The 144,179-nt window shown below is 38.6% G+C and overlaps 2 protein-coding genes across 5 annotated transcripts; both read left to right on the top strand.

Annotated features, from left to right (window-relative positions):
* Positions 1-28,091: 28,091 nt before the first annotated feature.
* Positions 28,092-80,173, top strand: Tars3 (threonyl-tRNA synthetase 3). The gene is made up of 19 exons (XM_047539079.1): positions 28,092-28,511; positions 29,335-29,403; positions 30,405-30,598; positions 35,771-35,894; positions 38,749-38,870; positions 41,229-41,346; positions 44,423-44,487; positions 49,759-49,837; positions 50,937-51,083; positions 51,901-51,999; positions 59,425-59,591; positions 61,225-61,387; positions 63,918-64,055; positions 66,782-66,859; positions 66,944-67,044; positions 72,882-72,986; positions 76,551-76,623; positions 77,483-77,597; positions 78,841-80,173. Exons 1-19 carry the CDS (start codon positions 28,194-28,196, stop codon positions 78,987-78,989), a joined length of 2,424 nt encoding a protein of 807 aa, XP_047395035.1. The 5' UTR covers positions 28,092-28,193; the 3' UTR covers positions 78,990-80,173.
* A 1,170-nt stretch (positions 80,174-81,343) lies between these two features.
* On the top strand, positions 81,344-89,360 carry Tm2d3 (TM2 domain containing 3). Of its 4 annotated transcripts, none has more exons than XM_047539080.1 (6): positions 81,344-81,489; positions 81,943-82,035; positions 83,578-83,735; positions 85,090-85,264; positions 86,775-86,850; positions 89,013-89,360. In XM_047539080.1, the coding sequence occupies exons 1-6, from the start codon at positions 81,399-81,401 to the stop codon at positions 89,194-89,196; spliced, it is 777 nt and encodes a 258-aa protein (XP_047395036.1). In that variant the 5' UTR covers positions 81,344-81,398; the 3' UTR covers positions 89,197-89,360. The 4 variants fall into 4 exon arrangements, with proteins under 4 accessions (XP_047395036.1, XP_047395037.1, XP_047395039.1 ...); XM_047539081.1 differs by having other exon boundaries at positions 81,345-81,489; positions 89,031-89,360; XM_047539083.1 differs by lacking the exon at positions 81,943-82,035 and having other exon boundaries at positions 81,349-81,489; positions 89,031-89,360.
* The last annotated feature ends 54,819 nt before the right edge of the window (positions 89,361-144,179 follow it).

Genomic DNA, 144,179 nt, shown 5'->3' with positions numbered 1-144,179 from the left:
CTGTGCCTTACACAGAGTGACACATGACAAGAAGTCTTTCTGAAGGAAGATCTGGCAACCTAAGAGGTGTGTGAAGAGGTGTATAACGCTTGAGGGTTACATGTCTGGGCGAGCAGGGTGTGAACCCAAGCAAGGATGTAGACGGTAAGATGAAGATGCTAATTTCAAAGTCACAAAGAGGAAGCCTCCTCTTAGAATGTAGGTATTAGCTATTGTGGGAACAGAAGGAGTGGGAAGAGCCAAAACTACCTGGAAAGCTTTGATCTCTGCAGATAAACAATTGTTTCAAAGCAACAGCAATGCTAATAACAATATATGATTTGAATATGTGACATTCATCCTTTTTTAAAAACTTTTTTCAAAATGCATTTATGAATATTCTTTCACTTGACTCCCACAAGGGTTTTGTGAGATGGAGCAGATAGATGTTATATCCTTGTTTAAAATAGGAAGAGATCTTTTCCAGGAAATTGACAAGTGCAATAAAAGGAAATAAATTTTTAGGCCTTATTTTATCTCAAAAAGAAAGAAAGAAAGAAAGAAAGAAAGAAAGAAAGAAAGAAAGAAAGAAAGAAAGAAAGAAAGAGAGAGAGAAAAAGAAAGAAAGAAAGTTTAAGTGCTCTTTCACCTGTGTGGTTCAACTCCATGGTTAAGGTCAATGTTTTAGTCAGCTTTCACATCACTGTGACCAAAATACCTGACAAGAGCAATGTAGAGGGAGAAAAGTTTATTTTGGCTCATGGTTTCGGAGGTTCAGTCCATAGTCAGCCAACTCCATAGCTCTGGGCCCAAGGTGAGGCAGAACATCATGGCAGAAGGGAATGGCAGAGGAAAGCAGTTCAGGACATGACAACCAGGAAGCAGAAAGAGAACTCAGTTTACCAGGGACAAAATATAAACTCTAAAATCATACCCTCAGTGACCTACTTCATCCAGTCACAACCCTACCTGCCTATAGTTACCACCCAATTAATCCACAGTGGATTAATCCACTATTAGGTTACAACTTTCATCATCTAATCATTTCACCTCTGAACATTCTTGCATTGTCTCCCACATGAACTTTTGGGGAACACCTCATATTGTGATGGGCTAACAGATCTGACTCCATGAGAATGTTATAGGCCAGACTCTAAGGGAAATGACTAAACAGACTCCATTTTGCTCTGAGACTCCATGTTATGTAGGAAATAAGCTTCTCCCATGGGAACACCCCGCCTCTGTGCCCATCATCAGTTACTTGGTGTGACATGTTTAAGAATATACAATGGCAACTCCTATGGAGTAAAGAATTGCTCTCTTTTGATTCCTATTGCTCCTAAATAATGTACCATGTAAACAGTGTTAGTAACCATTCTTAGTTTGTACCTAGGTAAGGGTCATTTTGACCCACTTCCCCCTCTGTCAATGATCTCATGATGTTAATGTGTAATTTTGAATCATAGCAACAGACACTTATGATTAATGTGATTTTTGGTATAAGAACCCCTACAACCCTGTGGTTGGGGCTGTTCTCCCAATAGCCATTTTTTGGGGCATTGTGTGAGATAGTCAGTCGGCCGGCTTAATAAAGACTCTCAAATTTGGACTTCTCAATGGTGATCGGTCTGTTCTTAAATTGCGCCCCATAACAATATCTAAACCATGACAGTCAGTTTCGTTATTCAGTTCTCTTGGATCAGAAGGAATTTTCTGGAAAATGGACATCACTTAGAGGAATCTGTTAGCAATCTTAAGAACAGACCTAATGGTCCAAGTGGTAGACTGGTACAGAAGTGTGCAATGAAATTAAGAATGACTGTCCTATGAAGAAAATATCAATCAAAAATAAATAAACAAAGGTGTATAAGGAACACCCTCAGAATAGAGGAGGGAGGAGAGGAAAAGGGGGAAATGGGGAATGAAATAAACTTCTTTGTATGTATAAGTTAGTCAAAATGAACCCAAATACTATGTATAAAGAAAATACTCTAATAAAAAAAGAATGAATGTCCTGCCCATGGTTGAAATGGGAAACTTCCTAACATGTTTCCTGCTTGCCCTTTCTTCAGCTCTCCCTTAGCTTAACTGTCTGTGGGATGTGGTTCTGGATGCCACCTCCCTAACCTCAAACTCATCCTCACAGTGCCTACAACTGAGTTCATTATCTGGGTCCTAAGTGATTCTATCTTGCTATCCTATTTTTGTCCATATTTCTGCTTTACCAGTTTCTAGTGTAGTAAGCAAATTCTGACATGGTCCCTGGTGATCCCCATCTTCTGGCATCCATGCCCTTTTGTAATTCCCTCTCCTTTTGTGTATGGGCTGGACCCAGTGAATTGATTTCAATGAATAAAATACAGTTAGGGTGATGGGATATCGCTTTTGAGATTATGCTCCAAAAGATAAATGACTTCCACCTTTTTCACACACACTTTTTTTTTTTACTCTTCTCATATGCTTGCTCTGATAAAGCAAGCTGCAGAGATTCACATGGCAAGAAACTGAGGAGAGTCTCCCGCCAACTGCCAGTGAAGAATCAAGCCCTCATCCTAACATCTCTTAAGGAATTGAATCATGCCAACAAACATACAAGAAACCTTGGATGTGGAACCTTCTGTTGTTGAGCCTTCAGATGAGATCACAGCCCTTGTCTGACACCTCAGTTGTAGTCCTGTAAGAAACTCTGAGCTGGATAACCCAACTTAGGTGTACCTGGATTTCTGACTCACACAAACTGAGATAATATATTTCCTAAGCCACCAACTTTTGTTGTAATTTGTTGTGCAGCAATAGATAATGAATATGCCTAGTTTTCAACATTTTGGTCCTAAATCAGTTACTGTAAGACATGTAGAAGTTCTCCTATCCTTTCCAAGGTTGCTGAATTTCTGCTTTTCTGGAATTTAAGAGAAGATAATGGAGTGTTTAGGGAGGAAGCAATTACTCAGTACGTACATGACTCCTAGGAACCCTTCTCCTGCTGGTCAACTGCTTCTTCAGCCTAATCTTGCTCCAGATTTTTGATGGGAGAGACACTTCCCTCACTCTTCTGCCTTAGACTTCCTGTGCTCCCAAATTTGGCTTGAGTACAGACTGTATTCTTTTGTGTTCCTGACCTGGATTCCTATTCCAGAGTCAGATTGCTGCATTTCTTAGCTGATCTCATCAGCAAAATTTTTATTGCAGCTGCATTCAATAATTGGTTTGCAATAATCTCAACCTTGCATTTCACCCACACAAATCAAAACAGCCTTGGCCACCCTGCAGGATGGTCTAATTTCATCCTTCACCAAGATAAGGCCAGGTTTTGAGCTACTCCAACAGGGTTGATTGGCTCCTGGTGCCCAGCTCTGGTCCTTGGCTTCCTGATGGCTCTTCCTTTGCATGACCAACCCCACCACTTCAAGGAGGCGGAAACAATCTTTCAAAGGCATGTGCCAAGTTCTGGGCTGTCCTCCTATCCTTCCAGGGGGTTTGGGACAGGACTTGTGGATGTGCCAGGTCTTCAGGGGGAGACCAGCTCCAAGTAGAGTTGGCAACAGGCACCAACACTCAGTGGCACAGCACTGACTCATAAAAATCAGTGGGGAGTGTGATATAGTGGCCCAGAATCAATTCCCAGGCTGTCCTCAGTAATTACAAAGAAGGCTGTTGATAGGGAGCCAGGGAAAGAGAGTAAAGGTTCCTTTTCCTGGCTTCCAAATATCTTGTTTCTTCCCATTTCTATACTTTTTTTTTTTTTTTTGTACTGGGTATTAAACCTAGTAGTGATTAACCATGGAACCAAATCCCCAGCCCCTTTCATTTTATTTTGAGACAGGGTCTTGCCAAGTTGCTTAGGGTTTAAATTGGGTGCTAAATTCCTGAGGCTGGTCTCAAACTTGTGATCCTCCTACCTCAGCCTCTTGAGTCACTGGGATTACAGGCGTTTGCTACTGCACCCAGCCCATTTCTATACTTTTGTTTAGGCTATTTCCTTGGATGTTTTCTTATGTCTATTCCTCAAAGCCTATGCTCTACTCAAAGTGTGAACCCAAGAAAATGAGGACTTTGCACCAGAAGGTAAATCAACCTACTGCTCTTTGATTGAAAATGTCATGTCATGAGAAGAATGTCCGCAAACTGAATATTGTCCTAAGTGACGTGGTTGATTTTCATCCAGGCTTAAATTTGATTCTTGGATAAGCAACCAGATGTGCAATCAATACAAAAATGGTAGTTTTTAGATTCATCTTGGGAGCACCCAGACCAACTAAATCAGAATCCCTGAGGCAGGGGTCAGGCATCAGTGTGTTTTGAAGTTTTCAACATAATTCTAAACTGCTTAGTCACTTCCTTTCTGGTAAGTTTTCTCTCTCCAGGTTAACTTGAAAAGAGCTTTCTCTTACCCAACTCCTTCAATCTTGCTGTCAATGTGATATTTAGGTATATAGGACTTTGTACTGTTTTAAATAATTTGTGCTTAGTTTCATGAATGCAGCTGTGTGGATGTGTATTCTTGAGGATAGAGACCATCTTTTATTTTCTTGCATTCTCCACAATACTTAGCACTTGTGCTCAATAAACATGTGTTCAGGATTTTTATTTAGAAAACAATGAAATTTTTTCTAAGTTGGTTGCATTTTAAAATTAGAATACATATATAAGTTTATGTATGTGTATGAATTTATCAAGAATTCCTTCTCAAAATACTAGACTAAATGGTTGTTCTTAAGATGTGTTCTTTCATGAAGGAAATTTGAATAATAAACTTATTTAATTTGGGACTTTATCAATTCACTGTATTTCCTGTTCAACCAATTATTATTTATATGATCAGCCATATTACTGAGTTCTGCATTCATGAATTCAACCAACTGCAGATCAAAAATATTAAGAGTAAAAAACGACATCGATACTGAATAAGTATAGACTTGTTTCTTGTTATTATTCCCTAAACAATACAGCACAACAACTATTCACAGCATTTACACTGTATTAGGTATTATAAGTCATCTAGAGATGACTTAAAGTATACAGGAGGGAGTGCATCAGTTATATACAAATAATATGACATTTTATATAAAAGACTTGAGCATTGATGGATTTTGGTATCTTCTAGGGGTCCTGGAACCATCTGTGACCTGATGCAAATCATTCAAATGCTGGGTTTGTTGAAGGGGAAACAAACACTTGTTCTAATAAAATTACTGAGAGCTGAACTGAGTCAGGCCTTGGAGAACCACCTATTCTTACCAGCTCATCAAAAATAAGATAGGAACAATAGCTACATATTAACAACCAGAATCAAAACGATCTTCCCACATAAATAGTATGGAATATTTTTTTAGTGAAAAATGACAAGATTTAGCAGAGCAGAGTGAAGTTGGCTTCCGATGCTCTCTGGACTGAAACCTTGTATTTTCCTGTGTGACTGACCTCAGTACTAATGCCATCAGAGAAGCTGCCAGGGACTGCAATGTTTTGATTAAACAGGGTATTAGCCACAGGCTAGTTGCTTGACCCACACTGATAAAGACAAAATTCACCCTATCTACCAAAAACATTCTTTCCATGCAAAGACTTAGCAATGAAAATAAACAAGAGCCCAAGCTGTCAACTGCATATATCATGAAGAATGGCAAAGTTTTGGTTTTTGTTAATGCTATATTGTCTTTTTTTTTTTAATTTGATGAGTTGACTTTGAAAATGATTGTTTGCATTCCTTTACAGTATTGTTTAGCTTGAAGGTAATTGTGAAAGAAAATGGAGTATTAATATCACTTCTCAGAAGCCCACATTTTATTTAACCCAGAGAACTTTACCTAAGAGATTCTGTTATGAATCACAGGCTGTCATCTCTTCATAATGGAGTGATTTAGCAAATTAAAGTTAGGAGAGGAGCAGATAGTGCTAATGGGAATGGCAAGACTGTATTAAGAGTGATTTATTCCTTGCAGAAAAAAATCAGTGTCAATGCCAAGTTTTAGCAATGTGGAACTTAAGAATTACTTCACAGTACCATCTAGTGGTGATAAATCTCCATCTTTGTGTTAAGTGGAGATTGTGGCTTATTTTAGCCCAAACCCTGCAAATCCGGGTCAATAGCCTATTACGTGCACCGTGACTGTAAACCGTTAGATGAGTAAAAGGGCAAAGCCATTCTTTATCATTCAAATTTTGAGTAAGAAGATAAAGTGAGTAAATATAGAAAAGTTAAACAAAGTATCTGTAACTCTTATGACATAGTATTAATTTTTAAAACCTTCCTAGGATAGGATTCAGATATGTCTGAAATGAATTCTCAGTAAGTTGTATTTTAAAATATTAAACAAGTACCCTACTTACTTTTTTCCCCCCACAATAATTACTGCAATTTGTTTTGGATACTACCCAAAATAGAATTATGAGTACTGCTTTGTTTTCTCTTATCTGAACAATTGTAGTTTGTGTATTTCTTCCAATAGATGGAATCTGAAAAACAAAAAATGTTGGTCTGGTATTTGTGTTGGAAAACAGTTATCTTTAATGAAATTTATGCCGAGCAGAGAAAACAGGGTGTTTTTTTTCCTCCCCTGGAGCTTGCATGCTAGGCAAGCACTCTACCTCTAAGCTATATCCCCAGCCCAAGAAGTTCTTTTTTTAAAGGAATAATTGTTTCTATGAAACATGAGGGTATAGTTAAGAGCATTATTGGAAATTGGGCACCAGTAGATCAAATCCAGATATAAAAGACATTCTACAGGGAGCTGTGGCATGCTACTGTAATCCCAGCTACTCTGGAAGCTGAGGCAGAAGGATCACAAGGTGAAGGCCAGCCTGGGCAACTTATCCAGATCCTGTCTCAAAATAAAGATTTTTTTTTTTAAAGGAGGGCAGTGAGACTGGGGCTATAGCTAAGTGATAGAGCACTTGTCAAGTCCTGGGTTCAACACCAGCCCCACAACAGGCACTTACACTTGGTTTATAGTTATTAGCACATTTTCAAACTTGCAGGTCCAACTCTAGTTCAAATATAAACAATACTCAATGTAAATCTATAATTTTATTTTTGCTTCAAGTATTGTTTTATAAAAGTGACACTGATTTGCATGGCATGTGTAAACCTAACAATTTAATTTATTAGATGTCATATTGCAACAATAAAGGGCCTGAAGAGTAATCATTAATGTTTAGGAGTAAATTATTTTTAAAAAAATCACAACGTGTCTATTTTGCTTGCTGAATTAACTTTTTAAAGAAAATCTTCATACTATATGGTGATATGATTTAATTTCCTTGAAAAGAAAATAAGAGAAACTGTCACAGTATTTAAATAGTGAATGTTTTTGTCAAAGAACAAGATCAAGCCCCAAATTTTTCTTTAGGGTACTCATGCCTAATGCTGACAAGATACCATACTTCGAATTCACAACCAATCTTTTATAAATGAATAAGCAGGGAAGCAAAAAGTTAAACTGCAATTAAAATCTCAACACTCAAATACCATTTACTATATTTTTCTCAAGTGTATATATGTGTGTGTGTGTGTATGTGTGTGTGTATTTAAAGTAGCAAATTAACTTGCCACTTGACTTCTTTCACTTAGTAAGAAACTGGGTATAGCTTTCCATGCCAGAAAATGTACTTTTATGAAATTACTTATTTTTCCATGTACAAGTGTGTAACAACTTTCGCAGTCAGTTTTGTACTGTTGGACTCTCAAATCACTTCTAGGATTTCTGAGTGTAATAAACCATGCTCTGATAAACATCCTTGTGGCAAAACCTTTAGAAATGTCCATGTGTATTTATTGCTTCTGGATAAATCCTCACCATTTGATTTTAATCCTCTAGGAAGAAAAAAAAAGGGGGGGAAAGTTTTCCTTTAAATAGTATATGCTTCTATGAAAGAACAGCAATATCAAGTTAGCATAGTTTTCATTTCTGAAATTGCCCAGCTTCTAAGGCCCATTGCTTGCAAGATAATTAGCTAAAAATACATAGTCCTTGAGGAGATTATTATCTAGACGCAGGAATAATACATGGTAGTTAATGCCAGATAAAATTTCCCTAGCAAGATTAAAATTCCTTGAAGACAAGCTCTATTTCTTCTGTTATTTCCCAGCCTCAGTTAGAAATGTTCAGAAATACTTCAGGCAGGGCTGAGCACAGGCTCCTTACCCCACAGCACCCCATTTGGTGCTGGTCCTGCTCTTTGGCTCTAGGTTAGCTTCCCTTCTATTGCCTCCTTCTCCAGGTAGGTCTTTCTCCACAAAGGCAAAAACAATCGCATTAGCTCTAGGCAACACGGTTTCAGTTCTAGTCCAGCTGCCACCCTGGAATCTCCTTCGCCGTCATCCTGGGGTTTTCCTTTGATGCACTCTTGGGTCAAGATTATTCAATGTTTTCTTCTCCCTCAGTTTGCACCCTCATTTTGGCAGAGCATCCCCTCCATGAACTTCCTGAGAGAAGATGTCTTGGAGTTAAATGTTTTGAGACTTTGTATGACCAAAACATTTTTTGTTTGTTTTAGTTTACCCTCACGCTTACTTAATAGTTTTACTGGTGTGAAATCAAATCCCTGTATTATTTGTATCTGGTTCCCCTCTCTTTTCTGGATGTAGAAGGGGATTATCCTTCCAGTCCCTTTGTAGTCAGGTGGTCTTGTGATGAGTTCTGCCACTGAAATGATGAAAGAAGCACTTCACCTGGAGACCTAGGGCATTAGGATCTTTGGTGCTCCTCCATGCTCTCCTCCCCTGCCACAGGAACGTGGGAGGCCATGATTTTAAAAGGAACATCTCAGGATGGAAAGAGCCTAAATACCTGAGTCACAGGATGGAGGACAGCCACCTGCCAACCTGCCTTTGAGTAAGCAAGAAGTAAACATTGTGCTCATCTACTGATATGTCAGGATTTCTTACTTTTTTCAGTTGTGACATATCTCAGTAAAATAAATATTTCTTAGGTGCACAATTTAGATGAAGAAAAATTCAAAACACTCCTGAGGGACATAAGGAAAACTCAAACATATGGAAATCTTTATTTTTAGAAAGGAAGATTCACAACTAAAGCAATATCAGTAGTGGAAAGTTTTAATTACAAAGGTAATGCAATTCTAATAAGAATCCTGGAAAATTTTTCCTTTTTTCAGGGAAAACTAAACACTGTGATTCTAAAGTTAAAATGGAAAAGAAAGTGCCCAAGAAAATAAAGTTCACAACTCACTCCATGATAAAATCTAGTTGATTAAATGGTTAAATGTAAAAAATGAAAATGTAAAATGTTGGAGCAAAAAATAATTGTTTAGAATCAAATAGGGGAGAGGTCCTTTCTAGATAGGATATAAATCCTAAGATTATCAGAGAAGAGATTTAGTCTGTTTGTGCTACTATAACAAGATACCTGGGAGAGGGTAACTTATAATGAATGAATTATTGCTTCATGTATATATATGATTGCATGACCAATGTGATCCTATAATATTTACAATCAGAAAAATGAGAAATTATACTCCATTTATGTATGATATATCAAAATGCATGAATGCATTCAACTGTCATGTATAGCTAATTAGAACAAATTTTTAATTTTTTTTTTTAAAAAGAAGCCTATTGGTTAACAGTTTAAGAGGTTTGGATATCCAAAATTGAGGGGCTGTCATTTGGCAGGAGACTTAGTGTTTGCATTATCCCCAAAGTGGAAGGCATAAGGGCAAGGGTGACGAGGCTGAACTTGCCCTTTTGTAACAGCTCCAAACCTAATCATAAGGGTGGACCTCTCATGAGCAAATCACCTATTAGAAGTTCCACTTCTTAATCCTATTACAATGGCAATTAAATTTCAACATGAGTTTTGTAGGGTACAAACATTCAAACCATAGCACTATATAAAGTGGTCCTAAAATTGTGTAAGAAAAAGACCAATAACTTACCAAAAAATGTGCAAAGGATATGAACAGGGAGAAAAGGAAACATATCTGGATCTTCAAAGATGAAATAATGTACAATGTCACTCATAGTAAGTAATTTCTCATTGAAACTACCATAAGATGTCATGTTCACCCACCAAACTGTGAGTGAAAGATTCCAAAGTGTAATAACACCCTGTATTATTGAGGATACCCTGTATTATTGAGGATACCAAGAAAAAAGAACAACCATAAAGTACGTGTGGAAGTGTAAATGGGTGCAATCCTTACAGAGCACAATTCAAAAATATCTGCAAAAACTGTGCATCAAATATCTTTTGAACCAGCATTTCTCCTTTAGGGATTTACCTATTTTTACAGACCTGTGAAAAGATACAAGCATAAATCTCTTCATGGCAACATTGAAACAACAAAGAAATAAGCTAAATTTCAGTTAATAGGGATAACTTGAATAAATTACAGCCACACAGTGAAATATTCATAGCTATTAAAAAAACTCCTTTTGAACACATGTGGATTCATCTTTAATGTAACTGTTTTTTTTTTTTTTTTCAGTTGAGAACACATGCACAATATGCTAATGATTATTCGGGGTTTATTTTTTTTCTTTCAGAGGAAATTTTGTATGACTTTTTATATGTAGAAAAGAATCTCTGAAAAGAAGTACTAAAATCTGGTGAAGGGAACCGGATAGGGGAGGAAAAGGGAGGGAGAGTTTTCATCACTGATACCTGGAATTCTGAGTCAAGTGAATAGATTATCTTAAAAAAAATCTTAATTTAAAAAAAATTAAAATAGCTAAATTTACATAGAAAATTGGAGGGGGACAACTTGGGCACTTGCAACCTACCTTTCAGCATCATTGGTTGTGGAACCCCTGGGGCTGAGTCAGTTTTAGGTCACACATGTGAGGGGGGCCACTCCATAGTCCTGTCTCATTTGGCAGTGTTAGGGACACTAATTTCACTGAGGGTAGTGACACCGCCTCTGCCCACCACAGGACAAGAGTATTTCAGTTCCCCTTTGCTGAGGCAATATTTGGCTGTTAAAGCCAGGGAACTAGAGCAATTCCCTCACCATGGCTTAGCTAACCGCAGCTGTAACTAGTAAGAAGGAATGGAAAGACTTCCAGTTGAAGACGGCATACCAGATGCATGAATTTTCCCCTCCTCCCATGTTAAGTCTTATTGTAGTGACCAAAGAGATAGACAAGGGGGAATGGGTCCTCAGCCACACTGGAAATCTGGAAAGAGTATTTTTTAAGAAAGATCAAAATTCCCCCCAAATTCTTAAGATTGAAGCAGATGGAATCAGGCTGGTGGCAACTCCAGCATTTATGTCCAGGACAACTCTGCCAGCGTTACTCCAAAATGAAAGAAGAAATTGTTCTAAAGGTGCTATTCAGAATGGAGAATGGGGCTGGAGAAAAGGGTCAGTGCCCTGAGTTAACACCTGCTTCAGGGGACAAGGAGGATATATTCTAAGAAGTCAAGTGACTCAAGGTAGCTAATGATCAGCCTGTTCAGTCATACGTCCTGCTCAAAGTCGGCAGGTTTCTATGTGAGTAAAACAGTTAGTTCCAGGAAGTTGAAAACAATTTCTTGAATTAAAAATTGGGTGGATGTGTTTTCACAGAGAATGGCCCTGACTGAAGTTCACATCAGAGAGCTGAAAGACCTAGCAAAGGAATGCTTCCAGATGGCAGTGTGAAACTGGGCGTCAAGGTGAAGGCTAAACAGGTCAGCAATGTGATGAAGGTGATAAGGGTAGAGTAGCTCACACAGGGCTTGGACTGGACTCCTGCCTGATATTCCATTAGCCTTCTGATCTGGGAAGGTCATGAAACCACTCAGATCCTCAGCTTTTCCAGCTGTCAATGGAGACAAGCAGAGGAACTACCTGCTAGGGTAGGTTTGAGCATTATGAGGTGACATAAGAAGCTGACTGAACAGAGTAGGACTCAACACTGTTCAGCTGCTTTTCTATCACTGCTAATATTACAAGAAGACCATTAGACATGTTAGAAATAAATATGCAGCCACATTCCACTAATAAAGGTAAATTTCAAACAAAATGATGCAGAATGGTTGAAGAATAAATGTCAAAGATAGTCACAAGGAATAGTGAGATCAGAAAAATAGAACTCAAAGTCAAAAGTATTAAGACAGATTTTATACGTAAATAAAAACACAAACACAATAGGGCAGCAACAAGATGTCTGAACATTTATTAAAATATATACAGAAAAATGAATTGCTAAGTCAATAGTCAAAATGAGAGAGAAATTGGCAACTTTCTCAGAAGAGAACTGATTGAATAGATCAAAACAAGTCCTAGAGGTTTTCATTTTGAGTATAAGCTTGACTCTATAGTAACATATAACAATTTGAATCCAATATAGAATATACATTCTTTTGTGGTTTGCTTTTGCAATGCTTGGGATGGAACTCAGGACCTGGCACCTGCTAGGCAAGTGCTCTAGCACTGAGCTACCTCCTCAACCCCAGAACACACATTCTTCCTAAGTGCACATGGAATATCTACAGAAATTGACATAGCATTAAACCAGAAAGACTCCCAAAATTCCAAAAAGTAGAAACATTCAGACTAATTTTCTAACTACAATGCAATAAGACCAGAAAGTAGACATAACACAGAAAGAAATATCCCCAATCAAAACAAAAAACAAAATAAAAAAAAGAAGAAGAAGAAGAAAGAAAGAAAAGAAAAAAGTTGTGGGAGGTCATCCTGATCTAGCAGAATCAGATTAGGTTGAACCTCAGGACACAGAGGACTGACTTCTTGGAACTCGTGGACCCAGAGGTCTGTCCCAGATTGAGGGGGGTGGGTAAGAAGCGGGGATGTGGCACTGTGAGACTGGTTCCCTGCCTGGTTATATGATAGTTTCCCTGAGAAAATTGGCTCCCATAATTCCACCCCATCCTGTTCATCACAGAAGAAGCCTCTCCCATTCTGGGCCCCTTTACCTGTGTGATTATAAATAAAAGAGAGCTGGGCTACTCCATGTTGTTAGAGGCCAGATCTGGTATGGCCTGACACATTATGCCCCCCCTCTCATTTAAAAAGTCATCTTGGCTCTTGTGTGTTTATTGATTGGATAAGTTTATGAGTAATTGATTGATTTATAGCCAACATCGTTCTCCAGCAGTTAACCCTTTTATCATCCACTGGGGCTGTGGCTGAGAAATCCCCACAGAAAGTTATAAGCATTTTAAGACTAAAAAAATAAAATAAAATAAACAGACTTGGGTTATAGCTTAATGGTAGGTTGCTGTTTAACACCCTGGGTTTTATCCCCAGTACCAAAAAAATAAAACAAACAATCACCACACTTCAAAAACCAAAGAGGCATTTTATTACTTGTGGGTAAAATAAGAAGCCACAAGTTGGCATTGCCAAGAGTTTGTGCTGGGGCAACAAATTTTCTGAGCAGATTTGGCACATTTTGGGTGTGGCCAAAATGCATGAACAAAGGAAAAGAAAGGAAGAACTCCAAAAGAAAGCAAGACAAAAGGTGGAAAATAAACATCTTAAATGATAAATGCAGAAGTTAAACAGATAGGGAAAACAATAGAAATTGATAATCTCCAAATAAAATTCTTTGAAAATAACTAAGAAAAATCTGAGGGAAAGATTGATAGCAGCTGTGGGCCTTACCCCCCACCTCCCCAGGAATCAAAAGACTAGGCAACTTAGAAACTTAAAGAAAGCCTGTAGCGGAGAGGCTACTTCAGAGTCCAACACAGAGCCATGATTTGAGCAGTTTTTTTCCATCTGTATATAGAAACAAAACCAATAGGATGGAGATATGCACATCAAATATATATGTTTATATGATATATGGTTTATGTATGATATGATTTCACACACTCACACAAGAAAGAAAGAGAGAAAAAGAGAGAGAGAGAGAGAGAGAGAGAGAGAGAGATTTTTATGCAATTGCAGAGGCTTAGTAAATTCAAACTCTGCAGGACAGGCAGCAGCCTCAGACAGAGGGAGGGAAGGGTTACACTTAGAATACAAATGTAGCCTGAAGCAGAATTCCTTCTTTCTAAGGGGGCAGTCTTTGGTCTTTGTTCATTTAAGGCCTTCAACCAATCTGATGAGGTTCACTCACATTATGGAGCTTTATCTCCTTTTAGTCAAAATTCACCAATTCAAGTATTTATCTCATCCAAAAAACACTTGGCAGAAACATCCAGAATAAGTTTTGACCAAATATCTGGGCACTGTGATCCAGCAAAGCTGACACAAGCATTGTAACATCCTTACATTGCCCCTAGATAGGGGGCTGGAAAAGAAAAGAAAGACAGAACTGGGGGCGTAGCTTAGTGGTAGAATGATTGCCTGGTATGCACAAGGCTCTGGGCTTGATCCTTAGCACCAGAGGAGGAGGAGGAGGAGGAGGAAAGAAGGAGGAGGAGGAATACAGAAAGAGGTGAAGGGAGAGGAAAAAGAAGAGGATCTAAGACCCAGGGATAGGTAGCGTGTGCAAAGGAATGACAATCGAGGTACCCTGATTCCACCCAGGACAGAAAGTCAAAACCAAGGAAGATCCACTGCACTTATCAGTTCAGGATGAGTCTCAGGTAGGTAGGGGTGCAGGAACAGGCAGACTGAGGGTGCGGAGAGGGAGGAGGATGAGTTTAGTCAGCAGGCCTGGTATGCGTGGATAAGTTGCATAGAGTAAGTGCTGGAAGCCCTGGAATGGATCATTGTTGCCTTAATGATCGGTGTAAAGAGGAGTTAAGCAGAAACACGCAGTGTGTATGTTGCTTGGCATGCTTTGAATCCCAGTGGTATACTAGGTCTAGAGTAGTGTGGGGCACAGAAAGGAAAGAATGGATCAGATGAGGCTGCAGTTAAGTCTCAAATGACCTTATGAGGTGGTACTGTTCATTATCCTCACTTTCCAGATGAGAATCTGAGGAATGCTACACAGATTTCCCAAGACAACACAATGCTTGATGGTGGTTTCTAGATGCCATTAGTATTTAAATCAGTAGATTTCCAATAAAGCAGATTGTTCTCCATACTGTGGATGATCCTCACCTAATCAGTTGAAGATTTTAAGAGTACAAACTGAGATTTCCTGCCAAAAAGGAATTCTCTTTAAGATTGCCCCATAGAAACTCAGCCTGGGTTTCTAGTCTGCTGCCCCCTGGATTCACACTGAAGACTGCAACATTGACTCTTACTCAATTTCTAATCCGCCAGCTTGCCTGACAAATTAGGGGCTCACCAGCTTCCACAATCATGTGAGACAATTCCTTAAAACAAATCTGTCTCTCTTTCTATAGATCAGCCTATTATATTTATATCTAAATGAGTCTCTGTCCCTTTTTTCTTACTGAAAGTGAGAAGCAGTAAAGAAAAAGACAAAAATCACCATTTTGCAAACCCCAGAGGCACCTGTAGCCTCGGATCTTGTACCAGGAAGGACTTTGAGCAATGGGAGCCAGATCTCACCCTCTGGATAGGCTAGGGGGAGGTCCTATTCCCAATGGAGAGGGCAACCCCTGAACCACCAACCCAGCCCCAGAGACAGTTTCCTGACCTCGCAGGGAACCTGAGCTACCCAGTCAGGCTCAGAGATCCCTGCGAGTCTTGCTGCAAGGCACATGGTTCTCCACCCAGCAAAAGACCTGGCAGAAAGCAGGAAATGGACTTTCAGTGAATAGATTATTATAATTGGAGCTTATTACTTTTATAATAAGCCAAATGAGAGGTAAACTTAATTATACATGCTATTTAAGCATAGCAAATGTTGGTTCGTGTGCTTTTCTACCATAGTTATTGATTGTCCTGTCTGAGATACTTGTAAGTCATAAGTAAATTACAGAACTCTGGTGGCTAATGCACCAGCTATCAACATATCATTTCATGGGTTTAGTGGAAGGAAGGACATTGACTGGAGTAGGGACCATATTTATGATTGCCTTGAGTTCTCATTTTATGCAAATTCTTTCTATGAGAAAGGCTGCAAGAAATGGCCATAAAGTCTTACCACAATTCAAGTTTTATTCTTGCCCTTGAAACATGCAATTTATGAACCAAAAGAATACAAGAAGGTCATATGTGTTGAGCAATCCCAGAATATTCCACAAGCAATTAAGAGTGTTTTCTTGTGGAGAAGCATTAGCACACATTTTAGAGGACCACTGCTCAATTTGTAATCTTCTAATTCAGATTTTAAAATACTTTCCTGAAGTAGATTGTTTTTGGGGTCTTCTGAATGAATAGCATTAACCCGCTTTAGGTTCCAAAACAAAATGAAAACTAAGACTGGTCACCTGGCATATACTTCAACATCATCAGCTTCCTACAACCAAATGGTAGTCTCCAAGTACCATTCTTCTCATACCGTGGAACAACTAAGAAATCACACAGTGACCCGAGAATGCCCCAGAAAATATGCATACCACCAAAACTATTTGTAATTGGCCAAAGGACACAGTGAAACAAGGAGGAAAATGAAACTAGCAAGATAATACTTTTTAAAGCTTGTAAACACTTGAGAATGTTAACATACTTGTTAAATAATTGAAGACTTTGTTCTTGATCTTCAGTGTCAAGGGCATTGCTAGGTTCATGTTGAGTTCCACACCTTGCTTTTTCTTCTGCAATGTATAGGTCTTGTAAGATCCTGTGGGTTTGTTCTGCATTATAACACAATCAGTTAATCATACTTTCTGCAAGTGAGTAAGCTCACCCATTGGTTGCTGCCATTCTTTTATCCTCTAAAGTTATAACACTGTTTCTGGAGGTTTGGCTATCCTAAATTGTATACAAAAGGATGAACATTATTTGGTTCACATTTTTTCTAAAGAAAATATGAATTATTACTAATTGTTGAAAATAGATAATTGCTTGTCTTGACTAATAGAGTGACTGGTTTTTCAAAAATGCAAGCTGGTATTGTTCTGAATATAGGAGTGTAGGAGTAAATATCTATTTTCTTTGCTGTGTTTAAAATGGTTTTCAGGGAAACATGAAGAAGGAAAAGGAGTCACTGTATCCCTTTCAAATGTGGCTTCTTCTTGAGCTCCAAGGGTTGAGCCTCTCTCCTCCCAGTGAGGTGGCTCTTTCCCTGTAATTAAGAATGTCAGGCATCTGTTCATCCCTATTGGCACAAACTGTTTTAACAAGTGGTGTTGTCCACAAGCAACAATAAAATGTGGCTGAAAACATGAGGAAATAGCATAGCACGTCCAGATCCCATGAGCAGCATCACTAGCTGGTGATACTAAACAAAATACCCTCACTTCTTGTGTGTGTGTGTGTGTGTGTGTGTGTGTGTGTGTGTTTGGGATTGAACCCAGGGCCTCATTCAGGGCCTCATGCATGCTAAGCAAACTACCAGAGCTACAGCCCCAGTTCCTTACCTCTGCCTTTTACTGAATAAATCACTGGGTATTCACCAGAGTGCTCTGCAGTATAACTGCTAGGTTTGCACCTTCCTTGCTCTATTTTGCTGGGATGCATTTGTTTAATAGTATGGGTTCTAAAAATGGTAGGTGGCCTTTTTGTATTGTAAAAAATGCAAGGCTTCTTTGGTGGTTTAGGAGCTGATTTTAACCCCACACAGTGACAGGAAATGGATTTCCTCCTGAAGACAGATGTCATTACAGTCTATCATAAAGTTTCCCCTCCTGGACACTCAAAAAGGATGAGCTCCATTGAACACAGATGGATGGTCCAATGCTGGAGGGACCTGAGCCTTTGCAAAGAACTTGCTTAACATCCTGGAATTAACTAAAAGTTAGTCTTAAACTCTAAATTCTGACCATTGATATAATATTCAGGTGGCAAAAGAATGTGAACATTTTAGAATTTTATTTTTCAAAGCTAATCTTAAAAACAATCTCTCCAATTAAAATTTTATCATATCCTTGCTATTATCTTTCTTTTTACAACTTTTTGACATCATTTTAGAGTCACAGAGAAGTTGCAGAAAAATAGTACAGCAAATTCCCAGGCAAGGTTTTCTCAATGATAACATCCCACACGACATTCATACGAGGATCAAAACCAGGAAATTGATGTTGGCACAATACTAAATTACAGATGTTATTCGAATTGCACTGGTTTTCACAGTCACTCATTTCTTTTTATGGTGGTTTTGTATTTCTACAAAATTCTGTCATGTGTGTAGATTTGTATAACCACATCAGATTACTTCCTTATCAAATAAAGGAAATAACTTGTACTTAGTAACATTTTACAGTAGGTAGGAAAGTATTGAAAATAGTAGAATATTATAGAATAACTGTAGAAACCCACATTTCAATTCTAGATTTAAGAAATGTCAATGTTGTGACATTCATGCTTCAGAATTTTTTAGAGAATTAAAATATTTAATATACAGTTATTGCCTAGTATGTATAAGACCTTGGACTCAATCTCCAGCACCTCTTCCCCCAAAGAGAAATAGCTAAAACCCCAGTTCTTCTATTTTCCTCTCCCTCTTTAGCCAAGGTAATTTCTTTAAAAAGAAAAATTAAGAAAACAAACAAAACTCAACCTGTGATGGTTCCTTACCTAAAAAGTTAAGTGGTTCCTACAATAGACATTCAACCTGGTTTTTTACTTATCAATATTTTAAGTTACAAGGTAAAAAAAATTATCAATTTTTAAATGCACTATATATTTCTATTGCATAATATATAAAATACAGTATTTTAATTGCATAATATATATATCAATATACTGATACATTATGCCTGGCACCTATATTACTGCATTTATTTTTAAATGCATAATATATTTAATTAAGTATATAAAAACTGAAGGATTTATTAAAAATAAAGGATTGCATCTGTCTTGTTTACCATAATGAACAAAGCACCATACCCTTTGAAGTTGGACAGGACTAACAAATGAATAGGTGAATATTCTCTGATTTGTAAATTTATATTATATTGCAGCCTACAGTAGTGTAAGAAATCATTTATAAATATTCATTTTTACTTATTTGACCTTTTCAGTAGATAGACCACTTTACTGAATGTTATAGGGGCCATGGGATGGGAGTTTACAACAAATCTATGATTCACAACTATCCTAAAAGCCAAGGATAATTTTTCCACTGAAACAAATCTTAAAATAAATGTAACTGTCATCAAGCTGGAACTCTTATGCTTCCATCTTGGAGAAGTGTTGAAGGCAAGTGAAGACCAGCAACGAAACACTACTTCAAAATAATTCAAATCTTTTTCTTAAGATGCCCCAAAACTTGAATGGGTACCCATGTACACGGGCCACAGCATTGCAAACAGGATCCCTCCTTTGCCTCTGTTGCCCTCATTCTTACCACCACCCCCCGCCCCCAAACAAGTGCTGCCATGCTCCCAGCCCTCTCCCTCTCTTCCTTCCTGTATTGAGCTGACCAGCCCAAACCCACTCTTAGCAACAAGAAATCCTTTCTATTTGGAAGGAAGGAGGCTGGGAAATTAGGATAGGCCATTATAGGGCTCTTTTTTAGAAGACTGGAAGGAGAGAAACAGCTGAGAAGATTTGCATGCTAATTTTTTTAAATAACAGCTTTATTAAAATATATAGGTCACATATCATAAAATTCACCCTTTGAAGTTATACAATTCAGTACTTCTTCATATATTCTCAGACACATGAACCATCACAACTATCTAATATCAGTATATTTTCATCCTTCCCTCCCCCAAAAAGTTTGTACATTTCCCTTCTTTCCCTCTAGTTCTAGCTTATGGCCACCACTATTCAGCTTTCTGTCTCTATGGACTTACCTACTGTGGACATTTCATATGAATGAAATCATATAGTATGTGGCTTGGGGGACAGGCTTCTTTCTCTTTCATGAGGGTTTTAAGTTCATCTGTGTTGTAGCATGCATCATTCCTTCATTTCTTTTCATGGCAGAATAAAATTCCTTTGTATGAACATATCACATTTTTTAAAAAAAATTTTTAATTTGTAAATGGATACAATACCTTTATTTTACTGATTTATTTTTATGTGGTGCTGAGGATTGAACCCAGGGCCTCACATGTGCCAGGCAAGTGCCCTACCACTGAGCTACAACTCCAGACCAGAATATGCCACATTTCATTTATTCATCCATTGATTGATGGACACTTGGGTTTTTTTTTTTTTTTCCTACTTTTTTGGTTACTATGAATAAGGCTGCTAGGAATATCTTACACAGGTCTTTGTGTGGACACATGCTTCCATTTCTCTTAGGCATACACCTAAGAGTGGAATCGCTGGATCACATGGTAATTTTGACATTCTGAAGAGCCATGATCCTTTTTGTGTCTTTATCTGCAGAATGAAAGCCCAGTTCAATGTTCTATAACCTATTGACACATTATGACTGGCACCTGAAAATCCTCATTAAAACAAGAAAGATACAAATCTTTCTATTAGATGATTAGAAATCATCCCGCACATTGTGCCAGGGGCTGTGCAAGGATTTCTGCAGCATGACAGACATTTGCTTCTGCTTTGTGAGAATTAGGAGAGAAGCACTGCAGGTTTTTAGTAAGATAAAAATCAATGCTGTGTTGAGACTCATTCTTACATAGTGTGGCTAGGGAGCCTGATATTTTGATTCAACTGTCATTAAGCTTACTACATTTCAGAACAAACCATATTCTTACCTTGGTAATAAAGAAAAATGGAGGTGAGCAGGTAAGGGCAGAACTCCTCCAGATGAGAGCAGAAAGCACAGAAAGCACTTGGGCCTTTGGAAAAAAGCTTCAGGAAAAAATACTCCACTCTCCTCGGATAGCAATCCTGCAAGAGGATCTCTCTGTACTCCTTCAGGGAGAACACCCCGTCATACACCAAGTAGGGGAGCACCTGGCCCAGTCTGAATTCCTTAAGGATCTGCTCTTTGTATCTCACCAGTATTTCTGAGAGCCACTGTTTTCTCTTCTCCTTTTCTTTCTGTGTCTTTGTCTCACAATAATAAAACCAAGACTTAGCTCCTGTCTCAAACATCCTGGCCTGTGAAGAGCTGGGGAAGTGTTTCCCTCTTGACCCTTGCCACTCCGTGGCCTTTGCCGGCAGTGTCCACACCACATGGACACCTGGAAGCAAAGTCACATTGCCACTTGGAATTATTAGAGATCTGCAAGGAGAAGGAAGGTATCGGATTAAACCCAGGGAGAAATGCAGTGCTGACCGTCTTGGCTCAAGAGGATTGTGCTATATTAATTAACCCCTGCATTAGTAAACTTTGAAAGATAAACAGGAAACAAAGCTTAGCTAACTGCTGTTCAGTTTAAATTCCTCTTTTCATCCCCAAATAATCATTTCTCTAGCACCCACATGATTATTTTCATCATTATGAATATACCATGCTCAATCTATATTAAATGGTCACATCATAATGTAGGAAGCTGTATCAGGAAATATGCTGCTCATCTCTGCTCCCCACAATTGCATTTTGGGGTTAGACACCTCATTGCAATAAAGCTACAGACAGCAACGAAAGTAGCCCAAGACAGTTGTTCCATAATAGTGTCTCTCTTTTATTAAATAACCTACTGCATGTTATTTCTTAGCATAGCCCTTTAAAAGGAAAGCAAGAGAGAGAGAGAGAAGTTTGACAACTTCAAAATGATGACTTGGTTAAATAATGCAATTGCAAAAATGATCCCTCTCCTCTGATCTAAGTCTGGTGTCCACTTAATGAAACCTGATTAGAAGAAGGGATTCTTGCTGACTCAGCGAAGCTGCTGCCACGAATAATGGCTCACTGCAGATTGCATGGCTATAATACGATTGCTCCAAGACAACCTTCAGGTGTACACTTGCCTGGATCTGCTCAGACCCTGGAGTCACCTCAGAACATCCTCTGGCCAGGTCTGCAGTTGTACTGTTCTATACTCCGGTGTACTCTCTGCCCTGTTCCTCTGCACCTGCTGATGCAAGTGAGTTATGGCAGCAGAGTCCTTCCCTGCTCGTATCTTGTGTGTCTTTTCTTTAAAAGTCACCAGGTGCAGATAACGAGGAGCGGTTTAAAGGAACTCAAATGTTTTGACTTTTTTTTCCAATTGGAAATTGATGGAAAAAAAAAAAAAACAATCCACAGTTATCATAATATTCCTGCCAGTTCGGTTAATAGAAGAAAGCAGAGCTTTTTCTATAGCATCTATGTGGAAGAGTTACTTTTCAAGAAATCAGAACTCCTTGGAGTGCTCTGATAGTAGCCACAAGAAAAATTTTCCTGGCTTTTCTTCTGACCTTGTGTGTGACCTGAGAAAATAACCCAATGTCCTGTACTTCATTGTAGTAACCATGTGGTTCTGAGGCTTGAAAGTTTTGGAGCCTTGCTGACTCTGAAAAGACTGCCCCTCCTAGAGTTAGCCAACACTCAAGAACTCTCTGAAAAACTGGCTTTTCATATGCAAACCAAACAACCCAGAGCTGATACCCCTGCTCACATACCCTTTGAAAGGTATATGGGAAATCACTGTACTTTCTGCTCAATTTTTGCTGTGAAGATGAAATAGCTCTAAAAAATAAAATCTACTTTTAAAGAAAAGAATAAAATGGTCTAAGAGACTACAAAATAGCAGTATTCTTCTTAGAAGTATCCATGAGAGAAGCACTATTCCCCGGTCTTGATCATCTTGGGGCTAGGTACAGCCCCTGCTCCCCAAGAACCCACTGAGATGATCGAACTAACCAGTCCTAAACTGCTTGCCCTGCCTCACCTGTTCTCAGGAAACCACAACAAAGGCTCTTGCACAGCTCTGCCTCCTGACTGACTGGGTGCTCCTCTTCTTGGTAACTGAGTAATGAACTGTCTTCCAAATGGCCATCGTCCGTTGACCTGTTGGCCCCACCACACCTGAATAATAATAAAATCTGCCTTTACAAACAACCATTGAAAGTACAAACCTGGGACCGGGCTGTGACAATACTGTGATGCACTCTGAACTTCTTAAAGAACCAGGACACAGGCAATCAGAATCAACTTCCCTAGGTGGGTTCCTCACTGGCACTTCTGAGAGAAATACTGCCATCTTGTGGTATTTTGTGATTTCTTAGAACATTTTTAAAAGTAGATTTTTTTTTTTTTTTTTTTTAGCTATTTTAGGTTCACAGAAAAGTTAAGCAGAAAGAGGGGCTGGGGTTGTGGCTCAGTGGTAGAGCACTTGCTTAGCATGTGTGAGGCACTGGGTTCCATTCTCAGCACTACAAAAAATAAATAAAATAAAGGCATTGTGTCCATCTACAACTAAAAATTTGTTTTAATAAACATTTTTTAAAAAGTTAAGCAGAAAGAATACAGAGAGTACAGAGACTTCCTATATGGCCTTTCCCCTGCACAACCTCCCCAGGTTTCTACGTCCTGCACCAGAATGGCAGATTTGTGCAACAGATGACCTTACATCACATACCATTATTACCCAAAGCCCATGATTAATGTTAGGGTTCACTTTAGGTGAGTTATACATTCTATGGCTTTTTATAGATACATAATGATATTCATCTACCTTTATAATATACAGAATAATTTCACCGTCATAAAAATCTGTTCTCTGCCTACTCATTCCCCTTTTCCCCAACCTTTGTCAACCATTGATCTTTTTTTTTTTCTTACTGTCTCTATAATGTCATTAGAGGCATTATTACTCTAAAATTTTCTTTGTTTGGTTTCCTACTTTGTACTGGATGGGTTATATGGAATAATGGTGAATAACAGAGTCAACCCCCCTATTCCAGGTAAGAGGTATAGGTAGGGACAGAAAAAATACAAGTAGACAAATAAATGAAATAATTACAATATAACTGAAAGAGATGCTGAGAGAGAAGGGAGGCAAGGCTACTTTACAGGGAGTGTGGAGATGACACATAAGCTAAAACCTCAGGATGAAGAGAAGTCAGGTATTAAGAGTGATAGAGATTAAACAAGCTGAGACTCGGAATGTATAAAATCCCAGAGGCAGAAAGGAGTAGGATGTATCTGAGGATCTGAGAGCTCCAGGAACTAGTACATGGGGTTTCTGGGTGAGGGGGGGTCTTTGTATAATGCTAGAGAGACCATGGGGAGTTCAGTTTTGCTAGCCTGGTAGGTCCTGATAAGAAATTGGGATTTTACTCCATTTGCTGTAGAAGGTGCCTAAAGACTTTCCCAAAAGAAGTCGCATCATCTGATCATGTTCTAAGAAACCTACATTGAGGTTTCATTTTACTCTTTGCTTTACCATTTATCCTCTCTCCCTCTACAATTTTTTTCCACATGGATATAAATTACATACATCTTGACTAAATACTCTAGCTTGCTTTTACAAAGAATGGAGACTCTGATTTTGAATATGTATCAATATCACGAATTCATATTAACACAATATTTTTATCTAATATACCATCCATTTTTCAGTTTTGTCAGTTAGTCTAATTATGCTCTTGTAAAAGCATTTTACCCCCATCAGGATGCAATATGGGGTCAGGTATTACATTTAATTGTCATGGTTATTTAACTTTCTTTACTCTGGAACATTTCTAGAGACTGTATTTTACGATGTAGACATTTTTGAAGAATAGTTTCTTCCCTTCACTATTTAAACAATATGTACCTTATTTGGGGTTTGTGTGACATTTCTCTGGGATCACACAGGGGTTACAAATTCTAGGTATGAATTCTGCATAATGGATAATATGCCTTTGGAATGTCACATCTGGAGGCTCATGAAGCCCACCTGTTCCTCAGATGACCTTGATTTTGATCACCTGATCAAGGTATGCCTGATTTCTCCATTGTGTGATTAAGCTTTGGTTTTCCCTTATGACTAACAGTCTGAGGGAAAATGTTTTATAACCATGCAAATATCCTGCTACTTTTCAAAACTGGCCCCCACATTGAATAAGACTGATGTAATCTTTACTCTGATGGTGGCAAACTGATGATTTTCTAATGCTCGAATTCTACTTTTATCTCTGCCATTTAGTCTTTGGCATTAGTCTAAACACTGAGCTTCTTGCTTCTCTCCTGTTTTTCTTCTATTCTTGGTTTGTTTCATGAATTTCTAAATTTTTTGTGGTTTATAATTCATTTTCATACTAATTATTTTTGGTTTTTAAATGGTACCAATTTGGCCAGTGGATATGTCTTCAGGGACATTCCTGTGTCCTTGTGACATGTTCCTACCATTTTTGTAGGGAGTCCTTCCCTAATTTCCAGCAAGACAAGCGGTTCCATGTTTAACTTGAATCTGTGTGGTCCCAGTCTTGTAGTAACCTTTCTCTCAGGAGCCCTGGTTCTTTTATTGGGTAAAGGTCTTAGAGATGGAGACCTCGATGCTAGGTTCTCACTGTTACTGGGTATCTTTTCTTAACTCCTTCAGCATGGAGAATTAGTGGATATATTCACATGTGTACACATGTACATACATATATTTGCCTTTGTATGTGTGTGCATCCTTACGTGTGTATATAAGGATATAAAGAAGTTTATTTGCAAACATATTATAAATCATAGGTTTACACAAATCCATCTCAATCCAAACTACCCCATAGGGTTGTTTCTTTCCTTTTCTCATTCCATATTCGTATCTTTCTTGTACAATGAAAACCCTAGATCCCAGTATTGACATATTTACACTCAGTCTTAGAACACATCAAAATAGCTTCAGGATTCTTTTCCCCCCACATCACTACAATACAAAAACCTTCCAAAAAGACTTCAACATTCGTTCACAATGCTTTGCCCATCCCATCCAAGACTGGATATGCAGTCATTTTTTTCTCCCTCTCCATCCCTTTTATTTTTTAAAATTTTCTTTAGTTGTAGGTGGACACCTATATTTTTATGTGGTGCTGAGAGTCGAACCCAGTGCCTCACATGCACTAGGTGAGCACTCTACTGCTGAGCCATAACCCCAGCCCCTCCATCCCCTTTTGTTTGGGTAAGTATGTTTGTTTCAGTTTGCTTTCTACTTAAACTTACTCTCTTTTCAAGTCTATAGATTTAGTTTTTGAATATGCAGAATATTTATATACCTTCAAAAGTCAAAGCTATTCAAAAGAATACACCCAGAGAAGTCCCTCAGTTGTCCCTCACAGTTCATTTCTCCACTCCTGACCCCTTGTAGATAGCCATCATTGTTCTATATATTTTTCTATTTCTTTTTGTAATAATCAGTAGATATATGCATTTTCCTTTGCTTGGTCCCTCATAGATGACCATCATTGCTTTCTAATTTATTTTTCTATTTCTTTTGTAATGAATAAGTATATGCAGGCTTTCTTCTTCTTTTTCTTATATAACATGTAACATACTATATATGTTCTCTTCACTTCACAGTATTTCCTAGAAACCATCCGTGTCAGTTTGTAGTGATATTCCTAATTCTTTTTTGACTCCAGCATAGTTCTCCATTGTGTTTGCACCACATCTTATTGAACCAATATCCTATACGGTATTTTACAATTACAAATAATCCTCCATTGAATTTTGTGATATGCATTTTTATTCTTGGCAAGGCATCTTCAGAATAAATTCCTACAAGTGGGATTGCTGGGTTGAAGGAGAAAAGCCCTTCATACGGCCCTTCATATGGGTGGGTTTTGTATCCCACCCATATGGGATACAAACCAATCTTGAATCATATGGATTCAACCAATCTTGGACCAAAAATATCTGAAAAGAGTTGCATCTGTACTAAACATGTACAGACTTTTTTCTTGTAATTATTCCCTAAACAATATAATGACTATTTACATAGCATTTACATTGTATTAGAGATGATGGGTAGATCATATGCAAATACTACACCATTCTAAATAAGACTTAAGTCTTTATAGGATATCTGTGGAGGAAGAGGATCCTGGAACACAAACCAACATGGATATTGAAGGACAACTCCATGTAGTTTCACTAGACATCGTTATTGGTTTATCTTGATGTCCTTTCTCTATATTGTTCATTGAGAATTTGTTTTCGTTCTTCTGTTTTTATCAAAATAAGCATTGGTAATGAATTTTCCTGTAATTCATAGAATTGTAGTATTTTCATTATTATTATCTTAATTAAAGTCTGTACTTTCTCTGCTTTTCCTTTCAACGGAGTTTTTTAATAGATGGTTTTAAAATTTCCACTTGGAAGGTTATGGAACCTCCTCCTGGGAGCTACTCGGCATTCCAGTTAATCTGATTAGCTCATTCCTCTCAGCTTTTTCTCCCAAACTGATTCTGCTCCTAGGGTGACCTTTGTCTACCTTTCCATCTTTCTGATATTACCCAATCTTTATTTTTTGGAGTAATTTCTCCCTTTCTTAACTACACCAGTCTAAGCTAACTCTCTCATTTCAGAATTCTTATGGTATTTATCACCTGTATCACATCATCTGACATGTTCAGTTACATTTTATCAAGGTCTAAAGGCACTGTGGTGTTAGTACATAATCACTGGCATCAGATTGTTTGGGGGGTTGAATCCCCACTGTCATGCAGTTATTGCGTGACCTTGGTCAAGTGACATTGTCTCTCTGTGTCTCAATTTCTCCACCTACAAATGGATATAATAAGAATATCTGTTGTTGTGTGTTGTGAGGATTTTAAGAAGTTATTATTTGCAAGGATCTTAGAACAGTGTGTTTGCCAAAATTCTAAACCTTAAGAACAACAATAAAAATCAATTCCTGCTCATAGTTGTAAAGCATACAAAGGATATGTGGCCTTTGAGCTAGACTGAAGGAGCTAGCAATTTCGTGGTCAGATTTAAATTTTTGTAGAGATCTTCTACGTGCTCTAGTAGGGAGGCCTTTGCCCTGGCCCTGGCATGAAGGCCAAGGAGATCGATTCTCAATGGCTACTTTTTAGAACCTATTTGCAAGGTGAAAACAATGGTGACTGCAAGAATTCAAGAGAGGAAAGGGAGAAATCCATTGGAAGAGGGAGATGTTGGCCTTGCTAAAGTATTGGACGATTTTGCCAAGTGACATAGCCTCTCTGCCTCAATTTTTCCAGCTATAAACGGAAATAGTTTCAACATAAAAAAACAGCGACTGCAGGTAGCACCTGGATATGCTCTGAAGGTTAGAGGAGCCCATTCAGTGGCTCCATTGCCACTGTCGTGGCTCAGGCCATAGTCCCCAACCCTGCAGGGCTTCGAGACTCGGCCCCGCCCCTCTCACTGCCCCGCCCCCGGCAGTGTGTCCAGCCTCGGCCCCACCTCTCGACCCGCCTCCCGCGGCGCGCGGAGCTGCGGCCCTGCCCTGTGGCCTGTACGAGGCTGTGTCGCCCTGTGGCCCTCGAGCAACCGCTAACTCCCCGCGGGGCGTGGGTGTCTGAAGGAGTCGGGCGCCATGGCTGCTGAGGCCCTGGCGGCGGAGGCCGTGGCTTCGCGCCTGGAGAGGCAGGAGGAGGATATCCGCTGGCTGTGGACCGAGGTCCAGCGCCTGAGGGATGAGCTGCTGAATGCGCCCGACCGGTGCCAGGCCGAGGGACCATGCCTCACGCGCGAGGTGGCACAGCTCCGGGCGGAGAACCGCGACCTGCGCCACCGGCTCTACCGCCTGCGGCTGTGCCTAGCCGAGGAACTGAGCCACCAGGCCAAACTGGAGAGCGCGGCGCGGGCGGCGGCGGCGCACGGGGAGGTCGAGCGCGCGGCTGCGGGCGTGCAGGTAGCGGGGCGGCCCGGGCTTCGGGCGGGGATAGTGGGCTGCCGCCGCAGCACTGCGACCTGCGACCTGCGACGGTGCTTACTTAGCGGTCTTCAACACTGCAGGGGGAGAGCTGCAGGGCGTATCCACCGTGGCGTACTGCCCGGTCGGCCCAGCTCCCTGCCCCGGTGCCCCCAGCCAGGGTGCCCAGGCCTGACCCGAGCCCCCGCAGCAGCGTGTGCTGAGCCCTGGTGCCCTACCCTGGCCTGCTGCGGCCCGGGAACTGCTAGATATCCAGCGATCGTCAAATTGACCCGAGGGTTTAATTTCTCAGCCATTCTGTTAAATAGCCTGCTACACATTTTTCCCGATAGCAGAAATAGCATTTTCATTTGTTTGAAAAAAGGGCCGTGGTGCTTGAGATTCATTGTTCTTTCCTTGGGCATAAAGATCAACAGTTCTGTTCCCTGTGATGGCAGGTGGTTTTGATGTTTTATTTGCTTGTTTGGGGAGTCTATCTTGAGAGAGCTCTATATTTAACATTATTGAGCTCTATATTTAACAGTATTTTATTATTTTAGTTCAGAAAAGGACAGATTATTTTCCTGTAAAACAATAAACTTAGTGAGTTCTGAAGGATTTCTGAAACTGTGAGATGTTCTTCAGTTCTACTCTGGAAGATGACTTGCCCATTGCAGGTTGTAAGTTGTGGTCAGGAGAGCCAGTTCTGAATCTTTAAACATGGGGCACTTGCAGCCTGCTGGCATGTCCCCCTTCTTCCTCAGGTTTCAATGTATTGTTCTTACTTGTCATTGACATGAGTTGTTTATAACTTATCTTTCAGTCTCCTTCTAGTCACAGCCAAGAAAAGGACACTAAAAAGAAGTTGAAGGAACATGAACCTGACAGTGAGGTAACATTACTATGGAAATAATATAAAATACCACCTGTAATTTAAAATATGTATATGCAGATTTTTTATAAGAACATAATTATTAGTTAAATTAATATTTGAGATGTATTAGTGTATTTAAAACTTTTGAGCCTTACATGTGAGATGTCAAGTCGCACTTGATTTATAGGGCACTTAGTCTAAGTTGAAATAGTAGAGCTCTTACTTTGTATTAAGGAAACCAGCTACTCTGCTTTTTAAATATAAATCATTAAAACAATGAGAAAACATTCATTGAGCATTAACGTTTGGTAGATGCAAAGGAGGAATTCCTGGCCTCAAAGAGAGTAGTCTGGTTCACAAGTTGAGATAAACAAAGGAGAAACAACTAGCAAATGAAGTGAGATGGTACATTTGTCCCCTCTGTATCCACAGGTTCTGCATCCATGGATTCAACAAACTAGATTGAAAATGTTTGGGGAAAAAGTTGCGTCTGTATTAAACATGTACAGACTTTTTGGGTCATTATTTTCTAATGTATAACCACTATTTATATTGTATTTATATTGTAAGGTATATTTTAAGTAATCTAGAGAGGATTTAAAGTATATAGGAGGATGTATGTAGGTTATAGTGCTATTTGATTTAAGGGACTTGAACATCCTCAGACTTTGGAATCCATGGGGCTCCTGGAATCAAATCCCCCTGAATACTGAGGGATGACCATATATTAATGAGTGTTGTATTGTGTGCCTCTTCATAAACGTGCTGTAAATACTGGAAAAGGGAGATGCTGGTAGGTGTAGGAGTTAAAGGTGGCTGACTTAGAACTGGACCTGTAGAGCTAAGGAGTTAGATGGTGGAAAGGAATCTTCTGAAAGGGGAAGTAAAGAGACAAGGACATATGTATGTATGCTGAGAAGGCAGTGGGGGGGGGGGGGGGTTGGAAATGATTTAGAACTGAGCAGCTAGCAATAAATAGTCATTATGTGTTAATCTCATTGTATTCTAATGATTTTCAGGTGAAACAGCCAAATTTTATAAAAGAAAGGCTGGAGCTCTTTGAAACATTGAAAAAAGATCATCAGCTCTTGTATGCTATCGATGAAAAAAAGAAGAATGCAAGCAATGTGATAGCAGTAAGACTGGCTGATGGGAAAACAGTGGAAGGGGAAATTTGGAAAACAACACCTTATCACGTGGCTGCTGAGATTAGGTAAAAAAAAATTGCATGTATGCTGGACACAGTGGCACATGCCTATAATCCTAGCGGCTCCGGAGTCTGAGGCAAGAGGATCTCGGGAGTTCAGAGCCAGCCTCAGCAAAAGTGAGGCGCTAAGCAACTTAGTGAGACCCTGTCTCTAAATAAAATACAAAATAGGGCTGGGGATGTGGCTCAGTGGTCGAGTGCCCCTGAGTTCAATCCCTAGTACCAAAATAAATAAAATTCTATTATTATTATTTTATTTTATTTTTTTGCAGTGCTGGGGATTGAACCCAGGGCCTTGTGCTTGTGAGACAAGCACTCTACCAACTGAGCTATCTCCCCAGCCCAAAATTCTATTATTAAAAAAATACATGTATGTATCTAATATACAGATAGATATGAATAGAAAAATAGTTTGGAGAAGATATTTAGTATTAAGCAATTGTACCAGAGCCTGATAGAAATGTTTTCCTAGAAATTAAAAAAAAAAAAATGTTTTCCTAGAGGTTACTAAAATATTTTTTTTTCCTCATTCAGTTGAATGAATTAAATGTAATGAATTTTTTCCTACTGGCTTCTGAAAAGGTCACTTGAATAAATTTATGAATATCAGAATACAATCTGTTCTTTTCTAAAAGATCCAAATTTTAAAGTTCTAATAAAAATATATAGTAGAGAAAAAAATCTGTAATCCTTGACAGGCCACATCATACTGATTTTATTCATCAGCCAAGTAATTTCCATGAATTTTTACAGGACCTTTAATTTTAGATTAAAGATGTACATGTTAGAGCTGCTATTAGTCCTGGAATAGTTCTTGGTCTTTCTAGAAATTAGGAAAATTACTGAAGTTATACTGTTTTGATTAATGTTAATTTCTAGCATTAAATGCAATTACATGGAAACCAACCCAAAACTTCCATGTTAATATACTTTTATTATTTAACAAACAAATCGTGCCAGGCACCATGGTGCACGTCTGTAATCTCAGTGGTTTAGGAGGCTGAGGCTGGAGGATTGCGAATTCAAAGCCAACCTCAGCAACTTAGTGAGACCCTAAGCAACTTAGTGAGACCCTGTCTTAAAATAAAATATTTTAAAAAAGGGCTGGTGATAGAGTTCAGTGGTTAAGCACCCCTGCATTCAATCCCTGGTACCAAAACAAACATTTCAGCAGTTAAAATCCTTAGATTTCTTTTGAAAGCTCTGCATGGCTAGGGCATTTCTGTTTCAGCCTTTATCATGTCCCCTAAAGGCCCTCCTAACCCAATTCCATGTTTTCCAGGGGAGATGATGTGTTAGAGAAAAATGGATTTTGAGGCAAAAATAAGTTTGTATTTTCTCATGGGGAGTCAGGTTTCATGTTAAATGTGTTTCAGCAGTTCTCAAGTGTGATCCCCAGACCAGCAGAATTGACATTACCTGGGAACTTGTTAGAACAACAAATTCTTCCAATCCACTTTCAACCTCTTCATTCAATCAGCTGTCGTATTTTTATAAGCCTTCCCGTAGCTTCTGATGCAAGCTAAAGTTTAAGAACCATTGAATTTGGCTGCACTGTTGTTAACAGAGACCCCTAAAGACAATGTCTTAAATAAAGTAAGGTGTTGGATTTTCTCATGTAATAGTCTATAAATGACCAGGCAAAGCTGGTAGACTTCTCTGGTCCATGAAGTCATTTATGGGCCCAGGTTCCTTTGGTCTTGGTGATATGCCAGGTCCTATCTGTGGGCTTGTGTGCAAATGAGGGGAAGGGAGAGTGAAGAACAGTGATGCTTTGAAGTCAAGTTTCTGTAATATTGTACTTTCATTTCCACTTACATCCTGTTAGCTCACATTTAGTCACGTGACTACACCTAGCTATAAGATAGAATGGAAAGTAGTGCCAACTAGCATGCGTCCCACTAAAACACTTTTACCATGGAAGAAAAGAAAAATGGTTTAGAGGACAACAGGCAGTCTTCCCCGTCAATCCCTCCAACATCTAGATATCTGTGGGTGGTCTTCTTTCAACATCTGACACTCACCCCTTCCCCAGGTGAGACAACTCCAGGTCCCATAACTTAAAGCTCACAATTCCATGTGATTTGCAGAACACCCCATTAGGCTGACTACTGCATCCTAACAAAGAACAATAATAGACAAGTCTTCTCATACCACATGTATACAATAAACAAAATCACAATTAAAGTGTCTATTTAGACAAAAAGGAGAAATACAGCAGGCAATGTTTTACAGAAGTCATCAGATTCTGCTCACAATTGCTATGCCCACAGTTAGTGCTTGAGTCGACCCATCTGGTCACCTTTTGTTCTGTGGAAGCAGCTTCCTTGTCCACATACCTCTGTGGACGCTGATTTTGTTCTTTGGGAAGTTCGTAGTTGTTTCTTGCCCTTGTTTCCCACATCTGAAGTGTGGGGAAGTTTTCTCCTTAGGGGCTGTATAGTGTGCACAGCCTAGTTCTTTCAGGTGCACTTTTGGGGTCTGAGAGTCCCTTAAGACACGTCACCAACATTTGTAAATTGGGTTTTATAGTTCGATTGGTAATAGAATTCCCTCAAATAGTTTACTATAGTAGGCGTCCTGTTTGCTACTCATTCAGTTGACATGAAGGTCATCTCATTTAAAGATGCCTTCTAGACAGAGATTCCTCACCCTCTGTTTCTTTGCTTCTGTACTTGGCTTATTCCTTTCTTCCTCAGTTGAACAAACTGAGAGCATGGAAACAACAGGCTTGTGGAAGGGCAGTGCCCTTACTCTCTAATCCTTGCATTTCCACCGGTCCCTATTGTCTGTCTTTATGTGTGGCCTTTGAGAAGGGCTGTCAATGCCCATTCTTCCTGCTGTTTGGGACAGAAGATTGTCTTTCAATCTTTATAGCCCAACATTTTCCGAACCCTTAGTCAATTTGAATTTTAGGTCAGAGGAGAAGAGAACCTTCCTTGGCAAAGCCCTATCCATTCCCTCTGTTTCAAATTAGATAGTGACATGCGAGTTTTATTCTAGGGTTATCTTGTTAAAAGCAACAGGAGTTATCCAGTGTCCTTTTAAACATGTTTCCTCATGTACTATTGCAACACATGGTTTGCCTGCAAGTTTTTATCAAATGTTTTGTAATGCCATATAAATGTTGATTTTCCAGTATCCTTAGTATTTATTTTCTTGTAACCTATTGCCCCTCTGCCAAGCCAGTGCCACGTTTTTGGTTTTTTTTTTTTAATTACTTGCAAGTCCTTATTTCTGTATTAGCTAAAACATAGCCTGAACTGCTACATGACACCAGAAAAAACTGAGTGGCTTAAATATAGTTCAAGTCTCTTTCTCATAAAGCAGTCTGGAGGTGAGTGGTCCAGGTTGGCAGGTTGGCACTTCTCCACAGTCATTTGAAGACCTAACTTACTTCCATCTGGTTGCCATGGTCCAGAAGTAACAGCAGCATGTGTGTTTTAGTTCACAGAAAGCAGAGAGGGGGTGGAGAAGTGCCTTCTTTTGTCTTAAGGCTGAACTGCAGAAGTGGTGCATGTATTCGTTGTTAGCTCTAGTCATGGTCTCATGGCTACATCTAGCTTCAAGGAGAGTTGGAAAAAGTGTAGAATAAGGGGGCCAATGGATTTGAGGAAATTTTTTCAGTCTATCACAGCCAGCAATATGAAAATAAAATTCTGTGTCATTAGTAACAATATCTAACATTCATTAAGTTAACATATATAATCTTTTATTCCTAATATAAATGTATGAGAAAGGCACCATAATTCCTATTTTATAGATGAGAACACTGAGATTTAGAGAAGCTGAGTAAATTGTCCAGCATTTAAATTCAGGTTGGCCTCACACCAGTGTGGAATCCCAGCCACAATGCTGTACTGCTGTCCAAGGTAATCTTAGATATGCCAATTAAAACATGACATTGTAGAGAGGATATAATTTCATAATACCTAACGTTATAAAAGTAGAGACAAGGTACCAACTCTGCTGATAGGAAAATTTGGCAATATATTCCAATGTAAGTCATTAAAAATGTGTTTCCCTTGATATAGTAATTTTACTTGGAGTATTTTTCCTGAGAAAATACTTGGGTACTAAGATGTGTGTTCAGGAATTTTCTTGCAACATTGTAACTTCCAAAATAAAACAATAGCAACAAAAAACCAAAACCCACAAAGAAATAACCAAAATGTTATCCTACAGTTGTTAAATAGCATATGTTAGGAGTCTGTTGTTAACAGAAAATGCTGTGATTTATTTTTAATCTTAAGAATTAGGTTACAAAATAACATGCATACTGATAATATTAAATATTTTATATCGGTGTATATATGGAAAAGTGTGGAAGGATATTGAACAAAATATTAACTGTAATTGCTGGGTGGTGGGATATGTTTGTTTTTCTTTGTGCTGTTCTGTGCTTTCCAGGTTTCTTAAGTTTGTCAATATTTCAAACAGTAAGTGTTATTGAAAAGAAAAAGATCAATACCTTAGTAGAAAATAGGCAGAGAAAATGAACAGTTCATCAAAATTAAAATTAATCATCAAAGAAATGAAAATTTTCAATATCACATTGACAGATTTAAATTTTTTTCAGGGTGTAAGGAAGTATACTCAGATGATGTTTATCAGAAATCTTTCATGCCTTTTGACCTAGCAATTCCACTTCTTTGAACTTATTCACAAAAGATGCAAAGATGCATGTGTATAGATGTCTATGTGGTATGCTTTATAAGAGCAAAACTGCAGGTGGCCTAAATGTGCAGAGGTGGAGGTTTTGTTAACAAATATAATACTTCTAGGCTGCTTTGGAAGTCTGATGGTGTGGCGGTAAAATTCATGGTATAAAATTATGGTGGCAACTGTGTTTAAGAAGTGGAAAAGGAGAAAGACTAGGTAGTCATGTACCAAATGTTATAATAGTTATTTCTGGGTGGTGATGTGTACATGGGGTTTTAATTTTATTTTTTTGTGCTTTTTTTGTTTTCTAAGTTTTAAAAATAATGAACATATATGACTTTTACACATAAAATAATTGTTATAAAATAAAGTGGTAACTGTCCTGGAAGTTTACATTTGCATTTTCTATCTACTTTCAAAAAGAAAAAACACTAGAAATTATTTTACTCTTTTCTTCTAACAACTCATGATAGCATATTAATAAGGTTAATTCCCAAATGACTTTTCTCTTACTAGTCAAGAACTGGCTGAAAACACAGTAATTGCCAAGGTAAATGGTGAATTATGGGACCTGGACCGCCCATTGGAAGAAGATTCCACCCTCGAGCTGCTGATGTTTGATAATGAGGAAGCTCAAGCTGTAAGTATTTTAACAACCATCCAAACAGTCTTTGGGCATTTATGTTGTAAACTGCACTGGGGAAGAGACCATGTATTAAAGTAAAGAATGATGAGTTTTTTGACCTTAAAGATTTAAAATTACAACTATAGTATTTAATAGATATTTAATAAATCTTTGTACATATACAAATGTATATGAGCTTTATAAGTAGCCCATATTTACCATTTCTTAAAATAATTGTTTCCCTAAGTTAGAATATTTTAGCTGTTAAATAATGTGCATTTGGAATGAATTTTAGGGCTGGGAGTGTAACTGAGTGGTAGAGTACTTGCCTAGCATGTATGAGGCCTTGAGTTCAATCACCAGCACCAGAAAAAAAGCAAAATCAAAGACTGTTCCATTGTGATTTGCTGAAAATAAAGTTAATTATAATAGATTTAAATATTCACCTATCTGATAATTTAATATATGTGGGAGGGATTGAAATAATTATCAAAACTCAGGGGCTGGGATTGTAGATCAGTGGTAGAGTGCTCGCCTAGCATATGGGAGGCACTGGGTTCGATCCTTAGGACCACATATAAATAAATAAATAAAAAAAGGTATTAAAAAAAAACCCTCAAATATCCTCTACTAGTTACTGTAATTTTCTATAAAATAAATACCAAATTTTTATGTAGGTCTCTGATACACCTTAATTTTGGAATCTCTTTTTAAGTAAAATCAAACCTATGACTAACTTAGGTTATATTAATTGTTATGCTTACACTAAATTTCTTAATTTCTTAATCTGAACCATGAGAACTGTATTATAACTTCTGTTTAAAATATGCAAAGTATAACCAGTAAATAGGTAAATAGTACAATATTAAGAAAACAATTTTTAAAAGTGATTCAAAAAGTACAGGTCTACACACTGTCAGCCGTCATCTCCCTATATCTAGACATGCCTCTGTTTTGTATGTACTACTGCCTGTGTGGTGTCACACTTAGATACTGTATAGGAATCTTTAGTTCAGTTGCATTCACTGTGAAATTCTTGATTCTAACCCCAAGGTTTATTTCTTTCTTGTTTGCCCATCTCAATATACTACTCCACTACATACCCAGTTTTCTAAATCCAGAACCTTGGAGGTTATGTGTAATTACTTCCCTTGCTCACCTCTAGTCTCCAGCTTATGGAAAGCCCAGTGGATTATACTGGAATCTGTCCATTCTTTCTATCTACATTGCCATCACCTGGGAGTCTGCACTCACCTTGTTATTCTACCATCCAAGAAACCATGCCAACTTGATGTTTCTTCCCTTAAAATCCATTCCCATACAGCTATAAAACTATGTTTTAAAGTGTAAATTGAGGGGCTGGGAGCGTAGCTCAGTGATCACTTGCCTTGCATACGCAAGGCCCTGAGTTTGATCCCCAGCATCACACACACACATACACACACTAAAATGAATTGTTTCTCCTTACAACTCTTTAATTTGCCCCCTGCATTTGGAATGAAACCCAGTCTTCCTCATGGCCTGCATAGTCACTGACCTTTCCTTCCCTCTTTAACCTTTCTAAATGCTTCTGTTGCATTCCCTACATGTTAACCACACAGACCTTCCTGCACCACTGTGAATGTAGGGCCTTCCCTATTTGCTGCAGAGCCCTGTTCATCTTATGGTTATTCCCTTACAGGTTTGTTTATTGCCCATTTATCTTCCAGTAGGCTATAGCTGTGTGAGGGCAATGACTATATCTATTTCTTTCACTATTATCTTCCCAGCACTTAAGACAACAAATATCAATAAATATCTCAGTGTGCCCCAAAGAGGAGATTTGGGCTAATGTTGGCACTCAACCTGCTATCGTGGCAGCAAGCACAAGAGGGGTGCTCAGCCCCAAAGACTGGTCTCTGGATCTGTGCACAAAACATGTACCAGCCTATTTCTGGGATGAAGATTGTACATAGTTGCTCAGTCTGCTAACTCTGTCTGCTCTGATTTATTTTATCAAACGGCTATCTAATTGTAATTTTTTTGTTTGTTTGTTTGTTTAGAAAAGGGAAAGAAGGTGCAGACAGAAGACTCAATTATCTTGCACCTTTGGCACCTGTATTTATTTGGTGACTTGGTTGGTTTTAGTTTACCAGTAAACTATATATAATTTGTTGATAAACTAATTCTTGATTCATAAACTAAGCTAATTTGGTTAATTTTAGTTACTCATAAACTAATTCCTTGGGAATTTGAAACCAAATCAACTTTCTGAACTTACAGGTCTGATAACCCCCTTTGGGCTATGGTGAATTCACCCACATTTATACTGCTCAGGGGTTTCAGGGAATTAGCAGGCATTTTCTGGCAAGACCTTTTTCTTCCTGAGCTGTCTTTTAGACTTCCACAGTCACAGGCTATTCAGCGTATAGAGATTACTGTGGAGATGCAGAATCTTGTTAACTTTAATAATATCCCAAACAGCCACTTGAGCTCTCTGCATATAGCTGCCTTGGAGACAAAGGAAGGGAACTGGTACCTGGCACTCTAGGGCTTTCTTCTCTCTCTGGCCTGAATTGGATTTCCACATGGCCACTCTGCTGGATGTTCCTAGTGCAAGGTCTCCTTCCCCATAGTTATGTGCACAGGAGGAAATGATGTAGTTGCCCTGCTCAGCAGAACAGCTTTACACTATACCTGAGCACATGGCTGTGGTGGAATGCCAAGGAGAGTGCAGAAAATAGTCCTTGTAAGTGGACATTGAGGATTCTCTTTTCACACGTCTTGGCATTTATCCCCTTAAAATATATCCACTTGCTTCCTCATGCTGCTTTAGTACTTATGTCCCATGATGTAATTCTGATAGCTAATAGATTCTCTGTCCACACAGGTGTACTGGCACTCCAGCGCTCACATTCTTGGGGAGGCCATGGAAATTTACTATGGAGGCCACTTGTGCTATGGTCCACCCATCGAAAATGGATTTTATTATGACATGTTCATTGGAGACAGGTACTACCACACAGTGTTGGCTTCTGAATGCATGTGTTTGTATTTTGTTGTTTTATAATGGTTGCATATTAACTTCGTCATATATATTGCATAATGTGATTATAAATTAACTGCTTATGGAAATTATTTTTTAATGAGGTTAGATTCAAGGGTAACTTCTCAATGTTTTCTCTCTTTTCCCCAGAAGGACATGAGAAGAACATCTAATCTGGGCCTTACTAGAGTATGCTACTAATTAAGACCAAAATCACAAATTCCTAGAAAGCAGTTAATCAGTTCTGCTCCATGATAAGGCTGCTGTCAACTTCAGCCAGTCATCTCACACATTCGAATGACAGACAGGAATTGCTCATACACACCTCACATTCCGAGCTTGAAATCATTAGCAACTGACCCTGCCCTTGTCCACCTGTGCCATGTATTCCTCATATTCTTAAGGGTACCAACAGCTGTCAAAACTGAAACATTGGATCCTTCCAGTCCAGCCCCCACCACTCCTCACCAACACCCTACCATAGAGTGGCTCAATCTGGTTATGCCAATTTTATCTTCTGGTTTTTTTCTCCTTTGCTTCTCTCATTTCTTTCTTAACTTAGGTTCATAATATCTCTACCCTGGATAGGTACAGTACATTTTGACTTTGTCATCCCCACATTGCTTACTGACCCCCATAACTGAACATCCAGCGGTCTGTAGCTTCTGTTCATATACTTGCCCAATAGGAACAGTTTTTACTCATAACCATGAACTGGGTTTATCTACAACACCTCTGATCCCAAATATGTGACTTTTTTTCCATACCAACAAACTGATTTGCCACCTTTCAGGACACCAGATGGGTATCCAGCAATTCAGTGGAATCCTGACACTAACTACCTAGAGTTAGGCAAAACTCCAGGTTAAAACTCAGTTCTGCAAGACTGCTCCCTCTTCAGACACCAATTGCAAGTCCACACTGCCCATAATTTTGACCCACTGGCTATAAATTGAGTTTCCATGACCTACTCCTTGGGTTCAACAGTTTGCTAGAATGGCTCACAGAACTGAGGATGATGCTTAAGTCTACTGGTTTATTATAAAGGTTATTACACAGAATATAAGTGAAAAAGATGGGAAAGATGCAGAGGGGAAATTACATAGGAAGGGGTGCAGAACTTCCATGCTTCTTTGACTGTCCACCTCCTAGCACCTTGCTGTGTTTGTTGGCTGCAAGCTCTCTGAACCTTGTCGTTTAGAGGTTTTTAATGGAGGTTTAGTTACTTAACCATGTTTTAAGAACTCATTGGTTTATGATGATTAACTCAAATCACCAGCTCCTCTCCCCTTCCTGGAGGTTGGGGGTTGGGACCAAAAGTTCTAACCCTCTAATAATGCCCTGGTCTCCCTGGGATGAGTCCTGTTTGGAGCTGTCTTGGGGCCCCCAGCCATCTCATTCATACATAGAAGACACTCTTCCTTCTCCAGAGATTGTTATATCACAGTATCACTCCATTGTCATCTCTTGTCACCAACTCTCCAGGACTCACTTGTTCAACATGGTTTTTCTGACTGCCTGCTGCATGCTTGTGCTTGGTACTGGTGATTCAGCAGTGAACAAGTCTGTCTGTCCTGTGGAACTGACAGCCAGACTGGGGGAATACAGACATAAGCAGCTATCTACCATCGAGTGGTAATGAGTGTATTAAGAAAAACCAGGAGTGGGGAGGTGTGTGCCATGCAGGCAGGAAGTCAGGACAAGGTAGAGTATCATTGAAGCAGAGACCAGAATGGAGAGAGGAAACAAGCCCGAGGAAACTGGGGGTGGGGGGCAGGCATTTGTGGACAACATTCCAGGCCTCTGTGGGCATACATGTGACTTGTTTGAGGAATGGCAAGGAAGCCAGTGGGGCAGGAGGGAAGTGAATCCCCACCAGGAGCCAGTGAAAGGAGGTCAGTCCTTGCACAGTGAGAGTGCTTGTGACTGTATTTCACACACATCTCAGGCTAGATCCCACAGCCACTGAGGACAGGAACATGGTTAGCCCTTAACCTTTAGAACAAAAATATAAAAGCATGAAGCCTGAGGAAGACCACATAGGAGCTTACTCTGGCTGAGGAGTCCTCTAACAGATTTGTTCTCATGTCACATCAGAGAAAATCTGCAGGTAGATTGCAGCATCAATTGATGCCTCAGTTTCCCTCTTGGAAACAAAGAAGTGCTCTGTGGATGAATATCTGACTCCAAGTCCTGGTACAACAAATCACCAACTGAATTTAGAATGTGTGTCAAATATTGATGAAGTCTCCAGGGCAACAGAGAAGTAGAACTGCACAGGGTCTGAAAGGTCTGTACTGATTCTTGGGAGCTCTCCTTTTCAGAGCGGTGTCCAGCACTGAGTTGTCAGCCCTGGAGAACATATGTAAAACCATCATAAAAGAAAAGCAGCCTTTCGAAAGATTGGAAGTCAGCAAAGAAACACTTCTGGAAATGTTTAAGGTAACTTGGGGAAATATGGAATGAAAACCTTTTACTAGGTTTTTAATTAACATAGACCAGTATTTTCTCTCCCACCCCACATACCTGTCTGAACTCACCAGATTTTTCCACAGTCTGGGAACCTGTTGTGAGGTTGTTCTAGTCACTTGCTGTACCTCTTCCCTCCTCATCTGTTTCTTAAAAAATTTCCGGCAGACATAGGAAGTTCAAGGGCAGGTAAATAATTTTCATATGTGTGTTTACAAAACTGATTAATTCTGAGCATTATTAATGTCTACTGGGAATGCTAATTCTGTCTTAAGAAATGAAGTGTTATCTGCTTCTACAATTGAAAATAAAGCCAATTAAGAGCATTAAACTAAAAAAAAATTATTACTAAATTCAACAGTGTTTGTAATCCCACAACAAAAATTTTTTTTTTCTTTTTTGGGGACAGTGTTTTGTTAACTTTCTTTTTTCAAATCCTAGGCCTCGGGGGTGGTAGAATGCTTGCCTAGCATAGGCAAGGCCCTGGATTCAATTCCCAGAGGAATTAAAAAAAAAAAAAAAGTTTATAATCTATGTAAAACTTTCAGTCTCTTTATATTATTTTGAATAATTTACTTAAATACAATCCCTATTTTTATTTTTAAATCGTATATATCAGAGAAAGCATATGTTTTAAAAGTATAGTATCACTAGTTTTATGGGCTTGGTAAATTTGCATTTACTGTTTTTTTGTGAGGCAAAATATGTAAAATGTAAAATTTACCATCTTAACCATTTTTCAGTATATAGTTCTTCAAGTACATTTACATTGTGCACACATCACCACCATCCATCCACAGAGCTCTTTTCATTTTCTAAAACTCTCTACCTGTTGAACACTAACTTCCCAGTGCCTCCTCCCTGGACCCTGCAGACACCATTCTACTTTTTGTCCCTGTGAGTTTCTTTTCCCTAGGAGCCTCATTTCTGGGGAAACATGCAGTGTTTGTCCTTTGGTGACTGGTTTGTTTCACTCAACATAACATACTCAAGGTTATCTGTGTTGTAGCAGGTCAGAATATTGTTTCCTTTTTGAGGTTGAGGTTGAATAAAATCCTTTTGTATGTGTATAATAAATTTTGTTCATCCATTATCCATCTGTGGACACTTGGGTTGCTTCTGCATTTTGACTCTTGTGAATAATGCTACTGTGAACATAGGTATGCGAATTTCTGTTGGAGATACTGACTTCACCCTTTTTGGACATATACCCACAAATGAAATTGCTGGCTCATATGGAAGTTCTATTTTTAATTTTTTGAAGTTCTATTTTTAATTTTTTTGTTATACTGTTTTCCACAAAGCGACTGAACCATTTACAATATTCAAGGGTTCCCATTTTTCCACATTCTTGTCAAAACTTGTTATTTTATGTTTGTGTATGTTATTGTTGTTGTTTATAACAGCCTTTCTAAAGGCTGTGAAGTGGTATTTCTTTGTGGTTTTGATTTGCATTTCTCTAATGACTTAGTAATGTTGAGCATCTTTTAATGTGCTTATTAGCCATTTGTGTATCTTCTTTGGAGAACTGTCTATTCATGTTCTTTGCCCATTTTTGAATGAGCTTGTTGGGGTTTTTGTTTGTTTGTTTTTTGTTTGTTTTGAGACAAACTTGTTATGCTGCCCAGGCTGGCTTTAAACTTCTAGGCTCACATGATCCTCTTGCCTCAGCCTCCTGAGCAACTGAAACTATAGCACACCCCACTGTTGTTGTTTTAGTTCCTTATGTATTATGGATATGAACTCCTTAACAGATAGATGATGTGCAGATATTTTCTTACATCCTGTGGGTTACCTTTGTTTTGAAGCTACTCAGGATCTAATGTATCAACATTTGTGAAGGAAAACGATTTGGTTTGAACATACAGGTATGAAACAGTTAAATCTTACAAATCTGATTGTTTTTTTCTCCCAACAAATACCTCCTTTAAGTTGTTATTTAATGTAAGTACCTGATACTGTAATAATGGTGATAAAAGCATAAAAAAAGGAAGAGGAAAAAATTACATATTTTTGGGTGGGATGCTACTGGGGATTGAACTCAGGGGCACTAAACCACTGAGCCATACCCTCAGTCCTTTTTTTGTATTTTATTATTCTCACTGAGTTGCTTATCACCTCATTTTTGCTGAGGCTGTCTTTGAACTCGTGATCCTCCTGCCTCAGTCTCCTGAGCCGCTGGGATTACGGGTGTGCACTGTGCCCAGCTCCATTAGTTTTTTTAATGTAATGACATAATTACTCACCACAAACTTTGTTTTTGCTTTCATACAAATCATAATGTAGCTGTGTCCTCAGAATTTTATTTCATGTAGTTAAAACTGGATCTTCTAGAACAGTGTTGTCCAGTAGAAATATAATGGAATCTTCAAATCTGAGCCACATGTGTAAAGTGTAATCTCAAATTTTGTGGCAGCTATATTTTATAAATAAAACAAAGGTGTAATTAACTTCCAATAAAATTTTATTTAGCTCAGTATATCAAAAATATCATTTCAACATGATATGAAATATCATTTCAACTGGGTATGATGGTGCTTGCATGTAATCTCAGCAACTTGGGAGACTGAAGCACTAGGATCTCAAGTTCAATTCCAGCCTTGGTAGTTCAGTGAAACCGTTTCAAAATTTTAAAAATAAAGAAAAGGGCTAGGGATGTAACTCAAGGGTGGTAGAGCACCCTTGAGTTCAATTCCCAGTACCAAAAAGAAAAAACTAAATCGTTTCAACATGTAGTCAATATAAAAAAATGATTAAATGAACTACCTTATATTCTTTCCCTCCCCACTACACCTCTGAGGTCCTGTGTGTTTTTCTTTTACAGCACATCTCATTTAAGGTTAGTCATATGTTAAGTGTCCATTAGCCACATGGTCTTAAGGCTCCCACTGGAAGTGCATCTATCTGCTGTGAGCTCCTTGTGTCCTTAGTGTCTCAACACCTCGAAAGCAGTAGATGCCTTTTCAGTGTTACTCGAATTCTCGAATTGATGCTTTATTTTTCATTTAACCTTTTGTGTAACAACATGTAAATATGTTTTTCTTTGTAGTACAATAAATTTAAATGCCGAATTCTGAAGGAGAAGGTCAACACTCCAACTACCACAGTTTACAGGTTTGTATGCATAAATTTCAAACACTGCTCAGTAGTAAACTTGAAAGTGTTAACTATAGAAGCAGAGTTTGTTTTCTGGGAGCTAGTCTAATGGTGAACTTATATAACTGATGTACTATTATAGGAAGGAGCCCCAAAATTTTGTTACCAAGGGCAAATTCTTATTTTCTACTTTGTAGTTATCAGGATAGTAACTGAGACCAATTTTCATTTTTTGGATTTCAGCTGTAATAGGATCTTTCTCTTTGTGGGTAGGACGATGTCAGCTTGGTGCCTTACATTTTTAGGAGCTGTTAGGAAAAGAACTGTTTCCTCCTTCCACATTCTTAATAACATGGTAGTGGGAACCATACAGGCCATCTTCTCACATGGTGACCCCCTGCCTCATACTGTGCTCCCTGTTGTCCAGAGTTCACGTGTATCGACCTTCATATGTTAATAGAATATTTCCAACAAAAAGGGAACTTTGGGAAAAGGCAAAGTCAGGTGCTAAGAAGTGGACTCAATCCCAGGGTCCCTCAGTTCTGGTAGTTTAACGTGAGTCTCTTGAGCTCTTTTTTATTTATCTGTCTTTCAAAGCTGCCCCATGGGTAGTTGCTGTTCCTCATTTTTGTGTGTTCTTGCTATTTGAGTGCTGCTGGGACCTTCATGGTCCCATCTTAGGAGACCTAGTACACAACTATAATCAGAAATGTCATCCACCGGGGCTTTATTTCCATAGTCAAGTGCTTATCAGTCTCTGAATCAGTTGTAGTACAAAATAAATCATATCCCTTTTGTGCAAAGCCATGCATAGAGCATCTCTTAAATTATAACATGAACTCCTTGCCATTTGACATTGTATGGGATACCATGTTTACCTTATTTTTGCCACTCTTCAATGACCTATAAGATTTTATTATTTATTACCTATCATTTAAATAAATATTAGTGTAGCTGTTCTTAAGTTTAAAAATAAATGAAGATGTAGAAAAGATAGGCTTAATTTTTAAGTTCTGGCTTCTAATGATTGAAAATTTGTATTTTTTTAGAACCTTATTTAGGTTAACATGGACACTTCTTAGGATTATTTAAAGATAAGAGTATCAAAAGTTTTCATGCTAATTTGGTATTCCTTCCTTTCCTCTTAATCTGATTTACAACCTCCACCTTAGAGAACAGTATTCAAAGCCTTGTCTTTCAAAAAATTAATATTTTTGTGTTTATGACTTCATCCTATTTGCAAAACTATAAGCCAGTCACTTTTTGTCAGTGTGATTTTTAGCCTTTTAGCCAATAGACTTTAAATTTAATTGGGATAGTTAAGACATTACTTTCTTTACTAAATTTTCTTCAGACTGGTTGATGTTAACTTTCCCTCTGACCTATGTTATTTGCATTTTAATTCTGTTAATATTGTTATGCTTGAAGAAAAGTGTTTACTTAAGATTTGTGAATCCTTGTTCATTATATGTGCAAGGAAATCCCTAGCTACACCCCCTAGTATTTGAATAGTGATGTTATCTCTGATCCTAACTGATGTTTGCATTATAAGTCAATGTTACCATTTAATAAACCCAGAAACAATTAGGCATTTCATCATAAAACCAGAGAGCCTAAAAGAAACAAAGATCTTGACATTTATTTTTTCTCTTTTTTTGTTCTTTGTTTTTTTTGTTTTTCTTTACTTTTATTTTCTTTTTACATTTATTTTTTTTATTTTTTTGAGAAAAAGGAAAAAGAAATTTTATTACTTTTATAGCAAAGGAGAGAAATACAGGGGACTTCTGTCCCAGAGAGTATGATTCTGCCCATCAGTGGGAACAGGCTTTTAAAGAGGTGATTCAAAGGCTACATTCCATGTGTTCTCTCTCAGTGTTGTAATTCACTTGTTAATTTGGGAGATAGTAATTTCTGAGGTCTTCTGGTACCATCCCCAAAGTCTGGATTACTTTGTTCCTATGGTGGGTGTGTACTCAGGGACTGATAACTCTGCCTAGGATAGGGATGAAAGCTAATCCTGTTTCCCCTGAGATGAGGAAACAGGGGAGATTAGGAAGGATCAGGGATAGAGGAAGAGAAAGAAGCATATCCATTTTAAAAATAAGTTGTAGCAGAGCAGCAAGGGCTATATTCAAAACATAAAGTGGACCACTGTTACATTTCCCCACTGCTGTCAATTTCTACATTCCATTTCTATGGAAAAATGGATGACGACATCTCCAAGTTGCTTCCTGCTGAAAGAGAGTGACGTTGGAGGAAGTAACCCAAAGTTCTTGTTCTCTGTCAGGTGGGGCATGGACAATTAAGGGTATTCAGCATCAGAGAAATCCAGAGGTCCACAGTGGCAGATGGCAGGTGACTGGATAAGACATACATATGTCAGGGATTATTCTATGACAGCAATAAACAAGACAGCAAAGCATTACTTTTTTGTAAACAATTAGCACAAAAGAAATTAGTATTTCAGCCAGTCTCTGAAAACTGTGAAGATAGTAATTCATAATCATATCAGTGAAAAACAGAGTTTATCAGTGTAGGAGGAGTTAAGAAGATTTGTAGGTCTGTGAGCTCAGGCTCAAATTAACTCTTGACAAACTTGCAACTCTAGAGTCCTTTGTGATCATTATTATTAGACACTCACAAGAACCCTTCCTTTAGAGCATCCAGTTTTACTTACTTTTGGTAGGGCTGATACAAGTGTACATCTTAAGTTACGTTTTTAAAAAAATCTATTGTTTTTCCTTTTGAATGTCCTCATAGGACTGTGCTTAGGCTAAACTCTCCTGCCAGGTGTTTAAGACCAAGTTGATCAAAACTGACCTTGTTCCTATCTACTCTTAAGAGTCAGCTAAGATTGCTTAGAGATCACTCTGGGGGACATGTGCAAAGCATCTTGGCTGTTTTAGCTTTCCTCCACCAGTGATGACACTTCCCAGGATTGGTTGGGGTCTGGCTGACCATATATGTGTACTCATGGAAGTATCAGGGACATTTCCATCTCTGGTGACCCTCCTCTTTGCAGAATGTGCATTGGTTGGCTTCTTGTTCTCTAGGGTCTTCTCTATTTCCCTGATCAGCAGATTAGGTGACTGACCAGAGTTGCAGAGCCCAGAGAGGACCTTAGACAGCAAGGGCCAAAATATTGGCTGTTCTTTCTTTGGCCCATTTTACTTCCTGGACTTCCCTCTCCAAGTTTTTGGTTTTAACATCTAGCAGGCCAGTTTCACCAGTCTTAAAGTGGGAATAACAGATTATAACTCAAGTATCTATAATTTTACAGTTACCCCTTTCATTTAATTGGGGTCAGTATTAATACTGTAACTCAGCATTATATCCTATTGATTTTATAGGTGATGGCTTATTATCTCAATTTGTTTTATTAGAAGTAGTACCTCTGAAAAACACTAACAGGCAATAGTTATAAAGTTTATAAGGAAAATACAAAATGAAATTAACAGAGCAAAAACATATTCCATTTGTGTAATAACTATGAACCAAGTAAAAAGGTTTTTGTAATCTTAAAATTTTACCTAGTTATCTATTATATCGCCTGTTTATTTTGAGATCACAGTAATCTTTACAACTAAATTGGATCTTTTGAACCCAATTCTAAATGAGCTCAAGTCTGGCCTGTTTTGGAGCCTTTCTAACATGGAGTAAGGTGGGAAACAGAACCTTATCTCAGGTCAGGCAGGACTTTTGACAAGTAACAAAACAACATTACATCTAAAATATAAATCAAAGGCTAAGAGAGCTTTTAACTTTCTTTTTGTGGAAATAGTGGTAAAATGTTTTGTGTTTTACAATGTCACCTTTAAACAGATCAGGCTTTCTTTATTACCTTCCAAAAATACATTTAAATTTCTATTCCAGAATGAAAAGTAACTCAAAATTGTATGTATAACTTACGGACAACAGCTTACTTTTTTCTGCTATAAAATACCAAATGACATGAATAAATGCCAACCAAATTTATTATTCTATACAAATCCAAGACTGTTACTACAGATAATTTTAGTTTGGAGAAGACCAACTTGGTAAAGTGCTCTCCCCTAAGTTTTACATTTAACTAAGTATAACTTAACTTATAAAATATAATTTAGAACCCACGGTAACAATAATCACAGGTCTACATGGGTTAGCAGTACTAGCAAAGATCAAAGGATAGCCTTAAATCTCTTACACATCTAAGAAAAAGTTTATGATCAGAAATGGACTTAGTCAAAGCAAACAGATATAAGACAGGTCTTAAATGATAGTGTGGCCCTTCTATATCAGATACAATGTATAAAGGAAACACTTATTGGTTATCTTGTGGGTAAACTTACATAAACTTTCATTTTAAAAGCTTTCACATAACACTTAGACAATGCTTAAACAGATATAGTTCTCAGATGTATACATATACTAAGTCACATATATTTAGGATTTGACATTTATTTTTAAAGTAAAATATCAAGTTAATGTGTTGTGAATAAATTTCAGATGATTTCAGTCCTGAAGATTAATTAGTGTAGAGCAAGGAAATGTCTGATTTTATGATAAAGGGAGATATTTGAGAGCCTTGGGTTGTGACAATTGAAAGTGGCATCTCCAGCTGGGTGAGTGATGCACACCTGTAATACCAGTGATTTCCAAGGTCAAGGCAGAGAATCGCAAATTCAAGGCCAGCCTCAACAAGTTAATAAGACTCTGTCTCAGAATTGAATAGAATAGAGTAGACTGGTTATATAGCTCAGTGGTAAAGTGCCCCTAGTTTCTTTCCCCAGGATGGAAAAAAAAAAAAAAAAAAAGAAAGAAAGAAAAGAAAAGAAAGTGACATCTCTTGTGGTTTCTTTCAGAAAGTGTTCTGTTGCTTTTGCATTTGAGCAAGGGGTAGAGGTGTAGCTTAGTGGCATAACCCTTGCCTTCCATACATAAGGTCCTAGGTTCTGTCCCTGATATCAAAGGAGAAAAAAAAGTAGAAGAAGAAGAAGAAAGGAAGAAAATAATTGAATTTGAACAAAAGAGGGCATACTGGGTTCTGAGGCTAGACGAGTTAATTACCTCTTTCCCTAAACCTAAATCAAAAATTGCTCCAACACATATAAGTAAGTAAACCCCTTCACTCAAAAAACTATAACTGGGGGCTGGGGTTGTAGCTCAGTGGTGGAGCACTTGCCTCACAGGTGTGAGGCACTGGGTTCAATCTTCAGCACCACATAAATAAGGTATTGTGTTCATCTACAACTAAAAATATATTTTTTTAAGTTATAACTGTCTGAGCATGTTCTAAATGTTTCATTATAGGTGTGGTCCACTAATTGATCTTTGTAAAGGTCCCCATGTAAGGCATACTGGAAAAATTAAAACCATAAAAATTTTCAAGGTAAGGATTAATTATTTTAATTTATAAACACAGCAAACTTAAGTTGAACTAGATCTATTATAGCCTGAACATCACAATATTTTAAATATTGCAATCTTATTTGACTAATATATTTTAGAATTTTGATAATTAGAGTACTATATGTAGCTCTTGTTTATCATTTAACTTTATGGGAAGTATTCTAATACATTTCTTTTTCATATGATATTTTAAAACGCTGTTACAGCTAGCACTCTATCTTCACAGGTTTCACAGTTGTGGATTTAATCAACTGCAGAATGAAAATATTTGAAAAATATCCCATCTATACTGAGCATGTACAGATATTTTATGGTCATTATTTCCTAAATAATATAGTCCAGCAACAATTTGCATAGGATTTACTTTGCTTCAAAATATGCAGGAGGATGATATAAAGTATACACATGGGTTCTATGCCAATGTATACCAATTTATATAAAGGACTTGAGCATCCTTGGATTTCAGTATTGGTGGGAGGTCCTGGAATTAATCCTCTGCGGATACTGAGGGTCAGCTGCACTGTGGTTTTCTTGAATCACCTAACGTGAATAAGAACATTTGTCTCTGTGTGAGAATAAGGTACTGTAGGAAAAGGAGGACCAGGGAATGTGATGGTGTGGTGTGGAATTGAGAGGCACGGGGCTGACTCTGCAGTCCCAACCTTTCTGGACCTTGTTTTCCTCATAGGTGAAACACAGGACTGCAAGATAGCATTACCTTTTAAAGTTCTTAATCCCTGAGCTACATCAGTGAGGCCAAGACTCCCTTCCCTGAACCTCCTGTCTCTTCTGCTTCCCTCTTGGTGATTGCAGTTCCTGTTCAACTTTCCCTCCATCCAGACTCCTGTCACTTTCTTTCCTAGAATTCACAGCAGAGTCTTTATGTCCTTTACTGATTAGTGCTAGAATTTGGGCTGGGAAGATTTAGTTAGAATCAATTTCAGAGTCTTCCCAGCACTAAAAAAAAGTCTGTAACTAAGCAATGTGAATGTTACGGTGGAAAATCATGGACCATTTTAGAGTGATTTTATTTTTACCAGATGTTTGACGTGTTTACCAAAATCTTGTTTGGTGTTCAGAATTCCTCAACATATTGGGAGGGAAATCCTGAAATGGAAACATTGCAGAGGATCTATGGGATATCCTTTCCTGATAGCAAAATGATGAAAACCTGGGAGAAGTTCCAAGAGGAAGCCAAGAATAGAGATCATAGGAAAATTGGGAAGGTATGCCCCACATCCTCATCAATAGTGAGACACAAACATTCCTTTGTTGCCTTGAGTTTACATCTCATAAAGCTAAATGTAAAAAAATTATATTTCACTGTCCTATTTCCTGCCTTCTATTTTGCTTGCACTCATTGCCCGCTGTTGGGTTTTTTTCATATTAATACCCCAAATGTCTTCTAAGCTCTTTTTTCCCTGTATCTTTTATTTGATTTTTAAAATTATACCCCTCTCTTATTTTCATCATGATATAAATGTGAAATTATTTTAATTGTGTACACTTGATAGCATGCATTGTATTTAGGAGTCAAGGCAGTGTGTAGAAAGAAAGAATGAGATTTGAAAGCAGGTGGTCCTGGGTTTTTAATCTCAGTCCTGCGACTTGCTAGCTGTGTTGTCCTGTCCTCATCTGGGGTAGCCTTGCAGATTGATGTGAGGACAGATGCAGGGTTAGCTGAAAACCATGAAAATGATCATCCTCACTTGGAGCCACACCTCCTGTGGTGAAATTTTCTGGTCTTTTTAAAATCCATGTTTTTCCATGTAAGATTTGTGCTTAAGTGTAACAAGTAAGAAATTTAACAGTAAATGAGAAAGATGACAGAAAAGCCAAGTTAAAAGCTAAATAATTATAAAAATGAATTGTAATTTTATATGTGGTATTACATATGGTTAGGGATAGGTATTGAGGGTCTTTGGAATGCCTATTTTTAGATAATTGAGTATGATGTGTTTTTTTCTTAGCATATCATGTGTATGTGATAAATATTATTTAACAAAAGATGAAATTTTAAATGCAGTTATTATTTCAACCTAGGAACAGGAACTTTTCTTTTTCCACGATCTGAGTCCTGGAAGCTGTTTTTTTCTTCCCCGAGGAGCCTTCATTTATAATACACTTATGGATTTCATACGAGTAAGTTAATTTTTAAAATATTTTATTCTTGTTTGACTACATTTTATATTTTACTATTTTCTATTATATTTAAATTATTTCCATTAATTTCATTTCAGTAATATTAATAAAAATTTTGAACCTAAAAAAGAATTAAGGGATTGTGCCTTCCATAAAAATGTGATGATTTTTCTTTTCCCTGCATGCTGTACCTGTTGACTATATAAATCTCTGAATATATATAATTTAAAGATAAGCATTAGACCAGATATGGATTTCCCTGTGAAAGAAAAAAGGGCAAATTATCTTCTCTGGCACAAAATGCTAAAGTGCAAAGCATTGCTTCTCAAAAGGTGGCCTCAGGCCACTGGTACTCCTCTGCTGTCTATGGTGACTCCTAGGTGATTTGGCAGCCCTAGAGGAAAGGATAAAAAAATAATTATGTAAAGTACTTACCTATAACACAGTTCATAGGTTGGAAAGAAAGTCTTTAGTATTTGCATAATTAGGACTATAGAAATTTTGTTCAGAGGTGATTCATGTGGTGTACTAGGATTACACTTCCATTCTTGCCTGACTTGTTTCTCCTATAACTAAAAGTTACAGTGATGCGCTGCGCATTTCAGTCAGTGACAGACTGTATATGTGATGGTGATCCTGTAAGATGATTTTTCCCATGGTATAATGGACAGACTTATGGTCCTATAAGATTATATTATAGCTATCTTAGTTTGTGTCAGTGCCCTCTGTGATTTTCTTACAAAGAAATAGCCTAACAGTGCATTTCTCAGAATGTGTATCCCTGTCATTAAGTAGCACATAACTGTACCTACAATTTTTAGTTAATTGATTTTTATGTGCATATCTCTAATTTACCCTCAAATGATCTCTCAAACCCTACAAAACTAATTGCAACATATTCTGCATCCTTCAGGTAGTTGCTCAATAGGTATTTCGTTTTTCAGATTAGGGCCTCTCCAGAATTAACTTGATGCTAAGATTCATAAGATTGATATCTTAGCACCTCTTTTTATCATCATCCTGTCTACTTTCCTCACACCTCTCCAATTCTGAGTCCCTTTCCTGATCCTCGTGTTTTTCCTTCCTTATCCATAACTCTTGAAGGAGCATTTCATTCAGTAACTTCCTGAGAAAAGGGCGCATGGAATGTGCTGGTAATTGTGTTTGCCTCACTAGTCTTTTTTCCTTCCTTCTCTGTTGTGTTGTGTCCCTAGAGGCTGAGGCTGACCTCTATTGACTCTTGGTCACACTCGTCATCATCCTTGTTGTCACCTGGGCTCTATACCTTCTAGTAGGGACTGGCCAGGGCAAGGCAGTAACAGGAGAATAGAGGGCAGGGAAATGAGATGTTTAAAGTATCCTGAAGATTATTAGAGATTATTTGGCAGATGGTGATGAACAGTCACAGCTGCTGTTTTGGATGTACTGTCTTTGCTGGAAAACCAATACAGTCCCTGGCACGTGGAACTCTCAAGATGGGGATGGCAGGGTAGAAAATAAACAGAAAGTGTTAGTGGTGGCCTTAAAGGGCTCTCTTACCTCTTATAGATGCAAGACAGACATGGCTGATGGTCAAGGCTACGATTTGATTGTGTGGGTTGCAGAATTGTAAAAGCATTTAAATACACAGTAATTCTAAGGTAAGGGCACTAGCTGAGAAGGCCCCTGAGACTTGGAATGAGAATATTTAGCAGACACAGGCTGAGTACTTTGAATTCCCAGATATCCTTATGTGCAGGAATTGGTTTTACCATGCATAAAAAACTTTCAGGAACCTCATCTGTTTTTTGTTTGTTTGTTTTTTCCTCTTGGTCTTGCCTCTTCCCACATTTAGTAATTCTTAAATTATTTGCCAGATATTATATTTAATTAACTATAGAGGATGACGTTATCTCCCATTGAAGCATTTACCCTCTGCCAGAATTTAAGACTGATCACTCAGTTCAGTCAGAGAGATTGAACTGACTTAGGACTGGGTTTCTATTTTAATAAGAATCAGTCTGTTTCTGTTTCTTTCCTGTTTCCAAGACATGACTTTCTGGGTTTCCAGTTGATAAGCTGGTGGGTCTGTGTCTCTTTAGCCCCAAAAGACTATAGGAAAGCCCTTAATTCTGCCCTTCTAATGTGTTCTGTTACTGAATAACAAATTATTTCAATTCTCATCTGATTGCCACATCACTGTTCTCCAGTAATATGCCATCTGAATCAAGTCTGAGTGTAATGAGACTTCACAGGAGCAGTTGAGCCTCCTCAGATGCAAGATTCCTTGGGTGCAGGTTACTAAGTACTTTCCTCTCCATTTCAGACCTGTGAACTAAAGATACAGGTTATCTACTGATACCCTTTCCCTCCCTCTCTCCCCTGCATTATAAAATGGTAGAGGAAAAGGGATGTAGTAGATAGTTCCCTTCAGAGTGATCAGGAGGGAGGGGAGGAAGCACATAGTAGTCAGCAGTCTAGAAATTCTGATATCTACCAGTGATTCCCTCCTCCCACCTGAGATTTTTCCCATGTGAGCTTCTGTTATCATAGATTAACTTTACTAGTCTTTAACTTCATATAAATGAAATCATGCAGTATTTGTTTTTGTGTTTCTGGAATTTCTTTTGTTCAGCTTAATGTCTGAGATTCATCCAAATTCTCATAATTGTGATGTTTTCTGTGTTGTTTTAAAAGATTCCATTTTATGAGTGTAATACATGATGATTCATTTTCAGCTGTACATTTAGGTTGTATCCAGTTTGGAGCTATTATACATGAAGCTGTTATCAACATTCTTGTACATGTCTTTTGGTGCACATAATTCCCACTTCTGTCAAATAAAAATTATAGAGCAATTGTTTTGGAACTAAGCCCTTGAACCAGGCCCCTACAGACCAGACTAAAAAAATCAAAAGGAATCACTGATGTTTAAGTTCCAAGCTGAAACTAACCTGTTTATCGCACTTTCATAGAAATCAGGATTATAGAGATAACATCCAAATTTCCCAAAAAAAGCCAGTTTCAATTGGCATGATAATGAAGTTTCCCTGTGCTTTAATCTTTAAGAGAATTATCCTGAAATAACCTAGTGTCAACTTATTAGTTATCTCCTATTGTTCTGTCTCCTTGTCCCCTCCTTACAAGGGAAGTAACTTTGAAATAACTAGTCTTTTGTTTTGTTTTTGTTTTGATTTTGCTTTTTTCAGTCTTGCTTTGTCCATAAAACCAACCTCCTTTACTTTGATCTTCAGAGCACTTAACTCTTCATGGACTGAAGGGTTGACTCAGTTTTAGAGTAGAAAATAAAGCCAATTAAGATCATTAAACTAAAAAGTTTTCATTTTACTTGGGTACTTAGGAGTGTGATTTCAGGGTCTTATGGCAAATTTATGTTAACGTTTATAAGAAACTGCCAAACTATTTTCCAAAGTGACTATTTTTTACATTCCTGCCAGCAGTGTTTGAGGTTCCTTTTGTGAAACTTTCCACAGTCACATCTTTTGAGTTTCCTGCAATCTGCTTAACTTGTCTAGGAGCCATGGAGTGGAGAGGGAAGTGGCTCCTCTTGGAGAATATTTGTTTTCTCTCCCCACAACCTTGGACTCAGTGGATTTCTTTGCAGACATGTGAAGTCTCAATGCATTTACCTGTGCAGAGGGTCCTGACACAGGCACTCAGAGGGTTTAACTGAAGAGAATGTAATGAAGGAAATAGTTACAGAGATATGTGCACAGTTAAGGTGACTAATAAGGGGTGGATGGTAGAGCACCCAAGAGTCACAACTAGCAGGAATCCCTCACCTTATACCACTAGTCCTGAAGAGGAAAGGGGAAGCAATAATGGTACCAGAAATCAGAAAGAGCTAGAATTCATGGCAGATAAGCCACCTAAAGGAAGCTGTAACTGTAGAACATAGCCAGGACCAAAATAAACCCAAGGCAAGAAAAGACTGGGGAAAGGAAGTAAGTACCCTGACCTCTCTCTTCTCCTACCTTCTGAATTCTTTCAGAGTTTCTCATTGGTCAAATCCAGCTAGAATTCAGAAGGTAAATGTTAGTCAGAATTATCCAGAAGCCAAATGTATTAGGGTTCTCTAGATAAATAGAACCAGTAGGACATAAAGCGAGGTAGAGACTTATTATGAAGAATTGGCTAACATGATCTTGGAAGCTGAGAAATCCCATAATCTGCTGTCTGCAAGCTGGAGGCCCAGGAGAGCTGGTGGTGTGATTCCAGTCTAAGTCTGAAGGCTCCTGAGTTAGGAGAGCTGATGATGTAAATCTGAGTCCAAGGGTAGGAGAAGACTGATATCCCAGTCCACAGGCAGGCAGGACGCAAAAACAGCAAAAGCCTCCTTCCTCCACAGTTTCGTTCTATTAAGGTGCTTAACAGATTGGATGATGCCCATCCACATTGAGGAGGGTGATCTTAATAAGTCCACCAATTCAGATGCTAGTATCATCTAGAAAAACCCTCAGAGACAAGCCCAGAAGCAGTGTTTAATCTGGGAGCACCACGGTTCAGTCAAGTTAACCCAGAATCAACCATCACAGCTGGTATGCCGAGTCAGCCGGGGTAGGGCAGACAGTGACAAACAGAGAATGACCAGCATGGGCATCCCTTGTGCCTCCCTGCACCCATTTTTGTGCCTTGTTGGAGTAAAGATATTTGTTTCTTTAGACAAATTGTATCGTCATCATCATCACGTTGGTTATGTCATTTCCATTTCACCCAAAATCTAAATTGCGAGTTTAGCCACCATCAGTACTCTTCATGTAAAAAAGCAGAGAAAAGAAATAATTAAATGTAACATTGCATCCTTAGCCTCTGTTGGTGGACATGGGCCTGAGCTGAGAAATCAGAGCTTCCTCCTTCTACCACACCATCCATGTTCTCCATATCCCACCAGCAATTCAGAGGGCAGTGTTTTAGTTGGTAGGTATGTTAGTTTCTAGAGTTTTAAATAAATAGTTATAAGTAATAGAAATTTGTAGTCTCATTGTTCAAGAGGCCAGAAGTGCAAAATCAAGGTGTCATCAGGGCTGTGTTTCCTCCAAAACCTCTAAAAACCTTGCCTCTTCTGAACTACGGGAGGTTTGCCAGTCATCTGTGATGTTTCTTGGCTTGTAGAAGCTGTCACTCCAGTCCTCCAATTTCTTGTGGCCTTCTCCTGTTCTGTTTTTACATGTCTTCCCTCTATACATGACTGTCTCTGTGTCCAAGTTTCCCCTTTTACTAGGGACACTAGACATATTGGATTAGGAGTCATGCTAGTGACCTCATCTTAACTTCATTACCTCTGTAAAGACACTCTTTCTAAATAAGATCACATTCTGAAGTACTGGGAGTAAGGACTTCATAATATCTTTTGGGGCAGGATGCAGTTCAACCCATAGTGGCATAGAGCCTAAATCTTCCCACATGATTCAAGTTCTTAGTAATTCTGTCTTTATGGGGTTTCCAGAGTTCTCCACTATTATTGTTGGACATGGGAATAGTTAAAGTTTTTGACTGAATCACAGACACAGTCCTCCTTACCCCACTGTATAACAGCAGCACAACCACCCCAATAGTCAGGATCAGTCATCTTAGCAGAGTAGCAAGGCATTCTCTGCCTGTTAGTTCCCTAAGAAAGGGAACCCAGAATGAGCAAGGGATAGCCTAAACCTCCAACAGAAGCATGTCAGGGTTTACTGGTGCAAACTTACTCTCCTTGGGCACCAAGACACACATTATTTGAGAGATACCAAAGCTTCAGAGATGAAGAAAAGATCATCATAAAAGTTTCCAGAGAGAAAAATCCAGGGACATAGGACTGAGTATCAGAATGTCATTGAAATTCTCAACAAAAAAACTAAAAAACAAAGACAGGCACAATTAGTCAGCTTTTTGTCACTGTGACCAAAATACCTGACAAGAACAATTTAGAGAGGAGGAAAGTTTGCTTTGGCTCAGTCTCAGAGGTCTTAGTTCATAGATGACTGACTCCATTGCTCTGGGCCTGAGGTGAGGCAGATCATCATGGTGGAGGAAAGCAGCTCAACTTATAGTGGCCAGGAAGCAGAGAGGGAGGGCAAGGATGAAGGGACCACAGGGAAGATGCACCTATCCAAGGCACAACCCTAGTAATCCATCCCCTCCAGCCATGCCCCACCTGCCTGTAGTTACCACCTGGTCAGTCCACTCAAACCAGGATGGACTGATTAGGTCACAGCTCTCTTAATCTAATCATTCCTGCATGAACACAGGAGCTTTTGGGGAACACCTCACATCCAAACCCCAACAGGCACAAAGCCTTAAAAATATGAAGCCAAGAAATCTGTATCCATCTGGACCAAGTTTGCTCCTGGGATTCTCCCACTGCCAGCCTAGTCGCAGCTTTCCCAGGTCTTCTGAGGCAATTGTTACTTGTTTCCTACTTTATAGTTTCTAAGGGATCATAGCACTCATCTTCAATTCTCTTTTTCTCTTTATATTTTTAATTAACACATAAAAACTTTCTTTATAATTATTTTAATGGGGTTTTGGGAAGAATCTGTTTATGTGGAATTGCTTTAGCTTTTGTAATGAGAACTTGCTTGAAAACATTTTTTTTAAATGACACTGATATAGGAGCTATTTAGGTGTTTTCAAGTGACCAGACCAACAGATGCAGCTTCAGTACCTTCAATAATCCAAAACTATCACTTTGTTATTTGTAATTTTAAAATGTCTTTTATATGTTTTAAATTCTGTTAACTTGCTTGAAGTATGGGGGTCTACATGTGTGCCAGATGTCCATTCAATTTACAAGTGTTGAGAATCTAATAATCAACAGAAATCATCATGTTTATATCTTGAAGAAGAGGGGGGGAAAAGAGGAGGTATAAATAAAATAAAAACTTTTACATGATCACTCTCTTCTCCTGTCCCTTGATTTAATAAAGGAAGCTGTTAATAGGGAAGGAGAGAATTCAGCTTATGACAGTGGATATTAGCTACATAACATGTCAAAATTGAGAAATTAAAATTCACAATTTCATTTCTGTCTAAAATAAATGGATCAAAACTGTGAAAATGCCTCTAGGCATTCAGACTTATTAAACTATAAAATTATTTTATGCCTAAATATTAGGGGGGAAAAGCCCTGCTGTTTATAATGCAGGACTTTGGAGTTTTTAGTTATAGCAAGTTTCTATGGATATTGAATTTTAATTAGTAATTTACAATGAGTTGAAACATCCTATATTATACACTATTATGTACACAAGGTAAGTATAGTAGTGAACATTTTTTACTGTGCATATGTAAATCTTCTTTTCATGATCTAGAAAACACTACATCTAAAACCAAGGACATGTGAATCATAATCCTGAGTTTAAAAATGTTTGCTCATAGTGTTGCCTTGCATGGAATTGTGATCTCACGTAGCAGATTTTAACATTAAGCACACTTCTCTTAAAGGAGGAGTATCACAAACGAATGTTCACAGAAGTGCTGTCTCCCAACATGTACAACAGTAAGCTCTGGGAAGCCTCGGGCCACTGGCAGCATTACAGTGAGAACATGTTTACCTTTGATGTTGAAAAGGACACCTTTGCTCTCAAACCCATGAATTGTCCAGGGCACTGGTGAGTATTAAAAGTGGAGAAGATATTGCATTAAGAGTGCACAGAACACATCATCACAACTAGCTGTTACTATTATTTTGTTTTATGGAGTTAAATGATTACTTTAATCTGAAGAATGATGGTTGCTAATCATCTTTATCTAGTTATTTCAATTTTATAAATTATATTTGACTTCCTAATAGTAATATATTTCAAATATACATATTTGCAAATAATTAGTTCTTATGTACTGTTTGGGTTATTATAACAAAAACATTGAGGTCATAATAAATGGTTTCCTGAATTTCACTGATTGCAAGGTACCTTTTCCCTCCACATTTCAACTTCTCTGAATTTGGAATACATCTTATAATTTGTGGCATCTAAATATTTTGTCGCAAAGTAAACCATAGGTCATTCTATTTCTTAATAGTACAGAAAATAAAGGTATATCTTATAACCAATGTTGTTTTAGAGCCTGTGAGAGTGTAATTATTAAAAAGTAGGTATGCAAATTCAACCTTGTAAGACAAGCATATAGGAAGTCAATAGACACAATTCTGCACACACGTGCGTGCGCACACACGCTCCAACTAATGGTTTTGTCTTACCAACATACATAGTTTCTAATAAATTAACCTTAGAAGCTAACTATTAAAACAAATATCTGAACATAAGCAAAAGATCTTTGCCTTTTGTAGTAAAGATTAAAAGAAGTTTAACCTGAAGATGACAGCATGTTAAAAATATATGTAATTTTAATGTTATGAAAACTGGTGTGTTAATAATCTTCAGTCTCTTTAAACAGAAGGTGAAAGCTAAGCTAGTGCCCCATACTTTTTAAAACATTTGTATTAACACCTTCTCAACTTTGCCATTAGGTACTGTTTAAAGCTGTAGCCTGTGATTTTAACTCTAATTATAAGTAAGGCTAAGCGACAATAGAGAATGTATTTTGCATCTTCATGCTTCAGAATAAGGAAGCATGTGGAAATAGAATAAGGGAGTGAGAAGTGCTTTTAGCAGAATAGAATTCAACAGAGAACAGTAGTCGGATGCTTCCTGTGCTTGGTGCTAGAAATGCAGAGGTGATTAAGACACAGTCCATTTCCTCATGGAACTCACGTGCAGATGGGGCAGGAACATATATGTAGGCAATCACTTATAAAAAAGATAGACTGGTGCCATAACAGTCGCATGTCTGAGGTGTTCTTGGAGCGTGAGGAGAGACTGACCAGCCCTGTTTGAAGAAGTGTCCAGTGGGCTTTATTTAAGAAGTAGCTTTGGAAATGAATTATAAACTGCAAGTGGAGATTTACTGGGTAGATGAAGTCAGAATCTCTATAAGAGATAATGAGATTCTTTCTCAGAATTCTGCAGTGATGTAAACTTAGGATTCAGAAATTCCTAGTGGAGGGCTGGAGGCATAGCTCAGTGGTAGAATGTGTGTTTAGCATGCAGGAGGCCCTAGGCTGGATCCCCAGCACCAAAATAAATAAATAAATAATTCATAGAAGAGCATTTTTAACATAGTGATCTAACAACCTGAATAGGAGTTTACCAATCTTGAGGCTTAATTGTAATTTCTTAATATTTAGATAATCACTCTTTTCGGTGCTATGTTAAAAACTGTGTATTCCTGTATCTTTTCTAGTCTAATGTTTGCCCATCGTCCACGATCTTGGAGGGAAATGCCAATTAGATTTGCTGATTTTGGAGTTCTTCATAGAAATGAACTGTCAGGAACTTTAAGTGGCTTAACCCGAGTCAGGCGCTTTCAGCAGGATGATGCTCACATCTTCTGTATGGTGGAGCAGGTAAACAGTGATACAAGGTGAAGCATGACTGTCCTGGATTCACATCTCCTATTTTAGATTTGTTGTGAAATTAGGTGTTTCATTTAGTCTCCAAGGACTCATTCAGTTCTAACATTCTGTGGTTCTCTAATTTGCACCAATAGGTCAATAATTTCCTGACATGAAATTTATGATTTTTGCTCTTTGGCATTGTTCACTGATTTTATTATCTCAAGTTCTATTAAGTACACTACTTTAAAGGATTTGCTGGTTTTCAGTATTGCCTAGAAATTCTTATAGAGTTTACACTTTTCATTCAAATTAAAATTGTTATACAGAGAGTCACTATCAAACACTTTCAGGTCTAATTATTTATGTAACCTGATTGGCATTTATGGAACAACAGCAGAATATACATTCTTTGAAAGTGTTCATGGAATATTTCCCAAGATATTCTGGGCCATAAAACAAGTCTCAATAAATTTAAAGGAATTTAATTAAAACAAAATGTTCCACTGAATACAATGTAATTACAATAGAAATCAATAACAGAAAACTATTTGGAAAACTTCCTAATATTTGGGAAGTAAATAACATACTTCAAAATAGCCCATAGATCAAGAAAAAACTCCAAAGAGAAATCAGAAAATATTATACACTGAATGAAAATGAAAACAACATATCACAAATTGTGGGATACCATTAAAATGGCACACACAGGGACATTTATAGCACTGAATATCTGCATTATAAAAGGTTTCAAAGCAGTTCTTAAGTAGAAGCAAGAAATTGTTATGTTTTGGTTCTTAAATGTCCTCCAGAAGCTCACAAGTTGAAGACTTAGTTCCTAAGCTGATGGTGCTATTGAAATTTAGTGAATCTTTAGGAGGCGGGGCCTCGCTGGAGGAGGTCAGGTCATTGGGGCATGCCCTTGAAGGGGATAGGTAAGAAGTAGGGATAGAATTACCAAGATGGATCATAGCCGAGGCAGTAAAACAAACCTCAACAAATGTGAAAGAATTGGAACCATAAAAGGTTTCCTCTAGCTACAATGAAATTAAAGTAGAAATAAATAGAATAATAACAGGAAAATCTATAAGACCTATTGATCACTATTCCTAAATATAGCATTACTTCCTGAATAGTTGCATTCATTCTTGAATTACCAGCATTCAGCATAATGCTTAGCACATGGGCAGTTACTGTTTGTATTAGGGTTCTGCAGAGAAACAGAACCAATAGAACATATGGAGATATACAGAAGGATATTTATTATGACAATCAACACGTGACTACAGAGGCCAGGAAGGCCCTATGATATACCATCTACAAGTTGGAGAACCAAGAAAATTATTGGTTCATTCCTAGTTAGCAATGTGAGGCCCTTACCCTGAGAACTGGGAGTAGAGGTGGGACTGGTATAAGTCACAAATTCCAAGGGCCAAATAACCAGAAGTTTTTACGTCTGAGGACAGTAGAAGATGAATGTCCCTGCTTAGGAAGGAAAAGGAAGGGAGGGAGGGAGGGAGAGAATTTAATTTGCCTTCCCTCTACCCTTTTGTTCTCTTTGTGCTCTCCACAGATTGTGTGGTACCTGCCTACACTGGTGAGGACAGATCTTTACCCAGTCTACTGATTTAAATACTAACCTCTTCCAGTGTACCACCCTTAAAAACATAAGAAATACTGTCTTTCCAGCTATCCCTTACCCCAGTCAAGTTGACACATAACATTAACTATCACACTGTTAATGAATGAAAGGATAAATACCTCTTAAACCAATCAGATTTCTTGCATTCTAGCTGTTCTCTCTGGGTTCAAGGCACCATCATGTCATTCATTCCTGAACAACTTTACCAGCTTCCTAACAGACTTCTCCTCTAACCTTGCCAGTCAGTTTCCATACTGCAAAAACAAAACAAAACAACAATAACAAAAACACCAATTTGGTTCAAATTAGTCCCCTAAACCTGTCATTGGCTCCCCATTGTTGTCAGGCAAGCACATCCAGACATGACCCTAGCTTTGTAGGTACTTTATTGTCTCTAGTCCCTGTGTACCTCTGGTCTGAGCACATGCCACCCATCCCTTTCTGCCCCTCTTTGTATTATCTGAGGCTCCCTGACTCAGTCTGCTCCTCTTGCCTTGACCTTCACCCTTAGTGTTTCTTCTGCTTGGACTGAGAACCCACTGGCTAGACCCTGCCTTTCCACAGAGAACTCTTGCCCAGCCCCTGGCCACAGCATGGCCCTCATTTCCTCTGGGCAGCCCTCTGTACCCCTGCCCCGGGCATATCACTGCCTTTTCACGATGTGGTGCCCTTCTCTGCTTCTTTCTCCATTCCCTGCACTGGCTGGGAGAGTCTGGCATCCTGCACATGCCTGACATACAAATGAAGATGCAAGTCAGGAGTGGATAGGCAACCGGAACAGTGTCGTATATATTCTATTACAATCAGGCTTTATCTGAAGAATTTTTTTTTATGTTTAAGATGCCCTAAATAAATTTAATTTGGTATTCTATTTGAATATTTCATTTGCTCTGATTTCAGATTGAAGAAGAAATAAAGGGGTGTCTGCAATTTTTACAATCAGTTTACTCAACATTTGGCTTCTCCTTTCAATTAAACCTGGCAACAAGGCCAGAAAACTACCTTGGAGAGATTGAGATGTGGGATGAAGCTGAAAAGGTAAGGAGGAACAAAGTGCTCCCCTTTCATTTTTGGAGGTATGAAAAGCACTCGAGAAACTGCACTTCTCTAGAAATTTTAAAATTAGAAGTCATGGGATAAATATGCAGGTTGTAGAGTGTGTTTGTCCAATTGCTTTTATAATTATGATCATAGCAAGACATTCGTTTAACACTTAAAGTTTGTCAGGTTTTCATTTGTGTGCTGGCATATGTTTTTAAAGAAATCCTCCTATTTGCAGTATGTCCTGGTTTGTGTAGTTGATTTTAAGGAATTACCTGTGGAGCCACATTAGTCTGACTCAGTCTGAGAGATGTGGGCTCTGTCTGAAGATGCATGCATGTGGCGCTTGAGTCCCCCTCACTGGCCCAGCCTGTAGAGCCCACCCTATGCCTGAACACACCAGGCTCAGACATCACATCTCAGCTTTGAGAAGCCAAGATTAAGGAGCTCGTTGTGGTTTTTTTTTTCTTATTAAACATGAAAAGGCAGGGTGTGTCTCATGTTTTTATTAAAATGAGGAAGGTGTTGTGGCCAGACACCCTGTCCTTCCTGTCAGTCCACCTCTTTCTGGAATCCTCAGGGGAACTGAACATATATACTGTGAGTAATAAGAATCAGAGAAACACTATTAATACTGTAACTGCATAACAGTTACTTTTAGGTTGTTATTAGGTACACAGGTACATAGAAGCTGTTTAGACTTATGGTCTAAATAGGATCTCTTCCCCACTGCCCCAGCCACTGTTAAATTTTAATTCCATGACCCCTACATGAAGAAAGAAAGTCAAATGAGATAGCCTACCCTAGGAAGGATGCTGTCTCAGTTTACCTGCCAGTCACATGGAAGCAGGAAGAAGGAAAGAGGCACAAAGCTGGGTCAGAACTGTTTTACCTCCTTCCAGACTTGAACTCTGTGGGTAAATTATAGATCTTTCAGCATTAGGACTGAGCATAAATGGTGGTGGTATAGTGGTGGTGGTCATAGTGATACTGCTGCTTCATAAGGTCATAGTGAACTTAAAGAGAAGGGAATAATTTACATGAGACATTGAACTTAATGCCAGGCTTGTGGAAGTGTACAGTGGATGCTAGTGTGTTGTCTTCACTATCATCATCCTTATTGTCATCTCCATTCATTTGGAATTAGGTGGGATAAGAGATGGACCAGGTTATGAACCTGGCATGGAGAGAATGGGCTGGAAGTCCCATCATTCTTACTTTTTTTTTTTTTTAACTGATGTGGCTAAATAGTCCAGCAACTGAGCCCTCAATCATTCAAGGAAGGGGTTGTACCATTAAGGAATGGACTTGCTTCTACTCCTGGGGGTTTCTCTCATAATAACTAACCCTCGTCTGGGAATCATTGAGGTGAATATTTGGGTTATTTTGTCTTCAGTGGTATCTGAAATGGTTTGAAAGAGACATATCTTATGTAAATCTAAAGCTTTCTTAGCCTTGGCTTCTTAGCCTTTGAGTCACCTTATCCTTATGTCCCCAGAGGTCCAGTGAGAAGCATCGATCTCTACTTTATGCTCTTCTCCAAAAGTTGGCCTTTCTTTGGCTTTGTAAATGCCCTGGGAGCCCCTAGCCTTCTTTCCATCACTTACTGCTGTAGCAGAGCCTCGTTTTCTCTGAGAATGTGCATCAGTCTCTTCTCCCTCAGAAACAGTAGAATTGGGGAAGGGACCTCCTAAACCTGTGAAGTGCCTCTAGGTAGATGGCCTTCCCTGATTCTAAGGAGAACAGAAGCTGCTTTCGTAGGGTCAGCCCATGAGGGACACTCCCAGACCTCAGGAATGACATCTCTGTCTCTCAAGACCAGTTTCTGAACGGAGTCCTGGGAGCATGCCATGACCCCAGTAGTCAGGTCCTTGATAGCCCCAGCCACAGGCCCAGCATACCACCTCGGCCTTGATCTCCTCCAAAGCACCTCACTCCAAAATGTCAGGCCCCATCCCTAGGCACCAGTACTTTGGGTGATGACAGGAGTTTGGCTGCTGTTTTGACAGTGTTTGGCCAAGATCTTAGGAATGCCCAGTTTCTTCCTAAGAAAGCTACACTCACAGGAGTGCCAGGAGACTCACAGGCCCCCTTTACTGTGGACACCCTCTCACCTTTAGTATGGAACATCTTCACCACAAACTGTACAGATTGTGTGTAGAGGTAGTGGCTTAGGCTGAAGACCAAAGTGGAGCCTATGCCCACACTGCTGTAAATCATGAGGGATGTCCCCATCCCCAGCCACAGGTACTGAAGTGGAGGAAAAGCTAAAGAGAAGTAGCAAGGCCTTAGCTGTCTCACCCACCCACACAGCATGGAAGAGGGAGCAAGGGCAAGACTCATGTCTTTTTACATGTGGAGGAGGATCCATCTACAAGGTGAAACAGATCCTGGACTCTCCCTAGGAGGCAGAAGCTGCCAGAAGGAACCTGCATTAGAAGGAGGACCCAAGCATCCCTTCTCTAAACTCTGGATTTCACTGAAACAATATAGTACATTATCTCTTTTTTCATAAATAAAATGTACCTATGTACATTTTATGTCATCTTAATCAACTTTCTATAGTCCCTACTGAATATAAAAGATGCTCAACAAATACATGTTGAGCTAATATAGAATATAAGATTGATAGTAATTCACTTTTGTGAGCTGTATGACAAAAAAAGATAAAGTATGCGATAAAGTAGAAGCTTAAAATGTTCTCTTCCTTAAAAATAAAATAGCAACTGCAGAATAGCTTGATGGAATTTGGAAAACCATGGAAAATGAACCCAGGAGATGGAGCATTTTATGGCCCTAAAGTAAGTGGATAATATGCATTTAAAAAAGTAAAATTTAAAAGAAAAATTTGAACTGACTCTAAGCAAACATCATTTAATTTATAGATTGATATAAAAATCAAGGATGCTATTGGCAGATACCACCAATGTGCTACAATTCAGCTGGACTTCCAACTGCCTATTAGATTTAATCTCACATATGTTAGGTAAGTGATTGAATATGATAAAGTAGTACTAATATCCTAATTATTTGTTATTTGAGCATGGAATATATGAATATATAACATTAGTATATATCTAGTATAAATGCCAAATATTCAATATATATTTGTTTACCTATTTGTAACCTAGTTGGGGATTTTCTTAGTTCATTTTGTGTTGCTATGACAAAATACCTGAAGCTGGGTACTTTATTAAAAAAAAAGAGGTTTACTCAACTCATGATTCTGGTCACTGGAAAGCCCAAACAGCACGGCACCAGCACCTAGCAAAGGCCACAATCTGGTAGAGAAGCAGAAAGGGAAATGGTAGCATATATAAAGGGGAAAGTACATGGAGTGGCCTTATAATAATCTGCCTATTAGATTTAATCTCACATATGTTAGGTAAGTGATTGAATATGATAAAGTAGCACTTGCCTCAGAGAACTAACTAGTCCTCTGAGAACTACATTAATCCTTTCTGAGGCTAATGCCCCTATAACCTAATCTCTTCCCACTATGCCTGACATGTTAAAAGATCTACCACATCAGTGGTAGAGTGCTTACTTAGCATGCACAAAGCCCTGAGTGCCATCCCTGGACCAAGCTTCCAGCACATGAAACTTTGGGGAATACACATACATCCAAACCGTAAGAGGGGTGAACTTGAATTCCCCGAAGAAATGTTCTGGCAGAGGAAGAAAGATAAGTAATTATAGGATTAGAAATGTGAACAAAGTACATGAAAACATGGTACAAGTTGCTAGCTGTCCCTGAGGCACAGGAGGAAGATTTTACAAAGGGCTGGTGTAGGACCTGTGACTTGGGGATGAGAAGTTGCCAGAGATAGCAGGGGAAAAGGCAAGTTTTCCAAACCAATAACTTTTTGTTGTAAAAACATTTCTTGATGTACAATAAAGCTCTGTGTGTGTGTGTACATGCATGTGTGCAGTTTGTCAAGTCTTAATGCACGTATAGAGTGGTATCACTCCACAGTTATGACTACATCATTCCAGTAAACTTCTTTGTACTGACTGTTTGCAGTCACATTTCCTTCTGCCCCTCATCCCTGGTAACCATTGATATGTTCTCTATCACTTTAATTTTGCTTTTTCCAGGATGTCATATAACTGGAATCATGCTATATGTGACCTTAAGAGACCATCTTCTTTCACATAGCATAATGTATAGATTCATGGATGTTTTTGCATGTTCGATAGTTTGTTCCTATTTGTTGCCGACCAGCATGCCATCGTATGGATGCAGCATAATTTGCTTGTCAGTCATTCACTTAAGGACATTGGTTTGTTTGCAGTTTGGGGGGATTATGAATAGGGCTGCTTCAGACGTTATTGGATAGGTTATGGTGTAAATGTAAGTTTTATTTCTTTAGGGTAAATATGATAAGTGTATGTTAAATTAATAAACAGTTAATTGCTAAACTGTTTTCTGTAGTAGCTTTACCATTTTGTATTCTTACCAGCAATGCATGTGAGTTCCATATGTTCCACATGCTTGGGAACACTTGGCATTGTCAGCGTTTGTTTGTTTGCTGTTAGGTGCTAGGGACAGAGGACCTTACATGCTAGGCAAGCACTCTACCTCTCACTTATATTCCTAACCCTGTTTATTTTTAAGACACTTGTAAATAAATGCATAATAGTATTTCATTATGTTTTGATTTTGTATTTCTTCAGTCCTAATAAAGGTAACATCTTTTCATACACCTGTTTCCCATTTATATATGCTTTTTGGCTAAGGACCTGTTCATGTCTTATCCTCATTTTTAAACTGGGGTGTTTATTTTATTACCCTTGAATTTTGAAAATTTATATCTTTAAACATTTTAGATATAAATCTTTGGATGGATATATGATTTGCAAATACTTTCTCTCCCAATTTATAACTTGCCTTTTTTATCTTTACAGTATCTTCCCATTCATATTGAATTTTTAATTTGAATGTTTAATTTATAATTTTTTTCTTTTATGGATTGTGTTTTTGGCATCATGTCTATGAACTCTTTGCCTAAGCACACAGGTCATGAAGATTTTCTCCTATGATTTATCTTAAAATTTTCTAGTTTTAAGTTTCACATTTAGGTCTAAGATCTCTTGGATGTGAGTGTGTAAGATGTAAAGTTTAGGTTAGAGTTCATTGCATCTAGATTGTTTAACATCATTCATTGAAAAGACTATTCTTTTGTCATTGAGACTTTACAAAAATCAGTTGGACACACTATACTGTCATGTATATCTAAAAAGAACAAATTTTTTAAATAAAAAAAAATCAGTTGGACAGCTGGGCACACACCTGAAATCCCAGCAATTTGGGAGGCTGAAGCTGGAGGATTACAAGTTCAAGGCCAGCTTTGGCAACTTAGTGAGACCTTGTCTCAAACTAAAATAGAAAGGACTGGGGATATAGCTCAGTGGTAGAGTGACCCAGGGTTCAAACCCCAGCACCCCCCCACACACACATATTTATGAGGGTCTGTTTCTAGGTCTTCAATTCTGTTCTGCTGATGCATTGATTTTACCTTCAATAACACCATACTATCTTCATTACTGTAGCTTTATAGTAAAAGTTACAATTAATAATGTGAATCCTTTATTTTTCAATAAATGCTTTTAATAAATCTATTTGAAATCCTGGTAGGTGTTTTGATTGGAATTGCATTTAGTTTGGGTAGGTTGGACATCTTAACTCTGTTGTGATCCATGACCTTCTTATTTCTTTTCTCAGTTTTTTTAGATTTCAGCATAGAAGTCCTCTGCAAATCTTCTCAGATGTAGAAATAGATGTAGATGTCAAATATCCAAGTGTTTCACTTCTTGGGGGTAATTCTAGGTAGTATTGTAGTTTTAATTTTTAATATGTGTGTTCATTGCTCATATGGGGAAAATGCAGATTTTTGTAGATTAATCATGTATCCTGAGACTTTGCTGAACTCACTAATTCTAGGATGTTTTTGTTTTTTCATAGAATTCTCAGGATTCTACATGATTGTATACAATCATGCCATCTGCAAACAGGGATGGTTTAACTCTTTATTTCTGATTTGTATTCCTTTTGTTGCCTTCTCTTGTCTTATTGCACTGGATAGAACTAGTATTGTTTTGAGTAAGAGGGATGAGAGTGAAGACCCTTGCCTTGTTTCTAGTCTTAGGAGGAAAGCATACAGTGTTTTATCCTTAAGTATACTGTTAACTTGTAGGTTTTTGTAGATACTTTATCAAGTTAAATAAAGTTTCTTTTTATCATGAATGTGTGTTGAATTATTAGATTTGTTAAATTGTTTTTCTGTATCAATTCATATAGTCATGTGATTTTCCTTCTTTAGTCTATTAATATGGTAGATTCCATTTATTTAGTGTATTGAACTAGTACTGCATTGCTAGGATAAAACCCACTTGGTCATATTGTGTCATTGTTTATATATGTTACTGGATTTGATCTCCTGTGGCTTGCTGAGAATTTTTGAATGTATGTTCATATAAGATATTGTCTGCAGTTTTCTTTCTTGTACTGTCTTTGTACAAGTATCTGTGAATGCTGGCCTCATAAAACAAGTTGGGAAGTATTCCATTCTGTTCTATTTTCTGGAAAAGATTATATAGAATTGGTGTTATATCTTTTTTGGGTATTTGGTTAAGTTTGCCATTGAAACTATCTATTGCTAGAGTTTCCTTTTGGAAAAAGGGAAAAATTATTGGCATGTTTAAAATTTAATAATTTTTGATAGAATATTTTCCTATTAAAATATTTAGAATAAATGAACAACCACTCCTCATTCAAGGAGATGTGGAGGAGAAACAGATAAGCCAGCCAGCCTTCTGAGGTGTACGTGGACAGTGGATAGAGGGAGAGCAGAAGTAGAGGCAGCAGCAGTCTATGAACAGGTCAGGGATGGATAGAACCAGGTGATGGAGGTGAACAAAGAGGTGGTGTTTGGGGTGTGCTCTAGAGGAAGAACCAATGTGATTTTATTCAGGCTTAGGGAGGAAAGAAAAGCATCAAGGTCATCACCATGATGGAGTAGGGATTTATCCTAAATTAGCAAGGGAGGTCTTAATGCGGAGTCTCAACCTTGTAGGAAGGCATCAGGTAAAGCTTAGCATTCATTCCTGTGTCGTGGGCAGAAAGAAATTTCCTTCTTATGATAAGGAACATTTATCAGAAAAGAGTAGCAACACCTCAGTATAGTTGAGAAGAAGGTGATTATGCCTACCATTTGTACTAGTACTCAAAATTATTTTGGAAGTACAAATATTCAAAAGAAAGAGATTAAGTTATTATTATTTGTAGATGTTAAAATGTCTAGAAATTGGCCAGGGATGCAGCTCAGTGGTAGAGCACTTGCCTTCCATGGGTGAGGCCCTGTGTTCAACCCCTAAAACTACCAAAAACAAACAAAAATTCTAGAAATCTGACAGAATCAAATGGAGAAAAATTTGACCTGATAATACAGTGAGTTATTATTATTAAGCAATAAGCACAAAGTACAAATTTCAATTTGCTTCCAAATCCATTAGCAATAACTTGCCTCAAAATGTAATGCAAAAAACATTTCAGAAACAAGAAAAAAATGTAAAATATCTAGGAATAAACAACATAAATAGAAATGCATAATATTTACATGAAGTATACACCATAAAATTTTATCAAAAGTTAGTAAAGAATTGTTCAAATGAGAACTCACATGACATTCTTAGAATCAACACTGTAAAGATATTAATTATCTTCAAGTTTATCTATGAATCTAATTCTGTGAAAATCCATTGAGCTTATTTTGGGGGAACTTGATATTCATTCTGATGTTTATTTGATACCATAGGTGTATAAGCAGAGTTGGTGTCACTTAATTGCCCTTAAGTCTATACTTGATGAATCGTGGACAGAAATTTCTGGTTGCCAGGGTCCTATGAAGGGGTTATCCTACTTTTCTTTCATTTCCTATAGAAAATAACATAATATTCAGGAATATCCCATGCTGGTTTAAGTTTGTGAGATAAATGATTTCTACCATATATGTCTGCATAGGGCTGGACTCAAACCACCCCCCTCACCAAGCTTTCTGTGAGATATAGACAGAGTTTTGCTTGAAGTTGGTCTGTAATAAACTCTTAGCAGAAATTATTGACAGAGATGTTATCCAATTTTACTTCATTTGAAGTAAGTTTAATTTAATTAGTCTCTGTTTTTGGTTGTTTTGTGATTGTTTTAGTAGTACCTAGCTGGTGCAATTTATAGATAAAATTTTCACAAAAGAACCTATTATATTTGTTACAAATAAGTGAAATTTATCTTTCTGAGAAATGTGTACATAAATCTCAGGGTGGTTTATTTCATTTCAATTAACAGTCATAACTTTCTATTTTTTTCCAAAGGGGAGTAGATCATTAAATGTAAGACACATGTCACGAAGGTTTCAGGTCTATAAAGGGAATTTGACCAGTGGACTTATAGAATAAGTACTAAAAACAATTTGAAAAGTTAGGTTTACTATGGGGGCAGGACAGTGGCAGGAATGGGGTGCACAGGATCAAACAAAATTGCCTGTGAAGTTAAGAAAGGGATTGTGGGAATTGATTGCATTATTCTCTCTACCTTTGTATGTTTTCAGTGTTCTCTAATACAATTTTTAAAAAAATAAATAAAAGAAAAAAGGACAAGCAATCTTTTGTTTTGAGGAAACAAAAAAGCCACCAAAGAAAACAGTGTCAGTGGAAAGACATTCAGAAACATTAATCTAAATCTATAATCAAAATTAAATATAAGAATATAACAAAGTTGTTACCTAATCTTAGGAAAATACTTAAATGTATAATTTCATTTTTTAGTAAGGATGGGGATGATAAGAAGAGACCTGTGATCATTCACCGAGCAGTGTTGGGATCAGTGGAAAGAATGATAGCCATTCTCGCAGAAAACTATGGGGGGAAATGGTAAGTGACATGAAAGAGAAAAGTTAGATATCTCTTATTTGTAGAAATCATGTCTAATAAGATTCAATTGGTAGGGAAAAATGGCAGCTCCTGCTTTTATAATTAGCAAGTATCTAAAGAATAAATAAGAATTATCGTTCCTTTTGCCAGATCAGAAAACAAAGAAAGCAAAGGCAGAGTGACATAAAACTGCACTATTTTTCTTTTTGGGAACTCAGTCGTATTCAAGAGTTACCTTTTCACCTGTTTTAAGCCCATCAAAGATCCAGTTACTGTCTGGAAAACATTTATCCAGTTTCCCAGGGTACTGTCTCTTGTCACACTGCTGTCCCTTGTTCAACTTGTATTGCTTACCTTTGGGGGTTCCCTGTGACCACTGACTGGGAGGAAAACATGTAAACCAGATCCTTGAATGACTGAATAATACACTGGTATAAACCCAGAGAGGATGGATACAGCATCACAGTCCCATCTAGGGATGACTGTGGAGAAGGGAAATGCTCTCCAAGGCAGAATGTTGAACAGTACATCTTATGGTCCTCTCCGCCTGGAAGGAAAACTGGCCAGAGGTATGAAGTTACACTGATGTAGGGCTCTGGCTAATGCTTTGGCCACAAGATCAGAGATATGGAAATAATTAAATTGGAAAAATAGGTGCCAGACAGATTTGGGGAAGAGGAATATGGATGATTCCTCAGAATAGGCCATGAAGGTGGTATTGCCCACTGTAAGGTGCTCACTGTTGAGGGAGGAGCATTTCAGCATTCAATACAAGAGGGCCCATTCAGTTATCATCAACTTCTTTTTTGTCCCTCATAATTACTTAAGTGGCCATTAGGTGATGTGCATGAACTTAATAACATGGACATTCCCTCACCAAGTTCTCTCTTACTACATGTCTTCTGGGGACACAATTTGCCCTTGGTAATGATATATTCTGATCCTGCAGTATGGCAGGGGAAGCAGCCAGCTGTCTTGTGGCAGTTTGATTACATTGGATTCCTTTCATCAAACAAGTGCCAGTGCTAGAAAAGAGCAATGTTCACTTTCTTCTCATAGAAAAGAGTTACTCTGAATTTTGCTTTACTCTTCTTTGCTGCCATGCTTTCTGTCAGCAACACTGTGGAGTAATTTTATAGAAAAGAAGTAAGGCCTGAGCTGGTATTGTTGAATTCACTACTATCACTGCTCCCAGAAGTAGCCAGCCTCACTGGCAGTTATAGCACACATCCTGTGAACAAGCATCCTACAACCTGTGAAGATGCGGCAAACCAGCCATTTTTGCCTCCATCCCATGCTTAAGAAACTGACTATTTGCTCATGTAGTTTGGTTCTGCCTTCAGGATCTACTGCCTCCACCACTATTATTGCTAGGCATAATACCTGCAGCTCCCATTGTGGACACTGGGCACTGGATGCCAATGCTATATATAGTCACTGCCATAGATTCCTCAGAAGACCCATGACTTTGCATCATCCTTGCCAGATGAAGTCCACCTGGAATCTGTGTGCCTCCCTACCCAAGTCAGTGTGGTGTGCTTGTATATCTGACACAATCTAGATCCCATGTGTGCATTCCAGTATTTGTGTCAAGAGAGGCCAGGGAAGCAAATTTCTGAGCAGGAATCATTAGGGGGGAAATTTCCCTGAGTGTCTTCCAAAGGTACTGGGCAGCTAGGGAGTCTCTGTATATCTGAGATATTTAATTCATGACCTTGGAGAAATATATTGTGGTGTCATGGAGTTTCTAAGCTATTAAAATTGCACAAAAGCCAAAAATGTAGGCAAGAATATATAAACTACGTAAGTATGAGTTAACATGTATTTCTTTCATTTTATACCCAGTATTTCTGTATTTTATCATATTTGTTTAACATATTTGTTATTTTTGTTTCTGCAATTTAAGAGAAATACATAAATATATACATTCATAAAGTATGATCTGGGAATTCCCTAAGAATTACAATACCCATTGTATTCCCTTCTACCTTCAAACTAATTATGATGGTACCGTACTGTAGGATCAGTATTTATCACTACTGAAGGCAAATTGTGTCCCCAGAAACCATGTAGTGAGACACAACTTGGTGAAGGAATGTCCATGTTGTTGATTTAAAATCCAGTTGATTTGAAGAGTTTAACATAGGTGAGAAATGGTGGTATCTTACATTAGAATGATAGTGGTGAAAGTGTCAAAAAAAACTGAAGCAAACTAGTGGAACCAGGAGATGAAGTGGGAGACAGGAGGTGGTGCCAGTGTGTGGAGTGGGCTGTCCTCCTCACAGGGACCAACACCTGCTGACTCGAGGGGGAAATGTTTCCAAAAATTAAAAGTAAAAATGGTTACAATGTGGTTCCCTGGGGAAAGTAAGACTGGGGGCAGGATTAGGCCAGAGCACATGTTATACACTGTATTTCTGTGTTTTACATATGTTTAATTATGTTTATCATATGTTGTTTCTACAGCTTAAGAAAAAGATGTATAAATATGCACATTTGTAAAGAATCATCTAGGAATAGACCCATTGCATACCCTTCCACCTTCAAACTAATTATGATGAAGAAAAGGGCCAAGTCCACATCAAACATTGCTGTTACCTACCCCTCCATGTTTTTAAAAAACATTTTGACATAATCATAGGTTCACATGCAGTTTTAAGAACTAATACAGAGAGGTGCAGCCTACCCTTTCCCTAGTTCCCCCCCATGGTAATACATGCAGAATTATATAAAGTATCACAAGCAGGAAATAAGCATTGATATGAACTACCAACCTTAGTTGGATTTCACCACTTTCACTTGCACTCATTTAAGAGTGCGTGTATGGGTGCAAGCACACACATGCTTAGTTCTGTAAGGTTTTATCACGTGTGTAGATTGGGTAACTGCTACCAATCAAGACTCACTTTTATAAAGCCTCCTCATGGTGTCTTTTTATTCCCACTAATGCTCTATCTCACTCCTGTCCTCTAATCTGGAAGTCATGAATCTGTTCTGCATTTCCATAATGCTGTTTAAGACTGTTATGGAAGTGGATTCATATAGTATACAACCTTTTCAGATAAACTTTTTAAACTCAGTGGAATTCCTTTGAGATTCATTTTTGTGCTGACAAGTACCAACAGTTGGTTCACTTTTATTTGTTAATGATGTTCCATCGTATGGAAGTACCACAGTTTGACCATTCTCCTGCTGAAGGATATTTGGGGTGTTTCCAGCTCTTGGCTATCATAAATAAAACTGCCATGAATGTTAGTGTGCGGGATTTATGTGAACATAAGTCTTCATCTCTCTGGGATAAATGCCCAGAAGCACAAGTATGTGATTAGCCTTCCATCTGTGTTCCAACCCATTCTTCCCTCCCTTTTCCTATCAAAATTCCACATTTCTCCTTTTGTCTACTCTTTTAACTCTTAATGTAGTTTGGTTTGCTTCTACAACATTCCACTGAAACTGCTTTCTTGCAAAGTCATACTTTAAAAAAAATCTTTGGTTATTTTTTAACTACATAATAAGTGGTCATTTTGAAATGATTTGAAAATACATATTTAATATATTTTTCAGGCCTTTCTGGCTATCTCCTCGTCAGGTGATGGTCATCCCTGTGGGGCCAACTTGTGAAAAATATGCAGTTCAGGTAAAATTAGAGACATTTAAAGGACCTAATACTTTGTCATGTATTCTGTGTAGGTCATTGACCTGGAATGTCATTTCTGCTTTAAAATACTGTTGTTTTTTTTTTTTTTTTTTTTTTTTTTTTTTTTTTTTTGGGTGCTGGGGAATTGAACCCAGGGCCTTGTGCTTACAAGGCAAGCACTCTACCGACTGAGCTATCTCCCCAGCCCCCTAAAATACTGTTTAATACATTAATTTAACAAGAAAAGCTTTCAGTTATTGAGAGTAACACAAGTCATGTCCATGTAGCTGAATCAGAATGTTTTTGCGAAATTAGTATTTCAAAACGTAACGTTTCCATATTCTTTTCCATATGGCTCTATTAGGAAAGAATACCTTATTATCTGTTACTGCATAACAATTACCCTAAAACTAAGCAGCTTAAAACAATAAGTATTTACTATCTCAATTTCCTTGAGTTAGGAATCTGGGAGCAGTGTAGCCAGTCCAATCCCGTGCGGTGTCTGATGAGGCTGCAGTTAGGCTATGACAGGGCTGCAGTCCTCCACGCTCACTCACATGGACCTCAGCTCCTTACCATGTTGACTTCTTCGTAGACTTCCTGAATGTCTTTACAACATGGCAGCTTGCTTCCCCCTGAACTGGCGATCTGGGGAATTGAGAACTGCAGTCTTCTATAACCCAGTCTCAGAAGTGTATTGCCATCACTTCTGCCCTCCTCTGTGGGTAACAAACTAACTCTCGTACAGGGTGGAGTGAGCTACACAGGAGTATGAATACCAGATAGGAATAATGAGGGTTATCCTAGAGACTGTCTACCAAAAATAATGTAATAATGAAAGTATTTCCTGTTTTTCTAGGTATCCAGTGAATTTTTTGAAGAAGGATTCATGGCCGATGTTGATTTAGATGACAGTTGTACACTGAATAAGAAAATAAGAAATGCACAGTTGGCTCAATATAATTTTATTTTGGGTAACTTAAATTTGTTTTTATTTTTTTTTTTTGGTTTGTTTATATTTTTTGGCTTTAATTCCAAAAAAGCAAAACAAGGAATATGGCATAACTACTTGATTATGACAGTTTGTTTAATATCTATATGCAAAGAAGAGTCCTGGGTTAGTTGTTCCTAGGTACTCTGTTATGTGCTGGAAGAAAAGTTATGAAGTTCCACATGAATCCTGTTGTATAGTATGATTAACGATAGTTAAAATCTCAAATGAAAAGGAAAGAAATTTGAAAATAACCTCTTTGGTAGAATTATTCTCCTAATGTTTCAGTTTTGTGACTGGTCTGAAATATTTTCCCTTGAATGAATGAGAAAGATTCCAAATTTGGAAGAGTCAAAAGAAGAGAATTTAGGTGAAAAAATAAAATACCTTGAGGCACATGAGTAATTGGATACAGAATCTAAAATTTTGGTTGTAAAATTGTACAATCAAGGGAAACTGATTTTGACATACCTGCAGGCATGATATTGATATTTCTTGTAAGCTGAAAGAATATGTAGAAAGCCCAATAAATATGCATAGAGTTGTCCTGTCAATAATTGTTCATTGATAATGTATGACTCTGTGGCAGATATTGTGATGTTTAATCAGGTTCACTGTGGTGACAGAATTCTTAAATTAGGTTAGATAAAGAATTTATCAGAAGGGTACCCATGTCATGAAAGGTAGAATTAAATCACTAAACCATTAGAAAAGTAACCGGGAGCCTCAGCCCTTAAAAAGGATTATTTCTCCCCATTTCTGGTTCCTGTTTCTGCTCTAGTCATTTATGCTTCCCTTGAGTATCTAATTTGTTGGAATTATAGTGGATCAGTTTATTCCTTTCATGTGGCAAGAAACATGGCTGCAGATTCCTGTTATTTCACAATATGGGCACTAGTGAGAACAAGTTTTTTGTTCACATCCCAGAAAATTGTGATTGGCCAGCATGGGGTCTGGTATCCACTCATCGAGTACTGCCAGGTGGAATCAGGGGATCTGCAAGATTTCCTGCTCTAATTCACACTGCATGGCCACAATACTGTTTTCTCAAGTGGGCAATAAAAAGGTATGATTAGAAGTCTTACCTCAAGACACTAAGCTATCAAAGAATGAACTCAAATGATCATTAGATAGATGATTAGTGATTAACATTGAAGAAAAATTCAGTTAGACTCATGAAACCACTGTTGATTTAATGGTTGATTTATTTCCCTTCTTTTCTACAGTGGTTGGAGAAAAAGAAAAAACAAATAATGCTGTAAATGTTCGAACAAGAGACAACAGAATTCATGGAGAGATTTCAGTAACTTCTGCCATTAATAAATTGAAGAATCTCAAGAAATCACGTACACTAAATGCTGAGGAAGACTTTTGAAGTCTGTTCTTTGTATTTGCTTCTGTGTAACCTAATTTTGACTCTTGAAAATGTATTTTTCTTAACTAATTAACATGTTAGAACTTATAAGAACTTTGATGGATCCACTCATGGGATCAGTTAAAAAGGGTTAGTGAATGATTAGTTGATATGTATAAAGTTTAATTCATTAATGTGTTCTGAAGATGATAAGAAGAGAAGCTTGGGAAATTTTCAAGCAATCAATGCCTTCAGGGACCTCAGTGGTGAAATCTTATTCATTGAAAGATGGAAACACTAGAAAATGAGGAATACGAAAAGTTATTGCTAAGATTTGTGATTTTCAGCAGGTGGGCTGCAGGGCTGGGGATATGACTCAGTTGCAGAGTGCTTGCCTCGAATGTGCTTGCCTAGAATGTGCAAGGCCCTGGGTTCCATCGCCAGCACTAAGAAAAAAGGGAAAAAAAGATGGCTTTCAAGTAAAAGTTCACAAAGCCTTTTTGACTGAGGGAAAATTTTATTTTCTTATGTCTTGGATATTTTTATGGTTGTTTTAAAGTTCACAGTGAAACTTAATCTCATTTAAATGGAGTCATTACTTAATTTAACTAACCAGCAACCATAAGCAAAGCAGGTATTACTAAATATTGAATTACTGACAAAAATCTCAGAAAAATCAAAAGAAATTCAGTGTTGTGGAATCTGTTATTTGCACTGTAGTTTAAGAGTTGCAGTTTTAATGCTTCAAATGAATAATTGAGCTTTGTTCATCTTTAGAAAACAGTAAGTTCCCAAATAAAATGCATTGCACAGTGTTTCCTGTGTTTTAGCTATACCAGTAAGATGCTCAACTAGAGTTAAACTACTTTTTTTTGTTGGAAATCACATTTCATTGATTTATAAACTCAAAATGATGTCTGATTTTTATTGAAAGGAATAATTGCTCAGAATTGAATTAAAATGGCTTTATGCAAGGGTAGAGGATTTAGTTACAAATCAAGAAATATTTATTGAATATTTATTTGGTTAGGTGCTGCAGAATTAAAAATAAATGCAAAGAAGTATATCTTTTCAACATATTAATCATTTAGTTAGCTTCCTGAGGAATGTGAACTGTGAAACAGTTGGTAAACAGAAGTGTCATATACATCAGACCTGTGTAGTTCTAATAGATGAAGTTAGTGATAAAAATTTTAACGCATGTGCCAGGTACTCTTCCGTGTGTTTTTTTTGTTTGTTTGTTTTCTTTCATTCATCAAAAGTGCAAGTGAAAGAGTGGATGTTACAGGGTGGCAGTAATACAGCTCTGGGAAAGAGGCTAGGCTCCATTGCTATTTGCTCGAGAAATATTCAAATTGGTAGGAGAGCAGGGTTTTTTATTTAAAGTCAGCTTTGAAGAAAGATAGAAAAACTTTTTGTTTCAAACTTCCATCTTGGGAGGCTCTGAGGGCAAAGACAGCTTTTAAAAGAGAAGAGGCAGGCAAAGTGAGACAAAAATTAGGAAATACATATATGCAGCTTTAGTTAGTCTGTGCTAGAGGGCAAGTTAGGGGGCAATCTCCCATTATCCTTGGTGTGTCTTAGGCCAGGAGAGGTCAGCCCGTTAGCCTTTACTCTCAACATGAGGAAGCTGCTTTCAATTTTAGAGGGTCCCCAAACTGAGGCCTATTTCATGGGTCGTCCGAAAACCCCAAAGAGAATGATTCTGTGGCAGATGCGGGGTGTGGGAACAGAGAGGCATGTCAAGGGCACTCCACGAAGTCTGTGCTTGCTGAGAACAGACGTAGGGTAGCCAAGAGTCGCTCCCTTCCCTGAGGCTGGCCGCCTTCGGGAAGAGGCTGTGCTAGGACCATCCTTTCGCGTGAAAATCCTATATCGGGCGTCTATCCAGTCCCTCTGGACTTATTCTGCTTTTTCCTGATCGTACAGGAATTTTCTCTAAGTACCACGTATCCTTAAGGAGTTGGCTGGTGGTGAAACCTAAGGCGGGGCCAGTTTCCTCACAAGTACAAATGAAATGTGATATCAGGACCTCCGCACAGTAGCAATGTCTCTCTCTAAACATATACGCCCAACTACATGAAAATCGTGCCCAACTTCCCAAATTTCCGATCTCTACCTTCAGTCACTTCAGTTGTGAATTTCGGTACCCGGTGACCTTTCCCAGGCTCCAGCAGTGGCAGGAGAAGGGGGCGGGGCAGGCGCCTCGTCAAATAGTGTGAGGGGAGCTTAGGGACGCAGCATCCTCACCCGGTCAGACCATTGCACTCCTCCAGGTGACCTTCCGCGAGTGCGGAGGAGGAGACGGCGTGGGAACGCAGCCACAGGGCGCCTGCGCCCAGGGCTCCTCGGGCCGCGCCCGGGCACGCCCCCTTAGGCGCGCGCCGAGAGCCCAGCCCCTCGGCCCGGAAGTGCGCGCGCGCCAGCAAGATGGCGGCTGCGGCGGGTCCGCTCCTGCATCTCTGCCGCTTGTGTCGCGTGCTGCTCTTTCTTTCTCAGTTCTACATTCTGTCTGGTGGTGGTGAGTTAAGAGGTCGGGGGTCGCGCCGGGATGGGCTGAGAGGTTGGAAGATCCCAGGAGCTGCGGGAAGCGTTCGGGCCGGGACAACGGAGGCTGCGTGCCGGGCGCAGGGCGGCGGGTAGCTGCAGCCGGAGTCTGGCTCGACCTGGTTGGATCGCCCGAGCCCGCGCCTTTGCTCAGTTACCTCGCCACAGAACCCTCTAACGGAGAGGCAACTCTCCGGGGTTCGGTCGGGGAAACAGAAACTGAATTCGATTCCACCTTTGTTGCCTGGTTGCCCGCAGACCCGAACCGGTGTAGACCCTGTTGGTGATGCGCCCTTTCAGTTTTCTGTCTTCTGGAAGTCAAGCCCTGAGGTTTTCAAGAGCAATTACTGGCTTGGTGTAGTCCTTGCGTGTTAACCACACAAATCAAGGTTTTCTATCCCGGCATAACGTGTTTCTCTAATTGTAGGATCCTTAAATTTAGAGCATTCGCAGCCGCTGGCTCAGTCAATAAAGGATCCGGGCCCAACACGTACATTCACAGTAGTTCCCAGGGCAGCAGGTACTAGACATTTTCTATTCTAGTAAATGTGCATTTTTATATATAGTAGTTTCTTTCTGGTTTTGATACAATTTCTTTTAGTATCCGAAGTCACTTAATTTTTGACTATGTATTGTATCTTAGGTTATGTGAATTACGGGCAGGTACACAGTCATTTTCAGTAGACAGTTTTGGTATTTGAATACCTTTTGACATTCCTACCTCATCTCTCTTTTCCAGTCTCATACTCTTCATTTCAGTCTCCTTATTTGTTATTTTTTAACATCCTTGATCAAGGTAACCTTTAATCAGTGCTGCTTTCCCCTCAGAAAATTCCTTCTATTTCCAGCACTCTGTTCCTGATGGTGATTAAAAGGTCCCCCAGAGCTGTATGAATTGGAAGAGTAAAAGAGGAATTAATAGAAGGCTTGTTGTGTCTGTTGGTGTATTGGGAACTTACGGAAATTACTCAACCCCCTTGGGCCTTTGTTTCCTGCCCTTTCAGACTGTGAGGTTAGCTTGGCTGCCTGAATCCATTTCAGCTTTGTGGTTCTAAGTGTCCAGACTCTAGCCACGTAGCAAAAGGAACAGTAGAAAAGAAAATTGTATTTTGTAGAATTGACTGCTCAATACAATGGTGTTTAAGAAGGACTGATTTTAAAGGAGTTAGTGTGTTTTGCTAAATGGAAAGTAGTTTTATCCCTTTAGAGTTCCATTATATCAATGACTCAAAACTGGAAGAGGCATTTTACTGATTCTTATTTGAATGTAAAAGTGGGATACTTGATTTAAAATGCCTTTTTTAAAAGAGAATACACAAGAATTTTTGGCTCTTTTACACATTTTTTGAAAGCCCCTCTTTTCAAGAATTCTAGTGACTTTTATGCTATATTAACTGTTAAAAATATGTTGCCCAAATGATTGGATTGACTGGAAAAAAAAGTTGCAACTTGCTGAAAAAATTGTTAAAATATGGAATTATTTTGAACTTTGGTGATATATAAATATAAATAACAGCAAATTATGACTTATTGAAGTATCAATGTAGAATAATGACAAAACATTTTCTAGAGTTGGTACCCCAAAGGTGTCAGCTTCATTTCCTATTCAGTAAATTTGAATGAAGAGAATTTTGGTTTGGAAATGGAGAGATTTGAATTCTGGCTCCATTTTACCATAGATTTCCTGAGATTTTCTACATACTCTACCATGTCTAAGGTTTAGTTCTTCATCTTATAAATGGTAGGTTTTTTGAGCTCCTGTCTTGCACCTGACATTTTTTCTACATTATTTGTACATGAGCATCTTCAATTTTCATGGCCACTTGGAAGGCAGAACTGAAATACTTTTACTAGTGTGCTGCCTACCAGGTCATAGAGCTGGCTGTTGGCAGGACCATACTTTAATTGTAGGTGTCTCTGTGACTTACTCCGATTTAGTGCTTTTAGCATTCCAGCATAGTGTCTCATTGCTAATGTTTGCATCTCTTCACCTTAGAAAATTGTTTTCCTGTTATTCTGATCAGTGTCAAGAGAGAATAAGCCACTCTCTCACTTCTCACAGAAAGTACCGAAATCCCACCCTATATGATGAAGTGTCCAAGCAATGGTTTGTGTAGCAGACTTCCTGCAGACTGTATAGACTGTGCTACAAATTTCTCCTGTGTCTATGGGAAGCCTGTCACTTTTGACTGTACAGTGAAACCTTCTGTTACCTGTGTTGTAAGTACTGCAGCTTACCTATGCTAAATAAATGCATTGTAAACTTCCAAGTTAAAAGATTTGACTGTTGGAGGGAGATTCTGAAATAGTTTTTGTATTCTTATAACTGCCCTGCAAAGTACACACAGAAATAAATTTTAAAATTCTTTATTCCCTTCCTTATCAAATTGCTACTGTTCCAATTATGTTGGCAACTGACAAACCAGTTGGGGTTGTCTGAAAATGTGCAGGACAGACTTGTTGCTTTGTAAGACCTGGAGATATCAGTTTGCTAGTATATCTGAAGTGGGTGTATTTCTTGCAGATGGGTTCTGTGTTCTTGGTAGTGAGAGCTGGTATACAGAGCCATGAAAATGTTTTTTTTTTTTTTTTTTTTTTTTACCATAGATGAACTTGCAAAGGGGTTAGTTCTTTGTAAAGAGAAGATGAATTCAGTAAAGACTGGGATGACTGGGTACCTCTCTGGGGGAAAAAAATAATCAGCTAAGTCCCTGTTTTGTCCAAAATAAATCCCAGATAGAAATATAGCTGGAAGGAACAGGTAAGAGTGCCCGTTTTTGAGGGTCACTGAGCTGCAAGTTAGGAGGAAGATCCAGGTTCTCTGATCCCAGCTTGGTGCTTCTGTAAGCATAGCACATTCCCTTGCTTCTGAGTTCCAGGTCTTCCCTGCCATCTCCTTTTACATTCTGCACCTCAGGTTTTTTACTCCTGCTCTCATCTCCATGAGCACTTGTCATGGTCAACCAACAGGCAGCCCAACTGAGAAGAGCCACATGACACACAACAATTCAGACTATAAATGCCATGTGGTTGTTCTAATCTGGAAAGTACTGGGAAAAATTTGGAACTTGGAAGTAAGGCAGTGTGCTATGCTTACAGAAGCATCAGGCAGCTATCTGTGACTATGACCTTATAAAATAATTTTTCTTTTTTCTATATTGCTAAAATACATGTACTCTGTTAAGCATCCCTGAGTTCAACCCTGGTACAAAAATAAATAAATAATTAAAATAAAGTACATGTACTCATAAAATTAGTTAATTAGGCAAAAGTGGTAAAATAATCTTATCACCCTGAAATAACTTTTGCTATTTTGATGTGAATTTATGTAGGTTTTTTTCCCCTCTTTGGTAGATAGTGTATATTTGGGTGTATATGTTTATGATTATAAGGTCATACAACATACATTTGTTTTGCATACATATTGTTTTTGTGTCTATTTTTCTGCCACTTACTGCTAGGTCCTAAATATATGTATTTTAGAAATTCTGTATTATATGACTATGTAGTCTTAAGGACATGATGACAAGCTATCATATTATAACTGATTAATTCTGCGTCCTTCGGTATACAGGATCAAGACTTCAAATCCCAAAAAAACTTCATTATCAACATGACTTGCAGATTTTGCTGGCAACTTCCTGAAACAGATTATGAGTGCTCCAATTCCACCAGCTGCATGACAGTGTCCTGTCCTCGGCAGCGTTACACTGCCAACTGCACAGTGCGGGATCACATCCATTGCTTGGGTAAGTCAGTCAGAGTTCAAGGAAGTTTGTGAACAAAGTATTTGTAAGTTTACTTTACCAGAAACTTGAAAATTAAATTATTTTATCATATGTACCAGTTTTTAGATGTGCCAATCCTCATTAATAGACTTGAACTAAAAAAGAAGTTTCTGGAAAATGTACAACTCTTTAAATATAATACTGCATAAAGCAAGAAAAAATATCTAAGATCTAAAACATAATAATTGAATTTCCCCTGATTAACAGCTGATTAATTACATGGTTCTGATACATTGTAACCACCTGAATGTTGACTTTGTCCACTTGCTCTTCCTCCTCCCTAGAGGTAACTCACCTTTTGAATTTCATCATCCACTTCCCTTTTAAAATATTCTATGGTTCTGTTGTGTGTGTGTAATAAAATGTTGTTTCATGTGCTCTTTATTTTAGATTAGATGTACAAAATAACATCAGACTATGGTCTTCTGGGACTTCTTTCCTCTCAACATTAGGGCTCTAATGGGACTTCTTTTATTTATTATTTTTACTTCTGGCAAATAATTTATTATAATATTGTGTCAACAGTTTATCCAGTCTTCTAGTTATGGAATTATTTGCTGTTTTTACCTATTGCAGCAACTCTTAAAATTTCTGTACGTAATCCTGTTTGCACATTTGTAGCAGTGTGTCTGGCATATGTTCTCCCTCAGGTCTTATTTTCCAGAATGGTTTATATTCTGGAATTTACATTCCTACCAGTGGTAGCACATAACTATTCTTGATGATCCAGATCTTCAGTATGTCTTATCTTTAGGTTTTGTCTTTTATTAAAGATTTCTGGTATTTTATATTCTTGGTACTATCCTTAGGTGACCCTAAAACCCTTTCCCAGATTTTGACTTTTTTCCTCTCTACTTTCCTTAGAGTATCTCTTGATGAACAGAATTTTGAAAATGTGATTAATTTAAGTAATTAGTCTTATAGTTAACCTTTCCCACCCCAGGTTCATGATTTTCCATATTTTATTTTAAAAAGTAGAAGTTTGATCTTTCACAGTTAATACTGTAATCCACATGGAATTGGCTTTGGTAGATGTTAGGAGGCAGATTCACCTTTCTGTTTCCTCCCACATGGATAGCCAATTTTGCAGCCCATCTGTGTCAATTTTGCAGCCCATCTGTGTCTGTTATATGTCAAGTATTTATATGTGGTGCTGGTTCTGGGCTAGCTCTTCCTTTTGAATATATCTGTGCCACAGTTTTATTTACACTTAGCTTCACTGTAAGTCTTGATATCTGGTAGAGCATTTCATGTTCTTCAAGTTTTAACACTAACTTAACTGATTTAAATATTAAATCTGTGCTTATAGGTGGTAAGGACTTTCTTTGTGTTATTAACTAGAGTAAATGCTAATTGTAAAGAGAGGTGACCTTTTGATTCTAAATTACAAGTCATTAGTTATAATGAAGTCTCAGAATATTTTTGTACCCTGGTTTCTATATAGAGTGTTTTTCTTTTTTCTTTTTGTAAGGTAACCGTACTTTTCCCAAAATGCTGTACTGTAATTGGACTGGAGGTTATAAGTGGTCGACTGCTCTGGCTCTAAGGTAAGCTTTGGTACTAATAAGTTAAAATTACCATTTGGATTTCTTTGGGATTAACAGAATCTTTCAGACATTGGGCTTAGCCAGACTCATCCTTTACTAAGATCCTACTACTTATGTTGGGTAACGTCTAGAAAACACAGGTGCAGATAGGTAAGATGATCCAGACTGTATCTTTGTAGAATTTAGCTGCAGGCATATTAACTGTTCTTCCAAGATGCCTGCACATTCTAGAGATGACTTAATTGAGGTTTTGTTTTAGAGCATTAGTACTAACCAGGATTCCTATCCTGAACTTAGGTGAAGCTGTAAAATGCTATAGACTAAAATATGAAGGTTTATAAGGTATATTTTAAAACTTTAAGTAACTTTTGTCTTATAAAAAATAATGTGTTCAATACTGAAAACTGGAAAAATGAAAATAAAGAAAAAATTACCTATAATTTTATCACCCAGACAATTATAGATCTATAATTCTTACATAAAAATGTTTATATTTTAAACTTTTCATCAGGATTATATCAGTTTTCCCACTAAAGGGAAGGCAGGTGGGGCCCTGGTTAAAAGTTTAATTAAAAAGTTACACTGTCTACCATTCATGTCTTGGAGTTAGAGCCTGAGACCTGCAGTGTATGATATAGGACAGGATTTTTTTTCCCTGTTGACATTTTGAGCCAAATAATTGTTTGCAGTAAGGCTGTCTTGTGCATAGTAGAAGGTTCAGCAGTGTCTCTGGCCTGTACCTACTCTAGTTGTCAGCCACACCCTATTCCCCCAGTTGGGACAATCAGAATGCCTCTAGACATGGCCAAATGTCTCCTAGAAGGCAAAATTGCCCATTATTGAGAACCATTACATTAGGGTTTGTGCTGACCAGAGGTTTACTGGAAAGTAAAGGAGGAATCCAAGATAGAAAGTTAGATATAGCAAAATAAGATTTCACAGGTGGCCATACATAGTTTTTGTTCAAATTAAACTAGCAACTGACTTTAAAAGAAAACTTTTAATTTAAAATAATTTTAGGCTTATAGAAAAGTCACAAAGATGGTAGTGTTTCTTGCACACCCCTCACCCAGTCTGTGCTACATTGTTAACATTTTACATTACTGTGTAATTAAGGACTTAAAAATTATTTCCTTCATAGAGTTCAACATAGTACTTTTAAAATATTCTCTGCAAATGAGATATGCCTCAAAGTACAGTTGTCCCTCAGAATCCTTGGGGTGTTGATTCCAGGGCCTGCTTGGATACTCATATATCCCTTTATATAAAATAGCATAACATTTGCATAGAACTACGAACATCCTCCCATGTACTTATATCATCTCTAGGTGATTTATAATACCTGATACAAGGTGAATACTATATTAATAGTTGTTATTCTGTGTTGTTTAGGGAATAAGGGCAAGAAGAAAAGTTTGTGCATTTTTAGTACAGATGCAGTTTTTTTCCCAAAATATTTTTGATCTGTGCTTGATTGAATACAGATGCAAAACCTTAAGATACAGAGAGCCATCAGTCTTCTGCAGTAGGAGGAGGGTGTAGGTGAACAGCATCAACAACAGAGTTGACCAGATGAGGATAATCATGAGAGTTGGCTCATGGATACTGTTTTCTACTCTTTACTTTCATTTGAGTTTTGAAATTTCTATAATAAATATTGTCCTGATATTGTTAGATCTTAGAATTTGAAGGACTTAAAAATCATTAACCCATAATACTAAATTTTTAGATAAGAGTAACTGAAAAAGACAACTTGATCTGGGTTTGTCCAATGTGGGATATGCCTCAAGACTCCAGCTCAGGACTGCATGTCTAAACACTTTCTGTCAGACTGGGTCCCTGCTTTGATTAAAAAGCAATGAGATTGATTATTTTTCCCAAAAAGAAAACATTAGCTTTCAGTATGGTTAAAATTATATGCTTTATTATTATTATTATTATTATTTTCCCCTTGGTGCTGGGGATTGAATTCAAGGCCCTGTACATGCTAAGCTGTATGTGTTTAATTTTGATAAACAGTCTTGCCCATGATTATTTGGTGTTGTGCATTTATGAAATGGTCATTTATGTTCTAATCAGGGGTTGTGATAATTTAAGGCCCTTTCACAAATGTGACTTGGCGTGGTGATTAAACCACAGCTGGCTACACTTATGGATTTCAGCCTGCTTTGCTGTTGCAGCATCACCCTTGGTGGCTTTGGAGCAGACCGTTTCTACCTGGGCCAGTGGCGTGAAGGCCTGGGCAAGCTCTTCAGCTTCGGTGGCCTGGGAATATGGACTCTAATAGACGTCTTGCTAATTGGAGTTGGCTACGTGGGACCAGCAGATGGCTCTTTGTACATTTAGCTGTGGTTATGTGCTTCAGAGAGGAGCAGTCCTTAGGAAAAGTTCCGTTGGCCTGTAGTAGCTGATGTGTTGTGAGTGATGTGTTTGTATGTTTTTAATGTACAGCATCTGTACTTTGCTTGCCTTGATAAAGGTAAAATAAAGAAGTGAAACACTGAACCATGCTAACCTGGAACTGGTTTTTATTTGCCGAACTTATTTTTTTTTTTCCGTGAAAAACGCATAACCTTAAAGCCAGAAGAACAAATTCTGCAGTGATTGAAAGACTATTTAATTCCATGAAGTTAGTTTTATTGTTGCTTGGGTCACACTGTTGTTTGTATCTCCAACCCAAATGGGGTGTCTTGAAAAACCATTCAGCTGCTACTGTAAAGAATGGATGGGCTCTGATTCTGTTATCCAAATAAGGTTATCTACGTCTGCTTCAGCCATCTGTAAGCTTTGTAGTATAGTCTGGTCTTTATAAAGTAAAATGTAGAACTTTTGTGTCTAGTTGCCATGATTTGAATTTTGTTAGTAATGTAGAAGGTTGCAAGCATATTGAAATTAATAAAATTATACTTTAAGAAATATTGTATACCTGTTTTTATATTAAAACATCTCGAATAGTCATAACAACTTATCTTTTTTTTTTGGAAGATAGAGCTTACACAGTTTATTAGTGGATTTTTTATTGGGTTGGAAAAAGGGAATGAAGTCATTGTTGACCCAAAGCTTTTTTGACCTGAGCAATTAGAATATTGGAGTTTCTTTCTTTCTTTTTTTTTTTTTTAATTTTTAATCTTAAATTTTTTTATTTTTATGGACTGCATTTTGATTCATTGTACACAAATGGGGTACAACTTTTCATTTCTCTGGTTGTACACATTGTAGATTCACACCATTCATGTAATCATACGTATGCATAGGGTAATGATGTTTATCTGTCTCTCTACTACCTTTCCTTCCCCCACCCCCTCATAACAAGTTTCCTTTATTTTTAAGAAGTAAAATGTTTATTTTTGCCACATTCCAACAGTCTTAATTGACTGGTTTATTGATTTATTATTTTTTATTATTATGTTTATTACTATATTATATGTATTATTTGTTTATTAGAGTGGAAGTGTTGGAAAACATGGTGTTTTTAAATCATAGTTCTCTCATGGACCCTTTATTGGACAAAAGAGCAGTTATTAGTTCAAAGTGGGTTCTACTCAAGGTTGCTTTTGAAACATTTAAATATTCTTAATAGTCTTCCTTTCAAATTTAGGTGTCTGTGTGCTGCTTTTTCAATGACTGCACGTATTAAAAACCAGAATACTTAACCATCATACCTGATCTAGAAGCTATAAAATATCTCTTGGGAGTATTTACATAAATTTCAAGAGATGAACTCGTATTTTCTTCTCTAGTTTATTTGCTAATTACAGGTTCCCTATAAAGAGAATTAAATCATTTTGGTGGTAACTTGCCTTTGAGGACTGGGTGTCTTGAAGCCTGGAATATGTCTTATATGTCTGGGTTTCATCAAGAGCAGTTCAAGCTCTGGTCACTAGGTGGTGTGTCCTCTTTGCATTTGCTTTCCCATTCTACTTCCAAAGCAGCCAATCACAAGTTGTTTTTCCCTAGAAACTTGTCACTGAGCTTGGGGCAATAAGTTTTTCACAGTTTGGACTTTTCAAGGGTAAATGAATACTTTTTTCTTAGTTGTGAGACTCATGGTTGAACAGGCATTTCCTTAGAAAAGTACTTTTAAACAGCAAAAAGCAGCCCCTTTGTTAACTATAATAAAATTCTCTGAATCTCCTTAGTTAGCTCCATGTAGAATAAAATCTCTAACACTTCCCTGTTGAGCATCCACACATGGTGGCGCCAGGGAATGGGATTGGTGGGAAGTTACTGTCTGTACACATTGCTCCTGGAAGAAATAAGTAGCAGCTTCCTTGACAATTGAAAAAGAAAAAAAATTATGTATATATGGGTTGGTACTGGGAATTGAACCCCGGGGCCCTCTACCACTGAGCTACACCCCCAGCCCTTTTTATTTTGAGACAGACTCTCACTAAGTTGCTGAGGCTGGACTTCAACTTGTAGTCTTCCTGCCTTAGCTTCCCAAGTCTCTGGAGTTACAGGTAGGTGCCACCACACCCAGCTTTTGGACCTGAGTTAAATAACACACCTGCATTGTTTGCAAAGTGAAAGCTCAAAGATTCAGAATCCATGAAAGGAAATGAATGATCTTGTTCCCAGATCCTAAAAAGTTTGCACAAGGGGCTAACCTTTGGAACTTAAAGTGTAAAAGCCAGTCAGGAATGCCTCTATCAATGATTTGGTGGAGTAACAGGTCTCTGAGGCAGGAAACTAGTAGGAAATATGAAGAGATTTTCAAGTGCAGTTTAAACAAATTTATGAATGTTTAACTGATACGTGGCTCCTTAAAAAAACTGCAGAATAAAATACTCTTTCAAAGGACACCAGTGAGGGTGAGTGTGAACTGTTGAAAATCCCATGGGTCTATACTAGCAGCAAAATGCCATGTTTGGCTCTGGCTTCAGGTTCTGTTCCTCTGCTGTCCCTTGTTCTCTTTCTGTAGCAGTCCATTTGAGCTGGTATAACAAAACACCATGAATTGAATGGCTTCTACACCACAACTTTATTTCTCAGGTAACGGAGGCTAGACAGTCCAAGATCAAAGTGCTCACTGATTTAACATCTGGTGAAGGCCCCTTTCCTCAGCACACCTTTTCTGTGTCCTCACATGGTAATTAGTGTGGAGGGCTCTCTGGGACCACTTTAATACGGGCATTAATCCCTCCATGAGGGCTTCATCCTGTGACTTACCATCTCCCTAAGTCCCCACCTCTTAATACCATTGCCTTTGTGGAAGGGGAGTAAGATTTCATGAATTTTGGAGTCAGGAACAGACAGACCACAGTATGTGTGCTACGAGTTCTGACTAGGGAATATTAGGAAACCTGTTTACACAGGTTGGGGACCATATCAGTCAACCCTCTCTTGATTCTCTAAGATATTCAGGATTTATCACTGCAGCCTGCCATCTGTCATTATGTAGTCTTTATATCTTTACCTTGCTTTGTCAGCATTCTTGCATATTATACTCCAGTAATTCCTCACAGGAAGGTGCTGTTTTATTTATTTCTTTCATTCCCTTTGTCCCTAGCATAATACCTTGCACACAGAGGCCCACATATATTTGCTGAGTGAGTTAATGCCCTGAGTGTCTTGGAGGTTTTGAAGTGATCATATAAGACTTCCAGGGCAGTTGATATGGCTGCAGCAACATAATATTCAGAAATTGACTTTGGGTAAATATTTGTCTATAGCACCATGTTACTCTGATTTCTGCAAATGACTGAGGAACCATTCTGCTTTATGGTGCTTATAAAAAGGTATTTTAAAAAGATCGTATGCCTCAAGACTTAAAAATGTAAAAATATCTTCTCTAAGCTATACCATTATGTTTCACTGTGCTTTTTTTATAACATGCCAGAATTGCATTTATTTTTGGTGCATCATCAGCTAAAGAATTTGCAAATGATTTTAATTCATCCCGTGAGCAATGAGTGGAAAATGAGCTATATCTGATGCAGCTTTTCAAAAATGACATGGAGAGAGCTACAAAATGAAGACAGATTTCCTTTACCCCTGCTCTTAAGCTTCCCCTCTGTCCATGTCATATCCAGCGAAAGCACTTTTGATTAAGTATGAAGTGTCACAAGAATGTAGAGGGCATGTTAATTTTTTTTAAAAATTTGTATCTGTGTGTGTGTGTGTGTGTGTGTGTGTTTGTGTTGCTAGGCATCAAACCCAGGGCATTTTGCCTGATAGGCAAAGGCTCTACATTGAGCTGTGTCCTCCAGCACTTAAATTTTTTTTCTTGTATATATTTATGATATACATGATGTTTTAATATAGGCAGTGAAATGATTCCTATATATCCATGATTACACGTTTTTGTGGTAAGATCGCTTAAAATCTACTCAGCAAATTCCCACCATATAATATAATAATTATAGTGCTCATGCTATACATTATATCTATAAATTAATTATTATTATTTGTGGTACTGAAGATTGAATCCAGGGCCTTGCTCATGCTAAGTAAGTGCTATACCACTGAGCCATACACCCAGCCCCTCTTTGTTACTATTACAATCTAGGGGAATTTGGTATAAATTCTTAGATTTGAAGTGTTGAAATTATTTTCTATAAACACATTTTTATGCAAAATAAGGAAGTTTTTCTTGAGAGACTTGGGCATAATATATCAAGAGACTCCATGAGGGCAGGCAAGAGTCTTGTTCTCTGCTGCAGTCCAGCTTGGACAACCCTACCAGGCACATAGTAGGTACACAGTGACTACTGAATGAATAATGAGGAATCTCCATGAGTAAGCTAAACACCTAAAACTGTTGCTAAGAATACTTTTTGAAAAAGTGGAAGAGTGCAGCTGGATCATAGCCTCTCCCTTTTCAAATAAATACACAACTACAATATAATAGGAACCAACAAATTATTCCCACAGAAAAACTAGCAAATGAAAACTCAGTCACAAACAAGCTAAAAGACAAATGCCAAAAATGTAGATGAGAAATGGGAAGTGAGGAAAAACTTACTGCTCAGTATGCAGAATTACTCCTTCAAATGGTCCTGGTGAATCAGCAAAATCCAGGGACACTCACTGGCAAGACAAGTATATTTACTGGGAGAAGGGGAATAATATTCTTATCTGTGCCCTGTCAGTACTGGAGGAGGAAAGGGCTAGTGAATACCTCGGATGGATTCCCTAGTGCATATGGAGGTGCCAAACCAAACCAGAGGAAGAATTGAAGCTGAAGGTGAACCCCCACAGGCCACAAAAACTACTCCCTAACTAGGGGGAGTAGTCTTGGTTCAAGACAGTTACAAAATGTTAGTAAAGAAACCAAAGACCATATATTCTAACAAAGATATAGTTTCAGTTGCTTTTGTTTCACCCCAGTTATTACCACAGGATGTTGAAGTGGACACAAAATACAATTTACAAAATACTCAGGAAAAAAAATGAATTTATTGACATGCAGTTGTTCACGTATAGAACAAAATGAAGAGAGATGATCCACTTAAAGCTAATTAGAATGACCATGATAATAAAGAGTAACAAAGATTGGTAAAGATGTAGAGAAGATGGAACATTCAGACATTTTTGGTGGGGATGTAAATTGGTCACCTAAGAAAACAGTCTGGCACTTTTTTTCTTTTCTTTTTTTTTTTTGGTACTGGGAATTGAACCCAGGGGCACTTAAACACTGAACCACATTTTCAGCCCTTTAAAAAAAATTTTATTTACTATTATGCTAAGTGAAATAAACTTGCTAAATTTCTGAGACTGGCTTTGAACTTGCAATCCTTCTGCCTTAGCTTTTGGAGCTGCTGCAATTACAGATGTGCACCACTGCATCCTTCTTAAAAATGTTAGAGTTAACCATTTGACCCAGTTATTCCACTCCTAGACCTATACCCAAAGGACTTAAAATCAGCATACTACAGTGATGCAGCCACATCAATGTTCACAGTTGCTCAATTCACAATAGCCAGATTGTGGAACCAACCTAGATGCCCTTCAATTGATGAATGGATAAAGAAACTGTGGTATATATATATATGTACAATGGAATATTACTCAGCCATAAAGAATAATAAAATTATGGCATTTGCAGGCAAATGGATGAAATTGGAGAATATGCTAAATGAGATAAGCCAATCCCAAAAAACCAAAGGGCAAATGATCTCACAGTTAAGCGGATGATGATACATAATGTGGAGTGGAAGGGAGGCAAGGATGGAGGAAGGAGGAACTGTATAGAGGGAAAAGAGGCGTGGGAGGGGTGGCAGGGAAGGAGAAAAATAACAGAATGAATCAAACACCATTACCCTATATAAATGTATGATTACACAAATGGTATGCCTCTACTTCATGTACAACCAGAGAAACAAGTTGTACCCCATTTGTTTACAATAAAAAAATAAAAAAAATAAATTAGTTATAGCAATAGAAGATAAACTAAGACATTCATTTTAAAAAATATTAAAAGTGTGTAGTCCTTGTTTATAAGATGATATTCATGTTCTTTTATTTCTTTGCTTCAAATAATAATAAAATTAATTCAAAGATTAGTAAAAAAAAAAATGTTAGAGTTACCATGTGATTCAGCAATTCTACTTGTAGGTGTAAGCCCAAGAGAAGTGAAACTACACATACATACACTTAAAAACTCGTTCATAGAAGCATTATCCCTAAGAGTAGAAAGTTGTAAGCAATCCAAATGTCCTGATGCATACATAAAGCATAAACCAGATGTGGCATATCCACACGGTGGAATATTACTGCATCATAAAAAGAGATGAAATACTGACACATTCTACAACATGGACGAACTTCAAAATTGCTCTACGTGTTGGGCACAGTGGTGCACACCTGTAATCCCAGTGGTTCTGGAGGCTGAGGCAGGAGGATTGCAGGTTCAAAGCCACCTCAGCAATTTAACAAGGTCCTAACTTAGCGAGACCTGTCTCAAAATAAAATATAGTAGTACATACCCACAATGGAATATAAGCCATAAAGAGGAATGAAATTGTGACATTTGCCAGTAAATGGATGAAACTGGAGACTATCATGCTAAGTGAAATAAGCTAATCCCCAAAAAACCAAAGACAGGATGTTCTCTCTGATATGTGGATGCTGACTCAATGTGGAGAGGGCAGAGTCAGGGGGAGGGAGGGGGAATGGGAATGGGAAAGACAGTAGAATGAATCAGACATAAATTTCCTATGTTTATATATGAATACACGACCAGTATAACTCCACACCATGTACTACCACAAAAATGGGAAGTTACACTCCATGTATATTTGTGTCAAAATACATCCTACTTCACATATAACTAAAAAGAACAAATCTTAAAAATTGAAAAAAATCTCCAAATTGTAGTCAGATGATGTATCTACAAACAACATGCTATTTATTATGATACAGTGTAAAATTGCAAAATATTAATATTATGCTTACACTTATGCTATGCAAATGTATTTTCTTTAAGAAAAAAATAAGTGGAAAAAAAGACAATTGCACTTTAAACTGCTGACCTTTATGTGTACATTATTTATCAAGCTATTTTTTACAAAGAAGTGCCTCAACAACTATATATATGCAGTATAGCAGGAGGAGTGAGAGAACACAGAACAGAGAGGGAAGAAGGAACATAGTGTGCAAAAGAGATGAAGAGCTCATCTCTGAGAAAATGGCCCAAGACACATATGAGAAGTCTCTGCAAAGTTTTTGTGCTGTAGAACATTTAAGTGCATTTCTTCATTCAGCAGAAATATTGAGCCCCTACCATGTGGCATGCACCTTCCTAGGCAATGAAGATAGAGCAATAAACAAGTTCTTCCTTTCAGGAGCATATATTCTTGTGTAAAATGTAGTCCTGGAGATATTGCCTCCATTGGACCCTTCCATCATGGAGGGAACATTGATTTGTCCTCATTGGAATTGACACATATTCTGGTTATTCATTGCTTCACACAAAATTGCTTCTGATCAAAGAACTCAATTCACCGAAAAATAAAATGTGCCACCCAGTGTGAGTTTGTGCTGAAAAAGTGGGAAATGACCCCCCAAGTAAGACCAAACTATGATTTTAACCCCTAAATATAAAAATGCACACAGAGTGGACTGGGGTTGTAGCTCAGTTGTAGAGCACTTGCACAGCATGTGTGAGGCACTGGGTTTGATCCTCAGCACCACATATAAATAAATGAAGGTTCATTGACAACTAAAAAAATAGTTTTAAAAAAATGCACACAGAACACAGCAATACTCCTTTCCCCCCTAGTTTCTTAGGGTGAAGATTTGTTTAATTAATTTGAGACATCTATTTCTCCTTTTAATGCTGGAGATCTTGAATCCAGGGCTTTGCATATGCTAGACAAGCACTCTACCGTGGGGCTCCCTCCCTACTCCTGTCATTTTCTAATATAAGTATTTAATGCTATCACTTTCCCTCTAAGTTTTGAGTGCATCTCACAGATCCTGTTGTGTATAGTTAAAAATATAATTCCATTTTTAACTTCCTCTTTGACCCAAGGTTTTTTTTTTTTGCCTTTAAAATGTACTTTTAAATTTCCAAATACACAGGGACTTTCAAGATATATTTTTGTAATTATTCTCTAGTTGAATTTCACTGTGGTCAAAGAATAAAATTTTTATTATTTTAAATCTCAAATTACTTGGTTTGCTTTATGACTCTTATCATGACATGGTTGACATGATGTGTCAAGACAACTTATGACAACGTTATGTGTACACTTGAAAAAAACGGGTGCTCTGGTCCAGGTAATGTGTTTTACAAATGTCAGTTGGTCAACCTCGTGGATAGTATATTTTGGAATTTCTATATCCCCGACAATATATTCACTTATTTTTGGTCAATTACTGACTGAGGAGTGTTGCAGTTTCCAACTACAGTGATAAATTTGTATATTTCTCTTTACAGTTTTATTGGAAAAAACACATTTGGAATTGTGTTATTTCTTGTTGTGGTTAAAACATATGTAACATAAAACTTACCATTAACCATTGTTAGGTATATAGCTCTGTGTCATTAAATACATTCATGTTGTTGTGCAAATATCACCATCACTTCTACTGGCTCTCTTTCTGCCTCTTCCACCTTCTCTTGCATCTCTGGTTCTTCCTTCTTATTTTTTTTTTCCCATGTCTATTTTCTCTTTATTGCTCATTTGGAAATTTCTATCATTCTGTTTTTGAGTTCAATGAATCTTTCCTGTATCATCTCTAAAGTATTACTGAGCCCATTCAGTGAGTTTTAAATTTCAATTATTGTATTTTTTGTTATAAAATTTCCCTTTGTAACTTTTTATATCTTTATTTGCTGAGATTTTCTATTTTTTTTACTTGTTTTAAGTAAGTTCGTAATTGCTCACTGAAGTATTTTTATGATTGTTGCTCTAAAACCCTTAAAAGTTAATTCCAATATCTGAGTCATTTCAATGTTACCATCTTACAATTATCTTTTACCATTCAAGCTGTTGAATGAGAAATCCCCCGGTTCTTCATATGACAAATGATCTTTTTTATTGCATCATGGGCATTTTGGGTAATGTGCTATGAGACCTGTTTAACCTTTTTTCTTATTCTTAAATTCTTTTTTTCTGTTTAGGGATAGTGTGCAGGTCCAGGTAGGGGTGCATCTAAGCTTCCAACTGGACTTCACTACATCCTGCTGATTAAAGTGGCATGCAAAAAGCCAGATGGGTGTCACCTAATGATGGGAGTCCTTGAAGAAGGAGCTGCCATGATGAGAGCTGCCTTTGAGAGCAAAGTGTTAGGGAACATTTGTTGACCTGTTGGAGCAGAAGGAGAAGTGCCCGCTCACCTGTGCTCAAACTTTGTATATAATATACATATATATAATTATATATGTACACACATATATATGTATATATATATATGTGTGTGTATAACAGGTGAGCACTCTATCACTGAGTCACAACCCCAGCCCCTCAACCTTTCTCGAGTGACTGTTTTTTTTGCTTCTGTAAACCCTAGACATCAACTTCCAGCTTCTTCAGCCCTTGAATGTAGACTTACACCAGCAGCTCCCAGTGGCTTTTCAGGCTTTTAACCTTGGACTGGGGCTGTATCACTGGTCCCTCTTGTTCTGAAGCTTCTGGCTTCTTGGATGAGCAGCTACTGGTTTCCTTGCCTCTTCTGCCTGCAGACAGCCACTGTAGGACTATCCAACCAATCCTATAAATCCCCTCTCAGAATTATGTATATTCTATTGGTTCTGTTCCTCTGGAGAATGCTAATATGTACCTTTCCTTATTCTGCTTCATTCCTTATAATACAAGTTTTCCTTCTATTATTTCTGTTCTGTCTGAAGAACTTCCATTAGCATTTTTTCTTTAGAGCAGGTTGGCCTGCTGATAACAAATTATCTTAGATTTCCTTCATCCAAGAAAAAATAATAAAAATAATAAAATTAAAAGGGAACACCGTTACTTCACTTTCTATTTTGCTGTATATAGAGTTCTTGATGACAACTTTATCTTTGCTCCTCTGTATGTAATACTGTCTCTTTTCTCTGGTTGCCTTCAAGTTTTTCTCCTCACCTTGAGCTTTTGGCAGTTTAACTATGATGTGTGTAAATGTAAATGTGGGTTTTGTTGTTGATGGGGTTAGTAGTACTGATATTGTTTCCTTCCTTTTCTTTTTGGTATTTATTCTTCTTTAGGTCCTCTGAGATTCTGGAATCTTTAGTTAATTATCATTACTTTTGAAAATTTTTTTTAAATATTAAAATATTTCTTCTGCCCTATTCTCTCTTTTCTCCTTCTGTCACTCCAATTATTTGTTTGTTAGAACATCTGATGGTGTCCTACAGTCTTTGAATGTTTTGTCACTTTCTTCTTTTTGTGTTTCTACTTAGATAATTTCCATTGATCCAGTTTTGAGTTTTTTTTTTATTAATCCAAAGCTGTATTTATTCTATTTATGTACCTTTCATGAGAAGTTTTCATCTGTGATATCATATATTTCTAGCATTGCTAGTTCATTCTTTCTTATAATTACAATATTTCTCAGAAAATTCCCTGTCTGTTCATGGTTATTGCCTCTCCTTTCCATTAGATCCATTAGTATATGAATTATAATTATTTGAAATTCCTGTCTGGCTGTTCCATCTTTTTGGGGGGTCATCAAGTCTGTTTCTGTTGATTGCTTTATTTGTTTTTATTTATTTCTCTAGATTGTTTTATTTTACTTTTTTAAAATTGTTATTTTTGATTGAATGCCAAACACTGTATATAGAAGAATAGTGCAGAGATAAATAGTACTTATATAGTAAATTATCATGCACATTCTGAGTGGTGTTTAGTATGCAAGATTGAGTCATTCTAGTTAGGAGTTGAGCTGGGTTTGGGTTTTAGTATTGCTCTTGCAATATTAAAGCTCTTGCTACCTTCAGTGCAGCTAAAGCCTCAAGTTTCTCTAAATATGAGATGCTTCTACCTTGTGCTTATATTGGGGACAGGGCTGTAAGATATTTTTTCTCAATGTTCCTAATGTTCCCTTTCCCTCTAGCAGTTTCAGCATGCCTTTACACAGAAGGGCTCTTCTCTCTTCTACAGGATAGAGTGTCTTTACTTGCTACTCAGTGCTAGGCTTGTGGTGAGAGGGCAGATTCTCTATTATCCTGGTCCACCCTCTTTCTTAGCTCCTAAGCCTCAATGTGGGGCTTTCTCATCTTTCCTTCCTGTTTTTCCTGTGACAACTAAATTCTACCATATACCACGGTTGGCCTTTGACAGGTATTTCCACCCCTCCCCTCATTGGTAGCATGCCTCTCCTTGGTATTGGTGTAGGATCCTGAGCCCCAAGTTGTTTCTTGCCTTTACCCAAAGTAAGAAGTTTTTGCTTCTATGTGTCTCACAGTTGCAATGGACCTTTCCCTGTGTCCTTGGGGCCAAAGGCTACCTATCCCTCTCCCAGACAGATGGGTTTTATTTTTATTCCTTTTTCAAAAGCAATGGATTTTTCCTCTGTCCTGTAGGTGGGAGCATTTGATACTCCTACCTGGTGTTTTAAGTCTTTTGCTACAGGAAGAAAGGATGCAGAGAAATGGGTGGGACTTTGTACCTGCCTTCCAACAGGGTGATGTTTTCCCACACACCCACAGGCCTGTGCAACTGAGACAGCTCTCTCTCTAGTCTTCTGCCTGCTCCTGATATTTCTCTAGAGAGCACTCAATGATTTCACAAGTGAGCATGAACTCCCTGAAGTCTGACTTCTCCAGGGATTCCAAACTTAAATACTGACCCAGACTTGGTCTTTAATTACTTGATAAAATGTAGCTGATACCTTACTCTTAAAAGTGGTCACATGTGTCCCCTGTGCTCTGCTCAAAGTAAGATAGGTTGTGTGCCCCATGTTTCCCCAGAAGGCCTACCCCCATCTTGGAATTCAATTTACTTGATTGCCTTACAACCTCAGATCTCTGGAAGACTAAAACCAAATTATAACTTGGTTCCCTCTCCAGATTTTTCTCTTTGTTCTTTACAGACTTCATCCGAATGTGGGAGCAGGAATGAAATGTTTTACATCAAAATCACTAATCATACTATCAAGAAAATTGTATGAACTTTTTCTTTCAATTGCATTTTTCTATATTTATAAAATGATTTTAAGAGTTTTCCAGCCATGTTTAAAAGCTGCAAATGATCTGCTTTTCTTCTCATTTTGTAACCTAGTAACCAAGGTCATTAATGAGAATCATGTTAAACATTTTTCCTTTGAAAAAAAATTTAAGATTCAACACATAATAAGAGCGTCATTTTTCTCTTTCCCTTGGAAATTCTTGAATTGTCTCATTTCAAATTTGTTTAAACTATCTGTAACCAATTATGGCCATATCTCCCATGGACTTTAAAGAGAACTTATGATAGGCTGCATTTTTCTTTTGTGCTAGATCTGTTTGTCTGGGCTAGTTAGCTCTGGAGTGTGCACATAATGACAGACATTTTTGTGATTACTTAATGTTCCAGTCTATGACTGTGTAACAAATTGCCTCAAATCTTGATGGCTTAAAACAGTCCCTTATTTTCATAGATACTGTGGATCAGACATTTGGATGGACACAGCAGAAGGGTTTGTCTTTACTCTATGATTCCTGGGGCTGCAGCTGGAACTCAGAGACTGGGACCAGAGGCATCTGAAGGTTTTTAGTCACATGCCTGGAGGTTCTTCTACAAGTGGGCCTCTGCATATGGTCTTTCTATATGGGTCCAGTTTGCATTTTGCTATGGTTTGGATGTGGTTTCTCCACTAAGGATTCATGTGTTAGAACCTTGGTCCCCAGTGTGGTGATATTAAAAATTGGTGGAACTTTCAAGGGGTAGTACCTTAGGCCTTATGGGAGGCAGTTAGGTCTTTGGGGTGCTGTATTTGCAAGGGTTAAGGTATTTCTTATGGGATCCTGAGTTCATTCTCACATTAGTAAGTTGCTAAAAAGAGTAAGCCTGATCTTAGGTTGCTCTCTGACATCCTGTCTCACCATGATATTGCCCTCTCACACATGTTCCCACTACTGGGATGCATTCATCTTGAGCTCCTCACCAGAGCCAAGCCAATGCCAGCAGCATGCTCTTAGATTTCTAGAACCATGAGCTAAATAAACCTCTTTCCTATGTAAAGTATCCAGCCTCAAGTGTTTCACAAAAAATGGGCAAGTACAGGCTTCTGTGCAGTGTGGTGATTGGCTATATGGCAGCTGTATTTTCTGCTCTAAGTCATGCAGTATCACTCGTACCACAGTCTACTAATTGATCCAGTTACAAAAGCCTATCGAAGTTCAAGGGGACTAGACATAACCTCTGACTTTATTGAGGAAAATAAGATTCAGGAAAAGCATATGAAATGAGAAATACCATAATTTCCAATTTTAGAAAATAACATTTGCTACAAATAATCTCCAAAGTCTTTTAAGAGATGGGGGGAATGAGGAAGAAAAGAAGGTAAGGGAAAGCTGACTACAGCCTTCCTTGGAGTCCCTGCAGAACCCCTTAGAACTATCTAGTTTTGTTTTTCCCCATGACTGGGGCATAATAATTTCTGGTTTGTCTTTTATTTGTAATATCAATAGGTGTCTCTATTAAGAGTTCTTATTTAATTTGTGTTTTTAAGGATTTGTTAAGCCTGTGTCCTTTCTTGGGGTCATGCCATTAATTAGCACTTTATCAAAGGCCTGGAGTGTGTGTGAACCTAGCACAAGTATTTTTGTCATTGAACCTTTTCCTTTTTGACCTGGAATTTTAAAAATCTTTTAGGTAGATAATTTTAGAATCTAAATGGAGTTTAGAGGTCTCCTTATGTCAAATAAAGAATGTAGGTCATTGGTCAGGATTTTCTTTTTCAATTTGTTTTAAGATAACTCTCAAAATAATAATCCTGTCCCTGTCAAGAGTTATCAAAAGTGGAAGTGGTGACTTCAAATTATCATTGGTAAAATATAGTCAGTCCTCCATATCCACAGGTACCTCATCTTAGATTCAACCAACTGCAGATAGAAAGTAGGATAAAAATTGTGTTGGTACTGAACATGAACAGTCCTTTGCTTTCTTGTTATTATTCTTTAAACAACACAGTATAACAACTGTTTTCACAGCATTTACATTATACTAGGTATTATGTCACCTAGAGATGATTTAAAGTATGTAGGAGGATATGCGAATGCAAGATCATTTTATGTAAGGGACTTGAGCATGTGTGGATTCTGGTATCTATGGGGATCCTTGAAACCAACAAAGGGACAAGTGTGATGTCATTTTCATGTTAGAATTGTTATATGAAAATACGGACAGACAACAGCCAGTTCACAGATGGACTTAATGAAATATTTGGAGCTCAAACTCACACTTACCTCCAAACAGATGATGATTCCAGGGGTCTTAGATCTGCACATTATTTTCAATTCAGGGTCCCAGTCTATAGGGCTGAGGGTGTCAGCTGTATCATGGTGGAATCTTCACCTATTGAAGTCTACCAATTTGATCAAGACAGTTAGGGAAATATCTACTATGACTTGAATGTGTCCCCCAAACTGTTGGAAACTTAATCCCCAAAATAATGTGTTGATGGTATTTGGCAGTAGGACCTTTGGGAGGTAATCAAGATTAGCTGAGATCAGAGAAGGGTGATTACCCATGATGGCATTATTGGCCTTATCAGAGAAGAAGAGAGACCTGAGCCAGCACACTTGCTCTGGCTCACCATGTGATACTCTTTGCTTTGTTATGATACAGCAAGAAGGCCCTCACCAGATACCAAGAATATGCCAGGGTCATTCTTTTGGACTTCCCAGCCTCCAGAACCATAGGCTAAGTAAACCTATCCTTTACGAATTACCCAGTGTGTGGCATTCAGACATACCAATCAGGAAACAGACTGAGTCAACACCTTTCACCAAAGAGGATAGGTTCTGCAGCTTGCCGCAGCAAGGAAGAAACTTCACTCCTGGTACAGCTGAGCCCTCCATGGCACTGACTTTTCACTAACTACAGGGATATAATAAGAGGTCTCCCAGGGAGTTCGCACTGCACTGTCAGCTGAGCACAGCCACACACAGTCACAGATACCTCTTCTGCTTCCCTGCCTCTGCTTGCCATGCCGCAGAGGTACAGCGCTTGTGCTTCCTCTGAACTTCTAGTTTCAGATATAATCCCTCTTCTCTTTTGACATCCTGCCCTGAGGTCACAGCTGCTTCCTGCAGGCATGAATGTCAGGGTTATTTGAGTAACTCCAATTACTCCTTTTCCCCCTTCAGTCTTCCAAATACATACAGGTTGAGCACCCTTATCTGAAAATATGAAATGCTCCAAAACTTTTTGAGTGTTAACATAATGCTCAAAAGGTTTCAGATTTTGGAACGTTTCCGATTTCAGATTTTTGGATTAGGGATGCTCTACCAGTACAGTGTGCAAATATGCCAAAAATCTGAAAAGCTCCCAAATCTGAAACGTTTCTGGTCCCAAGCATTTCTCATAAAGGATGCTCAACCTGGATCTGTGTTATCTTCCCTTTTCCAGAAACCTAGGGTGGCTTCTGGGCTTAGTTTTATTTTGTTTTGAACTGAACCAGATGCACACAACTCCTTAAGAAGTTATCTTGTTTTCTCTCCCTCTTTCTTCTTTCCTCCTTTCTGGCTGCTTCAGGGATGCGATAACCTTAGTCACACATCAGGGAGGCAGAACAGAAAGGCACAGTGGAGCTTCCAGTTGAGCTCTGACTTCTTTCCCATGAGAGGGAAATAAAATACTTTCTTGTTTAAGCCATGTTCTGTTAATAGCAGCCAAAAGCTGTTCCTAACTGACCTTGCCCTGTGGGGTTGGCCACAGCCTACAGTGGAGAAGAGGACAGTTGAAATGTGGCCACATAAAAAAGGGAAACCTTGGAGGATGTAACTCATTTTTTATGGACTAGTCATGAAAACATGTTGTAAGTAGAAAGTGAAATTAGACACTTCAAAAATCTCTGCTGAGTCTGTGACATTGATGATAAAGGCTCCAGGTTGTGGGCAAGGTCCAGAGGGCCAGCAGTGACCCTCATCCTCTCACCTGCATTGGAAGGTAATGATGTGAGGGACATTGTGGGAGGGTCAGTCTTGACTAGGCGGAAGGCTGTAAGCAGAGAAAAGCTGGAGCTCTAGAGTTATTCAGGACATCACTGTGATCTTTCACCATGGTGATCTTTTCTTTAAAATTTTAATTAATTTTCTATTTGTTCTAATTTGTTGTACATGACAGTAGAATGCATTTATACATTTTGATAGATCATACATAAATAGAGTGTAATCTTTAATCCTGTTTGTTCATCTGTAAAATGGGAGTATGATAAGCAACTACCTCGTGGGATTGTTGTGGACACCAAATGAGACAATCCATACAGAACACAGCACATGGGTGATTTCATCTTCCTTTATGATATTTATAATCTACTCTAATTTATAAATGAAAATTCACCAACTTCTGTGTTTTTACTCTTCTTAGTAGCAATGACCTTGTCCCTGTTCCCATGGCTTGCAGTGCTGTCCGGGGTGATGGTCACTGAATACCAGTGTTGAGTCTCTGTTTTGTAGCTTCTGGTTCTTGGTTTAATCTAGACCCCTAAAGGGGAATGAGAGGCAGAGGACTGAGTCAGTGCTTCAACTTCTGGAGATGTCAGCAGAAGCAAAGAAAGGAGTACTGCGCCTTTCCACTGATAAGAAGACAGCTCAACCCAGAAGCAGGTTGAGCTCAGTAAGCTGTCCAGTGGGAAGGACTCCAAGCGCAAGGGAGCAGCTGCCATCTGAAGTCCTCTAAGAAACACAATAGGGTAAGAGCCAGTAATTCCAAGAGTCTAGATGGTCTAGAGGGTTGTGTTGTGAAAACTCAGCAGCAGTTTGAAGATCTAGTACAACAGCACACACCTGTGATCGTCCAGGGTTATGAAGCAGTGGCCCATCCCTGCTTCCCTGAGTCCTGGCATTAGCCTGCTCTCCTTGCTTCTACAAACTTAAACTAGATGGATTACAATGCGATTGATTATGTGTCAGTTGAAAAAGAGCGTTTCAATTGATTATGGTCAGGTTCACTCTGGCCATATTGCCATAATTGATCCTGTGGGCCTTTGTTAATCACTGCAGTCACATAGTTATGAATGACCAGTAAGAGTACATATGAGGTCAAAAGATGTGGCAACCTGGAGCCATTTCTGTAGGGATCAAATGGGCACACTCACTGTTGCAGTTTTGCTTGTTGTAATCATATGAAATGACCCGGCTTTCACAGAGAGGACCCAGAGTCATTGACAGAAAATTAAATTGTGTTTTGAATAATTTGGTTAAGGATAAAAATGTTTCCAATAAAATGCTAATTTTTAAGTTAGAGTGATCACAGGGGTAACCTAAGTTATCTGAAAAAAATAGATTTCACTGTTCCCTGCCAGGGATGAATTAATGAGATGTCACTGTAGTAAACTCACTCTTTTATCAAGATCTCCTTTATGATGTATAATCTGAGGGTGACAGACTCACCGCTGCCAGAGTCATTCATCCTGCAATTAACAGATTTGTCTGTGTTTCTACAAATCATTCATCTTTTCAGATACAGGATAAGACTTGTCCTGTGACATTACTGTCACATACACTCACCCACATGCACACATGGGCACAGGTACACACACACGGGCGCATACACATGTACTCTCTTGGGTAGTAAGTTATTTTTTCTCTAATAGCGGCTGATTACAGAGCAGGGCACATGCTATAAATGTGGTACACAAGACCTCACTTGCAGTTTAGTTAATGACAATGGTGAAGAGTCTCAAAGCAAGAAAAAGGACAGGAAGGTGGAGAGAACTGTGGGGAGACCTGAGAGCCGTACCATGTGGAAATGAGGTCTGATTACTTTCCCCTGCGTGGCTCAAACGTGATGTTTACTTATAGCTCTGGTGTCATACAAATGACATAGAATCCTGATGTCTGTTACATGGGGCATCTTCTGGGCTGCCTTGCATTACATACCTTGAAATACTAAATGGTTATGCCAGTTTGGGTTTAAAATCTGGCTTCCCATTGCCGCACCTGCTGATGTGACCTGCCTTGAGATCAGAACATTATCATGGTGAGCAATCAAAATAGATGAGAAAGAGGAGTTCCGGGAAATTGTGCATTCTGGTTAACATTTGTGGATATCTAGTCTTCTTTTTTTTTTTTTTTTTTTTTTTTTTTTTTTTTTTTTAAGGTGCTGATAGACCTTTATTTTATTCATGTATTTATATGTGGTGCTGACAATCAAACCCAGTGCCTCACACATGCCAGTTGAGCACTCTACCACTGAGCAACAACCCCAGCCCCTTAAAAAAAATATTTTTAATATCAATCAATTTCAACAGCCATTCCAGTCAATGCATTAAGAAAAAAGAAAAATAAACTCTTTCACAATAAAGAATTTGTCAATCTTTTTTATGGATATATTAGTCTTCGGACCACTCATGATGCCCATTTGTTGTTCCAGAGCTTCTTATGAAAGAATTTACCTTTTGGTCTAAGGTTATGCACCATTAAGGTGGCACATGGCTACAAAGAGCTGCCTCCAAGGCTATCTTGGAAACAAGCTCTCACACACCCTGAGCCTGGGACCCTCCATATCCAGTTGCCCATTATGTTCTGGGTCATAGGAACAGCAACCCACCCCTTTTATGGCTAGTGAGGCCTGCTTAAGACAGGACAGAACCAAATCGTACCCTCTGACAGACTACAAGAGGAGGAGAGAGTGGCTTCTGGCCTCAGTCCTATGTCAAATGCCATAATGCTGCCTGAACCACCCTAGCAGAACTCTTGAGAACCAGATGCCTATGGAATTAATAGTGATAAACAATGGCAGTTGATGGACTATGTGAATAGTCCTGAATATCATATGTAAGGGCGATTAATGGAATGTTGCTACTGTCCATCCCTTAAATCAAGATGTCCCTAATAAAGGATGGGATTCAAGGAACCTGGCCAAGATTTACATGATAATCTTAGCACTGTAAGGTCCTGTAAACAAATGACTCCAACCTCACATTTATTATAGACTTTGGCCCATGCCCTGACAACTTCACCCTTTGAGGTAAACACACAACAAACCTTTGGGGATCCTTGCTTCACAGATACCCAAAAATATTAAGTAAACCTGGGCTGGGGATATAGCTCAGTGTAGCTCAGTGGTATCGCATTTGCCTAGTTTGTATGAAGTCTTAGGTTCAATCCCCAGTACAGAAAAAAAGAAAAAAAAGAAAAAATTAAGTAAACTCATACCTATCCACTAGTATATACTAAATCCATAATACAAGGTCTTGCTGAGTCCCTCCTTAGTCCTATTTGAGTTACAAACATTACTGGTAATAAAATATACATTCTATGTCTTAAAATACACAGTGATGAAAAGAACATTTATGTACCCAGCACCTTCCAGATAACTGGCTTAACCAGTAGAAATAATGTTCTGCTTAACAACTTTTTTCAAATTCTAATCTGACAAACTCTTGAATACATTTCTATTTTGCCCCAGGTTTAAATTTTGATGTTTCCATCCCACAAGGGCTGGAGGTTCATGGAGGTTATTTCTTTCCCTAGGAAGCATCTGCCTCAGAGTCAAACCTTATGCCCTGGGGGACAGGACCATATACTCGCTGAGAGATCCAGGGCACATATTCTCCTGGGAGTTGTCAACCACAGATTATTCCACAGATAAGGCAGTTTTTTGATATGAAACTCACTTAAATCTAAACTTCAATCAAAAAGACATCTAAGGGCTAGGGATATAGCTCAGTTGGTAGAGTGATCGCCTCGCATGCACAAGGCCCTGGGTTCAATCCCCAGAACCAAAAAAAAAAAAAAAAAAAAAAGACATCTAAAAAAAAAGATATCATGGGATGGGCAGTTATATGACATTTGATTAACTATTCATCATATTGGTTTAGGTGTTTTCATTGGTTCACTTCTGGAATCGCAAATTGTGCAGTAAGCCATGGTTTCAACCACAAATAACCAAAGCTGAGTCTATATCAACTCCAGTACATACTCACTTAAAAGCATATCCCAATCCCTTATCCCTAAAATCAGGGTCTTCTTCCCAAATCTCATGGATAGAGACAACTTCACTTTCTATGTCAAAATCTCCACCTTGTTTTCTTCCTGAAGTGATCGATCCATGATCCATGCATACTCAACTGTTCTCTGCTCAAATGCACACTTTTATCCTTCCATGCCTTTATTTGTGCCATTCAAAAATTAATGGAGGTGGGGAGATAGCTCAGTTGGTAGAGTGCTTGCCTTGCAAGCACAAGGCCCTGGGTTCGATCCCTTGGGCCCAGATCAGTGGAGTTGGATGTGTATGGACTGAGATCTCTGATACCATGGGCCAAAATAAACTTGTCCTTTTCTAAATTGTTCTTCTTGAATATTTTGGTCACAGCACTGCAAAACCAGATGCAAACATCGGAGCACTGGACACCCTGGTCAGCAAACGGTTCCATCTTCACATTTATTATATAAACTAGTGAGTGGTTCGGGACCTGAAAACTGTACCTTTCTCGTGGAACACAGATGGACATTACATTAACGACATCTTCTGCCAGGGAGATTGATGTGACGCATAAACTACATATAAGTCCAATATCTGTTAGTACTTTTTCAAATTCCAGAGGCAACATTCTCGTTTAAAATTTGCACTTGTAGGCGGAAGGCCGGATATCTAGTCTTCTAAGAATGTAAGTACATTAATTTAGTTATAACCCTTATTTTGTCCATGAGTGCCCTATTCAAATTTTTGTCCTGTGATCCCAATCAAGATTCCAGGCTGAAAAAGTCAGGCCACTTACTCTTTGAGTTGCAAAGCCTGGTGTGAGCTTGGGCAGGTTCACCCCGAGCCCTCAGCCCTTGCCTCCTGCTTTGTCAAGGGGCGTGAACTTTGAAAGTGGGATCCTCAATGAGTCCTCCCAAGGTCAAGGTGAGTTACCTCTATAAAACTCCCCGCATATTCTGCCTCCTCAGCCCTGGGGAGCAGGCACAGGGCCAGTCCCTCCTGTGTTCCTGCCCCTGGAGGCACCGAAGGCTGCCATCGGGCCCCTTCCTGAGCCTCTGAGTCATCCTGCTACCATCACTGTGCTGCTTTGTGGCAGGGCAGAGCCTGTCTGCTTGCAGGGAATCTGGGACCAAATGGGCTGGGATGTCCCTCATGAATTCTACCAATGTTGACATGGGCCTCTGAGAGGGTAGGGTCTGAGCTGGGGTGAAGGGAAGACCTGGGCTACCCCAGGCAGGATCCCGGAGAGGCAGGGAAGGCTGGCTGGAGGGAAAAGGGTTTTTAGGATATTGAAATTTTAGGAAGACCCAAGCAGAGGAAATGCTATATCCAAAGCATGACATTTAGAGGGCACGGGACTGCTAATGGAGTTCTGGCCAAGAACCACAGAGCCCTTCTCCTCCTGGACTTTACTCAGATGTTGTTTAGGATCTTGTGTCACTGGGGGCCACAATTGTACAATTATGGCCCTGATGGGGTGTTGGGGGGGGGTGGTTGATGGGCTGAGGTCCCCAAGTAGAAGGCACATCCTTAATTGACACAAAATGAGTTCATGTCCTTGTCACCTAGCTCTTCCTCATGGGTTTTCCAGGCAACACCTTCCAGGCCGCTGCTGACACCCACCTGACTACATGCTGGAGGTGTTTATTTCATTGACCCACACTTAACCTCCAGGCTTCAGAAAATGAGACTGAGGACATGATAGATGTAAAAAATTCTAAAGCACCCTTCCAGCCGGGTCATTACTGTTTTAACGATGAATGGCACTTCTCCAGTGAAAACCAATAGTTGTGATATTGTCTGCAGGGTGTGGTGGAGACTGGAGATGGGGCACCCATCCTCTGCACCCAGAAAGAAAACTACAGAGCCTCTGTGGAGGTTCCCAAACCCACGTTGTGCTCCCCAGAACCACCTCCACCATGGCTGAAGCAGGCACATCTGGTATTATTTAGTGGGCACAGTATTTTATACAAATTTGGATATTGAGATATTTAAAATAAAGCCTATGTTTTTGTATGTGATTTGCCAGAATTTTATTAAGGATTTTTGCATCTCTGTTCATCAGGGATATTGGTGTAAAGTATCCTTTCCTTGATGGCATCTTTGTCTGGTTTTGATATCAGGATGACACTAACTTCATAGAATGAGTTTGGAAGGGTTCCCTCCTTTTCTATTTCCTGGAATACTTTTAGGAGTATTGGTAAAAGTTCTTCTTTGAAGGTCTTGTAGAATTCGGCTGAGAATCCATCTGGTCCTGGACTTTTCTTGGTTGGTAGGCTTTTGATGTCTTCTTCTAGTTCAGTGCTTGAAAATGATCTGTTTAAATTGTGTATGTCCTCCTGGTTCAGTTTGGGAGGATCATATGACTCTAAAAATTTGTCAATATCTTCTAGATTTTCTATTTTGCTAGAGTATAGATTTTCAAAGTAGCTTCTAATTATGTTATGTATTTCAATGGTGTCTGTCATGATATTTCCTTTTTCATCACTAGTTCTAGTAATATGAGTTTTTTTTTCTCCTTTTCTCTATTAGTGTAGCTAAGGTTTTATCGATTTTGTTTACTTTTTCAAAGAACCAACTTTCTGTTTTATCAATTTTTTGAATTGTTTCCTTTGTTTCAATTTCATAGATTTCAGTTCTGATTTTAACTATTTCCTGTCTTCTACTACTTTTGGTGTTGACCTGTTCTTCTTTTTCTAGGGTTTTGAGATGTAATGTTAAGTCATTTAGTTGTTAACTTTTTATTCTTTTAATGTATGAGCTCAATGCAATGAACTTTCCTCTTAGTACTGCTTTCACAGTGTCCCAGAGATTTTGATATGTTTTATCATCATTCTCATTTACCTCTAAGAATTTTTTTATCTCCTCCTTAATGTCTTCTGTTATCATTGCATCATTCAATAGCATATTATTTAGTCTCCAGGTGTTGGAGTAGTTTCTGTTTTTTATTTTATCATTGATTTCTAATTTCATTTCATTATGATCTAATAGAATACAAGGCAGTATCTCTATTTTTTTGTATTTATTAAGCACTTCTTTGTGGCATAACATATGGTCTATTTTAGAGAAGGATCCATGAGCAGCTAAGAAGAAAGCATGTTCACTAAATGATGGATGAAATACTTTATATATATCCGTTGAGTCTATATCATTGACTGTATCATTTAAAAAGGTAGTACACCATGATCAAGTGGGGTTTATTCCAGGGATGCAAGGTTGGTTCAATATCCAGAAATCAATAAATGTAATTCATCACAGCAATAGACTTAAAGTTAAGAATCACATGATCATTTCAATAGATGCTGAAAAGCATTTGATAAAATACAGCACCCCTTCATGCTCAAAAAACTAGAAAAAATAGGGATAGTAAGAATGTACTTCAACATTGTAAAGGCTATACATGCTAAGCCCACAGCCAACATCATTCTAAATGGAGAAAAACTGAAAGCATTCCCTCTAAAAACTGGAACAAGGCAGGGATGCCCTCTTTCACCACTTCTATTCAATATCATCCTTGAAACTCTAGCCAGAGCAATTAGACAGACCAAAGAAATTAAAGGGATACAAATAGGAAAAGAAGAACTCAAACTATCCCTATTTGCTGATGATATGATTGTATACTTAGAGGAACCAGGAAATTCCACCAGAAAACTGTTAGATCTCATAAGTGAATTCAGTAAAGTAGCGGGATATAAGATCAATGCACATAAATCTAAGGCATTTTTATACATAAGTGATGAATCTTCAGAAAGAGAAATTAGGAAAACTACCCCATTCACAATAGCATCGAAAAAATAAAATACTTGGGAATCAATCTAACAAAAGAGGTGAAAGACCTCTACAATGAAAACTATAGAACATTAAAGAAGGAAATTAAAGAAAACCTTAGACATTGGAAAGATCTCCCATGTTCTTAGATAGGCAGAATTAATATTGTCAAAATGGTCATTCTACCAAAGGCACTATAAAGATTCAATGCAATTCCAATTAAAATCCCAATGACATTCCTTATAGAAACAGAGAAAGCAATCATGAAATTCATCTGCAAGAATAAGAGACCCAGAATAGCCAAAGCAATCCTGAGAAGGAAGAGGGAAGCAGGGGGTGTCGCAATACCAGATCTTCAACTCTACTACAAAGCAATAGTAACAAAAATGGCATGGTATTGGCACCAAAATAGACAGGTAGACCAATGGTACAGAATAGAAGACACAGAGACAAACCCACATCAACACAGTTACCTCATATGAGACAAAGGAGTCAAAAACATACAATGGAGAAAAGCTAGCCTGTTCAACAAATGGTGCTGGGGAAACTGGAAATCCATATGCAGCAAAATGAAATTAAACCTCTATCCTCCTGCACAAAACTCAGCTCAAAATGGATCAAGCCCTAGGAATTAGACCAGAGGCCCTGCAACAAATAGAAGAAAAAGTAGGCCCAAATCTTCATCATGTTGGCTTAGAACCAGAATTCCTTAACAAGACTCTTAAAGTGCAAGAAATGAAAGCAAGGATCAATAAATGGGATGGATTCAAACTAAAAAGTTTTTATCAGCAAAGGAAACAATAAATAATGTGAGAAGAGAACCTACAGAATGGGAGAAAATCTTTTCCACACACACTTCAAATAGAGCACTAATCTCCAAAATTTATAAAGAAATTAAAAAGCTGTACACCAAAAATACATCAATAAATGGGATAAGGACCGGGCAGACACTTCACAGAAGAAGATATACAGGTGATCAACAAATATATGAAAAAGTATTCATATACTCTATGCTATTCATATACTCTATTCATATGCTCATTATCTCTAGTAATTAGAAAAACACAAATCAAAACTACCCTAAGATTCTATCTCACCCCAATTAGAATGGCAATTATCAAGAACACAAGTAACAATAGGTGTTGTCATGGATGTGGGGAAAAAGGCACACTTGTATATTGCTGGTGGAGTTTCAAACTGGTGCAGTCACTCTGGAAAGCAGTATGGAGATTCCTCAGAAAACTTGGAATGGACCCACCATTTGACCCAGTTATCCTACTCCTCAGTTTATACCCAAAGGACTTAAAATTAGCATACTACAGTGATGCAGCCACATCAATGTTCATAGCAACTCAATTCACAATAGCTAGATTGTGGAACCAACCTATATACCCTTCAATTGATGAATGGATAAAGAAACTGAAATATACAATGGAATATTATTCAGCCACAAAGAAGAATAAAATTATGGCATTTGCAGATAAATGAAGGGAGTTGGAGAAAATCATACTAAGTGAAATAAGCCAATCCCCAAAATCCAAAGGCCAAATGTTTTCTCTGATAAGTGGATGATGATACATAATGAGGGTGGTGGAGTGGGGGGATAAGAGAAGAATGGAGGAAATTTGGATTGTATTGAGGGAAATGGGAGGGAGGGTGTAGGGGAGGGAAAGACAGTGAACTGAGACAGACATCATTACCCTATGTACATGTATGATTACACGAATGGTGTGAATCTCCATCGTACACAACCATAGAAATGAAAAGTTGTACCCCATTCATATACAATGAATCAAAATGCAGTCTGCAAAAAATAAAAAATAAATAAAATAAGATAAAATAAAACCTGAATTTTCAGTGTTGCATTCTTCATCTCTTCCACCTCATTCCTCAGCATTTGTCTCCTACATCCTCCCACCTCTGGTCTCTGTATTCCTCATTTTTGTGGTCATCAACCCTGCACCCCTGCATTCCTAATTGCTGTATTCCATGGTTCTGTCATCCATCTCTCATCCCTGTGTCCTTCATCCCCCTTTGCCTTCTCTCTCCATTCCTCATCCCTGTGTTTATGAAGTTTTTGTTCCTCTCTCTGAGCCCCTATTCCCTCATTCCTGCATCCCCCCATCCTTGCTCACACTCCCTGCACTGTGTATTCCTGTCTCTGCAACATTCATCCCTAGACCTTCATCCCTACATCCCTTCTTCTTGCATCCCTCCTCTCTGTATCTCTACATGTCTGTCTCTTCTTTGTTCTTCCTCCTCATCTTCCTCTTTCTCTTCTTTCTTTTTTCCTCTTCCTCCTCCATTCATTAGGCTGTTCTTAACCCCTCAGCAGAAAGCACAGACATAGTAATCCCCTCTGTCAGATGCTCAGAGCCGACTCTTTCACTGGGAGCTAGGGGATCTTCAGGAACCTCTCTCTTGCATTCTATGAAAGGGGTAGAGCTCATATAACCTCTTCATGTTCTCCACCCTGCAGGTCATTTCTGGAGCAGGGTTGGCTCACTGTGAGTAACCTGACACCCCTTTCAGCACACTCTCTTCCTTGCCTGGTTGATGGTGGAGCCCTCCAAACCTCTGCCCTGGGCTTGATGTGGGGCAGGAGTGGAGAGAAATGGGCAGGCACCCCCTTCTCCACTCCTCATTATGGGAGGAAGAATGATGAATCCTACTGTTGTTAAACTGTCCCTAAAATTCTTAACAAGAATTCCTCTCTCCCCAGTTCCATGATCAGACTTAGCCTTATAGCTCAAAGTGGCATTGAGGGTTCTGTTGACAAGTTTGCCTCAACAAGGTACTGCCTGTTAGTATCTGGTCATTATAGACCATCTGTTCTCATGTATGGTCCAGCACCTTACAGCTTTTCATCACTATAATGAAATGATCAAGACAGGTAACTTCATAAAAAATAAAAGATTTATTTAGTTCATAGGTCTGGAGGCTCAGGGTCATGGTGCCTCCATTGAATCAGTCCTGGTGAGATCCTCATCGCTAATGGCAAGTGGTCAGTGGTGGTGGGAGTGGTCACATCTAGAGCCAGGAAGAAGACAGAGCTAGAGAGAACCAAATTCAGACTTTTATAACATCTCTTTTATAACATTTACCAAGGGAGTCCCAGAAGAACTATCTCCTGAAGGCATGTCCAGGAAGACATAAGGACCTCTTGCTATGCTCCACCTTCCAACAGATGCTACCTGCAGAACAAGCCTTTAATCACAGTGGGTCTTGGGAGACACAAACTGTATTCAAACCATAACAGACACTGCTCTTACCTTTCAGTGTGGTGCCTCTGTCAGGACACATGCCCCATATACATCCTCTAATGCACATTTCTGAGATCACTTCTGAGATGTAACAATCTTAGCAAGTTCACCAGTGCGCTCTGTTCTTTTGAATCATTGTGTGAGTTTCCATCGTTTCATGTTTTATTTAACCAGTCCCTTTCTGGTGAATGTAATCTTGCCATCATTGACATACTGGGATGAGAATCCTGTGCCTGCTCCTCTGTGCACAGGTGTGAATAGACCTGTAAGAGAGTCCTGAGAGTGACTCCTTATTTTACTTGCACTTACCTGGTATCTACATGGATACCACCAGTCTGGGCTTGTGAACAGGTACCCACTAGTGGCCCTGTTCTTTGCCTACTGCATAGCTCCTTGGGTTCCAGGACAGTCCTGTGGAACACAGTAACCCTCACTAATTTTGTCTTCATCAGGTCAAGTGAGGTCAATCTGTGTTTAAGAAGATCAAAAAGGACATTTAGGGAGAAACACAAAAGACGATAAACTGCAATAGTCTGGTCCAACATAGCTAAGTCAAAGTTGCAGATGGGACCCTACACCCCAGAAAGGGGAAGTGTGGAAGGGTAATTAGCATATTGCAAGAACTTTAAGCAGTACTGCTCTGTTCTGCCCCCTATTTCAGTCATGTCTGTGTGGAAATGGCCTCCTGACTCCCAACCCTAAACAACTGCCAGGAGTGTGGAAAGGAGGGCAGCGCCCTGGGAATTAAGAAAGATGCTGTGCTGGGGCCCGGAGGCTAGAACACAGGTGAAGCATGGGGGGACAGAGTGCTGGTTGCTGGGACCAGAACATTTGTGGAACCTGAATTGCTCTGTGGCACCGGGGCTCTTTTGCAGGCACCAATGCATGAATATTTCTGGAACTCTGCAGGGCATTCCCACAAGTGCCCAGAATAAATTAGTACATCCCCACCTGATGCTGCATGATTGTGTCTCTCTGAGCACTCTTGTGGGACTGTGGCCTAGGGTTGGGTGAAAGTGTGGATGGCTGCTGCCTTTACTGCTCCCAACTCAGGTGTGCCAGGAGAGAGGAGCAGGGCTGCCCTGCCTGCATGGGCACTTCCACCTAAGACTCAGCTCTTTTGAACAGCAGGCAGTGAGGAGGTGAGCTGGCATATCTGCATGTCTGCCCCTGAGCCATTCATGCTTATGTGGTTTCTCAGCCTACTGGCCACTGGAGAAAGTTGGAAGGAGGTGGGGACTACTGGGTAACACAGACATCCAGAGGGAGGTTCTGCTGTCTGGGAAAAGCATCAGGTGTGTTTGGCCTGGAAGTGACCACCTGCAGCCCCAGTCCCTGTACAGGGGAATGCCACCATCCTTTTGGGGTCAGATACCTGGATACCAGGAAGCACTCTTCCAGGGAGCAGGACACTGGGGTGGAGGTCACATGCTGGGCCAGCCCTTGTGACCAGCAGCCCCCAAGTTTAGGAAATGAGAGTGGGTGCATCTCCTGGTGATTGCAGTCACAGGCACAGCCAGCAATACTGAGGGAGAGAACAAGCTGAGAGCAGGGCCTGCAGTCCCCTACTGTGCCACCAGCAACATGAAAACCAGGGACACTCACCCTCCTGGTGGGCCTTATTTGATGCCCACACCTCTCTGGCCTCCTGTCTGAAGGCCATCATGTTATCTCTGGGAGGGCACTTTCTGACACTTGGTTAGATGTCTGGTCAGGCTCAGCCTTGTTGAGTGTGTGTACAATTGCTATGTGTGTGTGTGTGTGTGTGTGTGTGTGTGTGTGTGTGTGAATATATGCTCAGCCCTCTGTATCCACAGGTTCTGTATCCATGGACTCAACCAACCATAGAGCAAAAATGCAAAAAAAAAAATTCATCTGGACAGAATGTGTACACATATTTTTCCTTGTCATTCTTCACTAAACAATACAGTATAATAACTATTCACATAGCATTTAGTTGTGTCAGGTTTTATGGGAAAGCTAGAGATGATTTAAAGTTGTGTGAGGGTGTGTATAGGTTACATGCCAATTCTATGCCTGACATGAGCAACTTGAACATCAACAAAGTCTAATATCTATAGGAGGTCCAGGAAGTTATCCCCTACAGATATTGAGGGACAACCATATATATATATATATATATATATATATATATATATAATATGCCCTTTATACATATGAACACATGTTTATACATACAACTGTATATACATGTATGCACAAGTATACATAGGCAAAAGGTGTATATATCAATGTATTTATTTATTCATAATTTCATTCTCTTTCTTTTTCTTCAGAATAACTTTCTGGTGAATAAAACCTTAGTTTTTTCCTTCTTTCATCTACCTTTCACTAATGAGACCAAGAAAAAGCATATGGGTCCCAGTGTGCTAAATGCCTGTGAATGACAGTCACGTTCAGTATAAGCACAGGGGCCCGGCAGGGAGGACTGCTGTTATAGTTTGGATATGAGCTGTGCCCAAAGCTCCTGTGTTAATGAAGGAATCCTCAGAGGTGAAATGACTGAATTGCAAGAGCTGTATCCTAATTAGTCCGCCCTAGTTTGAATGGACTGACTGGGTGGTAACTGTAGGCAGATGGGAGGTGGCTGGAGGGTCACTAAGGATGTGCCCCGTAGGGTGCATCCTCCCTGTGGCCCCTTCCTTTCCCCTTCTCTCAGCTTCCTGGATGCCACGATGAGGCAGTTTTCCTCCACCACGTCCTTTTGCCATGATGTTCTGCCTCACCTTGGGCCCAGAGCGATGAACTTGGCCAAGCAATGGAACTGTGAGCCAACACAAACTTTCCCTCCTCTAAGTTGTTCTTGTGGAATATTTTGGTCACAGCAATGCAAAGCTGACTAGCACAAAAATGACCAAGAAAAGGCACATGTGGGCACCAGGGTGCTAAACGGTCTGTGGAGTCGCGACTTAGCGCATTTGGTATAAGCACAGGGGCACAGCATGGAGGACTGCAGACCAGGCTCCTTGGACAGCAAACCACCACAGGCGCAGTCCTGCCAGTTGGTGGGAAGCTTTTTAAACCAAGTCAGACTTTGGAAGCTCTTAAGGAAAGAAAGGGAGACACACAGGAGAATCAGTGGTTGGAGCCTGGAGCAAGAGGGAGCAGGGGCAGGTAACTGGAAATGAGCATGAGGACAGAGACAGGGAGGAGGACAGCGCAGGCCTGGTGGGGGTGACTGGTGGGGGTTTCAGGGGAAAGGGAGTCTCTTCTAAGATTTGCCGCAGCCCTACATCATCCACACACACATGTGTGTTCTGGACTGCTACTTCAGGACCACTTAGTGCCTTGCTAAGGCACACTGTACCACCAAGATGCCCCTCACACCAACCCCAGTAAGCGCCCCTCTTGGTGATGATGCACTGCAAAGTCCAGTGCAGCTTTGCTCCCTCATTAGCTCCAGCTCCAGGCAGGCATCTGGCCAGAATCTTGACCCAGGAAATCCAGCTCTGGTTCAAACCTGTCTCTCCATTGGTGGAAAGCTCTCAGGGCTCCAGAGGTTTTATTTCAGAGATTATTTTGTCCCTGGGAAAGTGGGAAAGTAAGATCAGATGACCTGCCCATGTTTTGTTTTCTCTGGGGGAAGGCTGAGCTATCTGATGGCAGATCCTGTGATCAGGACCCTTGGCCAGTTCCCAGGGATAGGCTTTCCCAGCATGGCTGTGGCACTAAGCACCAGCTGGCATTGCCTCAGCTACAGGATCCTGTGCTGCAGTGGACCTGAAGGAAGACTCAGGGATGTCAGTCCTGCCCTCAGTGTAAGGTGAGGCACAGGCCTGGAGAGGTGGGTGATTGGCTCAAGGACCCTCTGCTGGTCAGTAGTGACTTTCAGACAACATGCCTATCTTCAGTCCCTCATGGTCATCTTCAGTGACTGCAAACAATTGTCACCAGGACAACCATAGCTTGCAGAAACATGGAGGAGGCAGTTTTGACCCTGCTGGAAAGGGACCCGGCTGCAACCTTCACACTCAGGGCCTGGGATGAAGGATAGTTGAGGTCAGGGTTGAAGACAGGAGAGACAAGGAGGTGGTAAGTGACACCTGCAGCACAGAAACTCTTACCTGTGCCTCCTCTTCCTTCCCAAGTCACATCTCAGCAGGCCATACCCAAGACCTGCCTGGACCCAGTAGGGGCCAGCCTTAGTCCAAAGAATGCTCAGCCCTTTGGTTTGTTGCTAAAGGCCCTTAATTTCACTGCTGGGCTGGAGCTGAGTTTTACCACTCAGCCAGAGTCAACTACTAAGTATTCTGGAATTTTTTTTGAGCCAGTTATTAAACACAGGCATTATTAACAAGCATTTATATGAACTGGCAATTTAAAATATTTTATTAAAAGCATTATCTCTGTCCAATTATTTTTTCTACACTTTACTATTTTTTATACTTGAGGGGTTATCTGCATCTATTATATCAATACAATGGGAAGAGTACATGGTGGTGGTTACCAGGCAACCCTTCCCTTGACCACTTTCTGTGTTGTTGTGTTGGTAGCTTGAAATTGGCCATGGTAGGGGTATTTACACCATGGAAATCAGCCAACACTTCAAATTAGGGCTGGCATTATTTTGTTGGTGGTAGTAGTTTTCTAGACAATGATGGGAAAATGTTAATACTTATTCAACCTAAAAGTAGGTCAGGCCTGGAATTATTCATAGCAGTCTGGATCTAATCAGGAGAGAGACATCACACAGTAGTTTAAACAGTGGAACTTTAATCCGAAATTACTAACTAAAGTAAAAGAATAAGTGTCTGATAAAAGGAAACTCAGAGTGGTATTCTAGGGATTAAAGGAGCTACCAAAGTAAAAACAAAGTTGTCAGGGTTTAAGACTTTGTTGGAGAAGGTATAGTTCAACTCCAGGATGTCAGAGGAGTTATCTGGTTTAACAATTACTAGATAACCAGAGTTAGTCTAGAGTTGCTAGGTAGGCAGGGAGAAAATGATCAGCAATGGAAGACAAGGTCTGTGGGTAGCACAGGAAGGGGAAGTTGTGGAGGAAGCTGCCCCTGGTGTGGCCCTCAGGCATTAAGCAGGCTGTAAGGTGGGGCTAGGACAATTTCTGGGTTGAGAAGTCTGTAGACAATCATAACCATGCAAAGTTGCAGAGATGGCTTTCTAGACCTGATGGTCCAACAGACTCCACTGGATGCCCTCACTTCTGCATGGCTGACCCTCCCCCAAGACACCCTGGAAAATTCAGGAAGCCCTTTCCTCCTGCAAAATCCCTCCAGCATCCTTCAATGTTAAGAAAGCTTAATATTGCATTCACTTCAAAGGAAAAAGTGGTTAAAGGGCTTTGTTCTTTGTCCTAAAGCATATATTGAAGGATGCATTTGAAGCAGAGATGCAATAAACTGACAATGGATAGTATTACTTTCCTGTGACTGCAAATTACCATGAAGTTTGTGACTTAAAACAATGCACAGTTATTCTTTTACAATTCTGGAGGTCAGAAGTCCAAAAGCAGTTTCACCAGAAGGAATCAAGTGTCAAGGAGGGCCACTCCTCCAGAGGCTCCAGGGGGAAAAATCTGTCTCCTTGTCTTTTTCAGCTTCTAGAGATGTGTTCCTCCATCTTTAAAAGTAGCAGCTCAGCATCTCTGAATCTCTTTCTGCTTTCTCTTCATGTGACCTCTTCTGTGTCAAATATCTCTGTGCCCCCCGCTTACATAGACACCTATGATTGCATTTAGAGCTCACCCAGTTAACCCAGGAAAATATCTCCATCTCAGAACCCTAACCCAAGCAAATTTGTAAAGTCCCTTTTACCATATAAGATAATAATCATAGGTTTAATGGATTAGGACCTGGATATTTTGGGGGTACATTATTTAGCCTACCACACTGACCCACCATTATATTGTAACTCACCCAAAATTTGAGATATATTCTTCCAGTATCTGAAAATGATGACTTGATTCAGTGAAATCACTGATGGTTAAGTGAAGTGCCAACATTCATCTTCACTGTCTCACTTCGGTCTTATTCATTAACATAAATGAAAACATCAATGAACCATCATGTCTGAAGCACAGTCAGTCATCAGATGTAACCAAGGGTTGGCTGTGAATACAAGAATTTGGCAAAATTCAGCAAAGGCATTCTCTGTAGAACCAGTTGGCTCTATGGAGTTTTAATTAAGCATACGGTATACTTCATTATTATTTTTGTGTATACACATTCTTAATATCAGCAAAATTTATAATTATATGTGTCTTGTTTTTCTATATATGTATAGTCATTCTTCAGTAATATAGATAATGTAATACATAATAATATTTATTATTACATATATATGTGAAATGCTTACATATAACCTATGCAATCCTTTCTTATACTTTAAATCATCTATAGATTACTTGTAGCATCTAATAGAATGCAAATGCTTGATTGTCTAGAAAATACAAGAAAAACTCTGCTTATGTTTAGCAAGATGCAATTTTTTCTATTTTTGATTCACAGTTGATTGAAGCCAGGGATGCAGAATTCAAGGACACAGAGAGCTGTGTGTATACACATGCACACACGCACACACACACACACACAAAATTTCTCCCCAGAGAACCAACTGTTGGGCATTTATGAACCTACTACTACTTAATGTTGATTACTTGTGGGCACAAAGGGAGAACCTGAGGCCCCTGCAACAGAGGAGAGAGTTCTTTTCATCCCAGGATGGAGTTTGCAGCTCCCTGTTGTATAATGAGCCTATTACCCGTGGTGGTCAGCTTCCCCCAGCCACAGAGGGTTAAATGTATCAAGGACAGCCACAGTCAAGTGTGACTGTGTTTTAGTGGAAACCAAGGCTTTGAGTTTCCTGTGCAACATATTTGAGTTTTCTAAAAGAGCCCACTGATGAGCTGGACACTCAGCATCTCTACCATCTGTGGCAGGCTCCTGTGCCAAGTTACTACTTTCTCCAGTTTTCCACTGCACACTGGTACTCAGCTTTCTACCTGACTTTCTGAAAGTCTGGCCTGTCTTTTCCTTCTTGGACTCAGGATGACAGGTAATGTCTCCTGAATGAACAGGTGAAAGGATCAATGGGAGCATACCTGGGGTTAAGTGGAACTTGGGCTGCCAGCTCTGACTGTGCCCTTTCTGTTCTGAAAAACACCTAGATTCAATTGGAGGCAGAAGTCAGTCAAAGGCCTGCAGGACAGAGGAAAAGGACTTCATGAACTATGGGTGGAATATAAATGTGAAATTCTGCCTGACATTCTCATCCCTGGGTCATGACAGACATTACTAACCAATCACTGATCATAGCATTCTCTCCCACTAAGTATGAACTTGGTCTTGCCAATCTTCTCAGCAGAGCATTCCAAGCAGCCAGACCCACTGGAACATAAATGGACACTTCTTTGACATCCTTGGATACACTTTGAATCTTGAAATGGAAATAGAGTGGTTAGCCAGAGTTCTGCATCATGCAGGTGAGGTCACTGGAGAATGAGACTGAGAACAGAAAAAGGAAAAGTGAATTAACAAATCATTCAAGAACATGCAGGAAGAGAAAACAGGACACTAACAAACACAGATTCCTTAGCAGATATGGATTCCTCATCCCCACTGAGCTCTAAATCTATTTCAAATCGTCTGATAATGTAAAAAAGTGGAGGAAATTATGTAAAATAGTCACTTTTCTAAAAAACAGACTTCTTTAGATGTTCCAGTGAGGAAGGCACGGATTTATTCCTTAGGATTAGGGAGAAAACCTGGAAGCTTAAGCAGGACAAAGCATGGACTATAGGAGTGTATTATCTATCTATCTATGTAAAAAATTCCCCAAACTTGAAAAAAAAAATTCAAGCATTTATTATCTCAAAGTTTCTCTGGGTCAGAAATCTGAGCAGGATTTTGTTTGCTGCTTCTGACTCGAGGTCTTTGCCAAGGCTGCAATACTTGTGTCAGGAAGGGCTGTGGTCTAATCTGAAGCCTCAACTGCAGAGGGCATTCTTCCAAGCTGGCTCTTATGGTGGATGGAAGATGCAGGGCTTAGAGCTTAGGGCTTTGGGCTTAGGTGAAATTGAACCAGATTACAATTGACATCAAGAGTTCTGAGAGGGTTGGGGAGATAGCTCAGTCGGTAGAGTGCTTGCCTTGCAAGCATAAGGCCCTGGGTTCGATCCCCAGCACCGCGAAGGAAAAAAAAAAAAAAAAAAAAGTTCTGAGAGCTAAGGAGCCTAAAAAGTGGCTGTGAGCCTGGATGAGAACCCAGAAGAATGTGCAGGCTTGGAAGGTCTCTGGGAAAAGTGCTTCAAGTAGGAGGGAAAGACGAGCTGCAAACTATGGTGCCAATAGGTCTTGTGAGACAAGGAATGAAAATTGGCACTGGGAGTGGCCACGTGGAGTCTGGTGACTTTGCCTAGAGCAGGGGCAGGGGTGTCCAACCACTGTGAGCTCAATTCATACCCGAAGAGGGGACTTGGAAAACAATGCTCATAGTGTTCTTCAGTTTTGCCATGGAGAGGAGCAGAGACATGGTAGAAATTTTACCTAGGAAGAATGAGGTGGAGAGAGATTTCTAAGTGTGTGTGTGGGTGTGTGTGGCTGATGGGAAAGATACTGTAGAGGGGAGATGAAAGATGCAGGGGAGAGGAGGGAGAGTTGCTGGGAGGCGAAATGACGAAGGGGCTGGTACATGTGCAGGGAACTGGACTGTGGTAGGAGGGATGGAGTGGGAAGGTCGGGCTGGCACAGAGGTGGGTGGGGACCCACAGGAGCTTTCTGAGGGTGTCTGCCTTTTCTCTGAAGTGGGAAGCCAGGTTGCAATCATAGCCACTTCCCAGTGAGGGGAAGAAGATGAAGCAAGATGATTCATGAAAATTGATGTTCCTGGTCTGGCACGGAGTAAGGCCTCAGTAAATACATTTCCGTTTTTCTTACCTCAATGATAACATTTTTGTAGACCTAATGTTCAAACCTGCACTCTGCAAGTGGACTTCAGGGGCTGATGGGCATCACTGACTGAAAAGTTAGAATGGCTCAGAAGCATCTGGCCCAATAATTTCCAAGTGGCAAATGAGACAGATACCTAGCATCTATCTTATGTGTAATACAACATATGACGTTTCCTTAAAATCTTTTGAAAGCAGATATCATGACATAAAGGAAACATTTTAAGTATCCGGTTGAGTGAGCAGTATCTTTCCACCTGCTTCTGTCCATGTGCTTTTTAGATTTGAAATAATCGTATTATTGTCTACCGCCAAGACACCTTCCTTCCCCATGCTGGATTATAGAAGCAACGTTCCTAACGAATGCTCTTCATTTCATCTGCTGGGGGATTATATTTTTGAAATGTTAGTTATACTTTCATTTTTTGATCCTGTAGAATTTAGAAACTCTGAAAGAACACCTTAATTTATATTCTATGAGTTATGTGGGTGAGGGAAGAAGAGACTGTTCAGTATGTACTATATTTTTAGTTTTTAAAATCTCCTTCTTCTTTGCAAATATGATGGAATACAGTATTTACCAGCAACTGAGAATCTCTGAGGCAGCAGTGATGACACTGTATGCTGGAGATTGCCTGTTCTGGTGTCAAACCCTTGTATCTGCTCCCTCAGAAGAAGTCAGAAAGTTGTCAGAGAGTAGGCCCCCTTCCCAGAAATTTCAGTTTCAGTTGTTTAGGGTGCAATGGCTGAGCCCTTATGTACAGGCAGTTATCTGTTAGCCCCATGCTTCTGGGGAGTTCTGAAATCAGGACCTTGACTTATTTACGTGTTTATACTTGAAACCCATCAGATTCCTGTCTTCCCAGTGGTGTGGTGGACATTGGTCACTAGGTGTGACAGTTAATTTTATTTTTAACTTGACTGGATTGAGGAACGCTTAGAGAACAGGAAAGCACTTCTGGGTGTGTCTGTGAGGGTGTTTCCAGAGAAGATTGGCATGTAAGGATGATATACCCTCAATGTGAGCAGCAGCATCCAATAGCCTAAGGGCCAAGATATGACAGGAAAGTGGAAAAAGGGAAATTCTTTCTCCCTCTCTCTCTTTCTCTCTCAGAGGAGGTGTGTTTTCTCCTGCTGCTGCCCTTGGACATCAGACTCCAGGTTCTTCTGCCTTTAGACTCTGGGACTTGCACCAATGCCCATACCAGAGTTCCCAGGCATTTGGCCTTAAACTGGGGTCTGCAACATTGGCCTACCTGGTTCTGAGCTTCTGGCTTCTTAGAGTGAACCTTGCTGCCATCTTTTCTGGGCTCTCAGCTCACAGATGGCCTTTATGGAACTTCTCAGCCTCTATGATCATGTGATCCAATCTAAAAAAATTCCCCTCTCATGTAGGTAAACTATTAGTTCTATTTCTCTGGAGAATCCTGACTAATACACTACAGATGCCCACAATCTTTCCACAAGCGTTCCTTAGATATTTTCACGGCCCCCAACTTTGTGAATCCTGCTTTCCAGACCAAATTCATTTCCTGCCCCAGCTTCATAACTGCCCATTAGACACCATGTGAGTTTGTGACTCAGAATAGGGATTAAGGGGCACCAGATCAGGCAAGCATCTACATAAGAATGCCCAGGGCATCAAAGGTGACTGTCCCAGGGGTCAATGACAGTGGAAATGTGACAGGTTTCCAGTACTGTTGAGGTTAGTGAGGGTGGCTTTGTGACACTGTGGTTCTGAAGGCCTAGACCAGAGTCCTTCAGCTCTGACAGGATTGTAAGAGTTTTAGTACTCATCAATAAATCCTTTCCTGCCAAAATTAATTGTGTGGATTCTTTTGACTCTAATGAGACCCTAAACTGGTAGAGAAAGTATCCAGGACCTTAGAAAAATGGCCTCTTCATGGACACACCAGGTTTTTAGGGTTCAAAGCTTATGTAATTATAAGATATTTTTAAGAGAACAAATACAAAATCATTGTCTTAGTCATCTTTCCATCACTATAACAAATACCTGAGATAATCAACTTATAAAGAAAAAAGGTTTGTTTTGGTTCATATTTGGATGTCTCAATCCATAGTCAATTAGCCCTGTTGATTTGGGACAGCAAATCACAGTGGAAACGAACCGTGGAGCAAAACTGCTTACCTCGTGACCAGGGAGAAAAAGAGATTGGGGGGTCATCCCACAATCCCCTTCAAGGGCACCTCCAATCACTTAAAGACCTCCCACAAGGCCCACCTCCTAAAGGCTGTGCCACCTCGCAGGAGCACCAAGCTGGGTGTCAACCCTCTAACACATGGGCCTTTTAGAGAGAGACATTTACTATTCAAACTATGGCAATTATGAGGGGAAAAACTAAGTACAAAAGTGAGTGATTAGTTAGAAAAAATCATAAGAAATCACAAATTCTAAATCCCAAACTCTATAGTATCCTGAAAAATAAAATAATTTTAAAAATTAATAATCTAGAGGTAATGATATCTCTTTTCTATGGTTTTTGGTGATAACTTTGTACTGACACTTTCTGCAGAGAGAATTGAAAGATAAATGTTAAAACTTGATTAAAGTTGATTTCTTATTGATAGTTTAGAAGTTATTTTCAGCATCGCAATTTGGTATTAGTGAAATGTCACATAAAGTTTTAGATTATTTCAAATTTGGGGCACCTTTATCAAGTTTCTTTCATATATGAGCTGTGAGATTTCAGGGCATTTCAAATCCCTTTGCAATGTTCAATTTGAAATATTCTTTGAACTGATGACATTCATTATCCAATTAGTCATCAGTGGTTTTTGTCATATTGCCAGATGAGTCAACACAGTGGGACGTAAACAAATTTTTGAAAGTCATTCTGATACCTGATGACTTCCCATAATTTACCTAGACACAGAAGTGACTATGAATTGCTAAATACAACCCACCAAACCCAAATTAAATGCATCCTCAGCTCCCTTCCTTTTAACAAATCCCCAAAATGCTCACAGCCATTCAAAAATAATCTAATAAGAGGAAATGTAACATAGAGACCAAATCAGAGAAAATAGAAGTCATAATTAATTAAAATGAAAATCCTTATTTTTGCAAATTTTATAAAAGGTGCAATTGCATGAGCCCGGTTAGGGTACCCCCTAGGGACTCAGAAGTGCCTGGGACAGTGAGGGTTCTGAAAGGGGAGGGGGCTAGTAATGACTGACATCACTCTCATTCTACCTCCTTCAAAAAATAGTAATGGCTAACTAGCAATAGCAATAATAATAAATAAAACCATCTGGTCTCAGATTTGTGTAAGAACCAAACCACAAAAAGTTGATTAGGATTCTGAAATCCTCAGCAAATTGTCTTACATTTTCATGGGCTCTATGCCATGGTGCTGCATCCTAACTGTACACTAGAATTAGGATAGCCTCTGTCCTGTAAATTGTCCTTGGAAGGAGAGTAATAAAACATGATCATGGAGATTTACAAAATTCTGAAAGGACAGCATCCTTGTGCTATGATAAATAGATTTTGGTCCCCAATCCTGGGTAAATGAAGAAGAATTCATATTTAAAAATGCGTATTTCTCAGAAAGCTGGTATAAACATACCATCCTTATTTCTCTCACTAAATTCAGTGGAAAACATGGCATGTTATAACTAAAAGCAACAAGGACAAGCCTATGAAAGGTGAAGAGAAGAAGACAATTGACCATGAGCCTTGGAACAAGGCACAATACAATGATGAGTTCCCTGGGTTCATTTTTCACCTCACATATCCCAGACTTGGAGCTTAAGAAGCAGGCAAACACCAATGGGTGTAAACGAGAAAGGCCCAACAAAAGCCTGTTCTCTCCAGCCATGGCTCAGGGAAGGGGAAGCCTCAGAGACAGAAAACTTTAAGTTGGTGAAAGTGTCTAACTAAAAAGTTGCTGTGCTCCAGCCAAACAACACACACAAAAAGAGCGACACTGCCCTCACCCACCCAGGCCATGTGGGGGAGCCTCGCCCTCCACCCCCAGGCTGTAATGCGAGCTCAGCAGCCCTGCTGGGGTGGTTGGAGAAGGCTGGGTCAGAGCTGGTACTTTACTCCAAGCCAAGCAGGTGCTGGGCACCCGCCAGTCACGCACAAACCTGCAGTGACAGCAGAGGCCACCTGGGGAGCAGCAGTGAAGCTCTCCTGCCTGCTCCCGAGCCAGGACCAGTAAGGGTCACAACGGCCAGCAGCTACAAGGAGTCTGCCTGCTTCTGGGTGTCAGTGGAGGCCAACTGGAGACTATGGACCTCATTCCCCACTCGGCAGTAACAAGACAGTGATTTCTGTTCACCTGCTAGACTAGCGTCACAGAAAGCCAACTAAAACAGGATGTTTAAATAGGATCTACAGGTTCATCACATAATACCCAGTGTCTGGATTTCAACTGGAAACCAGGTCTTATACCAAGAACCTGGAAGACCTCAACTTGAATGGAAAAGATAATGAACAAAATGAAGTGAAAAACATTGACCTGAATGAGAATTAAACTAGAACCTACCAACAGTTGTGAGTGCAGCTAAACAAGTGCCCAAAGGCAAAGAAATAGCACCACGGCTTATATTACAAAGATCAATAATGAGAAAATTAATAATCTAAACTCCAATCCGAGAATCCAATCCAAAAAAAGAGCAAAATAAAGTCAAAGCATGTAAAGGGAAGAGATACTAAAGGTAAGAACATTGAAAACAGAAAAGAAAAAAAAAAAACAATTAAACAAAAAGTTGGTTCTTTGAAAAGACCAATAAGATCTACTTTTTCAAAGAATCAATAAAATTCACCAAGAAAGATTAAAAACGATAATAATGACAAAACTTTAGCATGACTCACAAAACACGAGAGAAGATACAAAACACCAGTATCAGGAATCAAAGAATTGATATCACTGTGGAATACACAGAAATCAAAAGGAAATTAGATAATATTATAAACAATATTTATGCACATATGGTGGACAACTAAGATGAAATGTGCCAGTTCCTTTAAAGTTTCATCTTCCACAATTCACCCTATATTAATAAGATAATTTGAATAGCCCTGTACTTCTAAGTAGATTGATTTTTTAAATTAATTTTTTAAATTATTTTTTATTTTTACAGACTACATTTTGATTCATTGTACACAAATGGGGTATTACTTTTTGTTTCTGTGGTTGTGCATGCTGTAGATTCACACCATGATTGTGTAATCATAATATGTACATAGGGATAATGATGTCTGCCTCGTTCCACCATTTTTCACACCCCTGCCCTCATTTACCTCTATGTAATCTAAAGTTCCTCCATTCTTCTCTAACTCCCTCCTCCCTACCCCCATTATATATCATCAGCCACTTATGGGGAAAACATTTGGCCTTTGGTTTTGGGGAATTGGCTTATTTCACTTAGCATGATATTCTCCAGTTCCATCCATTTATCTGCAAATGCCATAATATTATTCTTTATGGCTGAATAATATTCCATTGTGCATGTATACCACAGTTTCTTTAGCCATTCATCTGTTGAAGAGCATGTAGGTTGGTTCCACAATCTAGCTATTGTGAATTGAGTTGCTATAAACATTGATGTGGCTGTGTTACTATAGTATGCTGATTTTAAGTTCTTTGGGTATAAGCCAAGGAGTAGGTTGATTTTTAAAATAAATTAATAGACTTTAATTTTTAGAATAGTTTTAGGTTTATGGAAAAACTGAGCAGAAAGTTCAGAGTATTTCCATACATTTCTCCTCTAATTCCTCCTATTACTAGCATCTTGTATTAGTGTACATATGTTGCAAAATAGGTGAATCAATATTGATACAATATTACTGACTAAAGTCCATAGCTTACACTAGGTTTTGCTCTGTGTTGTACACTTCTACATTTTGTTTTGTTTTGTTAATAATTTATAAAAACAGTTTTAGGTTCACAGAAAAATAAAGCAGCAAGTACAAAGTGTTCCTGTATACTCCCTGTCCCCCGCCACTCACACAGCCTTTCCCATTACACCATCCCCTCCCTGGCCCACCAGAGTGGTACATTTGTAACAGTTGATTAATCTATATTAACACATCATTAGCATTCAAAGTCCATAGTTTATATTAGACTTTTTTTCTGTTTTAGCAAAAATGAATTATTATGAACATACAAATTGAACAGGCCACCAAGAACTTTCAGATGGATATAGAGATGAGAATTTAGACTTTTCCAATGGCACATGTTACCATTCATGAGAATGGGAAGTAGTACTTTAAATAAAACCATTTACAATTTTGTTTTCATGCATCTCTCATTAATGTACACTCTAAAGTTTTGGACAAATGTATGATGAATGACAGGTACGCATTGTGACACTATCATACAGAATAGAGTCACTGCCCTAAAAATCCTATGCTCCACCTATTTATCCCTCCTATTTTTTTTTCCTCCCAGGCAACCACTAATCTTTTTTACCATCTGCATAGTTTTGTCTTTTCCAGAATGTATGTCATATAGTTGGAATTATGTAGAATATAGCTTTTACAGATTGACGTCTTTCACTTGGTAATACACATTAAAGTTTTCTCCACATCCTTTCATGGCTTGATAGCCATGTTAGTTAACTTTTTGTCACTGTGACCAAAATACCTGACAAGAACAACTTAGAGGATGAAATATCTATTTGGCCTAGAGTTTCAGAGGATTTAGTCTGAAATGGTCAGTTTGTTCCTAGGCAGAAAGATCATGGTAGAAGGGTGTCCTAGAAGAAAAGTTGCTCAGCTTATGGCAACTGGAAAGCAGAAAGGAGAGTGGAATGGGGAGATGAACTCTTCCCGGGCATGGCCCCAGTGACATACATCCTCCAACTAGGTCCCATATCCCAGGAGTCCATTCAGCCATCAATGAATTAATCCACTGGTGAGGTCAGCCCTTATGATCAATCACTTCCCAAAAGCTCTATTTGTGAACCTTGTTGCATTGGAGACCATGTTTTCAACAGGACACTTTGAGGGACAGTCCAGATCCAAACCCCAACAATAGCTCATTTCTTTTTGGTGCTGAATAATATTACATTGTAAACTGTACCACATGGTATTTACTCATTCACCTACTAAAGAAATCTTGGTTGCTTCCAGTTTTTTGCAATTATGAACAAAGCTGCTATAAACACCCATAGGCAGGTTTTTGTGTACACCAAAGTTTTCAGCTCATTTTGGTAAATACCAAAGATCTCTATTGCTGGTAAGACTCATTTAGTTTAAGGAACTGCCAAACTGTCTTTCAAATTTGTAGTGTATTGCATTTCTACCTGCAATGAGTGAGGGTTTCCATTGTTCTGCATTCTTAGTAGCATTTGGCATTGTTGGTATTTTGGATTTGGGCCATTCTTATATATGTATATTGGTACCTCATTGTTGTTTTGATTTTTAATTCCTTAATGATATATGATATTGAGCATCTTTTCCTATACATATTTTCCATGTGCCCATCTTTATTCTTCTGTTTTGCTCACTTTTTAGTTGGGTTGGCTGTTGTCTTAATATTAAGGTTTAAGAGATGATTTTTTATTTTGGATGCTAGTCCTTTATCAGATGTGTTTGGGTGTGTTTTTCATCATCTATAGTTTGTCTTTGCATTCTCGTAATGTCATTAACAAAGAAGTTTTAAATTTTAATGAAATCTATTTTATCAATATTTTCATTCATGGGTTGTACTTTTGGTGTAATGTCATTGCCAAATTCAGTCACCTCAATTTTATGGTTATATTCTAGAAATTCTATAGTTTAGCATTTCATTTTTGTTCTGTAATCTATTTTGAGTTAGTGTTAATGAAATGTGTAATATTTGTGTCTAGATTAAATTTGTGTGTGTCCTGTTTTTTCCCCAGCATTTATTAAGAAGAGTATCCTTCTCCACTGAAAACTTTGATCCCCTTTATCAAAGATCAGTTGACTGTATTTCCAATGATATCAGTTGGATTTATTTCTGAGTTCTCTATTGTGTTCCACTGATCTTTTTGCCTGTTCTTTCATCAGTGCTATACTTTTTTGACTACTGTGCCTTTACACTAAATTTTAATGTTGTATAACATTAGTCCTCTTTGTTTTTTTTTCTTTAATTCAAGTTGGCTATTCTTGTATTGTTTGCCTTTCTATATAAACATTAGAATCAATTTGTCTTATTTCACAAAATAACATGCTGGAATTTTTATTGAGATTGCATTGAATCCACAGATCAACTGTAGTTGGGGAGAACTAACATCTTAGAACTATTGAGTCTTTCTATCCACGAACATGGAATACCTCTCCATTTATTCAGTCTTCTTTGATTTTTTTTCATCAGAACTTTGTCATTTTGTTCATATTGATCTTACTCATATATTTTTAGATTTATACCTATATAATTAATTTTTGGTGCTAAGATAAATAGTGTTGTATTTTTGTTTCAAATTCCAACTGTTCATTGCTGGGATGTAGGACAACTGAACTTTTTGCATTTCATAAATTACATTTGTCTTCTTGCTCTAAGGAGTGTTGTGGTTTTTATCATTGATTTTTCTAAGTTCTCTATGTAGAGAAACATGCCATCTGTGAACAAAGAGAATTTTATTTCTCCCTTCCAAATCTGTGTATCTTTTGTTTCCTTTTTCATCTTATTATATTGGATTATATTAAGATTTCCATTACAATATTACATTGGAATTGTGAGATGGGATATCCTTACTTTGTTCTAGTGTTTGGGGAAAAGTATCAAGTTTCTCACCATTAACTATAAAATTAGTTTGAGTTTTTCATATTCTTCATCAAATTGAAGACAGCTCCTCCCATTTCTTGTTCGCTGAGAGTTTTTGATTATGTTGTGATATATAATTCTTTTGATACATTATTAGATTGAATTACTAACACTTTGTTAAGGATCCATGTATATTAATGTAAGATACTGGTCAGTAATTTTCCTTTCTTGGCATGTCTTTTCTCATCTTGGTATGAGGGTAATGTTGGCCATACAGAAAGAGTTAGAAAGTATTCCCTTTGCTTCTAATTTATGGGAGAGATTGCACAAAATTCATGTCTTTTCTTCCTTAAATGTTTGGCAGATCTCTCCTATTAAACCACCCGGGTCTAGTAATTTTTGTTTTGCAAGGTTATTAATTATTGATTCAATATCTTTAGTAAATGTAGGCATATGCAGACTGTTTCTCCTTGTGTGGGTTTTGGTAGATTGTGCTTTTCTAGGAATTGATCCATTTCACCTGCTAAATTATTTGTAGGCATACTATTCCTTTATTATCTTTTCTATGTGCATAGGTTTAATATTTATGGTCCCACTTTCTGATAAAAATTTTTCCTTCTTATTTTTGTTCGATTAATCCGATAGACTCTTATCAATTTTATTGTTCTTTTGAAAGACCAAATTTTTGATTTTGCTAATTTTCTCATTTTCCCCTTTTCAATTTAATTGATTTATGCTTTTATTATTGATTTTATTCTTTGAGTTTAATTTGTTTTTTCCCACCTAATTTCCTGTGATGGAAGCTTAGAATGTTGATTTTTGATCATTCAATGCTATAAATTTCCCTCAAAGCACCACTTTCACTGCATCCTACACATTTTAATAAGTTGTGTTTTAACTTTAATTCAAAATGCTTTAAAATAGCTCTTGAGGTTTCTTCTCCATGGATTATTTAAAAGTGTTCTGTTTAATCTCCAAATATTTTTGGATCTTCTCTGGTGGGACTCCTAGAGGTAAAACTCATGAAAATATAGGGGTCCACTAAGACTGAGCCCCCAGGAGTTTATCTTTCAAGCTGTTCTACACTCATTCTCAATCAGTCAATTATCCTTTTCATTTTCTTACAAGGTTACAGCAGAGATGGAAAGGTAATCTCAGCTATGATTTCCTATAATCACTTGTGGTGTGCCTTGTGATTTTGACTTTTTGATGGATCTAGAAGAGTTGTTAATTTTCAGACTATTCAGTTGTGTTCTTTTGTTTGTTTTTGTTTCTGTGAGAATGGGAGTGACAAGTTCCAAGTTCAGAAATCAGGAAATTGATTTTTAAAAAACTTTTTTTTTTAGTTGTAAACAGACACAATATCTTTTATGTGTTTATTTTCTTATGGTCCTGAGAATCAAACCCAGTGCCTTGCATGTGTGAGGCAAGCACTCTACTACTGAGCCCCAACTGAGTTCAGGAAATTGATTTTTAATTTATAAACTCTCAAGAAAAAATATCTAGGCACACATGGCTTCACTGGAAAATTTTGTCAAGATATAGGGAATATTCTAAATCAATTCTATGCAATTTTTCCAAATAAAGAAGAGGGAATACATCTTCACCCATTTTATGAAGCCATTATTGCCCTAATGCCAACATAGACAGACAATCCAAAAAAGGAAAACTACAGATCCATATTCTCCTTTAATGTTGATATAAAATTCCTTAGCAAACATTGGTGAATATAATTCAGAAAATATAGAAAATTTCAAGACATCTTTTTTAAAAATCTCAGAATTAATAAGTACATTTATCAAGGCTATAGAAAGATGCTTAATATACATAAATCAATTAGATATCTTTTTCTTCTTAGTAAACCCATGAATGCTGAGATTTAAAATACAGTATAATTTATAATCATAAAAAAAAATACTTTGGTGAGAATTTAACAAAACATGTTCTGTTTTCAGGATTTATATGCTGAAAACTGCAAAACACTGATGATAGAATTCAGAGGAACTCTAAATAAATGGAGAGATATACCATGTTCATGGATTAGAAGTTGCAACATAGCTGGGGAGGAGCTGCGTGGCGAGCTGTTTGGAACCAGAGTGACCGCTTCCGAACACCGGGGGGTTGCCCGGAGGAGGAGGAGAGGCCCGGCGGGTCGCTTGGGTCTAGGAGTGACTGCATCAGAGCCACGGGCGGTTGCCAGAGGAGGAGCTGCGTGGTGAGCTGTTTGAACTCAGAGTGGGCGCTCCTGAGCGCCGGGGGACTGCCCGGAGGAAGAGGAGGAGCGCGGCGGGATGCTTGGTCTGGGAGTGACTGCATCAGAACCACAGGCGGTTGCCAGAAGAGGAGCTGCGTGGTAAACTGTTTGAACCCAGAGCGAGCGCTCCTGAGTGCCGGGAGGTTGCCCGGAGGAGGAGGAGGAGCGCGGTGTGTTGCTTGACCTGGGAGTGGCTGCATCAGAGCTGCGGGCGGTTGCCAAAGGAGGAGCTGCGTGACGAGCTGTTTGAACTCGGAGCAGCTGCTCCAGAACACTGGTGGCCTGCCTGGAGGAGGAGAGCGGTGGGACGCTTAGCCTGGGAGTGACTGCATCCGAACCACAGGCGGTTGCCAGAGGAGGAGGCGAGTGGTGAGCTGATTGGACTAAAAGCAACCGCTCCTGAACACCGGTGGCCTGCCTGGAGGAGGAGCGTGGTGAGTCACCTGGTCTCGGAGCCACCGTTCCTGAACACCTGGGGGGCTACCCCAAGGAGGAGGAGGAGGAACAGGGCGGGTCACTTGGACTTGGAGTAACTGCCTAGGGCTATGGGTGGTTGGCGGGAGGAGGAGACCCGAAGTGAGTTGTTTGGATTCCTAGTGACTGCGTCGGAAACCGGGCGGCTGTCCGGAGGAGGAGGTGTGTGGCGGGTCTCTGTGTCTCGGAGCTATTGTACGGGGCTCCAGGTGGTGGCTCAGGGGAGGGGCTGCATAGCCAGGCGATTGGTGCAGAGCAGAGTCCCAGGAGCTAGGTGGCTTCTTGCTGGAAGAGCCGCACAGAGACACGCCTAGGGGCGGAGCGAAGTTTCCAGGGCTGCGGGCAGATTCTCTGGGAGAGGCAGCCTAAGGATACTCGCCTGCGAAGGGTGAGGCTCCCAGGCCCAGGACGTAGGTCCGGGCCCCTGGGATCGTTGCAGAAGAAGACAGCCCAGCCCAGGAGGTAGTTGTAGATTGAGGGGAACCTCTAGGAGGGCAACTGACTAGCGAGACGTCCCCACCGAGTGACTCTTCCCGGCGGGGGGAGGTTTTCCCACAGGGACGGTAAAGCCAGAGACATAGGCACAAACAGGCCTTGCCTCAGCCCACAGTCTACTTCCCCATTGGATGACCATTGGTCAACAAGTGGAGGCACCTCCGCCCACTAGCAGGGAATATACGCCACCTGAGAGTTACCACACCTAGAGAGGCAGCTTCTTCGTGGAGCTCTGCATTATCAACCTCCTCCAAGACTTCAGGCAACTGAAGGATAAGAGGGGATATACTAGCAATCTTCAGGGACATTATAAGTTGATAGAGGAAATCTGCAATATCTTAATGACCCACTGATCCCTGAACAATATGAGAAAACAAGGGAAGAAAATGCCCCAAACAAATCTAGATGTTACATCAATAAAATCCAACGACAGCATGGCAGAAGAAATGACAGAAAGGGAGTTCAGAATGTACATTATTAAAATGATTAGGGAAGCAAACGATGAGATGAAAGAGCAAATGCAGGCATTGAACGATCGCACCAATCGACAGTTAACAGAGCAAATTCAGGAAGCAAAAGATCATTTCAATAAAGAGTTAGAGATATTGAAAAAAAACCAAACAGAAATCCTTGAAATGAAGGAAACAATAAACCAAATTAAGAACTCCATAGAAAGCATAACCAATAGGATAGAACAGCTGGAAGACAGAACTTCAGATATTGAAGACAAAATATTTAACCTCGAAAACAAAGTTGAACAAACAGAGAAGATGGTGAGAAATCATGAACAGAATCTCCAAGAACTATGGGATATCATGAAAAGGCCAAATTTGAGAATTATTGGGACTGAGGAAGGTTTAGAGAAACAAACCAAAGGAATGAACAATCTATTTGAAGAAATAATATCAGAAAATTTCCCAAATCTGAAGAATGAAATGGAAAATCAAGTCCAAGAGGCTTATAGGACTCCAAATACACAAAATTACAACAGACCCACACCAAGGCACATTATAATGAAAACACCTAACATACAAAATAAAGACAGAATTTTAAAGGCTGTGAGAGAAAAGAACCAAATTACATTCAGGGGGAAGCCAATACGGATATCAGCAGATTTTTCAATCCAGACCCTAAAAGCTAGAAGGGCCTGGAACAACATTTTTCAAGCTCTGAAAGAAAATGGATGCCAACCAAGAATCTTATACCCAGCAAAACTTACCTTCAAATTTGACGATGAAATAAGATCATTCCACGATAAACAAAAGCTAAAAGAATTTACAAAAAGAAAGCCAGCATTACAGAACATTCTCAGCAAAATATTTCATGAGGAAGAGATAAAAAACAAAGAAGCAAATCAGCAAAGGGAGGAATTATCCTAAAGGAACTGTCAAATAAAGGAGGAACCAAGATGTGTCAAAAATTTTAAATATGAACCAAATGACCGGGAATACAAATCATATCTCAATAATAACCCTGAATGTTAATGGCCTGAATTCATCAATCAAAAGACATAGACTGGCAGATTGGATTAAAAAGAAAGATCCAACAATATGTTGCCTGCAAGAGACTCACCTTATAGAAAGAGATACCCATAGACTAAAGGTGAAAGGATGGGGAAAAACATACCATGCACATGGGCTCAGCAAAAAAGCTGGAGTATCCATCCTCATTTCAGATAATGTGGACTTCAAGCCAATGTTAGTTAGAAGGGATAAAGAAGGACATTTCATACTGCTTAAGGGAAGCATAAATCAGCAAGATATAACAATCATAAACATCTATGCCCCAAACAGTGGCTCATCCATGTATGTTAAACAAATCCTTCTCAATTTTAGAAACCAAATAGACCATAACACAATAATACTAGGTGATTTTAACACGCCTCTCTCACCACTGGACAGATCTTCCAAACAAAAATTGAACAAAGAAACCATAGATCTCAATAACACAATCAATAATTTAGACTTAACAGACATTTATAGAATATACCATCCAACCAAGAGCGAATACACTTTCTTCTCAGCAGCACATGGATCCTTCTCTAAAATAGACCATATATTATGCCACAAAGCTAATGTTAGCAAATACAAGAAGATAGAGACACTACCTTGTATTCTATCAGATCATAATGGATTGAAGTTACAAATTAATGAAAGAGTAAAAAACAGAAACTACTCCAACACCTGGAGATTAAACAATATGCTACTATATGATGAATGGATAACAGAAGATATTAGGAAGGAAATTAAAAAATTCTTAGAGGTAAACGAGAACAAAGAAACAACATATCAAAATCTCTGGGACACTATGAAAGCGGTACTTAGAGGAAGATTTATTTCATGGAGCGCATTTAATAAAAGAAGTAAAACTCAAAAAATAAATGACCTAACACTACAGCTCAAAGCCCTAGAAAAAGAAGAACAGACCAACACCAAAAGTAGTAGAAGACAGGAAATAGTTAAACTGAGAGCTGAAATCAACGAAATTGAAACGAAAGAAACAATACAAAAAATTGACAAAATAAATAGTTGGTTCTTCGAAAAAATAAACAAAATTGATAAACCTTTAGCCACACTAACAAAGAGAAGACGAGAGAAAACCCAAATCACTAAAATTCGGAATGAACAAGGAAATATCACAACAGACAGGACTGAAATACAAAACATAATTAGAAGCTATTTTGAAAACCTATACTCCAACAAAATAGAAAATTTCGAAGACATCAACAGGTTTCTAGAGACATATGAATTGCCTAAACTGAACGAGGAGGACATACACAATTTAAATAGACCAATTTCAAGTAATGAAATAGAAGAAGTCATCAAAAGCCTACCAACAAAGAAAAGTCCAGGACCAGATGGGTTCTCAGCCAAGTTCTACAAAACTTTTAAAGAAGAACTCATTCCAATACTTCTCAAAGTATTCCAGAAAATAGAAGAGGAGGGAACCCTCCCAAACTCATTCTATGAAGCCAATATTTCCCTGATACCTAAACCAGACAGAGACACATCGAGGAAAGAAAATTTCAGACCAATATCCTTAATGAACATCGACGCAAAAATTCTCAACAAAATTTTAGCAAATTGCATACAAAAATACATTAAGAAGATAGTGCACCATGATCAAGTGGGTTTTATCCCAGGGATGCAAGTTTGGTTCAACATCCGGAAATCAATAAATGTCATTCACCATATCAATAGACTTAAAGTCAAGAATCACATGATTATTTCGATAGATGCAGAAAAAGCATTTGATAAAATACAGCACCCCTTCATGCTCAAAACACTAGAAAAAATAGGGATAGTGGGAACATTCCTTAACATTGTAAAGGCCATCTACGCTAAACCCATTGCTAATATCATTCTAAATGGTGAAAAACTGAAAGCATTCCCTCTAAAAACTGGAACAAGGCAGGGATGCCCTCTTTCACCACTTCTATTCAATATCGTCCTTGAAACTCTAGCCAGAGCAATTAGACAGACCAAAGAAATTAAAGGGATACGAATAGGAAAAGAAGAACTCAAACTATCCCTATTTGCTGATGATATGATGGTATACTTAGAGGAACCAGGAAATTCCACCAGAAAACTTTTAGATCTCATAAGTGAATTCAGTAAAGTAGCGGGATATAAGATCAATGCACATAAATCGAAGGCATTTTTATATATAAGCGATGAATCTTCAGAAAGAGAAATTAGGAAAACTACCCCATTCACAATAGCTTCGAAAAAAATAAAGTATTTGGGAATCAATCTCACAAAAGAGGTGAAAGACCTCTACAATGAGAACTACAGAACACTAAAGAAAGAAATTCAAGAAAACCTTAGAAGATGGAAAGATCTCCCATGTTCTTGGATAGGAAGAATTAATATTGTCAAAATGGCCATACTACCAAAAGTGCTATACAGATTCAATGCAATTCCAATTAAAATCCCAATGATGTACCTTACAGAAATAGAGCAAGCAATTATGAAATTCATCTGGAAGAATAAAAAACCCAGAATAGCTAAAGCAATCCTTGGCAGAAAGAGTGAAGCAGGGGGTATCGCAATACCAGATCTTCAACTCTACTACAAAGCAATAGTAACAAAAACGGCATGGTATTGGTACCAAAATAGAAAGGTGGATCAATGGTACAGAATAGAGGACACGGACACAAACCCAAATAAATACAATTTTCTCATACTAGACAAAGGTTCCAACAATATGCAATGGAGAAAAGATAGCCTCTTCAACAAATGGTGCTGGGAGAATTGGAAATCCATATGCAACAGAATGAAACTAAACCCATATCTCTCACCATGCACGAAACTAAACTCAAAATGGATTAAGGATCTCGGAATCAGACCAGAGACCTTGCATCTTATAGAAGAAAAAGTAGGTCCAGAGCTTCAACATGTCGGCTTAGGACCAGACTTCCTCAACAGGACTCCCATAGCACAAGAAATAAAAGCAAGAATTAATAACTGGGATAGATTCAAACTAAAAAGCTTTCTCTCAGCAAAGGAAACTATCAGCAATGCAAAGAAAGAGCCTACAGAGTGGGAGAAAATCTTTGCCAATCATACTTCAGATAGAGCGCTAATCTCCAGAATCTATAAAGAACTCAAAAAACTCTACACCAAGAATGTAAATAATCCAATCGACAAATGGGCTAACGAAATGAATAGACACTTCACAGAAGAAGATGTACAAGCAATCAACAAACATATGGAAAAATGTTCAACATCTCTAGTAATAAGAGAAATGCAAATCAAAACCACCCTAAGATTCCATCTCACCCCAATTAGAATGGCAATTATCAAGAATACAACCAACAACAGGTGTTGGCGAGGATGTGGGGAGAAAGGTACACTCATACATTGCTGGTGGGGCTGCAAATTAGTGCAGCCACTCTGGAAAGCAGTGTGGAGATTCCTTAGAAAACTTGGAATGGAAACACCATTTGACCCAGCTATCCCACTCCTTGGCCTATACCCAAAGTACTTAAAATCAGCATATTACAGAGATACAGCCACATCAATGTTCATAGCTGCTCAGTTCACAATAGCCAGATTGTGGAACCAACCTAGATGTCCTTCAATTGATGAATGGATAAAGAAAATGTGGTATATATATACAATGGAATATTACTCAGCCATAAAGAACGATAAAATTATGGCATTTGCAGGCAAATGGATGAAACTGGAGAATATCATGCTAAGTGAGATAAGCCAATCTCAAAAAACCAAAGGAAGAATGATATCGCTAATAAGTGGATGATGACACAGAAAGGGGGGTGGGAAGGGTTAGTGTTGGGGTTGGAGTTGGGTTTAGGGAGGGGGGCAGGAATTGAGGAAGGAAGGACTGTATAGATGGAGGGGAAGGGTGGGAGGGGAGGGGGGGAAGGGGAAAAAATGGCAGAATGAATCAAACAACATTACCCTATGTAGATGTATGATTACACAAATGGTATGCCTTTACGCCATGTACAGACAGAGAAACAACATGTATCCCATTTGTTTACAATTTTATAATAAAAAAAAAAAAGAGATGAGGTAAAAGAAGATCAGTAAAGAAGAGGAAGGAGAATGACGATGAGGGAGGAGGGGAGGGAAAAGGCAGAAAAGAGAAAGTGAACTGAAATCAAATTCCATGCATGTACTAAAGTGTTGGTATGAACCCAACTACTACATATAACTATAATGCTCTAATAAAAAATAGTGAAAAAAGAAAAAAAAAAAAAAAGAAGTTGCAACATAGAAACGATTACAATTATATCCAAATTGATTGACTTATTGGTTTGCCTATCAAAATCCCATTAATTTTTTAAAAAATAGATATATTCTAAATTTTATATGAGAAGACAAAGGAATTAGAAGAACTGCAAAAATATTGAGAAAAAAAGAATAAATTGAAGGGTTGGGATTATAGCTCAGAGTGCTTACCTGGCATGTACAAGACCCAGATATTTTCACCAGGATCACATACAAACACACATAAATAATACATTGATAGGAATCATTCTACCCAATTTCAAGACACATTACTTAGCAACAGTAATGAGATTTTGTAGTACTGATTGCCATATAGTTCATGAAGCAGAATAGAGTACCCAGAAGTAGATTAATAACAAATATACCCTACTGATTTATTACAATGATGCCAAATAATTCAATGGAGGGAAGATAACCTTTTGATGAATATTACTGGAGAAAGTAGGCACCCAAAGGAAAAAAATGAATATTGACCTAAACCTCACACCTTATAGAAAAAAAGAAGTCAAAATACATCATAGATATAAATCTAACATGTAAAATTAAAGCTTTCAGAAAAAAATTATAAAGTAAAATTTATGGAATGTAGAACCAGGCAGTGAGTTTTTAAACATAACATCAAAAGTATAAACCATAAAGAAAATTTTGATAAAATGGGTTTATAAAAAATTAAAACCTTTTTGCTCTACAAAACATCCTGGTAAGAGGTGAAAAAGTAAGCTTCTACAGGCTGGGATTGAATATTTCAAATCATATAAATGACAAAGGACTAGTGTTCATAATATATAAAGAACTTTTAAAGCTCAACAGTAAAAATAAATAAATAAACACCATAATTAGAAAATGGGCAAAAGAAATGAACATGTAATCAAAGAGGATATACAAGTGGCAAAAAAGACCACAAAAAGATATTAAACATCATTAGTCATCATGGAAATGCAGGTTGAAACCACAATAAACTATCACTGCACATTAACAAAATGACTAAAATGAAAAATAGTTACAAAACCAAATGTTGCAGAAAAATGGTATCACTTATACATTGTTAGCAGAAATGTGAAATGGAACAGCCATTCCGTTGGCAGATTCTTAAAAAAGTAAATGTGCAATTATATTACAATCCAGCCATTGCATTCCTGTTCATTTAACTTGAAGAAATAATTCAGAGTCATTTTATTCAA

Source organism: Sciurus carolinensis, chromosome 2, assembly GCF_902686445.1.
Source record: "Sciurus carolinensis chromosome 2, mSciCar1.2, whole genome shotgun sequence".
Taxonomy (NCBI): domain Eukaryota; kingdom Metazoa; phylum Chordata; class Mammalia; order Rodentia; family Sciuridae; genus Sciurus; species Sciurus carolinensis.
The sequence above is the reverse complement of the archived record's forward strand: the minus strand, read 5'-3'. Positions and strand labels throughout refer to the sequence as shown.

Excerpts from the sequence above, each read along its gene's own strand:
- Tars3 (XM_047539079.1), top strand. The coding sequence starts at position 28,194 with ATGGCTGCTGAGGCCCTGGCGGCGGAGGCCGTGGCTTCGCGCCTGGAG. Across the intron at positions 29,404-30,404 it reads AACATGAACCTGACAGTGAG|GTGAAACAGCCAAATTTTAT; the intron begins GTAACATTACTA and ends AATGATTTTCAG. Across the intron at positions 52,000-59,424 it reads CACTTATGGATTTCATACGA|GAGGAGTATCACAAACGAAT; the intron begins GTAAGTTAATTT and ends CTTCTCTTAAAG.
- Tm2d3 (XM_047539080.1), top strand. The coding sequence starts at position 81,399 with ATGGCGGCTGCGGCGGGTCCGCTCCTGCATCTCTGCCGCTTGTGTCGC. Across the intron at positions 85,265-86,774 it reads GGATCACATCCATTGCTTGG|GTAACCGTACTTTTCCCAAA; the intron begins GTAAGTCAGTCA and ends TCTTTTTGTAAG. Across the intron at positions 86,851-89,012 it reads TCGACTGCTCTGGCTCTAAG|CCTGCTTTGCTGTTGCAGCA; the intron begins GTAAGCTTTGGT and ends TATGGATTTCAG.